The sequence below is a fragment of the Leptinotarsa decemlineata genome, unplaced genomic scaffold (genome assembly GCF_025532065.1).
Source record: "Leptinotarsa decemlineata unplaced genomic scaffold, Ldec_3_MD MMD2_tig00000035_RagTag_RagTag, whole genome shotgun sequence".
In the NCBI taxonomy this organism is placed as follows: Eukaryota; Metazoa; Arthropoda; class Insecta; order Coleoptera; family Chrysomelidae; genus Leptinotarsa; species Leptinotarsa decemlineata.
Window position 1 is genome coordinate 611800 of NW_027412540.1, and position 144179 is coordinate 755978.

Genomic DNA, 144179 nt, shown 5'->3' on the forward strand with positions numbered 1-144179 from the left:
TGGTATTGATACTATATTTATATTGGAAAAAATAAAACGGAGGGGGGTGAAGTGTAAATGTAGAACAATTCAGTGTTTGATATTCGGAAATATCAAGAATGACGATCTTCATGAAACTCTGAGCAATTATTATGAGAAATTCTGAGTGATTATTATGAAAAGAAAAGTAATGAGGGCGGGAGAGGAAGACACTGCCCCAGCCTCGCAGTGCCTCGTGTACACCAACCAAAAAGTGTGTACTCCGTGGAAGGAAAGGAAAGGAAAGGATGGAAATTATTAGAAATCATCATCTGAATTGAGGACTTCATCATCAATCAGGATGGGGGATGGTGGAGGACTGTCTTCGATGAGGATTGGGGATGGTGGAGGACGTCTATCCTCAGACTCATCGTCAGCGTCATCGCCAGCATCATCGTCGTCATTATCATTATCGCTGTCCTCAGGCACTATGTCATCCAAATCGGGATCCCGCCAATCGTTTGGGTCCGGATATTCATTGTCCGAAAGGTGTGCCTCATCACTGCCGGTAACAAATTGCACCTGAAGTCTATAATCGTATATTATGTCATCATATGCAATCCTGTGAGGTGCCGTCGTCGAGTGAACTGAGGGTCGATGAATCGGCATCCAAAATGGTGTCTGAGGCTCCTGAACGCTATATGGTTCACTAGTTGAGTCAGGTTCCATATTGGAGGTGAGTGATCAACTGAATATTCCAACAGATGATTCCTCCTTTTATACTTTTGAAAGGGAGTGGGGGAGGAGTGGGGATTAAGTGGGAATGAATTGCAAAATGACATAGGATATATTCCATGGAAGAGATAATTGAATGGATAAAATACAATATGAATTATATGAAATTATACTTGTTGATTTCATCATGAAACATTTCTTTTTTTCATTTTCTTCTCAAGAGATCATTTACAAGTGATTTGAGAACACAAAAATTGATGTGAGGTATTTGTCTAGAAGAGCTTGGAATTGAAATAAAAAAAAGGAAATAATAATAAGACGAAGTGAAGAAAAATGCTCCAACCATCGCATTGTTCAATGTGTACCAAACCAAAACAATGTACACCCTTTATTTCACTTCTTTTTTTATTTTTTTAAAATCACAAATATAAACTTAAAACTACCATAATTAAATATTCCTAACTAACCTAAAACTAATTTTTCATTTACACTTAATCTACGAAAAAGTCTTGATAAATATCACTAACTTTTTATACGTCTCTATCGAAGAGGTCTCTGCTCTATACCTTTCCTCCAGAGATGCATACTTCCGATCTAGTTCGGCCATTTTTTCCGCTATTTGTCTCCGTTGGTTAACAATTTCAGACTTTTCGCAGTTCATGTTAACCAACGCGGCCTCACTTGATCGGGAAGCATGTTCTGCTTCCTTACATCTCTGTAGGAAACCGCTCAACATCTCACTAACCTCTCCGATAGGTTGTCGCACTTGTGGCACCAACACTTGGGGAATCGCCGGTGTTGCTGGCAGCGGTGATTGCGGCACCGCCAACGGGGTCAATACAACGCACTCCGGAGAAGGCGCCCTAGGTGTTTTCACTGCTGGTGCTGCTACGGGCGGCATGGAGGGCCTTAAACTCTTACGAGTGGTCGACCAACTACCTGCATAAGGAATAGTCTTATTGCAAGTAGCTCGGTACTTCTCAATTGGACCAAGCCTCGCTGCAGGTCGTTGACAAACCTTTTTCACAACCCTGACTTCCTCCTCCTCGAATAAGTCAGGGCTGACAGATCGGGCCCTAACTCTTGAAGTGGCTACCTTCTCCTGCTCTGTCACAGGCATGATGGATGCCACCGCATTGTTCAACTCCTGGGTGTTGGATGCCATTCTGAAAATGTAAAATAATACAAAGTTAGTTGATTTAAAAAAAAGAAATCACATTGTTAACTCACTCAAAATTTTGCTTGTTGACTGGACTGGACTAGACTAGACTGGAGTGTTGACTCGATGACTTGAACTGTCGAACTGAATGTTGAAGAGTGCTCTCCTTGGGGTATAGGCATGCATGCGCGAGTTGTGGGAATGTGGCGGGGGCGCACATGCGCATTGGGGGTGGGGGCGTGCATGCGCGACTGTTGGGAGGTGAGGGTGGGGCGATGGGTGGGGCCTTGAGGGTTAGGGGTGGGACTCAGAGAGTGAGGCGGTGAATCGTTTTCGTGTATCGAACTTATTTATATTATTTTTGATAAATTCATAGAAATTGTCTGTATTCACTTTGACAATAAGGGAGTCGGTATCAGTGTGAAGTAAGGACGCATCTTCTCCAAACTGTTGTTTGATACATCCATAGAAAAAATTATACGTAACTGTTTGGATAATTCCAGAATGGAAAATCATAAATACAGTGGTTTATCATAATGAACTTTTACTCTAGCCAATTGAATGGCAACAAAATTTTCTGTAAAAATAGAGCATTTTTCAAAATTTGGTCGCGATATGAGACAACTAGCACCTATAGTTCTTTTTATATTTTCCCAATGTGTAATGAGTCTAACATCAATTCTATTGTCTACGTTTTCTATTGTTTTCCATAGACTGCATTATTAATTAGTTTGTAGAAATCTTTTTCAGATTTGTTATTAGACCTATTACGCATTTCAGTATTCAAATCTATATAAGTCTTCATCCAATATGATTGCTTAAACCTCAATACTATATGTGTGTTCATCACTATCAAACCATGATTGACAGCTTGCTGTAAGTTTCTATAGTGAACAATATATTTTCTTTTGTCATTCAAATTTGAAATTGATTTGGGAACTTTCGATTTTGCATATGGAGGTATCAAACGTTCAACTAAGAATGGTAAATCAGAATGTTTATCATGAAGTTCTTGGGGATAATGTATATCCACTTCCAATACATATCCATAAGGACTATCAATATCCACATTCATTATATCAAGATTGAGAATTTCATGAGGTGTTAACCATGAAAATTCACCTGTTGGTAATGATTGTGACATGCTGTGACCATACAGATTCGTTGCATCCAAATATGAAATGAATGAAGATGGTTCATTTGAATTATAATTCGGTAAAAATTTATTGTTTGCTTTATGTTTCCTTTCACCACATTGACTGATTCCACCACGAATATCTTTTTGAAAGAAGTGAACCATATAAATGTCAGTTAGTAGTTCCAATTCAATATCAGTATATTTCAACATGGCATCCCATGATAATCCGGGTGCAGTGAAGTATTGTGCCGGATCCAATTCATATTTATCAACAGATATATTTCTAAAGTTTTCAAAAATGTCACATAATAGTAACACATCTGACTTCAAATATAAAACGGAGTATTCACCCAAATCCTGACATCCGAACAAATCCCAAACAAGTTGAGCCCTCCCTTAATCATTATCTGATATATGTTCACAATTGAGTTTATCATAAAATTGATTTCTGGTTGGAAGTCTCGGATGATTCAGTATGTCGATGTCATCAACAAAACTATAGGAAAATACACCTTTCTTTCTCATCAAATTGAAATTTTCAATTTGTGGGAAATGTTTGCGCATCTCGATACACTGATCAGATGTTAAATTGGCTCCTAAATTCTTCAAAGAACTAGGCATGAATCTGAAACTATCAATGAATCTCATTTTCAAATAATTCTTCTTCACTGTACCATCTTTATCCGTATGGGAGTGTGTAAAGAGATGTTTTGTGAAAGATATATATTTCTCATTAGTTTGTGGGATGACATCCACTTTATCTTTGTTTTTATACAATTCCTTCATGAATAAGTGACAATCATATCCATTAAGATTGTGAAAAATTGTAGGAATGGAATTTAGTAATTTAAAATTCAAATTACATGATGAATGAGCAGCAGGGGACCTTTTTTTTTCTGTGAGATGACAATGATCCCTCACTTTAACTTCACCATAATTGAATTGTTTAGAACAAATGCCACAATTTGTGGCGGAAGCAAACTGTTCCTCTTCCTCAGGAGTTTGTGCATCCATAGAAATAGGAAACCAGAGATGATTTTCATAAATATTTTTCTAATCATCTTCGATTTTGCTAACGAATTTCTGGGCTGCATCCACACCCCTACACAATAAATCATCATTGTATGAAAATTTAATCAAATAAGCAAATGAATAAGGCTTATGTTTGAATGTCTTGATTGAGTACGAGTATTCAGGATTTGGTTTAGTGGTTTGAATCGGCTTGAGTACTGATTCAAAATCGGCATACACTACAAATGGTACCTTCATTTGTTTCTCAAAGTTTTCAAAAGTTAGTATATTTTCAGGCACCATTTTCCCATATTTATTGACTTTGAAATTGGTTGATGGTGTTGTAGTACTCAAGTGATTACAATCATTTATCTTATGACGTAATAGTAATTGTTCATTAGAAAAATATATTATACAGCCATCACAAAAATATTCCTTATGTTCATGAGCCGATTATTTACTTGAAACTAATCTTGAAAGATCTTTGATCCAACAATAATGACTATTACCGAAATCGTCTGTGATGAGTAACAAATTGACATGTCTCCTAAGTCTTCTCTGAGAGTAACGTGATGGTCCAATTGTTTCATACATTATTTTACCCTTCTCGAATTTACTTTCTAAACCGTACACATTAACTGAAATATCATTCTTGTCTTCAAATTTCACAATATCCTTCAAATTTACCGGAAAATTCATACCTGTTACATCTATGACTGTATTGAAATGTAGATATGATGAAACTTCTGACGTTCTATCGATTGCAGGATGTAGTGCTGAAGTGATAGCCCATACAAAACAATGCTGATCTTCATTACGGACATTAACCATGGCCTTCCTACGCTCGATACATTCAGGCAGCTTCACATATGAACATCCACTGAGCGGGCTGTATTTATTGATGTTCACCTCCAGAAACATGATTTTTTCACAAGTCCAACCTCAAATATAAATCAAAATTACTGATCCATCCAATTAAAACTTGGTAGAAATGCTTACCTGAATCACGTTCCTGGAATTCTGTAGTTTGAGCGATAATCCCATTTCGAAATCCATCAAATAAGGAATTCAAATCAGTAAATTGGTCAACTGTTCTATTCTGAGAGTTGAATGATTTGGTTTCCTTCAGGTCTTGTGTTTGCAGAATATAACTCCCAAATACTTCCATATTCACTTTGATGGTTTTGTGAACCCTGATGGCTGATTCCAATAATTCTATAACTTTCTGCCTGATTTCATTAAAGAATAACATGTAATTGGTGGAAACAATGGAACTCTGCACCCTGTATGTAGCAATCCGGCGCTTGGAGGCACTCTTTATAATTTGAACACCATCACTCAATTGCACACATGCATTATTCTTATGTTGCAGACTTCAATTGTGAGAATTCACTTGAGTCAATGGAATCATCACATTACTACAATTACATGTGTACATAGGTGTTGCAGCGTCATCTAATCTCACTCGTTTCACTCATGGACCACCTGAATGGATCTGAACGATCCTAGCACCAGACATTTCAAGGTCACATCACCTTGACTTCACTGAACAACAACAACAAAAAAAGCAATTAATACGTCATGGTGTTGGGGGGAGGCTTAGAACCGGCTCAAATCTCCTACTCTCTGAAGTATCTTATATCCCATATCTGTGAAAATAGTAAATAGAAATTTTAAATCTGTTTTGAAAAAAAAGATAAGAATTAGCGAAAGGGGTTCATCAGTTATCCACTGATTTTTCATCATTCTTAAGTTGAAACACTCCCAATATAATTTTCTATATTTTCAGTCCCACTGAGCTCTCAATCTCCTTCTGGCTTTTGAAAATAAATACATATACCCCGAATGACGAGTCAAATAGCCCAACAGCGTATAATCATCATTTCCCGCCAACTATATTTTTTCCTCAAATTCATCACATAATGAAACTAAAACACTTTCTAATTTCTAGAGTCCTATGCATGCACTTTTGATTTCGCAATTGTCTTCATTTTCTTTCCGACTCCACCCAAAATACATATCTTAGATTCCTTACGACCTTTATTCACGTAATCCAACACCAGACAGCGCTGTTTCGACCAGCCACTGAACTGTTACGAAAGAAACAAGCCTGAAAGTGGAGGCAATAACATCTCCTTCTACGGAGATGCCATCTATGGGATCGACAGAAGCCTGAATTTTCAAATATCAAAGATAAATGAGGATCCCCAAGGCGATCAGTTGCAAAACCAAGCTTCGACATCATCCGCCGAACAAGATTCGTCTTCTCTCTATCACTGCAGCTCTCACTATAAGGCAGTTTCATGAACACATGATCCAACAGCAGACAGTGCTGTGTCGACCCGCCGGCTCTCATCTTTCCTAGTTGAACCACTGAAGTGTTCCAGAAGGAACGAGGAACTCTATGTAACTCTAGTTTCCCAAGCATACCAAGTTCACAAACTCATTCGAATGTTTTCTGTTTTTGACAAAAAATGCATTTGATACCATGTTTCTCAGAGTTCATCAATTCATGAAATTAAAACTCTATGTATTCTTTCTCAAGCACTCTTGATTTCCCAAATTATTTTATTTTATTCCTGTGTTCACCCCGAATTTTCTCAAAACCCTGTATGAGATCTCAATTGTTCCAGCCTCCTATTTTATGCCTCACCTGAATATTCGTATTCATATTATGCCTAAATTCTGAGCTCTCTGAATCCTAGAACTTCTTTAATTTTTTTTTCTACTTGAAGTAAATTTGTTCCATTTATTCCATGTAGGAGTTATCATTGTCCAACATCAACGTCATAACATAATCAAAACTGACATTAATATGAGTATTTTTACACCTCGACACGTGTTTCGATCACCAAGTGATCATCTTCAAGAGGAAGATAAAACTAATACCTACTCAAAACTAAAGCTACTTATACTAATCAGGTACATCATTCAGGTAGGTAATCAGTAATACCACCCATACAAGTGTACATACAATTGGCCATTCTATTATTTACAATATGTCCTTATGTATATTTAAATGTTACAGCTATATATAGAACAATTTTCAGCTATATAAAATTAGTTTCACAATATTGCCTATCTAAATATATTTACAATGTGTCTTTTTGTAGTAATCAGTAAACCCAACAATATTATTTCAACAAGATATATAGTATGCTATTTGGTATTGGTCCGTTGTCGTTATTCATAATATTATTATGTTTACTTATTTCCACACTCTCATAGGCATCTAGTTGCCTGTTGTTATAAACTTGTCTAACTAATCTTAAAGAACTGAAGTCTATGGAATGGTTTTGTTGCAAAATATGATGGGCGACTGCTGATTTTTCAGGTCTTCCATATTTTAAGTGTGCTATGTGTTCCTTATATTTCACTTTAATAGATCTTTTTGTCTGTCCATAATATTTTGCATCTCAGTCCATCGCGTAAATTCCAGACTTTTCCGAATTCTCGACTTTGTCTTTTGGACTTCCCAAAAGGTTCTGCAGTGTATGACTTGTTTTAAAAACCACCTTCATACCTAGTTCCTTGAAAAATATGAGGAATATTCTGTGTACAGCCCACTCAGTCATTCAAGATTAGAGTTGAATTTTACGTCTTCAACTTTATCTTAGACCTTTCTGTGCAGCTTCTTAAAACTGAGTTGAATTTATTTTGTTTTACGAAGAGTTATTGAAGTATAGAAGTTGTTACGTTTTCGCGGCCATAGTTTATTGAAGTGGAGCTCTCAACATCGGAAATGAAAGTCCATCTGTAGAAAATAGCTATGTATGTTAGCGAAACGTCATTAAAAAATATATAATACGATGCGATGCCCCTTAAACCTTACAGAAATATTGTTATCAGAATAGCTGTGCTATCCGTACTCCTATTTTCAATATCTTGTCAATTCACTTTCTTTCTTACTTTGATAAATTTAACCACTGTGTCTAAACATATCACGTTTCAATGTTCGTAAATGAGAAATGATCAGAAAATCAACATTTCAGGCACTTGTGAGGAAACTAAATATTCTACGGCAAATAAAATATATACCTATCTACTTTTTTTTGAGTATAGGTACTTCTCGTTTTCGGCTAATAATGATATGCGGCTGTCGGTAGATGGTAAAGAAGTCATTGTTATTCATGTTCACGTTCCTACATATTTTTATAAATCAAAACCCATTCTTGATTCGACGAGAAGCTTCGTTGGAGTATGATGATTGAGATAAATTTTATGGCGCCTAACGAACATGTCTGAAATACTAATCCAAAGTCAATTTTTATTTGAAAGTAAATTTTAACTACACGGATTACTAACTTTAATCGTACACAAATATTTTATCAACAGTTTTTCAAGATCTGAGTGTGAAAGTACAGTTACGGTACCTATATTCTTAACCTTTCACAATCTCAAAAATAAAGAAACATAAATCAACAGAGAATCTGCCGTAAAGGGAAAACTGAAAAGTTCACCCCAGAAAGTTATTGCGTAATATAAAACTTCGAATTAATCTTTACGAAAATATGTACATCATGCATACAATTCATTTTCAGACAAAAACTGAAAGAACAAGCCCTCTCGAAACAACAACTTTCAGATAAACTTTGAATCATACAAAAACACTCTTTGCAATCTTTGATTTTGAAATTAATTGTTTTCTTTTTTCCTTCGGAAGTTTTCCATATTTTCTGTATTAAGATGAAGAAAAAGAAAGCCAAAACGTTTCTTTCCCGTCAAATAATCTCTCCTAAAAATATACCCATTTCAATTCGAATAAGATTCCTAAGACTGAGGTTGAATCAAATGAAAGGCGTTACGTACCTATCATCATCGTGACATGAGTAGATTCAACTCATCCGTGACATTAAGTCGAAATGTTATGAATGAATCGAGTGCTTATTTGTTAATGTTATAGTAATGTACTTTATTTCAGAAATGTGGTATATCCAGTTTGGGGGCATATTTCACGTATATTCACATAAAATGGATATTTTAAGCGTTATGGACAAAAAATTTCAATGTTCTTATAAAAGTACTCTTTTCGTTGAAAAACCAACAGGTGTCCCCCCAACGAACGACAACCCTCAAAAGTCAAAACTTGTGCGAGCTGAGGATCAACAAGGTCGTACATTCCATCGTGCGATTCCCAGTATTTTTTCTTCGTGTAATTCGAAGTTAATATATATGGAAGCATCCGTTTTGGGAGGGGTTATTCTTTCAGTTTGTATTTGAAAGTAAATTATATGCAAGATCGACACCATCTTTGTTAAGAGTTTATTTTGAAATAATTTACGTTTTGCCTTTGAAAAAAAAACGCGAAGTTTTTGATTGTCTGTATTTCAGAAATGTGGTATATCTAATTTGGAAGTATATATCACGTTTATTTACATAAGATGGATATTTATGCGTTATGGGAAAAATACTGAAAGGCTGGAAATCTTCAGTTTCAAGAACATCACATCAAAAAACAACACTATTTGATTGAATCACTGACAGGATACAATAAATCTTGCCTCTTTATACAGGATAGCCACATATAACTCTTGTTTGTCCAACAGAAAAAATCAAACAATCTGGTCTCCGACACTGAACAAAGTGATTTGCAATAGCTACAGTTGGACACTTGATTGTAATTGAATTATTGAATCAAAAAAAAAATCCCATTTTGTTTTTTTTAATTAAACTCATTTGCGCCATTGCACTCTTGGAAGAACCACGTATTTTCAAGCCACTCTCGAATCTGGTAATCAGGCTCTTCATGCACAGGTACACAAGAAATATTTCATTATAATGTATTGATAATTTCTTATTTTTACTTCCCGAAATTTATAGGACGTCTTATGCTGACTACCATATTTGCATGCCCACTACCGTGGGCATGCACGTGATGAATTTTTAATGAAAATGATTGCAACATTCAACAACAAGAAGATATATTTGCTCAATATCAAGCAGGGTGGGACTGCGACAGAAAGAGAAAACAAAAAATTCAAGTATATTGATAAAAAAAATAACTTGAATGTCTCAATCTTTTATTTTATTTCTCTGCTCCATATGTAAATTCGTATTGAATTTTTATCTTAGTAGATTTTTCAACTTGAAAATTCTCAGAAACGTATCGATTCCAATGAAATATTCAGCAAATATTACATCTTTTATCAAATAAAGGTCTGAAACAAGATGAACAACTAATCTGAGTGAATATTCAATTATTTTCTAGGTGCTTCTATGAATCGAAATTAAACCTACTCGTACTCACATCGAGTTTCTGAGGAGGTATGATTTTATTGCGTGTTCTTTACATTCTATACAAACCTGTGTTTTACGTTACCCGATACTTGGGGTAAATGCATTACAATGTCTTTGAATAAAATTTCAGTTTGAAAACTGAGACTCGCGTTCCACTATTGAAACATTCTCGCTTGGGGGAAGCTACTTCATAGCGAAACACGTGTCGCGGATTTTGAAAAATCCTCATATTGATCGGATCAAGAGTCAGAACTTTTCAATTTAACAGAGGAGATGGATTTTGACCAAACGATCTCTATTGCCTTTCTTGTACATCGGATCAAAAGCAGGAGCTCCTGAGTTCTCTAAGTTTCGAACGAACATAAGAGGCTAGGCCATCAAGAAAAGAAGCGACTTTTCGCCTCCTCAAGTGCAGAATATATTGTGAATCTTTTTGGCACCAAATTTTCAAGTGAAAGTAGCAGAATCTGCAGCAGGAGAGGAAATGATGTCCCCTTGAGCAGATCCTGCAAACGCATATGCTCAATTAATGATTCGCCCAAACCAGGGACAGAAGAACCCTGCATAGAGGTATCTCATAATGGAATAGCTGACTACAGGTTCCCACATCTAAATAGGGTGCTGCAAATATCAAGGTGAGAATCTTGTAACTTGAACATCTGATAACCTCAATGAAGTCTGATTTCAGAGCTGCATATTTCGGCCTGAATAGCTGCAGGCTACCTGAGAGAATCAGTATTGCGTCTCCTAGCTTATGCGTGAAATTAGTACCCTGCACCTCACTTTAGACCCACCTACCATTTCACCAATTGTTCATTTATTTTGCCAACTTGTTGAAAAACCTTTTTTTATGGTTTTGAAGTTATATGATACACAATATTTTAAAAAAAATTAGCATTGATTGAATTCTAGGAAAATATATCTGGAAAAAATCCATTATGTGTGGTTTTAGTTGGACTTTCTGGTGATAACTACTTGTTGACATACCTGAGATAGTACGAAATAATGATGGTATTTGGTAATTCGGTATTCAGCTGCCTTTCAGAATCAAATTTCATTTTCAAATGACATTTGCATCAAGAAGCACCTTTCATGTTCATTTACAACTCTTTCCCCGAGACCATTCTTCAGAAGTCAAGTTACGAATATATTCTCATACTTGTCACAATTCACTAATCAGGACTTACTATCCCAAAATAAAGGTATAAAATTTGCTTCTCATTAAAGTAGAGTGCTTGTGCTGTTCTCTAAATAGAATGACAAATTGAAAGTTTTGATACAATTGAAATCCGACTACTGGAAACACTTCAGTTCCATTAGACATCAATGAAATCACTACATAGTATAAAACAAAGTCGCTTCTCGCTGTCTGTCCATATATGTACTTAGTTCTTTGAAACTACGCAACGGATTTTGATGCGGCTTTTTTCAATAGATAAAGTGATCTAAGAGAATTGTATATAACATGCATCATATAATAGTGGAACACTGATAATTTTAGAGATTTTTAATGTGATGTAAACATTTTTTCAAGGACAAAACACAAGCGCTACAGAAAAATCCTTAAGACGCTCTTAGAGTGGTGCCTTTGCGAAAGTAGCGATTCACATTGAATTTGAATCGTTGAATCCAAATGATAGAGTTCTGAAACAAAGAAGACTGTCAAGGTTCGTGTCTCCAATCAGGCGGATGGCTCTTTTCTAGATGGAATCCAGCAGCTTCAGGGTATGCTTAGGGGCGGACTTACATACATGAGAACAATACTCCAGAAGAGGCCTGATCTGGGCTTTATAAAGCATCAGAAGTTCCTGAGTTGTCTACAGTTTTCTGGTTCGGAACAATGTTCCAAACTTTTGAGAAACAGCATTTGAAATTTCAGAGACATGATTGTGCCAAGACATATTGGTGTATATTTCAACCCCAAAAAAACGTATCAAAGCGGAAAGAGAAATTGTCTATCCTGATATTGTTATATTCGGTATTTTTGTCAAAAATCTGTTTTTCAATTAACCAGCTGTCACACACTACAAACGACAACTATCAAAAGTCGAAACTTGTGCGAGCTAGAACTAACGAGGTCTCACCTTGTGAATTTGTTTGACAGGCATGCTCTCTTCTTAACCTCTAGAGTTACTAACCAAAGGCCTTTTGGCTAACGGATATCATAAAAGAAATAATATCCATCAGAGATAAAGCTCTAATAACTAAGTATAAGAAAACGAAATTAGTTTACCATTTTCAATTTCATAAAGATATGCGAAACTATTTTAACAATGCAATTAAAAAATAGACCATACCTTAGAGTTATTGAACATCATATATTTTAGCTTTGACATTTTTCGGAAGTAACTTGACAGAAAAATGACAAAAATTATCTATAGATAACAACCAATCTCAGTATAAGAATCTTTGGCCGTTAGTGTTCACCATATACACTTCAGGTCTCACATATTCTTTTGAAAAATGTTGGGATCATCTTTATGGTGATGAGACACAAATCTATTACAGCTTTCCTCTGGAAGATAAAGAAACTGCCTATAGTCTCATCAATATAGATATTAATGCTTTTGGAATTCGTAGATGTCAGAAGATATCATATAAATTACGAGACATCAGATGGTTGCATATGACTAATAGGACATATCAACATAATGCAAATCTTTTCCATAGGATTCTTACGAATACAATTCTTTGTTATCAAATTACATAGATAAACGTACTTTGACTTTGACCTTCTGTTCGGAAGGATGAAAGATCAGCCTTTCGAACAGAAACCTTGAAATGGTCATTCTCATTTCAAATCACCAGAATTTAGAATGAAATCATTCAAAACATAAAACACAAATTCATTTAACATTCCAGAAATCACGTTAAAGCTATAATTACTTCAAAATTAATAATGTTATTTCTACACCATGTCACTTGTATATACTAACTAGAAAAAGTTCAGCTTGACAATGAACGACATCTTGACTTTCAAAAACGACGAAAACCAAGATAAATATATCTCACTTCCATACCACCAATACACGAAGAACTTTTGAAAGATTTTCAAGGTATGAAGGTAGTGTTTAAAACAAGGCATACACTATAGATCCTTTTGGGAAATCAAAATGACAAAGTCGAGAACTCGGATAAGTCTGGAATTTATTAAATTGTATGCAAGGACTACGATGCAACATATTATTGACAGAATAAAAGATCTATTAAACTAAGGTATAGAGAACACCTGGAAAACCAGAAAAATCAGCAGTTGCCAATCATATTTTGCAATAAAACCACTCTATAGACTTCAGTGCATTAGGATTAGTTAGAAAAGTCAACAACAACAAGCAACTAGATGCCTATGAGAGTGTAGAACTGAATAAATATAATAATATCATGAATAACGGTGGTGGACCAATACCTAATATTATACTATATAGCTTGTTGAGATATTTTATTTATCATATTTAAGACATTTAGGACACAGGTGTTTGTTTGAAGGTGGTTGACAATGTTTCGTGGTGCATTTCATTAGTTCGCACATCTATTGTCTGATTTGATATAAATTGATTTGAAATCCCTGGAAGAATCTGTAAAAAAATAAAAAGATTAGCTGAAAAATAACAACTATATTAAGCAAAAAACTGAAATCACAATGGAATGAAATACAAACAACAACCAAAAATAAAAATAAAATAATAAAGGGAAGAGGGGATAGGTGGAGGCACTCGAATGACCTATAAATAGTCAGATTTCGGAGGAATAAGTCCAGTTATCACCCAAAGACGATTGTGGATACGAACAATCGAAACGTCGTATGGTAACTTGGTTTGGAATCTTTTAATTTTTATTTTTCATTTCCTGTTAATAATTTTTTAATTTTCATATCGTGTTGATAGTTCAATTTTTTTCTTTTTTGGTTGTTTTTTGTATTTTATTTCATTGTAATTTCAGTTTTTATAATTGTTATTTTTCAGTTAATCTTATTAATTTTTTACAGATCCTTTCAGGGATTTTAAATGAATTCATCACCCGAAGACGATTGTGGATACGAACAATCGAAACGTCGTGTGGTAACTTGGTTTGGAATCTTTTAATTTTTATTTTTCATTTCTTGTTAATAATTTTTTAATTTTCATATCGTGTTGATAGTTAAATTTTTTTTCTGTTTTGGTTGTTTTTTGTATTTTATTTCATTGTAATTTCAGTTTTTATAATTGTTATTTTCCAGTTAATCTTATTAATTTTTTGCAGATCCTTTCAGGGATTTTAAATGAATTCATATCAGATCGAACTAATGAAATGAGACACATGTACCTAGCAGAGGTATCCATGGTATGAATAAGAATAACATTGTATCCTATTTGGAGATGATCACTTGGCGATCGAAACACGTGTCGAAGTGTTAAACATAACGGTTTTGTGTTGGGATAAAACTCCAGTAATATTCATGTTATTCTCTAGGTATTTAGCTCTATCGAAGTCGTCTGACAGTGCAATGCAAGCAAGACGTATTCGAAGTGAAGTATAACCTTAATAATATGATGTTGCCAGAAGACATCAATAGCATTGAAGACGTTTCTAATGAAAGTATGATAGCACTCACCACCTTACATGTTCTCTACTGTTGACATTATTTCAGTAGTTACGTTAATTGGATTAGGTTATCTACATTTTTATGAATGACAAAAAATTTGTAATCGAGTAAAGCTGACATTATAATAGTTTAAACTCAAAAAAAAGTTATTTTTGACAAGTTAACTTCTATACTTTTCTTTGACCATGTCATCTACATGTCTGAAGTCCGCGCAAAAACTGACATGGGCAACAGCTAGTATTATATTAACAATAAAGATAACAAGAACAAAATTTATTGTACGTCAATTGAGGATTTTGAAGATACATGAACAAAATAATATCTTTTACCATTGAACAGAACAGTGGATTTTTTAATTGCTAATTTATGTATCATTTGATTGTTACATTGGAGCAATTATTACACATTATTGATATAGCCCAGATATAACCAAGTCATAGATCGGCAAAAGGCTTTTAACTCAACTGGTAGTCACTCGCTCTCTTTATTAATGTTCACCTTATACTGAACAATATGTGTCATATAACTTTTATTAGAAATCTGATATGAAGGAGTGAAGTTTATAAGACAATATTTATAAGAGTTTTATATATCGCTGGACTGTGCTATTTTTGAAATATCTATTAATCTCTAAAGCGTGGAGTATTGAGGTAAGGTTTTCATAAAGGAAAAACATATACCTATTACTTTTCAGAGTCGAGTTTCCTCAGAAACTTTCTTCAATGAATTAAGTATGGGTACATACCGAGCGATTCAGAAGTTACTGTTTTCAGTGAATTGTTCTCTTAAGAAATATCCTGATAACGGTTCAAGTGAGTTATACCATAGAAACGCACAAATAAAACTATAATTTGAAACGTCCCACGCTTTTTTTGTAAATAGATTTATTCTGAATTCAGACTTATTAAAAGTTATTAGTTACATCAAGCCATAGGACTTATTATCGATGTTGAACACAATCATAAATATTTTTTAATTTTGTAGTTTGTGTTGCTATCAAAGCGTGTTTTTTTTTCAGTTGTTTTAAACTATTACTCATTATTCACTTTTTAGTTCGACTTGCTATTTCAAGCCCATTTGTTTTGATATAAAATATATACGCATGCGCAGACACTTGCTCTCACACAGAGACTGTGTGAGAAAATTATTTATTCTTGACGATCCTGATCAGGATAATGACATAAACTTATGAAATTATTGTATTGTCATTGATTCTTGATAAGTGTACAAAGTTTAAAATCAATCTGTTCGTTTAAAGTTAGTCGAATCGAGTCCAAAGGAGTCGGTTACGAACAAACATACAAGTGAAGCTGATTAAAGCGTGTCAAAAAGAAAAGTGGCTAGACTCAGATACTGGGGATTCAATGTTTGAAAATTGTTTGTATCTACTATTTTCAAACGAAACATTATAGAAAACTATATAACCTGAAACAGAAATTATTCGGTACTAACTGAATAGATTGTCACCACAACGAATATTTGAAATACAAACTGAGTAGAGAAAAGTATCTTCTGTATAATTCAGTGTTCATATTGAAGTATTTGTTTCGAAAGGATTTTTTTTGCTTTCGTGTAATTCAATGTTTATATGAAAGTAGCTATTTCAGGAGGACTTTCTTTCAGTTTCTGTCTGAAAGTTACTTCTTTGCATGATCTACACATCCATGTATTGAGTTACTTATTTTCAAATTGATTACTTCCTTCCTTTCTTTGGATGATTCCCTCATCCCTTTTTTTTGTATCAAGATGGAGTAGTAGAAAGCCAAAAACTTTCTTTGCCAAACATTAATCACTCCTAAAAATATAACCCCTTCAATTCAAATAAGATTCCTCTTGGCTGGGATTGAATCAACTAGGTGAATGAATGTCATTACGATGTCATCGATGACATAAGCAGATCAAGCTTATTCCGTGACATTAAAAATCGTGATTCATGAATGAAGTGTGTGTATTTTCTATAATGTTATCCAATTTGGTACTGAAGAGCCTTAGGGCAAGTGTTTTAAGGCGAAACATCGGTGTATACCAGTGAGGGAGACAGTGTTCCATGTAAGTGCAATTTATTATACTATTCATTCAAAGTAGAACTCATGTGAAAGATATCTGATTTTTATTCCAGAACGAATATTTGAAATACAAACCGAGTAGAGAAAAGTATCTTCTGTATAATTCAGTGTTCATATAGAAGTATTTGTTTCGGAAGAATTTTTTTGCTTTCGTGTAATTCAATATTTATATGAAAGTAGCTGTTTCAGGAGGACTTTCTTCCAGTTTGTGTCTGAAAGTTACTTCTTTGCATGATCTACACATCCATGTATAAAGTTACTTATTTTTGAATTGATTACTTCCTTCCTTTCTTCGGAAGATTCCCTCATCCCTTTTTTTTTGTATCAAGATGGAGTAGTAGAAAGCCAAAAACGTTTTTTCCCAAAAATTAATCACTTCTAAAAATATAACCCCTTCATTTCAAATAAGATTCCTCTTGGCTGGAATTAAATCAAATAGGTGAATGAATGTCATTACGATGTCATCGATGACATAAGCAGATCAAGCTTATTCCGTGACATTCAAAATCGTAATTCATGAATGAAGTGTGTGTATTTTCTATAATGTTATCCAATTTGGTAATGAAGAGCCGTAGGGCAAGTGTCTTAAGGCGAAACATCGGTGTATACCAGTGAGGGTGACAGTGTTCCATGTAAGTGCAATTTATTACCATTCATTCAAAGTAGAACTCATGTGAATGATATCTGATTTTTATTCCACAACGAATATTTGAAATACAAACTGAGTAGAGAAAAGTATCTTCTGTATGATTCAGTGTTCATATAGAAGTATTTGTTTCGAAAGATTTTTTTTTGCTTTCGTGTAATTCAATGTTTATATGAAAGTAGCTGTTTCAGGAGGACTCTCTTTCAGTTTGTGTCTGAAAGTTACTTCTTTGCATGATCTACACATCCATGTATAGAGTTACTTATTTTCAAATTGATTACTTCCTTCCTTTCTTTGGAAGATTCCCCCATCCCTTTTTTTGTATCAAGATGGAGTAGTAGAAAGCCAAAAACTTTCTTTCCCAAAAAATTAATCACTTCTGAAAATATAACCCGTTCAATTCAAATAACTCCCTTCTCATATTACCGAAAGGTTTGATCATCTGTAGACCGTATAAATTATTTCAAATTTATTTCACTCTGAAATGTCGTTTTCAGATATTTCGCTAGGTAAGTCCAATGTTGAAAATGGTGTAATATATTCCTGACGATGACAAGAAATCGCTCCTTTCGAAGGAGCCATCTGTGGGATCGACAGAGAACTTAAACCTCAGATTTCAAAGAGGCTTTCCAAAGAGATCAGTTGTGAAGTCAAGAATCAACATCGACCACTGCCGAGATTCGTCTTCTGTCTTTTACTGCAAATCAACAAGTTTGAAACCAGATCCAAAACACATGATTCAATAGCAGACAAGGCTCTCTCGTGTAGAATCATGAATCCGTTGTAGGGGCGCTGGTTTTCAAATATATTCCTGGTTTAACTTTCGAACCACTGTGTATTTAAAACAAAACGACAAAGGGACCACAAAAATGGGTTTGGGAGAGTTCCTCAATTTCGGGAAGCGCCCAACGAAGTGTAATTGAAAAACAATGAAGTAATCGTTATAGAGAAAAATAAAAAACAATATGCCGTCGAACATAATTCATGACTGACGATGTGTCAATAACTCCCTAAGGCGGGGCACATGCCAAACCAATAGTGAATATTCATCGTAAACCCAAACAAATTAATAATCGAGATTCAATGCGAATCAAGCACAGGGAGTGTAATTCATTTGTTCGCAAAATATAAAACATTCATGAAGATCGCTCATGTGAAAAATTCTAGTCAGCCTCAATCCTTTGACTGAATGAAAAGGATTTTATTATTATTCCTACAAGACGTGTTCCGCCCTACCATTTCGAATTATTTCACACAACACAGTAATTTTGATTATTAAACAGTACCAGCATGGTATTGGTTTTGTCTTTGAAGGCACATGAGGGTCTATTACAATAGTTCCTATTGAGGCATATCAGCTTACTTAATCATTGGTCTACATTTTCGGGTATTCATATAACTCAGTCACGATTACCTCGTGAAGTGAAAGTATTGGAGAGGATGGAATTCTAAGAAATTTTTATAATTTTATCGTCAAAAGTAATATAATTATTTCAAATGGAGACATAATTAGTTTCAGATGAAGAGATAAGAATAAGTAACCTTTGTATTAGTCACGAAAAAATTAATCAGATGAGACTATTTTTCAAAGAATACCATATAAGAATTATAATTTTCAATAAACGATATTTGAATACAAAATTTATGTTCAAGGGATACTCTGAGTGCACATAATTCAATCGGTTAAAATGAATGCTCACCCCATTATGTGAGTGTATGATAATTTGTTAAGATCCCACCATGATAACTCAAAAGTTAAATATCGAAGTGCATGATAATTGATTGAGTGGTGTTCGAGTACAGAGAATTTGTTCCAGTACAGGAAAAATAATATAAACTCATTACATTGTGCATTAGAGAAGTTATTCACGAATACTCGTATTTCTCATTTTATCATTCTGATATAGTATTTCAATGTTTTGATGACAGAAATATTGTTGAATTACATGATACTACAAAATAAATTAACACAACTTTCCCAGGACATGCCCTCGACCTTTTTCCTTGTTCCCCACCCATTATGTCATACATAATCCTTAGTAATAACATGAGGGTCCTGATAGCTTTAACGACGTGAAACATCAATAATAAACAAATCTCATCGCATAGTACTCACATGATATTGAGGGACAGATTAGACAGACCCATAATATCTCCTCCAGGAGTAACACATTGCAGATGTGAAATGTTTGGGATAGTCGAAATGAAGCATAGGCATAGACATTAGAACTTGTAATTTCTTCAATTGTTTGATGTTAAAATTTGACAACGAACGGGTTACTAATTAATAATTTGATGAAATAAGTCAATAAAATATTCTTGTAGTATATAGTGAGAAGTAACAAACATGAAAATGTTAATTTTGATTTGATAATTGAATATTTCTTGTTTCAATAACACCTAATATACAAGTATACTCGTATTATATTATATTATATTATATTATATTATATTATATTATATTATATTATATTATATTATATTATATTATTTATATTATATTATATTATATTATATTATATTATATTATATTATATTATATTATATTATATTATATTATATTATATTATATTATATTATATTATATTATATTATATTATATTATATTATATTATATTATATTATATTATATTATATTATATTATATTATATTATATTATATTATATTATATTTCGCGGCGTCTTTTAATAGAATCATTGAGTGCATTGTATATTCCCTATGATTCCTCGATTAGTCTATTTACTTCCAAGAGTAGAAGAGTGGAAGGGCTCTTTGTGAGTTGTTATAATTTCAATGTCATCAGAAATTTGTGAAAATCTATGCAGTTGGTTGTACTATGAAATTAATTGTGGCGATTCGTGAAAGGAAATGTTCATATACTTGAAGAGGGTTTTTTTCATTACTCCAAATTCTGATTTTGAATATCAAGATTCATATTATTAATGTACGAAATGAAGCGTGTTGAAATTCATATAGATTTAAAAAAAAATTAGAATTAGCATTTTCTCAGATAATTTTTAATGAATTGATTTGAAAAATGTGGGGATAAACGGAGGTTGATGAAGAAAATGTTCTCAGATGGCCAACAATTTGTGTAAATGAACTCAAGGGTACTCTTGGAACATCTAGAGTAGAACGAATCAAGTGTTCATTCATTCAATTTCCATTGAATTCTGAATAAATACATAGACATATTTTAAAATTTCTCGTAAATGACTCTTCACAGTTTGAATGATATTTGAAAAAATGAAAATAGTATGTTTCAGTTGAGTTCTCTTATAAAAATATTTCGCACCTTAACCTAAAGAAAAAATTTTTTTCCAAACGAGAATAACCCAACATAATCAGAATTTTCCGGTTAAATCAATAAGGTTGACCTCCCAAAATTTTTCGTCAGTTTTCTATTTCATTTCATTTTTGCAGCATATATATATATATATATAATCTTCGAGTTAACATATATATATATATATATATATATATATATATATATATATATATACAGTGTGACCCATTTAAGATAGAAGCACCCTTATAAAACTTACATTTTTCAACCGATTGAAATGTTTTTTTTTGTTAGGTAGATATTCAAAAAGTCTATTAGGACACCAAATATCATGAATAAATCTCAATTTCCAGGGCCAACTAATCTTATTTTTCAAGGTCAAAAATCTAAAAAAATTACTAGCGATTTTTTTAGAAAAACTCTGACTACACCACTGGATTTGTGACATTTTCAAATGGGTAACATGTAAATTACGTTGAAATGCGTCAATCAATAAAAAAGTTATAAAGGAATGAAATTTGAAAAATATGCCGTTTAATCAACCCACCAATTCATGTTGAGGAATTTTATGAAAATTCTGAATACACCATTGGATTCAGGATGTCTTGAAATATCACTGGTCACAGTTTCATCGAAATCTGTTCAGTAATAAAAAAGTTATAAGGGAATGAAATTTGAAAAATATGTTGTAAAATGAAATTTTAACAACGTTCTTACTACACCACTGTTGAATATTGAAAAAATTATTGGGGTGATTATTGCAATGTCGTACAATTATAACATCTGAAAATCATGATGGTAAAAATAGTCTATAAGTATTTCTCGAAGTGGAGTGGATACATAAACAAGTACAATCAGGAGAGAACTCCTGGTTAATCTTCATGAAAACAATTTCATCAATATAAGACAAGTCTAATGTACTCCCAATAGAAATTATAACGAAAAAAATATGCAATGGATAATAATTATTATCATTCCAATAGGTAACATCAGCTGTGATTTCTTCCTTTTGTTGAATAGCAAAAAATGAGATTTGCAATTTCAACTGCCTGTTATTCAGAATGCATTAATGAAATAAACAAGTTAGCTGTGACTTACAGTTTCTCATCTATTTATTTGCGCTTGAATTGCCATTTTGTTAAATTGTCATTTTGTTACGCACCATTAGTGAACTGAATAATTTGTGTTTCAAAATAAAAACAGATAATGGCTCAATTGTCAATTCAAGAAAAAATCGAAATTATACGTCTTTCCGGTGATGATTACCGGAGTGAAAGAGAAGTAACTAGAATATTCAATGAAAGACACCCAAATCGTCCAGCCATAAGTAACAGCACGGTACATAAAATAAACCAAGTTTTCAATCGGACTGGAGCAGTAACCACATATATTTTAAAGAACAATATACGAAGAAGGAACGAAAATAACCAGACTATATTAGATTACTTCAGAAATAATCCAAATAGTAGTTTGAGGGATGCCAGCTTAGATTTAAACTTACCTAGGGAGAATGTTAGGCGATGTCTGAAGAAAAATAAATTGAGGCCATTTAAACCAAAGTTTTTACATACTCTGGAACTAGGTGATCAAGAAAAACGATTGGAATTCTGCTTATGGGCCCAGAGCGAGTATCTTAATGACAGGCAATTTTTAAAGAAAATTTTATTCAGTGATGAAGCTAGTTTCACAACAAACGGAGTGGTTTCATCACAAAATATTCGCTATTGGGCCACTGAAAATCCTAACTGGGTGATAAACTGTAAAAGGCAGTATTCAGAAAAAGTGAACGTTTGGTGTGGAATACTGAATGAAAGGATAATTGGACCATTCTTTTTCGATGGCAACATGAATGGCGCAATTTTCCTACAATTTTCAAGGAATGAATTTTCGGACGCAATAGATGAACTTCCCCTTGCAGAAACAAGAAATTTATATTTTCAGTTAGATGGTTGTTCCATACATAATGCGGGAATTGTGAAGAGTTGGCTGAATCAAAATTACCCTAATCGTTGGATAGGAAGGGGGAGTACATTAATTGGATGGCCACCAAGATCGCCTGACCTTACTTCACTCGATTTTTTCCTTTGGGGTTATGTTACACAAAAGGTTTACAAATCACGACCAAGGAATCGAGTGGAACTGTGCACCAGAATTCAGCAAGCTTGCGATGCAATTACTCCACAACAATTGAGGAATACTTTAAAAAATATTCGTAAGCGATATGATAAATGCATTGAATTGGATGGAAGTTTGGTGGAGGCCACCAGAATATGAATTGCACTCATTTATTTTTCAATTCGGTATCTTCTTGGTTTCTATTTTTACATTGATTGTGAATAAAAGATTGTTTTCCGCTAGTTTGTAGCAATTAGAAAAATGTACTTACAGTAAGTTTTTTGTAGATTCATTTGAAATTATTGACACTAAAGTTTGTTGTGATAAACTGATTGATATGGTTCGACATACATTATGAAAGGAAATTGATTCTCCCATAAACGTTTCATGAATTTTATTTGAATAAATAATATTTTGTTGAATATTGCCCCTAATCCAGTGGTGTAGTAAGAACGTTGCTAAAATTCCATTGAACAACATATTTTTCAAATTTTATTCCTTTATAACTTTTTTATTACCGAACAGATTTCGATGAAACTGTGATCATTAATATTTCAAGACATCCTGAATCCAGTGGAGTATACAGAATTTTCATAAAATTCCTGAACATGAATTGGTGGGTTGATTAAACGGCATATTTTTCAAATTTCATTCCTTTATAACTTTTTTATTGATTGACGCATTTCAACGTAATTTACATGTTACCCATTTGAAAATATCACAAATCCAGTGGTGTAGTCAGAGTTTTTCTAAAAAAATCGCTAGCAATTTTTTTAGATTTTTGACCTTGAAAAATAAGATTAGTTGGCCCTGGAAATTGAGATTTATTCATGATATTTGGTGTCCTAATAGACTTTTTGAATATCTACCTAACAAAAAAAATTCATTCCAATCGGTTAAAAAAAGTAAGTCTTATAAGGGTGCTTCCATCTTAAATGGGTCACACTGTATATATATATATATATATATATATATATATATATATATATATATATATATATATATATATATATATATATATATATATATATATATATATATATATATATATATATATATATACAAAAATGAAAGTTATTGAGTGTCTTGATGTAGAAACAGAAGTTCATAATCGGACATAGCACTCAAGAAAGTGGCAAACCATAGACACGTGTTTCGGGCTTTTGGCCCATCATCAGTATGGTGCAGCCAAGTGTGAGGATGGGCAACACTTGGTTACCAAAAGATAGAAATACAAATGCACGGAGCCACCAGCAGGAGCCAACCGCACATTTGTGGTTTCAGTTGATAGATCTTGTGTTTACAAGAAAACTATCAAAATCACCACGGAGGCAGTTATAGCTACCTACGTGACATCTGAGTCCAGGAAATTATACAAAAATGAAAGTTTGTATAATTTCCTGGACCCGGATGTCACGTAAGTAGCTATAACTGCCTCCGTGGTGATTTTGATAGTTTTCTTGTGAAACCACAAAGGGAGATGTGTTTGAACATATTCTGAAATACACTGACGATTAAATAAACTCATTAATTTATGGGTTTACCATTTTCAGTTCGTGTTTCAGCGTTAATAAAACTATTGTTTGAAGAGAAGTTTCATTCGATGGTTGAGGAGTATTTTAATAATTATCTTTTCATTGTATTATCTGTGACTAATTGAGAAACATCAAACGAAATCTGTTTTATAAAAATAAGTGATGAACAAGGAAACCATGTCAATTTCCGTTTGAATCAGTTTATCTCGAAAACGTTTATATATATATATATATATATATATATATATATATATATATATATATATATATATATATATACTGTTGTCCGGGTTGAACCACGTCTGTAATTTTCATCGTTTCGACGTTTCGGCTCCTGCTTTGGAGCCATTCTCAAGAATCACTTAGATTTGTACTTACATGACTCGAGGACGAGGTCGTAATCTCCCCTATCCCCTAGGGGATAGGGGATGTTACTAGTTTTATGTTTGCTATGTTCCACTCTAAGTTCGTACGTGACGTTGAAAAAAATTCAGAATGCAATTTTCCTGTAATTGCTGTAGCACGATATATTCAGCGGGTGCATGACTTGTCGTATGAAAGTGGATATCGAAATAATAAATCTGAAGGATTAGTGAGTTTTTTTTGTTGATTGTTGTTTCAAAATATTGTTGGATTCTGAGACATACTCTCTCAATTCTTGATCAATACCCATCTGCGATTCTGAAGAATGCTAAGATGGGGTATATAATCCATGTCAGTAGGGCAGGTATCAGTAGGTGAGTTTTGAAAAGACGACGACCCAATTTGCTTTAACCCACAATCATAAATCATATCGCACGAGGTTGTTCAAAATAAAAGCATAGTTTATTATGTATACAAGATGAGTTGAGAAAAAATCGTAAGACTTCACCTTGTTTCGGATTATAATATTTTCAACTTGATGACAGTTTTTTGATATTATAATATAATTTCCGGGAGCTAGATCTCTCACATAGTTCAGATAATTGGCTGAATTCAGAAACCAAGTTTTGACCTAAAAAGCATTTGTGAACTAGACTTTTCAACGGTATGTTACTGGCGTGGTGGATTTCGAATTTCCAATTTCCTCGGGTATCTAGGATCTATCAATTCGGGCGGGAGGCAACTGTTGTAAAAATTTTCCAACTTTGGTTTCATTTTATTCGTCCGGAATGAATCGTCCTTGATAATCTAAAAAAAATTCCTATCAATTTTATAAGGTCATGGAATATAAAACAGAATTAATACATAGAGTGCTCAGCCTATAATTTTAATATTTATAATCAGAAATATTTTTGAATGATTGGGGTGAGTTGTTGAAGGCAGTTAAAACATGGATGAAAACCAATTTATCGTTTTGATATCACAGATTGTTATAGGTAAGTTACTAAAACTCACAATTTCAACTAAATTTCCCAACGGAGTCCAAATTACAAAATAACACAGGGACCGCTGAGTAATGTGTAGCTGTCCTTGTACTTGATAGTAATAATTATGATTTTGTTTCAGCTGTAAGTGTAGATTCTCATCTAGAGTACAGAAATTTATTATTTTTTGCTCGATTGCTTCTTTGGGGTGCATTTTTGACGCAGTTTTGGGGCACTTCACCTCAAAAATGGCGTCATCTCCTATCAACCCATCAGGACTGGCTCCAAAAATATAGTCGTATTCATCAATGAACATTCCACAAGGTTCAACCTGTGACAAAAAAAATTAAAATTTACTCTCATTAAAGAAAGTATTACTTTGACATCAAAATCATTCTCTAGTTGTCTAATTGCGAATGGCTCATGTTCTCTTCCATACTTGGTGTTTTCGTTTCCTCTGAAAGTGGCATAAAGTAAGTTTTTCACCTTATTGACACAAGATGTTGTTTTTCGCATCTTGCCAATGTCACCAAAATGTGAAGCTGTTAAGCGAATACTTCTCTCCTGTTGCTATAAAGGATTGCCAGATTGACCTCTTGTATTGAGTTCAATGAGTTTTATCTCTTCGGCAGTTTTTTTTAATGAATTGAGAAAATCGTATTTTTTTCGCTCGAATTGATCGGTAGATAAATCAGGATCAGGGATAGCGTCTGGGCCGTAATCCTTATCTGTCAGAGCATATTTCTTCTTAAATTTTGGTGGAAGGTCTTTATTTTTGCGTCTCGTGATTTTCTGAAGTTGGCGTCTCCTTTTCATCTTTTCTACATATCTTTTGGTATAAAATGGAACTTTGTGTTTTTCAACAACATTATAATAGTCCCCATCAGAGTTGAATGAAATAGCAGCAGCTTTACAACGTGTCGCATACGATCTTTTACGAGAATAGTTCATTCTTTTACCTCCAACAAACTTTTGCAGATGATGCTGTTGTATTGTTCAGCGATTTTCAATGCGGCCGCTATCAAGCTGGCCGCATTGAAAACTAAGCGGTTAATACAAATTTTAATATCGTCCAATAGACCACATGCTCTCATGCTGGGTATATGATCAACTCCATCTAATCTTGGAGAACACTTGAAATATGATATCTCCTGACATCTTTCATGCTGTCCAAATACATGTGATGGGACATTCTTGAGATCTTTGTATAGGTTCTCAACTTTTTGGACCAATGAAGTTTTTTCTTTAATCCTGAACATCGTAGCAGATTTTATTGAAGTGCGTAGTCTACTGGCATTGCTTTCAACTAGTTTCCTTAGGCCTTGAGGTACTAGCAACTTTTTTGAATTACTTCGCTTCCTATCTTCATCTTCATTTTATTGTCAGAATGAATAAATAAATAAATACCACAAATTTCTAGGATCTTCTTCGAAAAATTCCTCATCAAATGATTGCGACACTCAATTCTTTGTATCATAAGTGTTCCATAAGGTCGAGCTTCCAGTAGTTTTTGATGAACACTGCTATCACCATCTCCAATCAATTTGTGGAATTTTGAACCATGCATTTCCATGCTTCGTTTGAAACCCTCAACTATGATATCGGATTCCATACTGGTTGATGATTCACTCCAATTTTTGTAGCATTTGTGTTCAGGTAAAGGAATATTCTCATGTACTGCGGAACGCGAGCACACGGCACAAAACTTATTTCTAACGACCATGAATAAAAATTTTTTCGTTCTAGCACGAATTATACAGACCTGTAAAATAAGAATATAATAATGATATATTCGGTGCACTCAGCAACTGACTACCTACTACGCCTGAAGATGCATTATAATTTACGGAATATGATCTTTTACTCCAAACCCCGTCAGCTACAACGGTAATCACTGGAATACCGCTTTCATCGACCTCTCCTAGTTCTTGAGCTATTCGAGCCTCTTCTTGACCTGCTTCCTCCATGACCTTCCAAGCAGTCTCTTCAATGATATCAGCTACATTTTCGTGGTGTTGCTGATAAGTAGAGTTACTCATGAACGGTACATTCAAAACAGAGAGCATCTCGTTGATTGTAGAGTATCCACTTCCGGTTGAAACTGTGGCCAACGCTAAAACGCTATTTATGTCCATTTCCCCATCGGTTTCTTCTATGAGATGAATGGTTCTTTCAATATTGCACATTTTGCATACAAAACTGATTTTGGTTTTCAAACCCATTTTATATTCATGAATTGGAGACATATCACTGAATGTACAATCGAATGGTGGATGCTTCGATATTTCTGCGATTTGCTTTAATAAATATCCAATATCTGCCAAACGTCGCCCCTGTAGAGATACATCTGTATACAAACTGAAAAAAAATATGTAGGTTCATATGAAAAAGATCAGAACGAATATATTTCTACCTCTGGGAAGTATTGACAGTGGTTTCCACAATTTTAATGGGTGAAGCTACGGCAGAGACATCTTTACTACACATTGGACGAACATTATCACTGAAAAATAAATGTTTATTTGATCTTCTAGTTCGTATGCTGGCGTATTCACAAAAAAGTACTACTAGGTATGTTTCATGTTTTAATGGATTACCTTCCCGAAACTTGAACAAATCTAGTTGGAAAAGGGGAAATGGACTCCTCGCTGTTATTATAGTTGTCGGTGGTTGACTTTTTCCTAGAGAAAACAACGAAGTAATTATTTTTCTACAACCTCCTACTACAGGTTACTTACATACTCTGAAGAAGGTCTGATCTGAGCTTCATGAAGCATCAAAAGTTGCTGAGGTGTGTACAGTTTTTTAGTTCGGAACAGTGTTCCAAGATTTCGAAAAGCAGCTTTTGCAATTCCAGCGATATGATTGTGCCAAGACATATTGATGTCCATTTTAACCCCCAACAATCTTATCGAAGCAAAAAGCGGAATTGTCTGTCCTGACATTATCATAGCCGGTTCGGAGACATCTTCATGAAGAAAACAGATTTCTGGGTTTTTGTGGCATTGAATTGAACCTGGTTACTTCCACCCCAATTTGAAATCTCCTCTAGATCCTCATCAAGGTATGCAACCTCCTGTTGCCGGTGAAGATGTGCATCTGCAGCCGATGTCCTGAAATACAAAAGGAATGACGAAACAAGTGTGCTGTCCTTAGCAAAGAAATATATTGGATTTTTGTTTTTTCCAATAAGTTGTTAATATACAATAGAAAGAGGGTTGGAGACAATATAGATCCCTGGGGATTACCAGCGTTGATGGTAAAAAATATTCGAGAGATATTCGTTGACGGCTACTAGCAGAAAACGTTTTTTCAGGCTGGAGAGCCATACACAAAAATGATTCGACGAGCCATAACTTCGATGTTTGGCCAGCAAACCCTCATGCCGCACACGGTCAAAGCCCTTAGAAATATCAAGCGCAACATCTCATGACTCTCCATCTTTCTCGATTGCGTTATTCCAAATATGGATGACATATGATAGAAGATCGCCTGTTGATCTTTGTTTCCGAAAGCCATATATATGATCGCTCAAGATGTTGACGCCTTCCAAATGTTCAAGGATATGGTGGTTTACAACTTTCCCCATGATTTTCATATCACTGATAGCAAACCGACTGGTCTTTTGTTATTTGGAAGATTTTTCTTGTCCTTTTACTGCATGTAGAGAATACACTAATCATCAACTACTCTAGAACTATCAATACTATTTCTTTATATTGTTATACAATTCTAAACACAGAAATTATTTCCAATCTTGATCATACCCACTTTCTCATTTCATCATCATATATTCCTAATTGTTTGTTGAATATATATACATAAGGATTTGAAGATGTAAGGCGTATTGAAATGAAATACAGAAAAAGTTTCTAAAACAGTTTTTTTGTGTTGTTGTTCTTTTATTCACCTTTGGGACGCTACTGTTATCAACAATAGAGCAGCTGTCATAGGGATTATCTTCAGAGAATTGTGTCGATGGAAAAAATCGTAAAGTATGTACATTGGCCGTGAGGGAAACAACCGAGAAGTCGTTTAGAAACATTTTGGATTAAGAGATTTAGTGGTTATTAGGGTGCACCCATTTTATTCTAAATACCAAAAATTACTTTGTTGAATGATCAGGAAAGGGCGTTCACTTACTATAAACAATGAATAAAATTAAAGTTCGACCAAGCTCTACTAGATTATAAATTGAATTGCAAATTTTTCCAGCCCTATTATACGAACATATGACAATAACATTTTTGATACTAACGTTATGATGAAACGTATAGTAGGGAATGCTTCACGATGCAGAAAAATTTTGGAAACAGGTCATGCAAAGATAAGAGAGAGAGAATAACGTTTCATCATCACAATAAGGTAATATTGGATAATGATTTTGCAGTTACCTCAACTTTAGATCTGATAAATATTATAGAATTTATAGATCAGAATTCACCAAAGAAATTGCTGGTGACTTCAGATCTAAGTACAAAACTGTTCTGTCAACCATATCAAGGAAAAAGTAACTTTTGTAATAGAAGATAGAAGTTATTATAAAAAATACCACTGATTTCATTGAAAAACGTTTTGATCATCAATGTTCAGGATGACAAAACCCTGAAAATGATAAAAACGATACCATATCAATCTGAAAATTTACACACAATTGAATGTGGCGGCTATCTTGTAACTTCAGAAATCGTGTCAACAGGAATTTGGAATGGCAATGGCAAATTCGAGAAGATACTTTCCAGAATGGTCCACAAATATGGTGGAGATAGCACTAAAGCAAATATTGCCCATTGGCAAATTCACGAATTTAATAATAATGTCGGGAAAAAATTAATATATGGACCAGATCATCATTAACAAAGTTAAGAGAGAAATGAATAAATTTAAGGAACGTAACAGATGCAATTCAATTCGATTCCTGATTGATAGTAGGCAAAAAGGAAGTAAGTTTAGATTACTTGATAAAGTAATGTCCTGTCTCTTATATGTAAGTGGTAATATTGCACTTAGATGCATTAAGATATCGAGTAATGATTGTCTTGAAAAATCAACTTCTGTATCTTTTTTAGAGCCCGTGGAAACTCAAAAAGGGCAAAAGTAAATAACAATAACATCACTAGAAGCATTTCTTTTTTCCTACTCAATATTCAATCTTTGCGCTATGAAGCTATGAGCTGTTTGTATTACTTGCAGATAAAAAATTACCAAATATTGTCCTTTTGACTGAACACTGGCTTTTAGATAAAGAACCATGTTTTATGGAAAACTACATGATTCTCTCCATATATTGTAGAAATTATGGTCACGGTGGAACTATGATTTTAGTCAATTAAGAATCTGTCAGCAAACTACTACCAGAAAATGTTACAAAATTTAATCACTTCACAATTGAAAAAGTAATGTATAAACTGTCAATTGAAAAAGTATTTGAATGTTCTGTATGTTACCTCAAAAACTAAACCTATATGTTCTTTGTCTATATAGGTCTCCTTCCTCTGATGTGAATCTATTTCTAGAAAATTTAGAAGTAATACTGAGTGACCTTTCATTGAAATCCAATGTTTTCTTAGGAGGCGATCTCAATATAAATTATGTGAATAAAAATTGTGCAGCTACACAAGCTCTTATGAGTATACTACGATCCTTCAACCTCTATGCACGTCAGATCATACACTCGAATTTGTAATTATTCCTCCACCTGTGTATGCACTAATTATGACCTAGAAAAAGTTTCATGTACAACTATTTCCACGGATCTATCTGACCATTAAGCTATAATATGTTCCATTCTTTTAGATGTAACAGAGCATAATAGATATAAATATGGACGGCTTTATAGCAGTGCAAACCATAATAGGTTCTATGAGAACTGTCTTGAATTTGACTGGGAGCGAGTTTTACTTTTAAATGAACCATTCGTTGCTTTTTATAACAAACTTTCAAAACTTCTCAGTGTATCATTTCCTATACAGAAAATAAAAAAAAGCGTAAGAAACCTTGGATAACACGTGGAATTAGGATGTCCTCAAGAAATCTACTATCCTATAGTTATATAAAAAGTTCAGCTTAAATCCAGATTTCCATGCCTATTTTAATAACTACCGTATAATTTACCGAACTATTCTCAAGCTTGTTAAATCTAGCTATTTCCAAAATAGAATAAACTCTGCAAAAAATGAAATGAAGGAGACGTGGTCCATAGTAAATGACCTGAGAGAGAATCCTAAAAAAAAGGAGCAGTGTTGAAATTTCAATCAGTGCAGACGAGATCAATGAGTTCTACTGTTCAATTGCTCGCAAGTTCAATAATAACATAATTGTCCCTTTCGACCCTCTTATCAATGTTCATAACTGTCATACATACATTATACGATACTAGTTTTGATGAAATTATCTAAGTGTTTAGGGATATTAGGAATAAAAAATCATCTGGATACGATGACATCTCCATGAATATATTTCAGAATCTTCCAAGAGTAGCGCTTGAAACTTTTGTCGCATTAATTAATCTTTCGTTTCGCAACGGTAAATTTCCTTCATTTTCGAAAAATTCTGTGATAATTCCTTTGCACAAAGGCAAAAACTTAGATGATCCCTCTAACTATCGTCCAATATCACGTATTCCAACCCTAGCAAAAATAATTGAAAAACTAGGAAAAAAAGGCTCAATGAATTCCTTATTGCTCATAAATTCATCAAAGAAAATAAATTCGGATTTCAGGCTAAAAAGAACACCGAATATGCAATTTTTTCCTTCCTGTATGAGGTATATTCAGATATAAATGCCGGAGATGTAGCTGCAGCAGTATTTTGTGACCTAAAAAAGGCTTTCGACTGTGAAAACCACAAAATACTTTTGCGGTAACTACATTACTACGGCTGTGAGGGAGTTACTTTGGATTGGTTCGAATCCAACCTAGCTGGGCGCAGTCAAGTCGTAAAAAGTGATATAACTTCAAAATATATTAATACAGATTATGGAGTGTCACAAGTATCGGTTTTGGGACCCACTCTTTTTCTTGTATATATCAATGATTTACTGTGTATATAGACTTCTGGAAAAATTACCTTATTTGCAGACAACACCACCATTTTATGGCATAGTGAAACTGTTGAAGATCTGTATAATAAGATAATCAGAGATATTGATGTAATCAAGTCTTGGTGCGACTCGAATCTTCTCTCTTTTAATAAAAAAAAACAAATATAATAATTTTCAAATGTACTTCAGAAAATATGCCTCTAGAAAATGAGAAGATTGAAAATAAAGATTGCATAAAAGTTTTGGGCCTTTATATTGACAGTAAATTGAAGTTTGAAGCACACGTCAACCAATTAAAGGATAAAATCTCCTCAGGGTGCTATGCAATGAGAATTATTTCAAGGGAACTTGGTACTGCCACGGCTATGAATGCATATTATGCATTAATTGAATCTCAACTGAGACATGCCATTCCTTTCTAGGGGGTATGTAACTCTAGTCTGCTAGATTCAGTACTTAAACTGCAAAAGAGAGCCATTAGATATGTGTTCAAACTAGGACCGCGCAATTCATGTAGGCAGTTATTTGCAGAAAAAAATATATTGACAGTTGTGGCTATCTTTGTAATGGAAACTGCGTGTCTTATACACAAACATAGGTCAAAATTTGAATATATTCCTTCGTGTCATAACACTCGCCTGAAATCTAAAAATAATTTTAAATCACCATTGCCTTCTTCATCCCTAGTGAAGGACTCCATTTTCTATAACGGTGTTAAAATGTATAATCACTTACCGTCTCATTTTAGAAATAGCCATTTTAGAAATTATAGTTTGCAAGAATTTTACAATGACAACTTCCAGTTAAATTATGAACTTCATCTGTAATTTATTGTGGGTACTGTATAGCATACTCGATGAGACTGTTAAATTATAAGTCGTAAAATTGACAAAATGTTCAAATAACATTTTATGATTCATATTTTATTTATTCATTGACACTTATTCTATTGAATAAAATGTATAATTGATAAGTATATATGTTTATATACTGCTTGTTTATATAACAATTTTATTTTTATTTTTATTTTATTTTATTTTTATTTTACATAACTGTGTGTATTTTTCCTAAATTTTATTTCTGTACGTGTATATTTTACTTTGTCAACAAAACAAGAGTTTTTTCGACAATAAAGTATATTTTGATCAATTGATTGATTGATAGGATATAAAATGCAGATGACATCAACGCTTTCCTGCATTATTTGAATACGAATGAATACACGATAGAATCCACATTGGAGAAGGATGATCATAATCAACTTCCTTTTCTCGATGTATGTGATAAGTAATACTATATATAACTCAACTATTAATCGAATCATCACGCTAGTAGCAAAAAATATAGTCAGATATTTGTAAGATAGAGTCAAGACAGTTTGCAATTCAGTTCGTATTCTGGTAGAGGAAATAACTATTATTAAAACGGTTTTAGTAAAAAAGGTTTTTGCGACACAGTCGATAGAAATAGCCCTCAATGAAATTTGTAAAACAATATTGAAAATAAGTTCGCAACAGTTATACAACTATAGTCTATTTCCTCAATCAGCGGAGTAATGATTCGTTTTCAAGTCTCTTTTCCATATACGTGCATAAGGGAGTGGCTTCAAAGAGTGGCAAATATAGTATTCATTTTGAAAATTCAATTTTATTATATGAAATAACAAATTTCAGAAGACTTTTTATAGTGTAGTATAGAATACGGTCAGTAACAAAAATATGGAACGCATTATACAGATTTTTGAAAATTAAATCCCCAAAATTGAACTTCTATTGAAATTTTCAATTCTTCCTATAAAAAACACTTTTCAATGTATCACACAACCTACCTGATTCAATCAACATACATGAGATTTTTTCATTTTTTGCGGAAAGAGAGAAAAACGTCAATTATGTACCTACTTTATCACCTAAAGAAGATGAATTATTCGTAGCTTTATCGGTAGTGATGAAGGCTGATACTGTGTTAGCGTCTAGAATTAAATAAAATGTGAAAATTGCTAAATTATTATAATGGAGAATATGTGTTGAAGTAGAGAATATTAGGCCATGTGATATGCTCAACTCTGGCTCAGAATCAAATAAATGTTACAACTCACAAGGGCTTTTCAAACATTAATCTCGATACATCTTTCTTGAACCTGTTTACAGATCCTCAAAAAATTCAGGTTCATACAGGGATAAATGATAGGTATATCTAGTAGAATAAAAAACAAAATAGTTTACTAATTTTCATTAGTAATTCAAGAAATTTGGTTTCAAATGAGATTGAAATTTCAATATATTTTTTCATTTCTTCTGACATGTTATTATAAATAATGTCTTGATTATGAAGAATTGATTCTTCATCAAGTTTTGGATTAAATATTAGTGCGGATTGTTCGATAATGTTTGTGACTCAGTGAATAAATAAACAAATCTTCAATTCACCTAATTACTGCATAGCTGAAAGATGGTTTGCTTATACAAATTCATTTTGTGTTTCGGAAGATTTGATTTGAATATACAGTTTAATGTATTATTTTGAAGTGTTTTCAAATGCCTTAAAATATCATAGACTGGTGTTCACACAGTCTAATATATTTGCAATTTTGAATATATAAGACGGAAATAGATTATTATCAAATATTATCATAGCAAAAGAATCACAGGGTGAGAAAGAACTCGGCAAATTCTAAAAACACAAATTTTTTTCCAAATGGATAACTTCTGAAGCAGAAAATATAGCAAACTCTCAAATCCTCCAAGTGGTGCTATCATTTTCCATTTTTTTCAGATCGGACATAGAGGCAAAGCTATATCTATTTGAAAAATAATTTCAATTCCTAATTCCAATTTTCAAAGATCGGTCTATTGTTCCAGAAAATAATGGAGCCAGGGCCGTCGCCATGGGGGGGAGCCTCCCCTCTGCTTTTTCGACTTTGGAAAAAATTGGGAAATTGTGGGCCGTGAAGATAGAAAGAACCGGGAGAAGGTTGGGATTTCCCAACATGCATAACTTGGAGATCCCATACTTTGAAATCCTGAGTGGTTTGAAAACTTCAGAAAAGTTTAATTTCTCCCAAGTAAGAGAACAGTCCTGAACAGTCCACAAATTTTGAAGTGACAATTTTACAAAATTCCTAACTTTTCGCTGTTTTTTCGACTTTGAAAAGTTGGGAAATTTCGGGCTGTGAGGATCGAAAAAATAATAGTAGAAAACAATAAGCACAATATTATTTAAGTGTTGTTTCCTTTCATTTGTATTGAATATTCCTATACATGGTGGATATAGTGGAAGACCAAGGACCTTGGTCCAAAGTAGAATAATTCCCATTATCATTTTCATAATTACCAAAATTTATTTTTGTTTGTGCATAACCTAACGGGCATAAGCATTCAGCCAATCTTTGGACAGCTAAGTGAGAAAATCATTTCATAATAGTAGTAACTAATCCCTCAGCTTTCATTTTTTTGAAAGTTGAGAAATTTTGCCAGAAGGGTTGGGAAAATTTAGATTCCCTTCCCTCCCGTGTATTTCTTTTCGCTACGGCCCTGAATGGAGCTTCAAAATACCGACAATACGTTTGATGAAAAATGCAAAAATCGATTCAATTTTACTTCACAGATTATATTACTCAAGTAATTTTCTTTTCATATGGAAGTAGTTTTTTTTGACAAGGCTTACTGTTCCTGTTTGTGTCTGAAAGTTACTTCTTCGCCTTATTTTATATCTTTGTGAAGAATTTATTTTGAAATCAATTGCTTTCTTTTCTTTGGAAGATGTATAGAGATAAAGAAGTAGAAAATCAAAAAATTCCTTCCTCAAAAATCAACCTCTCATGAAAATATCATTTCGAACAAGACTGCTATAGCGGGGGATCGAATCAAATAAGTGAAAGCATGTCATTGCGTGACATAAGATCATATATTTGTGAGTGGACTGAGTGCTTTATCTTATGTTATCCAGATTGGTGCTGGTTGGTGCTGACAATAAGACAAGTGGCTGATTCCGAAACATCGATGTCCGCCATTGAGGATGACAGTGTTTCATGTGAGTGGAATATCACCTCTTTTATTTGCCATATTGTATAGCAAGCCTGTGAATGATATCTGAATCAATTCCATAACGAATATTTTGAATAGAAACTGAAATGAAAAAAGTGTTTTTGTATAATTCAATGTTCATACTGAAGTAATTGTTTTGAAAGTGTTTTTCTTTCGTGTAATTTAATGTTTACATGTAGTTGTTCAGAGGGGGCTTTTTCTTCCAGTTTGTGTCTGTAGTTTACTTCTTCGTATCATCCACACATCTTTATACAAAACAAACTCCGAATCTTTCAAAGAGAGAAAGAAAACAATTGATTCCAAAATAAACTCTTCACAAAACAAATTGGGAATCTTTCAAAGAGAGAAAGAAAACAATTGATTCCAAAATTAACTCTTCACAAAGATGGAGAAGTAGAAAGCCAGTTTTTTTTCAACAATATGGTAGACCCTAACTTTTTTTAGGCTTGTGAGGGATTGGTTGAATGCATGTGGATTAATAGGCGCGTTGCTTTGAAATGGTCTGCTCGTTAACCAGATTTGACTCCTCTAAATTTTTTCTGTCGGAACTATATCAAACCTGAAAGTTACTTCTATGCATGATCTACACATCTATGTATAGAGTTACTTCTATCTTCCTTTCTTTGGAAGATTTCCACATTTATTTTGTATCAAGATGGAGTAGTGGAAAGCCAAAAACTCTAAAGTTTATACTTTGCAATCTGGGACAATACAGTAAATTAGAGACAAAATTACCGAAAATTGTATCCCTGAAACATCCTAAAATGTTAGAAATGACTATGTTAAAACACAGTAAAAATAAAAATCTCATAGTGAAGAAAATTATCTCGATTTAAAGAAATCTTGCTCTCCTATATTCATGAAGAAATATTTTTTTAAACTGAGAAATATATTCTCTCAAGTTGAATTTGAATTATTATTTCAAATGGACTGAATAAACGCTTTTTTTGAGTAAAAAAAATATTCCACCAAGATTGTGCATACATTTCAATAGAAATCATCACATTAGCTCAAGAGAAGTAAATATGCATTCTTTAGTCTGAGCAAAATTAATCTCGAAGCAAAACTGTTTTGGGTTTTGGAAGAATGATATGTTTACTTGGAAAAAAAATAAATATATAACCTCTTCAATTATTTGAATGTCTCCGTATGAGAAATTAATCGTTTTCCTTTAAAGAGAAGCATTTTTCATTGAAACGCTTCTATTTGTATGAATCAAATAAACTCATTCACTTGATCAAAGATGAACTTATGCTTCTGTTTATAAACTGTCCCTCTCATTTGGATGTATTTAGTTACTTGAATCCAAAGTATCTCATCTGTAATATGAACATCTATAAGTGGTAAGGAAAGAAACTAAATAATACATTACATATTATGATTGGTTTATTTGAAGCAATTGCAAATCATAAATACTATCCTGAAAAAGCATGTGATAAAAAACAAAACGTAATAGAGAACTAAATTTTCTTTGCTAATCTTTGCTTAAATATCCAACCGCACACTTTTGAGAGATCATACAGTTATACAAATAACATAAATAAATATTCAATAAGAAAACATATATATAAAAAAGGGACATATTCTTGACAAATTGCAAATTAACAAATAAAATGAAATCGAAGCCTATAGGTAAACGACATTACAACTCAGACAAAAAAATTAATTAATTTATTAGTAATTTCACACAAATCAAGTTTTTAAAACAAGATGCCATTCTGGTGTCACTGTCGTCGATCAAGTTCTGCATTCTGCTTTTGTTTATCCACAATTGCCGGATCATCACTTGGATTCTGAAACGAAAGAAGGAATCAGCACATCATCCTTAGCCACTATTTCAAATATATATAAAGGTAAAAATAATAATTTTGGAACCGTTATAGGAATTCAAAGTGACGTGTCAGTATTATTAGAGGATCAATGAAAAATATAAAATGTTTCGTTGAAAAAATGTAACTCATGATCATACAGACATACTTGAAGGAATATGATTCGCTATTTAAATAACAGCATTCACGTTTTTTTTTTGGAAATTCATATTTCATCTCTCGTGAGTTTGTCAATATTTCTACCTATTTCTTACATTTCTAAAGGAAATCCATCAAATAATTTCAAGCTGAGTAGAGTATATTCAATTTGTTCCCAATGAATAACATAAAAACATTTCTGAAGTGATTACAGAAAGCAAAGAGGTTTGGGAATTCAACAAATATTTACATGTTGAAATCAGAAAGTGAATGTCACATATAGAAGCTTTTTATAGCTACTGGTGCCTATTTTGGTATTTTTTATATTATAATTTATTGTCGAAACTATAAGTACCTCTATCTTTCAATAACAAATGATTTCGGTCAAGATATATAATTTTTCTCTTTTAATAAAATCAAATTTTATTAAAAGAGAATGCTCTTATTTGAAACAAGATAAAATGTATGTTCAAAACAATAGATTGGCAAATTTAAATCAACGTGGAAGATTTTTCAGTTTAAATTATTATACACTTGCAGAGCTCGGCAAATGTTATAATTCATGTGTGAAAAATTACGGAGCATTGTTATAATTTTCGCAAAATGAAGGCAAAATTAAGAGTTGCCGTCAAAGTTTACCACTTTCTCTTCGGTACTACGTATACAACGCGGTACTTACTGATATAGCGGAGTTTTATCCAGTGATAATACTCACCCATGAAAATATCTTTCAACTGTGCAAGACCCCAGTCTTGTAAAATCTGTTCCATTATGGTAGATACAAAATAATCGGAAGGAAATTGCACTGCCTACAGACACATAAAACACTTCCTCCTCAAAAACGCAACACACCAACATCACTTTCCAACACATACTGGTGCGTACGCGATGTTTACAACGGAATTTCTCGTTCCCCTCTCACTTAAGAGTGTCATAGAAAGACCAGAGCACCACAGGTTTTTTCAAACTGAAATGAAATGAAATACTTCTTTAAAAGAAACCCTATTCATTCTATACAAAATTCCTGTTATTTTCAGTCGACCATGATATAGTTTTGTATGTAGATTCACAAAACTCTTGTTATAAACGAATTGAGTTATTTGAAGTAAAATAGTATTGAATTCAAACAAACACTATGTGTTCAGATCAAGTTGATACTGCTCTTCATTTGAAACAGTTTATTTTTCCCTTCAAATAGGTGGTGGATTTTGAGATGATATTATATTTTCTTGATTCAAAATAGTTCATCTTCGCAATGATATAATCAAACGAATAATGTCGTTGAAAGGCCAAGAAATTTGATTTCTTTGTTGAAAAAAGTGTGATTTTCTGGTGGAACATGGCGATGTTGGCATAAAGTAATAGTTTTTCCAGTAGAGATAAAAATTTCAAAGCAACTTATGATCTTCTTTTAAAAAAATACTCTTTACTGTGAACGAGTTTGACTCTCATAGGGTTTAGGGAGAACTCTTTGAACATTTGCTCGAATGATGTATAAAATAAATAACAACAAAGTTGAAATAAAATGCTACCGTTTTATGCCTTCGAAATTAAAACTCATCTGTGCAAAAGATTGCAAAAGATGTTAATGAATCATTTCTTATACCCATGAACATTCATTTGAAAAAATCTGACATATGGTGCCAGAGTTACGAAATTCCCAGTCCCAAATTCGAACATCAATAATCCCGCAACCGTTTATCGAAATTAAAAAAAATGAAGTTACCTGTAAAGAAATTTGCAATACCTTCCATAAGAAATATTTACGAGAAAAACAGTTGATAGCGCTCTCTTGACTGCTAGTGATGTCAAACTGTTGTTTTATTATTTTCAAAAAGTAGCAAAATTATTTTTTTCACAAAAATTGTATCGGGCTCTGATATCTTGCCACGTCTGAGAGTTAACAGGGGAGGTACTATTTACGTCCGCACGTGTTGAATGAATAAGTATATCATATTTTTAAATTTTTAATTTCAATCAAGTTATATAACTTCATAACTTCAATTATTGATGACCTGGAATTTTTGCACAATGATGTGCTCATCGACAAAATTATGTGTCATATCACCGTTTCGATTCAAGTGCCGTCTCTTTTGGTCCAAGGTATATAATTGTCTCTCCACAGGAAGTCATTACTGTAAAATATATTCTAGTAAGTTCGCATCTGGCCCCAACGCGCGTTTATTATAAGGAAAAGGTTATTCAGGGGTGTGGAGTTCAACAGGGATATTTGGTAAACCATAGTCTGAATATCAAAATTTTATGGCAATATTGATTTTTGTTTTGTTGAATTTTTACGGTTTATGATCTTTCACAATATCAACAAAAACATTACAAAAAATTGTTCAAGTGTAGACAATAATAACGGTTGAGCCCACCAGATATAAAATAAAATTTCTCAGAAAACCATCACCAATTTAGCCTGCAACTTGTTTTCTTAACTCAGCTATTTCAAAATTTGACACAACTTCTGTTTAAGAAACTGCTGCAGAAATGGATGAATTTTAAATGGTGCTCAAAGAATTGGAGTATAGTATATTATTGTTGAAACTGATGAGAAATCATTGAAATAAATTTAACTGTAAAATTTTTGAGGCTGAATAATAATTCTAACCGGAATAATCAAGTTGATTTTACTAATTGTCTACGCATCCAACTATAACAGTAAATGCTCTGGAAATAACTTATCCGAAAAAAAACGTTCTGTTATAAAAGCACTACAGACTATGCAAACTGCAGCTACTTCTCCATGATTTTAAGTACGTGAACGTGAAGCATGTGAACAGTTTTTTATATAAAACTTTATTTTTTTTCACTTTAATTTTTCATTGTATATTAATTTTTTCAGATAGGTGCTCTATTTATTTTTGGTACAATATCTACTATAAAGAAAATACATCGTAAACACAAAGGAAACATAGAACATTCCTAAGCAATGAATGCTTGTATCGTAGAGTTCCATTCTTCCATTTGGGTATTTAATTTACTTTTTATGAAGTGCGAGTTTTGAAAAATGATAATGATAATATTGAGTAGATGAATTTTAAATTTATCATAAGAATTATTTTATATTAGTTGGGTTGGTTAGGATAATGTGAATGAAAAAATAAGAAAAAATAGTTTCAAATAATAGATTGAGTGTGTGAAAAACTGTGATATTCGGTTACCAAATCCATTTCAGTCTTCGAAAACCTAATGAAACACTACTACAGATAATTCACATTGGAGTAGAATGTAGATAAAAGTTGAATCGACAGGTTGTTGGTTTTTGTTTCTTCCTTTTCAGGCTGGGTATGTCCCGAGAAAGAAAAAACTATAACAAGCTCATAGGGATGCTAACTGAAGATGACAAATAATGAAATTCCGATAAATGCATTTCAACATTTAAACAGATTCAGCGTCGTATAGGTTGCATTACACACGGAGAATATCTGTATCCTATGTTCCAAAATAATTCGTCATTCCTTGCCGCCTTCTTATAGAAACTTTGTCATATCGACATATGGTGAGAGAACTTTTCAAGCAAAATTCACTTTGCTAGTACGCCTCTGGCAAACTTGTTGTTTTCTCGTGCACATGCGTTCATCCTCTTACACCGGAAAAAATCTGATGGAACAGAGAAGTAGTTTCATATTTCTATTTTCATCAAATAAGCATAAATTATATTGTTCACACTGACAACACTATATAACCAGATGGTTCAGATTTATCTTCCACGAAGGAAATTTGGTTTGTCATAGGAAAAAATTTGTGGTTTTTTCTTTGAAAAGGTGAATGGTTTTGATCTTAGCAACTGCATGATTAAATCTTAAATCAGCAATGCAATGAAAGAAATTCGTATTTGTATGAGCGTGCGTCATTTGAAACTACTGGAATTTATGGGTTATTTAAATTTAATATATTGAATAGTTAGTTATTGTCAGTGAAAATTCTTATTCTGTTTAAAAAAAAATTTGTTTAAAATCTGTTTTTTCGTTAATCAGCTGCCGCCCCCATACGAACGACAACTCTCAGAAGTTGAGAAACTTGTGCGAGCTAAGGACTAACGAGGTCTTACCTTTTAACGTGTGATTCCCAATACGATTGCAGAATCATTCCAGCTTCAACCAGATAAATTCTCTCGAGAAAAATATCTGGTCGAGGCGGGAATCGAACACACGACCTTTCGATCGTGAGTCGGACGCACTACCACCGCGGCCAATTCCATTCAAGTAATGAATAGTGAGATTTTCACTAGGCACTTTACGAAACCGCGAAACGTGTTCCCTTAGGCAATAACTTCCACAAGCTATGTTTTGAGGATAGTGTCATAAATTGTTCCTCAACATCCCTATCAACATAAAGTAGTAATATTCAATAGTATGCTCCACAGAATATTGAATATTCCACTGTCACAAACTTTTATAGAACGAATTGCTGTCAACAATGGTTACAGAGTAAATATTAACGACTTCATTAATTCCAACAAACAACGAAAACAAATACCAGGTCTATCCAACTTCAAAATTCGATAATTAGCATCATAGGATATTGATATATTTTGGTGAACCAATAATATCGCTAGTTTTTTGAAAAAGAAAAACTCATGATAGATCAGGAGTATAAGTTGAATTGTAGTTCTTACCCAAAACTTCTTATTGGTCAAACGGAGAAATCTTTCTTCGAAAGAATGAACAGAGGAACATAAGTTCACCCACGACTATGAATTATTACATTTGAAAGAGGAAGGTTTGAAACTCATCTTTCATAATGCTTGAAAATCAATAGATTTCGGAATTCTGGAAATTTACTGAATGACCCAATAGAATTGGGTATTTTCTTCTTTCAAATCTGTTTTATAATGTGGAAATTGGTATTTAGTTTATCACATATTCATTTAATGAATGTTAGTATGCACACACCTGATGAAACACATGTTGCGGTTTTGTGGAACTTTCTGGTGAAAATTCCACAATAAAGTATAACTTGGATTCGTTATGAATTTTCATCAAGTATGAGCCAATTCAATCATATAGTATACATCATAATCACCAATTTCATTTGAACTTGAGGAACGTATGTATATTATCGGGAAAAATTTCAATGGGGAACTAGATAGAAATGTGGCAGGATGGGAACCCTACAAACTGCTCCCAAACCGCTACTTTCAGGTGGACGCACAAGATGATGAGTTATCAATTCGATCACCTCTATATCGGGTTACATATACATAGAGTTATTCGAAGTGCTGCTCAACATAAAGTCCGACAAGAAATCCTTGTATACAACCACAGAGAGAACTTTTCACAACATTTCAATAGCGTTAGACCACCCATAAAGTCCAAGCTGGAAAAAAAGTTTCCGGAAGTTTCACTATTTCTAGATCTGAACGCATGAAGAAAGGTAACAAATGGGAAACAACTCTTCATGGAAAACAAAGTCGTATACGGTGAGAATCATCAACAATTCAACAAAAATTCATCTACGAAGATAGAAATAAACATATTTGGAAAAACAATTTGAGCCTCATCAAAGAACTGAATCGTATCGAAACCTTTGAGAGATCGCTATTTCTCCAGTTTCTTCAATTACTCTAAGAATTTGGTTCTTTCGATCCTTCATTCGATGTTCAATTATATTTGTCTGAACTCAGTTCGATCCCCAACGATAAATTGTCGGGTAATCAAAAGGAAATAGTTGTCACTCCCAATCTTATTGGGTTCTTAATTTTCGATTCGCTATTATTTCTTCTTTATTTATTGAATGATACTTGAATAGCAATATCTACATAAATATGCTTGAAGATCGATCCGCTCACAATTCACGAACTAGAAACTCCAATTGATGCAGATGGTAATTAACTAATGCAGCAGAATCTCTTACATTTCAGTAGTTGTTTACAGCTGATTCTCGGCTTCCCCCCACCACTATGACGTATTAATTGCTTTTTTTTTTTGTTGTTTAGTGAAGTCAAGGCGATGTGACCTTGAAGTGTCTGGTGCATGAATCGTTCAGAATTTTTTTTTCAAATGAAATTTTGGGTGTGTGTGTGTGTGTGTGAGTGTGTGACATAGTGACGTAATTACATTTGGTTGGTGTGTGGGAATGCACGGTACGGGGTTAACATCCTTCATTCATATTCATGACCTTGAACATGGAATTCAACCTTGAGATTAGGAAACTAGATTGCATACATTGTAAAGTCAGGGTTTGATATTGTCCTTCATGTGTACTCTGTACCTGTTTGTACAGAATCAACATACGTCTGAATACCACGAAGATCCATCGACTGATGAGCGGTCCTTCTTCACCAGTTTGGACGGTATCCATCGTGACAGAGAGCGTACACGTCTGCACTCCGTAAAGTTTCAACGACCACTGTTTGCTTGTATCGCCTTCTGTCAACACATCGAGTTGGAATTGGTTGTGGTGGTGGTGGTGGTGGGGAGGGGGGGGGGCAGCGCCTGTGTTCGACGCATCGAGTTGGCTTCGACCTTGATCTACGTCACACCCTTAACGTACGTCACAAGGTAATAAGGATAAGGCGACTTTGAGGTAGTGTTTTAGATTTGACTTTGAATGACTTCCATTCACACTTCATATTTTCACAGCTATTTCGAACAATGTTCAAAGTCGCATAACTTTGGGGTTGACCTTGAGATTTTAGTCTGTCTCGGATCACATTAACATTGAAATGACCTCTACATACGTCACATGATCATGTGCTTGTCTATGTACAAACATACGTCTGCATACTTCGAAGATCCTCCATGTAATGAATGTTCCATCGGCGTGAGCCCGCCAAGTTAGTAGTGGTGTGACGTCACAGCAGCAGCAACCGTTCAACGGTAAGAGAGCGAGATGTTCACTCCACGACGTGCGGCTGAGTAATGCGTATTCATCGGTGTGCCCTTACCTCTATCGATGCAGTAAAGACTGTGACGTAACGCATCGCTCTAGCCTCGCTATCGATGGTGACACACAGACGGCCGAGGACTGTGCTAACGTCTGCCCTCTCCGAGAGCGCAACGATCACAGCCTGTTGGTATCGACATCCAGTTGGGAGGTGGGCTTGCCTGTGACGTCAGGCATCTCTAGTGGGTAGCGAAGTAGGGTGAACTGAAGAGAGTTAAATAACGTGCATTTGTATAGATAATATTGAAGAATGTCGTGAAGTATTAATCTGAAAATTATCAACTTGAGCTGTGCCAAGGTATGGTTAGGTGTGACGTCAGGCATCTCTAGTGGGTAGCGAAGTAAGGTGAACTGAAGAGAGTTAAATAACGTGCATTTTTATAGATAATATTGAAGAATCTCGTGAAGTAATAATCTGAAAATTATCAACTTGAGCTGTGCCAAGGTATGGTTAGGACGAATTGGATAAATATAACAATTGACAGAAATTCTCCCTATTATAGCAAAATTTGATCTCACATTTTCGGTTTGAAACCTCATTGAACTATTTAGGCCCGCGTCGAACTGCAAAGTTGAAGGTTATAAAATAATTAGAGATAAGTAATGAGAAGAGTTCATTGCATGTATTCAAATGATTCAACATGAAACAAACCAATAAAGCACAAGTGATAAGAAATGAGAGTTCAGAGAGTGAATTCTTGTTGCTTGTAACTATCCAATGGAATTTAAGATCTGAATCTTGTGCAATGTTATATTCATGATGACGAATAAAAGAACGGTTATTATTTAGGTCTATTTTATGTACGGAAAACACTGAAGAGAGTGAAATTGAATTACAGAATACATATTCGGAAAAGAAATAAATATAGTAGGATTTGGAAAAATCTTGAGGTTTGGTTAGAATTTAAAAATTGTCGAAAGAGACAACTGCTCTGATGAGCCGATTTTCTATAGTTTGTGCCTGTATTTCTTGGTGCCGTATGACAAAAACTTGTCGATTTTGATATTGCACGTAGCTTTTGCATTCCGTTTCGACCTTCACAGCATATGACATCAGCGTAAATATAACTGAAAAGTAGGATGTGCCATCACTTTGAACGAAAATAAATTCATTCACCTGTCATTGCCAGATTTACCCGGCAAGTTTGGTTTGACTTTGAAATAAATGCAAGGTTATTATCTGCCCCAAAACAGATGCGTAGACTCAACACATAACATTTTACAGGAGAACAGACTGACATTTCTCACGCATATGCATGTCTAACATGAACTAGGTACCGCATACTTAACGATGATTCAAAATGCTACACTATATTTTTTCTTGAAATATGATTACATTACAATTTGAACCGAAATAGTGGATGATATTGACGTAACTTCAACTGAAACGTGGGTATCGCCTCACTTTGGTCTCTTTTTTTCCACACATTGGCAAATCTGATGGTGAAGTTTGGTTTAACCTTGAAACTAAATACTAGGATTTTCTCAAAGGTCGAGTTTTCATGTATGCCGATGACACAACATTGTGACGTCCCCAGATCTGGATGAAATTGAAAATGAAACGAAACTAGTAATCAATGAATTCGAATGTTGGTGTAGAAACAATCATTCAATAAATAATGGAAATAAAACAACATTTATCCAGTTCTCAAGTGAGTATCAGCGCCCTTTCCAAATAAATCTAGGTTTCAAAACTGAATTGTCTTTCAATAATCACATCGAATACTTGTGCACTTCTCTGAAAAACGTATTTTGCCTTCCTAACAATGAAATTAAATTTTTTGAGACATAATCTCTTGGATATATACTATGGTCTAGTGTATTCAAAGCTTAATATAAATATTACCATTTGGGGACACTCATCAGAAATAAATAGAATCTTTATAAGGCAAAAACGCTTCATTAGACTAATTTTTGATCTCAAATACAGAGAATCTTGTAAGAAAACATTCCAAGACACAAATTTTTTCACATTACCATGCATTTATCTTTACAAAATATTAAGCTACGTTCATGTACATTCCCATTTGCTAACAAGAAATGAGGAAATTTACTGACATTAAACGAGACGGAGAAACGATTTCCATCAGGAAAAAATAAACCATAATGAAAGAAATTTTCTCATATTCAAGTAAAAAGTTAAAGACTTTTTTGTAAAAAGTTGTTTTTACTTCCTGATAAAGTATGAAATTAATATTTTTGTGTAACATGTGCTGTTATTGATATAAGTGCTATAAGATAAAATATCTTTTGTAAAATGTGACGTGTCATATATACATTCATGTATCAAAAATGATGACTAAAATTTGACTTTGACTTCTCCGTCAATGTCATGCTTGACGGAGATTTGTAGACATGTAGTGTCAACACTTGACATTTTACAGGAGAACAGACTGATATTTCTCACACATATGCATGCCCTACATGAACTTCCGCACGCTTAAAAATGATGTAATAATTCAAAATGTCACACTACGTTTTTCTTCTCGAAACATTATTGATTACAAATCTGAAGCCATACAGTAGATGATTTTGATATAATTTCCACTGAAAAGCAGGTTTGTTCTCACTTTGGTCTATTTCTCCCCCACCATGTCAAGATCTGACAGAGCAGTTTGGTTTGAGCTTGAAACTGAACGCCCAGGTTGTGCTAGACGGAGATTTGCGGAGTTTCCAAAAGAGATGCGTAGGGTCATGCCATTTTACAGTAGAATAGATTGATATTTCTCACACATGCATTTGCTCGCCTAACAAGAACTTTCACGTATTGCAGTACAATCTAATCATTGCAGTGTCTGACGGTGGAGTGTGGTTTGACTGTGAAAATGAATACAAAGTTCATTCTTAGCGAAAATCATGCTAAACGGGGTTTGGGAGTTCTCCAAAACAATGTATACAGTCACAACACACCATTTTGCAGCGAAAAAGACATATTTTTCACACCTAAATATATTCTCGACATGAACTTTTATTTATCGGAAAGTGAATACCTCACAACTTCAGAACTTTTGAATAGTCAGGATAAGATAGGATGTGATCTGAATGTTGTCCATGGGGAACTGGATACAACGCCGAAATAATGGCACAAGCGAAGCAGGCATCATCATGATTTTTCGTTTGATTTGAGAAGGCAGTTCAGTGTATGATGAACCTCTCTGCGGCACAAATTTGTTTACAGTAACCCCCAAATTCACTACTGCTTTCAACGTCTAACCTCTGTCACGTTCCTGAAACTCTTCCAACTTTATCATGATTGGCTCCATAACATGATCCTCAAACCACATATTCATTATATTCGTTGAAGATTCGATCGCCTTTGACAACTCAAATTCTCCAGCGAATGTCATATTAACCTTTAAAAATGCATCTTTTTTCAAAGCATTTTGAATTAGTGTCACAAAAAGGGTCTTATAGTCGATCCTAAATGAGGTAGGGTTCTTATGCTTGAGATTAGTAATCACTTCAGTCCGGATACGCGAATTAAAAGCCGATTCTGAATCATCCCAATGTACTCGATTAGAGGATGCCTCTTTCCGGCTAATCAGGCCTGCTCCTTTCTTCATCTCAAATTTCATCTGATTAAGAATGCTAGTAGATTTTATTTCCCACCCATAGTAGTAGTATTTTTCAGATCTTTTTTTATTCGTTTAGAAGCCTTATAACACTCTTCAAGTCTATCCTTCACTGTTTTCTCCTTGTATTCATCTATTATGAGGCTCAAGATAGATGCGATATATTTCATCAAATCAGCAAACATTTTTCAAGATTGCAGAAGCAGGTTCAACAATAACTGATTGACCGAAATGGAGAGCCAGAAAAATATTCCTCGAACAGTAAATTAGAAACAGCACTACCTAGCGGGGAAAACTTTGCGTTAGAAGTAATGTGACCAAATATGAATATGAATAAAATCTGCTATTGAGACATATGTCTTATGGAATCATAGTATATCAGAAAACTGAATTTCTATGATGATATATTAGTCTGAAACACTATATTCACAGGAACAACACTAAAAATGTTGACAAAAATGTTGATCACGCTATTACAGTACCCAATTCGATAGCGACAAGTTGCATTACTGTATCTTTATCATGCAGCAAGTAAATGTTCTGTTTCTGTTTGAAATCTGTTTTTCCGTTTATCAGCTGTCGCCCCCTTACGAACGACAACTCTCAGAAGTTGAGATGTTGCGAGCTAAGGACTAACGAGGTCTTACCTTTTAACGTGTTATTCCTAACACGGTTGCAGAATCATCGCAGCTTCAACCATATAAATTCTCTCGAGAAAAATACTACAACATAAACATAAGCATGCATGGTGTGAAGCATGCGTGTGTATGTACGAAAAATGTGTGCATTATGTAATATTTGGGGACTCACAAACCAGTATAGCAGGACATCGACAGAAAATGACCACGTAGTCAAGATGAAGATCAAACTCAACTTCAAGGTCAGATCATGAAATGGTGGAAGGGAGGAATCAGTTTTCAGATTGAAATGTGGAAATACCTCCTTTTCAGTTGAATACACGCTTACGTCATATGGTATATTGGCTTGAATCTTGGATAATATTGGGTTTTAAGAAGAAGATAGTGATTCATTTCAAATTGAAACATGTGTATGCCGACATGTAAAAGTTCATGTCGAGAATATATTTAGTTGTGAAAAATATGTCTTTTTCGCTGCAAAATGGTGTGTTGTGACTGTATACATTGTTTTGGAGAACTCCCAAACCCCGTTTAGCATGATTTTCGCTAAGAATGAACTTTGTATTCATTTTCACAGTCAAACCACACTCCACCGTCAGACACTGCAATATAGTGTTGAATTTCAAATGATTAGATTATACTGCAATACGTGAAAGTTCTTGTTAGGCCAGCAAATGCATGTGTGAGAAATATCAATCTATTCTACTGTAAAATGGCATGACCCTACGCATCTCTTTTGGAAACTCCGCAAATCTCCGTCTAGCACAAACTGGGCGTTCAGTTTCAAGCTCAAACCAAACTGCTCTGTCAGATCTTGACATGGTGGGGGAGAAACAGACCAAAGTGAGAACAAACCTGCTTTTCAGTGGAAATCATATCAAAATCATCTACTGTATGGCTTCAGATTTGTAATCAATAATGTTTCGAGAAGAAAAACGTAGTGTGACATTTTGAATTATTACATCATTTTTAAGCGTGCGGAAGTTCATGAAGGGCATGCATATGTGTGAGAAATATCAGTCTGTTCTCCTGTAAAATGTCAAGTGTTGACACTACATGTCTACAAATCTCCGTCAAGCATGACATTGACGGAGAAGTCAAAGTCAAATTTTAGTATATATGACACGTCACATTTTACAAAAGATATTTTATCTTATAGCACTTATATCAATAACAGCACATGTTACACAAAAATATTAATTTCATACTCTATCAGGAAGTAAAAACAACTTGTTACAAAAAAGTCTTTAAATTTTTACTTGAATATGAGAAAATTTCTTTCATTATGGTTTATTTTTTCCTGATGGAAATCGTTTCTCCGTCTCGTTTAATGTCAGTAGATTTCCTCATTTCTTGTTAGCAAATGGGAATGCACATGAACGTAGCTTAATATTTTGTAAAGATAAATGCATGGTAATGTGGAAAAATTTGTGTCTTGGAATGTTTTCTTACAAGATTCTCTGTATTTGAGATCAAAAATTAGTCTAATGAAGCGTTTTTGCCTTATAAAGATTCTATTTATTTCTGATGAGTGTCCCCAAATGGTAATATTTATATTAAGCTTAGAATACACTAGACCATAGTATATATCCAAGAGATTATGTCTCAAAAAATTTAATTTCATTGTTAGGAAGGCAAAATACGTTTTTCAGAGAAGTGCACAAGTATTCGATGTGATTATTGAAAGACAATTCAGTTTTGAAACCTAGATTTATTTGGAAAGGGCGCTGATACTCACTTAAGAACTGGATAAATGTTGTTTTATTTCCATTATTTATTAAATGATTGTTTCTACACCAACATTCGAATTCATTGATTACTAGTTTCGTTTCATTTTCAATTTCATTCAGATCTGGGGACGTCACAATGTTGTGTCATCGGCATACATGAAAACTCGACCTTTGAGAAAATCCTAGTATTTAGTTTCAAGGTTAAACCAAACTTCACCATCAGATTTGCCAATGTGTGGAAAAAAAGAGACCAAAGTGAGGCGATACCCACGTTTCAGTTGAAGTTACGTCAATATCATCCACTATTTCGGTTCAAATTGTAATGTAATCATATTTCAAGAAAAAATATAGTGTAGCATTTTGAATCATCATTAAGTATGCGGTACCTAGTTCATGTTAGACATGCATATGCGTGAGAAATGTCAGTCTGTTCTCCTGTAAAATGTTATGTGTTGAGTCTACGCATCTGTTTTGGGGCAGATAATAACCTTGCATTTATTTCAAAGTCAAACCAAACTTGCCGGGTAAATCTGGCAATGACAGGTGAATGAATTTATTTTCGATCAAAGTGATGGCACATCCTACTTTTCAGTTATATTTACGCTGATGTCATATGCTGTGAAGGTCGAAACGGAATGCAAAAGCTACGTGCAATATCAAAATCGACAAGTTTTTGTCATACGGCACCAAGAAATACAGGCACAAACTATAGAAAATCGGCTCATCAGAGCAGTTGTCTCTTTCGACAATTTTTAAATTCTAACCAAACCTCAAGATTTTTCCAAATCCTACTATATTTATTTCTTTTCCGAATATGTATTCTGTAATTCAATTTCACTCTCTTCAGTGTTTTCCGTACATAAAATAGACCTAAATAATAACCGTTCTTTTATTCGTCATCATGAATATAACATTGCACAAGATTCAGATCTTAAATTCCATTGGATAGTTACAAGCAACAAGAATTCACTCTCTGAACTCTCATTTCTTATCACTTGTGCTTTATTGGTTTGTTTCATGTTGAATCATTTGAATACATGCAATGAACTCTTCTCATTACTTATCTCTAATTATTTTATAACCTTCAACTTTGCAGTTCGACGCGGGCCTCAATAGTTCAATGAGGTTTCAAAGCGAAAATGTGAGATCAAATTTTGCTATAATAGGGAGAATTTCTGTCAATTGTTATATTTATCCAATTCGTCCTAACCATACCTTGGCACAGCTCAAGTTGATAATTTTCAGATTAATACTTCACGAGATTCTTCAATATTATCTATAAAAATGCAAGTTATTTAACTCTCTTCAGTTCACCTTACTTCGCTACCCACTAGAGATGCCTGACGTCACACCTAACCATACCTTGGCACAGCTCAAGTTGATAATTTTCAGATTAATACTTCACGAGATTCTTCAATATTATCTATACAAATGCACGTTATTTAACTCTCTTCAGTTCACCCTACTTCGCTACCCACTAGAGATGCCTGACGTCACAGGCAAGCCCACCTCCCAACTGGATGTCGATACCAACAGGCTGTGATCGTTGCGCTCTCGGAGAGGGCAGACGTTAGCACAGTCCTCGGCCGTCTCCGTGTCACCATCGATAGCGAGGCTAGAGCGATGCGTTACGTCACAGTCTTTACTGCATCGATAGAGGTAAGGGCACACCGATGAATACGCATTACTCAGCCGCACGTCGTGGAGTGAACATCTCGCTCTCTTACCGTTGAACGGTTGCTGCTGCTGTGACGTCATACCACTACTAACTTGGCGGGCTCACGCCGATGGAACATTCATTACATGGAGGATCTTCGAAGTATGCAGACGTATGTTTGTACATAGACAAGCACATGATCATGTGACGTATGTAGAGGTCATTTCAATGTTAATGTGATCCGAGACAGACTAAAATCTCAAGGTCAACCCCAAGGTTATGCGACTTTGAACATTGTTCGAAATAGCTGTGAAAATATGAAGTGTGAATGGAAGTCATTCAAAGTCAAATCTAAAACACTACCTCAAAGTCGCCTTATCCTTAATACCTTGTGACGTACGTTAAGGGTGTGACGTAGATCAAGGTCGAAGCCAACTCGATGCGTCGAACACAGGCGCAGCCCCCCCCCTCCCCACCACCACCACCACCACCACAACCAATTCCAACTCGATGTGTTGACAGAAGGCGATACAAGCAAACAGTGGTCGTTGAAACTTTACGGAGTGCAGACGTGTACGCTCTCTGTCACGATGGATACCGTCCAAACTGGTGAAGAAGGACCGCTCATCAGTCGATGGATCTTCGTGGTATTCAGATGTATGTTGATTCTGTACAAACAGGTACAGAGTACACATGAAGGACAATATCAAACCCTGACTTTACAATGTATGCAATCTACTTTCCTAATCTCAAGGTTGAATTCCATGTTCAAGGTCATGAATATAAATGAAGGATGTTAACCCCGTACCGTGCATTCCCACACACCAATCAAATGTAATTACGTCACTATGTCACACACTCACACACACATACACACACCCAAAATTTCATATGAAAAAAAAAAATTCTGAACGATTCATGCACCAGACAATTCAAGGTCACATCGCCTTGATGTTACTAAACAATAAAAAAAGCAATTAATACGTCATAGTAGTGGGGGGAGGCCCAGAACCGAAAAAAAAAATTCTGAACGATCCATACACCAGACACTTCAAGGTCACATCGCCTTGACTTCACTAAACAACAACAAAAAAAAAGCAATTAATACGTCATAGTGGTGGGGGGAGGCCGAGAATCAGCTGTAAACAACTACTCATTTCCAGCAGAACGGTGCTCAACCTCATGTTGGCGGTAAGGAAGCAATTTAGTAGCCTACGAAATCACCTGATTCAACCTCCTTACATTTTTTCATTGGAAACGTTTCGAATCCACTGTTCATAATACATACCTTCTGATATCGAAGAACTTAAAGGATGAATTAGAGCAGCATGCCGCTCAAGTCTTGATGAAAATTTCCGAAATGTTCGAGAGGAGTGCGATAAACTTCATTACTGTTTAGAGTAGAATGGACAATATTTCGGACAGTTCATCAGATGATACGTGAATAGATGTTTGGAATTTGTTTTTTTTGCAAATTAACAGTTTTTTTTGTAAACGTAAAATAACCAAGAAAAAAAATTCACCCTTGTAGACTGTAGACAAACAGGAATACATCCTGTTTGTTGAGGTTTTGAACGATGTCGCCTATTCTTTTGACCATATCTATTTTGAAAACCTGAAAACCATGCATCTCAGTGGAGGTAATTTCAAATTACGTTTGTAAGTGTAGAATGATATTTTTCAAAAACTGCTCATCAAAAAGTTATATAAACTAAGGTACTCAAACTAAGGTTATATAAACTACTGAAGAGAGAATTGTACATCCTTCAAAATACTGTGCCACATAATCACCTTTCTCGTTTGGTATTTTGAAAGTAACATATATACCCCTTCTAGAGGGTTGATGCCTAAGGGTTAAGAATAATAATTTAAAGTGTCTCTCTTGAAAATAAAACTGGCCCATCTTGTTTCGAATTTTCATATTAGGGTGGAAAGTTTTCAAATTGTCACCTTGTGTATGATTTTTATAAAATATATTAAAATCGCAACAAGCTTTCATATCATGTAAGTTCTGCAATATAGTATATTGACGGGTTTGATTTAATTTGAAGTTCCTTTCTTTTTAGAGCTTAAAATGGAAGCTTGTTTTTAAAAACGTTATTTCTATTACTCCATTATAGATTAATGTTCAAGTATTCCATGGTTACAAATTTAACGGGAGAAGGTAAATATTTATGTATCAGATTTGTTTTCTATAACTGCATGTCAGAATTGACGAACAGTATTTATCACTTTGGCATATGTTTTGAGTTCTTTCCGGCGTACAAAACCATTTGTCATATCTGCTGGTGTCGACTTTAATGAAACCCGACAAGAATGGTTGAGTTAAAACCATCGCCAGCTGTGTCATGTTCATGAATAGTAGGTAAAGTAAAAATTGTATCACAGAATATTGATGAGTGATAGTTTCAAGTAAATTTGTGAAATCTTTCTCAAGGTAAAAGTAAAGACGTTATTTTTTTTTCACCGTAGTGTGCGCTGGTCAGGCCCTATCCCCCGAAGCCCCGATACGTTCGGGAGGGCGCGCCAGGATTATCAACCAATGACCACTCCCCACACCTTGGGGTGAGTGATCATTGGGTCCGAGAATCATGTGCCCTGAGCAAGCGCAGTGAGCCATTAATGACAGCCTTCTGCATCTGTGTGGCTAAGATTTCTGCCTTAGTGCGGCAAGCCGATATGATTTTAAGATTCGAGAGTAGAGAGGGCATTATTCCACCAAGGTCTCCAATAATCAGAACAACCATTTTGACAGAGTGGTCTGGATAGAGTCTGCGGAGTTCGAAGAGAAAATCTCGATATTTCATTCGTTTTTCCCTCTCTTTCAGATGATACTCTTCTTGCCAGGAGCTGAAAACTTCATGACAAATATCGTCTTCCTCTGATGGTCGAGAAGGACTACATTATTATTATTATTACTATTATTATTATATCACTTATAAATTTACATTTGAAGGTTGAACAAATATCTACACTTTTAGACCCACTGAGTAAAATCCTTTCAATCTGTTTGACGGTGCCGCCAAATGACTATAAACAGTGTTTTCTCAACACAAAATATGCTAAAAAGATGTTAACATAAACACATATAAATGATTATAATGACTATATCTGCTTGAGAATGAAAAACTTCAGACAGATCTGCTTATTAGAAGAGATAATTTATTGGGTTGAACAGTGGTGGAGAAATCGCCGTTTCAATATGAACTAAAATGATTGCTACAATTCACCTGATATCCTCATTGAGAAAATATTATGTGTGTACGGACTAAACATCAAAAGATAAAATTTTTAATGATAATAAAGGTCTTTATTTCCAATAAAAATCTAGTTATAATTTTGAAAGATGCATTCATAAATGTATAAATAACAATTATTAGAAAACATGGAAGATCAGGTGACGATGTTCTTTATACAAAGTACATCATTCTCACAGTTATTATTTTAAAGCGAAATGAAAACGTTTGGGAGATATTATATGTCGTTATATAAACTGTTCATCAACATGCTAATACATTCAGAACCAGCACTTTTTCCAAGAACTGCAATACTCTTGTCACCATGCGCTTCCCCAACCATTTTCGCGTCTTCAGAAGATGAAGAAAACTAGTTCCTTACTCTATAAATGCTCTCTATTATTTTCTACCTAGATACACTTACACTTCCCGACATACATCAATGATTTCTGGTGAAATTTGCGGGAAATTTCCCGCTAATTTCAACGAAATGATTCATGAAATGATGAGCAATGGGCTGTTTGAAATGGGATCTTCATCACTGTTCATAGTTGTCATGCCACACATCGCTCTAAGGAGAGCAGCCATTGAATAGACAAAAAATAGAAATGTGTCGAAACACGTGTTGCGTTTTTGTTCACTATTCAGTGAAAATCTCACAAAGTGTTTTCTGAATACATTATGGATTTTCATCAAGTATCGGCCGATTTCATCGAATACCTTGTATAAACTTTTAAATAGTTGGATGATGAGTAATTGAATATCGAATGCAATACGTATTATTCCCATTTGTGTAGAGGTTTCCGCAGATTTCTTTTTACTGACCCAATTCATGTAAATTCGAAATAGTCGAGAATCTAGGGTCCGTATTTTGTGATACAATTTCATAAAAAACTTTTAAAACCTTCTGATCATGATCTTGGTTGGTCAATACTACTGAGAATTCCATTTCTTGGGTAAATTATCTGTCGACATCCCCAGTTTCTTTGGTTTTGTTCTTTCGGATTCATTTTTTGTGATGACTCACCTTCGAAATTCATTCAGCGAAAGATATATTTCCAATATACTTTATAAGAAACTACATATGTGTAATTATTACACATATGTAGTTTATCATACTTTGATGAAATTAACTTTATCCTTTCGACAAAATATATCTTCATCAATTCATGTGTATGATTTCCTATTCGATCTTTTCTCGTTAGAAATTTTGCATCTTTACCCTGGAATCAAGATGAATATTTTCTGATTCCTGATGGTCAGTTAGACAGAAATCTCTTCATTTCGATAAACATTGAATTCTCTTACAAAACTGATTCTATAATAATGTATATAATGATATATCCTAGACTCGAATATCACCTAGGTAGCTAAAGCTGCTTCTACGGTGATGTTAGTTGATACCTCAATGCTAGGGCAATCTGTAAGAGACCAAGTGGGCTGGTGTCTGTTGATAATGCCAAACATTTGTATTGTTTCCTACAATCAATGATTGGCAAACATTCTATAGGTGTATCTGCATTTTTGAGTGCTGTGTTTATGGAACCTTCTTTTTTTCCTCATATGCATATACCTAAACTCATACCTATATCTCATATGCCCACATGAATAATTATGTGTTGAATTGATAAAGGAATATAATTTTCTTGCGAACAGATACTAACGTAACATAAGATAATTTCAGATAATTTCAACTTTCATATAATTGAGATAATTAGGGAATAAGAATTCATTTCATATAATAATTTCTTTGCTCTTTGCTCATATTAAAAAAAAACTCATAGGCTCATTTGTTAGGTTTCCACAAGGCAGTATATTCATTAAAAATTACCTATTGACCATCCTACACCGCTGTATATGTTCGACTGTTTTGGCGATTTGTGGTGGTCGTGTGGTGTGGTTCTGAGAAACTCCGAATATTTTATAAAAGATAATTCAATATCTTTGCGGGTGGTTAATGGCTGACCACACGAAACTGAGAACGCATGATTTCAGCACAACAAAATATGAACAAAATACTAAAGGTATAAAAGGTAAGAAAATCTAAGGTATTCATTTGAGTTACATTTGAACAAAGATATCAACCCACACTTTCAGAAATTAATTTTTGAATATTCCAGACTGAAGGATAGTATCAATAACGTTTGAATGAAAGATTTCGAAATTCACTTTCAGAAATTAATTTTTGAATATTCCAGACTGAAGGATAGTATCAATAACGTTTGAATGAAAGATTTCGAAATTGAAGAAAATATTCAAAATGTTTCCCTTTATCAAACGTAAGTTTATTATTAGGTGAAAGACCTTTTGTTCAAAAATTACATAAATGGATTGCGAGATTTATTGGAAGCCTCATAACATTGTACTTTCTCTTTATGATTGTACATATATTTGGATTCATTGAAATTAAAAGTAGTAGTCAGTGCTTCTGAGTTATCATCGTTCACCCTAATTCATATTTCTGTCAATATCACTAGGTTATATACATAAAAGATAGAATTGCAACATCTGGCATGAAAATAATTTTATGAAAACACTAAACTTAAGCAATGTTTCAAGACGCGCGTAAGAGATACAAAGTCGGTTAAATAAGGATGAAGTTGTTATAGAATGGAATGATGTTTCGAAATTTAGAAAACTTCGATTAAAGTGATACATTAGTTGAGTTGACGCCAAAAAGGCTAAGTCATATTGGGTGATTTGTTTCCATATAAATAATTAAAATTGGTGATGGTTTTTCAGAGACGAAACATCTGATTGAAAATCTTCAGATTATATAGCTTGAAAAGTGGTAGTTATAATATTGTTGCCACCAAGATGAGAGTTTCGCTTCTCTTGTCTCGTCTTGTCTTGTGTCGAACGAGATTTTTCTCTTGAAAAATCGTCTCACGACAGGACAAAAAATTGGGTCATCTTGGTCGAGACAAGACAAGACAAGAGAGCATTCTCTTGTCAAAATAGGACAAGAGGAATCGAGAGAAAAGTGATATCGTAAAATAAATTCATGCACAGCACGCTAAAAGCAATTTTATTTTTATTCTCGATACTAAACGAAAAGTAATGATGAAGAAAAGAGAATTGAAACTTTCCATGTTTTTTACCACTTTTACTGCAGTTTCATCCTATAAGGACATTTTCAAACATTTTCTTCATAATGATTTCCTACCACGTAGTAACATCCATCCATTCAGCTACATCCATCAATTTATTGAAAAGTAATGACTATATTTTTAATTTTTTTTTCGATATAGTATCTGCTGTGTTAAATCGTGTTTACAAAAACTCATTTGTTTTTTCCTTGAAATTGAAATATTTCCATAGTGCCTCATGTGCACGTAATAATGTATCAACTTTTGCATCACCGGTCTAAATATTTCAAACCTGTGCAACCACTGAAAACTAACAAGTTACTAAGATGACTAAATGATTAAAATAGACAACAAAGACTTCAACAGCATGTACGGGCCATCGAACTTATATTAGGAGTTTGAGATGAAGCAGTGAAATTATTAGAAAGTGTTTCATACAAAAGATCCAGATATTGATGCAATGGGCTTTTTTGAGATATTCTCCACAATACATAGGATACCTAGTACAACTGTGGTGTATCATATAGTTAGCTTTTTTTATTAGAATGAGAAAAAATAACTTCCGTATTCGGATGGGTAATGGGTATGTATCAAGAAGTTGAGGAGTTATGTCAGAAATAAAGTCAAAAAGTTGATATATCCAATCGTGCACTTGTTCAATGGAAACCAATTTTAATAAATTTTTTTTGAAAATATTTCGAGAATGTGAATTTTCATTATTGAATAATAATTTTACCACAATATTTTTTCTTGTTAGAGTTTCAAATTTATAAAAAAATAGTTTCAGAAAATATATTATTTTCGACACTGAACTCATCCAGAAATGAATTCGAGATATATGAATAGATCTTCAGTAGAGAAAATCATAAAAATTATTGAATAACCTAATAGGGAAATGAATCTACAAAAAAGTTCACATCGTTGAGAAGGTTTATATTGGGGATCAATAGCACCAAAATATTTTGTGCTCAGGCTTCCTATAAAATTATAACGTGAAATCCACAAATCCATGAAGTTTAATTCAAAAACACACAATTTCCCAATTACCCGGTCACATTACTCTGTGGATAGCTTTGACAATAAAATTGTTTTCGAAAATTCGTTGTTTAAAGTTGTTTTTCCGATTTGCATGAAATCTCACTCGAACCTATTGATATATACCTACTCAAGCAACTACTTTTTTTTTGGAAAGAGATTTTTACGAAAAAAACAAAAAATGTTAACTAAAATATAGGGTGTATCATTTCCAAAACATTTCCATAATAAAACATACTTATTGAATAAATTCACATCAAGAATTTCGATAGACACATCTCTTTTTCGATATTTTTCCCATATTTTTTAGGTAATTTTCTAAAATTATCCGTGTTTTGACCCACGATTGTTTTATCGTGAGTATGAATGCTCAATGCACACAAGAATTACAATAACTCTTGTGAAAAGATAGGATAAGAAAAATAACTAGCTAGATATACTGTAGACAAAACAAGATTTAATTCTAACTGTACTGTTACAAGGTTTCAAACGTAATGAATTGAATTTCACACAAAATGCAATGTTTCAATGTTTTCAATGTTTTTAGAGAAGGGGTTTGTCTTTGGAGGGATAAACGAAGGTTTGGATTAACATAGGTAGGCGAGATCATAATATTGGGTCATTCCCAAGATAAGGGATACGAGGAATAATTAAATAATTAAAAATGTACGGGTTGCTTGAGGAAAGGTATTTGGGAGTATTGAATTTTATGAGAAAGGCCCGTAAATTTCAGACCAATTGGAAAACCCCGATTATACATAATGAAAAATTAAATAACTCAAACAAGATTAGTTAACAATACATAAAATGAAAATAATGCCATAAAACAATCTGTTTTGTTGTACAAATTTTAGAGCTGGCAACTCTAGGCTAAATACTAAAAAATTAAGATTCACTTGAAAAACATAATAAACTCGACAGTAAGATCTTGAAACCGAACAATCCGAATATTTAAAGCAAAAAATATCGTTCTTTAAAAAAAATATCACTTTGACTCGCCATACTTTCAATTGGTTCCTTATACAAGTATATTGAATATTTCAAACTAGCTCGTAGAATTGGTATCTGAAACATTTATACCAGATTTTTTTTGATAATTTCACTCATTTATCTGAAACTTCTAATGGAAGCTGGATGTGACACAACTGTGTGTTTTTTTATAGGTATACCAAGCAAAGTAACGATGAGTTAATTACAATCTGTAAACAACCGGCATTGCTAATCAAGCGAATTTGGTGCAATGTTTGAGTTTATTAGAGATAGATAGATACATACCGAATTGACTTTTGTTAAGAGATATAAACGCAGCATTGTGCAAAAATGTATATTGAAATTAAACGATAATATTTCAAACTCGCTGATTAGTTATCTGCTGGTTTTAAATGTCAACTGGAATATCTGTTGAAAACACTCTTTCTATAATAGAACAGAAATACTGTCTCTTGACGCACGTTTTAGCTAACTCTCTTTTGTCATCCCCTGATGATGCTTTTTTATTTGTTGAAAGGCACGTCAATAGAAAGTATTTTTGTTTTAATGTGGAAAAAGTGTTTTCAATAGATTCATTTTACGCCACAGTTCCAATTCTACATACTCGGTAAATCTTTGGAAACGCGCTATACTTACGGGTTACTGCAAATTCTGATTATCAAGGACGTTATCTCGTCAAGGGATAGGTACACTTGTCGAAACAAGACAAGACCTTTCTTTGGGGAAAACGGATTTTTTGTCAATTTAGTCGAGATAAGACGAGGAAAGGCATTTTTGTATTGTCGCGAAGAGAGGCAACACTGAGAAAGTGCTTTCGTTTTTCGAAATCTTCATTAATAACGTCGAAGAAAATTGAAATGAATTTGAGAATGTCGTTTTTTTTTTTTAATTTCTCCGAAACCAATTAGAATTTCCGACGTTGATTTCAATCAAAACGGGCATCATTTCTCATGATTTCCGATTTTCCCATACAATCCATTTTCCCATTCTGGAACTTTACGATGTAGTATAGATTCGTGTGTAGAGTACCACCTACAGTTATGTACCACTATCTCCTGATGATGTCATCTTAGTTGGTAAAACAGATGTCAAGAAGAGGGTTGCAGTTGTGGTGAGAGAAATCAATGTTGAATTAATCTCGTAAATAACAAATATCTATTCACGATGACTATTATCTGAAAAATATAATATTCAAAATAAAAATGTGTGGGAGAAGAAACAGATTTGAAACAATTCAAAACATATTAACATTGGCATGACAGATCAGTCGGGAAGCGGAAAGTGAATAAATATAAACAATTTTATGTAATTAGCGTTATATGTAGTAATAGTTGTTGTAGTGTTTCCATATATCGTGATAATTCATATTGAATCATCAATGATTCGATTTTGGGATGAGTGAAATATCCATCAGAACATAACTGAAAAGAAAGTTTTTGGCTTTCTACTACTCTATCTTAATACAAAAAATGTGTGAATTTTCTAAACGAAAGAAGAAAGCAATCCAGAGCCTTAGGGCTCTTCAGTACCAATGTGGATAACATCATAATGAAAAATACACAATTCATTCATTCATATAAGAGAATTTGTTTCGACAGAATTTTTCTTTCGTGTAATTCAATAAGACAAGTGTCTTACGGCGAAGCATGTTACAGTCAGGATGCAATGTAAAGGATGTAATACTTTCTTATTAGTCAGTGGGCTATGCTTGAAGACTTGCAGTAAACAAATCTAACGAAATGAACTTTAAACGTTCAAGCCAGTCTCAAATATACCTACACAGAAGGTTGAATGGACTGACGCTTATCAGTAAATAACTACTCCGTTGGCTTCACAGGAAATGCCCTGCATATGCAATTGACAATACAACTGAAACAGTCGACCTTCAATTTTGGAACGGGCACACTTGCTGACCGGTTTCGGGCTCATTAGCCACTAATCAGTGCAAGATAGTGGCCATCATTGACCTGAAGTCAATGATATTCCATAATTGAATATCATCATAGTCATCTTCATTTTCATCAGGTTGAAATTTTTTTCCCTCACCCTTTCAACTGAGATTCGTCAGGAGGACGAATGGTTGATAACGTAAGGTGTTTTAGTGGCGACATAAACGTCAATGACCTCTATGCCGTTCTGACCTTGTTTACCCCTTCCTGACTGGGGTATTCGATGAACAAACTGTTCATTTTAACAGACTTCGTGAGGCCTTCACTCAACAGAGCGACGGGGCCTTCCGCTGACTCGAAAACTCCCTGATTCCGCGACTAAATAGACTGCCGTATAGTTAACAGCTTCAAATCTCTGCGGATGGCTTCATTCCGCACGAACCATGGGGCATTCACCAGCATTCTGAAAAGTTTGTTTTGCAACCTTTCCAAAATGAAGAGGTTTGACGGGGCGGTTTGTCCCCAAGCACCTGAAGCATACATGATGACATGCTTGAACATCGTGTTGTATAGTAAAATCTTATTTTTAAGATTGAGTTTTGAATTTCTATTGACCAGAGGATAGAGTTTAGCTATCCTCATCTGCACTTTGCTCTTGATATAATCAATGTGATTTGTCCAGGTGAGTCAGCGGTCTACCCAAAGACCTAGGTACTTGACTCGCGTTTGCCATTCGAACTCCCTGCCTGAAATCGTGACTTTTGTGTCTGGAGAAACTTTACGTTTCCCCAGTCACAGTCTATCGCCTGTGTTTTTTCTGGATTCACTCGAATCTTCCAGTCGAAGTACCAGCGTTCGAGGTCGTCAAGTGCGCGTTGCCTGTAGACGACCGCCAACGCCCGACCCATGGAAGAAGCTAGAAGAGCCGTATCATCGGCGTAAAGGGAAACCTTCACGTGATCGAACCTCGGAAGGTCGCTCACGTAAAGGATGTACAATAGTGGAGGCAGCACAGCTCCCTAAGGCACTCCAGCTTCGATTTCCCTGACGGGAGACAGGGTTCCTTCAACTCGGACCTTAAATGTTCTGCCTTTCAGAAAGGACCTAATCCACCGGACCAGAGCCCGAGGCAGATCGAAATCGAACATTTTGTGTAGCAGGTCTTCGTGCCAGACTCGGTCGAAGGCTTTCGAAATATCCAGGAGGACGAGATGGACTGTTTTCCTGTTGTTCAGTTCTGAGATGGAATTTTCGACCAGTCTCAGGGCCTGCTGTTCGGTGGAGTGTGCCCTCCTGAAGCCGAATTGTTCGTCAGAAGAAGAACTTCTTCTGTTAGCCTTTGCAGCACAACACGTTCAGCCAACTTAGCCGTTGAGCAAAGCAAACTAATCGGACGATGATTCTGGAGAAACAGTGGGTTCTGGCCCTGTTTCGGAATCATGACAACTACGGCATGCTTCCATCTTCGAGATAAGTATCTGAGAGTGATTGAGCGGTTAAAAATGTCCAGCAGGTATCTGATGAAGTTCTCCGGGAGTTGCTTCAACAACCTGTTTTTGATTGAATCAATTCCCGGAGCCTTCTTGGGTTTGGAGGTCCTAATATACCCCCTCAGTTCTTCCTCCGAAGCTGAACGGATCACATCGTCATTATTTTCCCTAAGGATGCGCCAAACCCGGTCTTCCAGCCGGATATCACGGTTAATATCATCATCCGGATCAACGTTAAGTCGAAACTGACTCTCCATTGTGTCTGCAAAGGCCAACGCCTTTTTGGCGGGGGAGTAGCAGATGCCGCGCTGTCTGTGAAGAGGGGAGGGAGCGGTTTTCCTCTTTTCGAGCCTGCGGATGACTCGCCAGAGCTCGTCATCCGCAGGTTCGAGCGATTCCAAATACTCGCTCCACCTCTCGTTTCTTTAGTCAGTGATGGTCTGTTTAAGCCGGTTGGCCATACTGCTAGCCGCGGCCTTGTCTCCAGGGTAGAGAGTCCGCCGATGAACTCGTCCGAGTCGATTTCTCTCCCGGATAAGGTTCTTTATCTTGGGAGGAACCTCATTGTAGCTCCGCAGAGGACACTCTGAACTGGTTGTGACTGCGCGGAAAGCGTTCTCCACAGATGCGCGAGTTTGAAGCGCCTCACGGTCTGTACGTGTCTCCACTAGGTGAGCCTCGAAGGCTTCTCAATCCGTGGATGATCCCATGCGATAATCCTGGGGAGGGGGATCATCACCCAGCATCAGGATGACTGGATTATGATCTGACTCAAGTTCCGACAAAGTGAACACTTCGCAGGATATGGAGACGTTCCTGAGCAGTGCGATATCAAGCACGCCAGGTGTTCAAATTTCCACGGTAGAACGTGGGCTCATCTGGACCCATCACTCGATACTCATGCCTGTCTGCTCCACATATTGTGCTTGGCGTTGAAGTCACCAGCAGCAATTGTGGGGGTATTTGTCGACATCAGCAGTTCATCCAGTAATTCTGGGAGTAGACGATTCCGCGGAGGGTTGTAAACTGAGATTAGTCTATGATGTCCTCTTCTCAGTTGGAGCTCAACGCCCACGGTTTCCGTGCCATGTAACTGTTCCGAATCAGTGCCAAATTGTACGTGAGAAAGATTACGTTTGACAAAAATGCCACCTCCTCCTATAGCACATCCATTGCATTCTCTGTGGTAGAAAAGGTAGTTTGGAATACCAAATAGTTAATTGAGCAGGTGGGTTTCCTGCACCAGTGCAACATCGATGGTTTGTTGTATTAGAAAATTCTCAAAATCTAATTTTTTGTTTGAAATACTGTTGGCATTCCAAAATACAACCTCAAGAGAATCAGGCAATGTTGGTTATCTAGCCATTAATAGGTTCCAGTTAGCACGTTGGCGTTAACTGTAAACATCTCTTCAAGTACGAGGAACTGAATGAAGAGTTTTTTCATCTGGTCCAGAGTGGAACAGATGTCACTAACCTTCGACGGGCGGGGACCACTGAGCGGCTCGGTCGGCCTGGCGGAGGTGTTACCGCTCTTGGCCGCTCCTGCGTAGCTCATTCTCGGGCGTGTGCCAGATTTTCCGGCAGGATGATTTGTAGGTGTGGGTGCATTTCGGGGGGCATTTGCAGCTACTTTGGTTCTCCTGCGAACCCTGGGGAACTCAGGACAACTGCGGTAGTTTGCAGTATGCACACCCTTGCAATTATTGCACTTGGGCGGATCTGCTCGTGACTTCTTGTATTCACCTTAAAAGTGTCTGCCGGCGCATTTGACGCAAACGGAAATAGCTAGGCAGTTCCGTTGGCTATGCCCAAACCGCTGACATCGGTAACACTGCCCTACCAGTGTTTTTTGGTGTTGGGGCTCAACCTTGACTTTAACGTTAAGGGTATCCCGAATGTCATGAATATGCTTTCGACTTTGGTTCATTTAAACCAACACCAGGGGGAGCGGTCGATTCCCTCGCATCATCCTGGTGACGGATGTTCCGGGACTCCTCTGAAGACAGCTCTGATTAGCCTGTATTCAGGTAAGGTATACGTGTGGTGGGGGATTTTTTCCCTCACCAATAGTTTGGACATACTCCTGTAGTCCTCGGCCGAAAAAGGCTGAACCTTGATGCCGTCAGCCATGTTTACTGCCTTGGTATAGTTCACCTCATGGAAGGCAGCCGGCTTTGTGAATTGAACCCACTTGTCTGGTGCTTTGGGGCACCTCAGGACGCGGAGGGAGAGGGAAGCCAGTTCCCTGATCGTTGGGGTTTTCAACCTGATTTAGATTTTGGGATGGCTGTTTTGGGCCACCCTGTGAAGTCGAAATAGATTTTTCAGACCTATTGTCGTCAACCAACATTTCATGGTCACCTTCGACAGAAGACTCTGTTGTTGAGAGTTCTGACTCTGAAGTGTTGTTCTTGGCTTCGTCCGGGAGCTCTGACATCTTTTCAGCCACTTTTTTGGTCTCGTTGCCGGTATTTTTGTTTACTGGAGCGACTGGTTTATATGGAAGAGGAGGAAACTCTTCTGGAAGGCGACGCTTTTTGTTGGCCGGTTCTTGAGGCTTGATCGTATTGTCGTCGTTGTTTGTCTCATACTGAGTAGAGAGGGTGGTGCCGACGGGAGTATCTCTGGAGGATTCAATCCGTGACGGACGCTCGAGAAGCTCCTTGGCTCCTGGTGAAGGGCCAGAGGGCTCCCGAACTGCCGCCAAGGGGTGCCCCTTAGCAGTTCTGATGGACACAGGTCCAGGCGATCAAGCAATAAACCCATGAAGGTAATTACTTCACCCCTGTCCGTGGCCATCAGGCCGTCAAGCAGTTCCTTTATACTGCTATCGAAAAACAAACACCCATTGATATCCCAAGGGTAGACAGTTCCGTGAAAGTGATAGTTTGAACGCACTCACCAGAAGTCTGGAGGGTCCTTGCGCACTACAACCAACGCACTCACTAATAGGAGATATGTATCTACTGGTGAATAGCTGATCATCCACCAGAAATAGACGTATTTGTGGAAAAAACTTCGAAATTATGTCAGTTTGACAGCTAACGTCAGAATAATTGAAAATCGAAATTCTTTCAGAGTATAAATTCCTCTTCTTGACTTGAAGCGAACATCAAAAATGTCACTGCATCTAGTGGACGAGGTACTAACCAACCTAAATATGCCCGATTCCTCTGAATAAGGAAGAAAAACTTTCTTATTACTCAGTGGGCTATAATTGAAGACTGACAGTAAACGAATCTAAAGAAATTAACTTTAAACGTTCAAGCCAGTCTCGAATATACCTGAACAGTAGGTTGAATGGACTGACGCCTATCAGAAAACAACTACTTCCCTGATTAATAAGAAAGTTTTTCTTCCTTATTCAGAGGAATCGGGTACATTTCGGATATGCAGTTGGTTATTACCTCGTCCACTAGATGGAGTGACATTTTTTATGTTCGCTCCAACTTAAGACGAGGAATGAAATACTCTAAAAGAATTCCGATTTTCAATTATGGAATATAATTGACTTTAGGTCGATGATGGCCGCTATCTCGCATTGATGAGTGGCCAATGAGCCCGAAACCGGTCTGCAAGTGTGCCCGTTCCAAAATTGAAGGTCGACTCTTTCAGTTGTATTGCCAATTGCATATGCAGGAAAATTTCTGTGAAGATTTCTGCACTGACGCCTGTCGGATATAATCCAGCGCCCTTCGTGGTATTAGCCAGGAGAGTAGTTGTTTTCTGATAGGCGTCAGTCCATTCAATCTACTGTGTAGGTATATTCGAGACTGGCTTGAACGTTTAAAGTTCATTCCTTCAGATGATGTAATACTTGTGACTGTATTGTTGAAATACTTTTATATATTATTTAGGTACAAAAAAACAAAAAAAATGCAAAAAATAACCTTCTCATATTAAAGTTAGGTAATTTGTTTCGATATATATTAGAATATACTTGTTGGTCATAGATTCACTATCAAAAGCGCAGTGTCGAATAAAGATATTTCTAGAGAAACATAACGGAGGCCGTGGTATAAATTATTTTACATTTCATTCCATATCAGTTAGAATTGAACAAATATCGGTGGTATGACTGCAAACCACCATAAACGTCGCACCAATATTTCTACAATTAATAAAAGTAGCTTCAATAATTTATCTTCACTAGGTTGACTTTAGTGACCATTTTCTTTTGCAATCTATATTCAATTATTTAGTGAACTTTCTTTTCATCATTCCGTTAAATTTTACAGTTATAATGCTCATTATAAATAATAAGATATCTTTAACTTGAATGATACGACTCTGAGGTTCGAATGTTCATAGTTCCATAAGAAGATCAATTAAGGCGAAAGTTTCTCCTTTTTGTTTGATAAAAAAAAGTAATTCTACTTGGTTATTTTGGGAGGAGACGGTAAACAGTCGATTGTGAATTGAATTTTACAAAAACAAAAAAGGAATCGTGTATTTAATTATTTTGCAACTATTTAAATAAGTTTTCCTGGAATGGAATGATTTTGGAACACTATAGTAATTTGGGATTTGAATTTGAATAAATAATAGTGAGAGAGTGTAAGTTGTTTTCGGCGTGGCCGGTTCCTATTACACGTATTTCTTAGCGTTGAAAATTCTTCTTGGATTCGAAGGTTTTTTATTTTGGTGGTTATAATTGAAAATCGAAGACCTGATTACTGTTTAAAAATCCAGAGTCGTATTATGTGTAGATGTATATAAGTATTTGTAAAACTCCCGGAGACTCATGAATACCTACCTTTACCGTTACTGAGAGTTTCACTATCTTTTCCCACTACAGTTTTGTCTTTATGAAATAGGACAGTGACTTGCACGTACTTTAAAATCAAATTGCTCAGAGTCTGTTTCATGTACACTTTCTGCAATTGCATAATATATTGCCCGTTAAACAACCACAGTGGAGAAATCCTAAACTTAGTTTAGCTGAATCATTTTTGAGTAAGTCATCACTTTGGTGCTCAACCAATTTTGGTATATCACTGCATTGGTGATAGTTGGTATCATTTAAATGTGTTTTGAATTCATAGGCATTGTGATATCGATAAGTCAGTGAATGTAAACCGTATTTTTCATCTTATGTAATTCAATTGACCCCGTTCTCCCCAGATTGTGTTGACAATGAAGCTGTATTGAGAAGGTTAATAACGTATTTTGATGTTTCTAGCGCAAGTATGAACACCACGAGAGGAAGACTTCAGATCTGGCTCGGAGAATCAGAGGTGGACGGGAGTGGCAGTATCGCTGCTGGTCTACCATTGAGGATGACAGTATGAATTCCATTAGTTCAAACTTATATTGTCTCATAATATATAAAATTATTTGAAATCCCTGAAAAAACCAATACAAATAAAAAATTGAAAAGAATAGCAAAAAGTAACAATTATATTAAGTAAAATGAAATATAAGTAAAAAGTAGAACAAGTAAACTCTATGCAAGCTTGACTGAATACATTGTTGAAAAACATGTATGCAGTGATATTGCTACGGATAGTGTTTCCGGATCTGAAGCAGGTTCTGATGTTGTACTTGGGGGTCCACGAATTGCATTTACCGGATAACCTGCCCTGTGAGTGCGGAAAATCCTATATCGGTAAAACTGAGAGGCCATTGAAAGTTCGCATTGCTGAGCACAAGAAACACACACAGCGAGGGGAAACCAGTAAATCAGGAATAGCAGAGCCTGTTTAGACCTATCAACATAACATCGAGTGGTCCCAAGCTGGGATCATACATAGGAAGGAACACTGGTCCAGGAGGAAATTCAATGAAGCTGCAAACATATTGTCCAACAATGTATTCATCCAAGCTAGCGAAAAATGGTCAACTCCCGCCAAACAGTAATCTCCCGCTTAACCGGTGAAGCGGAATGAGGAGATAAGTTAAAGTACTCAAATGACCCATAAATACTCATCTCCCGGAGGAATTAGTCCACTTATCACCTGAAGACGATAGTGGACACTAAGAATCGAAACGTCGTGAATAACTCGGCTTGGAATGTCTTAATATGTTTTGTTTAATTGTTCTATTTTTCACTTGTATTTTATTTCACTGTAATTTCATTTCATGGTTTCTTTGATTAATATAATTGTTACTTTCAACTATTCTTTCTAATTTGTATTGGTTCTTCTATTTATGATTTTGATTTTAAATCATTTTATATATTATTAGACAATGGAAGTCCGAACTAATGAATTTTATCATGAAACATTTTCAATCACCTTCAAACAGAAGAGGATATCAGTCTATTTTACAAGTTCGGACTTCCATTGTCTAATATGATATGAATTGATTTGAAATATTTGAAATAATCGGTAAAAAATAAAAAAGAGATTCGCTGAAAAATAACAATTATATCAAGCAAAAAACCTGAAATTACAATGAAATAAAATACAAGTAACAACCAAAAAATCAAAAAGAAAATTAAAAAAATAATAACAAGAAATGAACTTATGATGTACTGTTTGGAACCTTTGGTGTAGTATTGAATATTATTTTTTTTCCAACAGCAAATCGTTATTTTTAACACCTCGACACGTATTTCGATCACGAAGTGATCATCTTCAAGAGGAAGATGAAGAATGGAAATTAAAGGAAAGATCTTTGATATAGAGTGAGGAATTTATGTTAAATTCATTTGCGTAACTTTTCATGTGTGTAGTAGGTATATGACCACGGTACGCATATTTCAAAGCATATATATATATATATATATATATATATATATATATATATATATATATATATATATATATATATATATATATATATATAAATACGAAGGTTATCGAGTGTCTGCTTCGTGGTGATTTTGATAGTTTTCTTGTGAACACAAGATCTATTAAGTGAAACCACAAATGTGCGGCTGGCTCCTACTGGTGGCTCCGTGCATTTGTATTTATTTCTTCTGGTAAACAAGTGTTGCCCATCCTTACACTTGGCTGCACCATACTGATGATGGGCCAAAAGCCCGAAACACGTGTCTATGGTTTGCCACTTCCTTGAGTGCTATGTCCGATTTAAAAACTTCTTTATCTATATATATACATATATATATATATATATATATATATATATATATATATATATATATATATACAGTGTGACCCATTTAAAATGGAACCACCCCTGTAGAATGTGCATTTTTCAATCAATCTCAATTTTTTTTTATTGAAATATTAAGCATGAAAAACTGTATCTTGACACTAACTTTCATAATTTTAGTTTCATTTCCAAGGCACTCTATGGTTTTTTTTGTTTGTCAAAAACAGCAAAAGTTTATTAGGCAATTTTTGTTTTCAAATTTGACTACACCACTGGATTCGTAGTCATTATAAATCAAAACTGTCAAATTTTCATTAAAAAATATTTGTTAACAACGAAGTTACAACAACTTCAATTTTGGAAAGAAAGTATTTGTTTGTAATTTTTATTCAGATTATAGACATATTTGAGATCTGACAATACTGTCATCACCAAGTAGAACACCAGTGAATTTGTACAGTGAAAATCCGAAGTCAACAGCTCAATGCGTTCTACAGTTATAACTCCTGAAAATATGGTAATGTGAGAGATTTGTGGTGCAAGCGTTTTGTAATAAAAATCTGACTACGCCACTGGATTTGTGGATAATATTCCCTTAAAATTATTCATTTGAGTGTAGGTTACGAGAAGTGAAAATTAAAATAAAAATTGAATAATTGAATAACAGAAAATTAAAAGTTCATTTTCAAGTTACGCAGTAGTAGACCAAGTTCAGAATCTCATGTCATGGGATCTCCCAATTGCGCTTTTACCAAATCTTGATAGAATCTTGAAGTATTAATGGTCATACTTGTAAGCTTTTTGGAAGTTTCCCAATAATAAATAATAGTACTTTTGTAACAGCGCACCTGGAAAATCACATTTTATGAGATTCTGAACTTACTCTACCTTCTTCTATAGCTGATGAAAACAAAATGTATACAAACAAGTTTCAAAGTATTTATTCAACAATTAATTGCCATTAAGAAAAAACTGATACTAAAATAAACATTGATTTAAAACTAAACATTCAAATTTTTGTGGCTTCTACCAAACCTCCATTAAGTTCAATACATTTATCGTATCTCTTCCGAATATTGTTTACACTATTTCTTATTTGTTGAACTGTGTCAGAATACCCCACAGAAAAAAGTCTAATATTGTTAGATCAGGCGATCTAGGTGGCCATTCAATTAAGTCACTACCTCGTCCTATCCAATGATTTGGAAACTGGTTATTTAGCCACTCTTTAACAATCCTCGAATTGTGCACGGAACAGCCGTCGAGCTGAAAATATAAATTTACTTGTTCCGCAAGAGGCATTTCATCTATTTCGTCCGATAATTGGTTATTTAGAAATTCCAAAAAATTTTGCCCGTTTATGTTTCCATCAAAAAAATATAGACCTATTATTCTATTTTGTACTATACCACACCAAACGTTAACTTTTTCGGAATATTGACTTTTACAATTTATGATCCAGTGCGGATTTTCCGTAGCCCAATACCGAGCATTTTGCGATGAAACTACCCCATTGGTGCTGAAAGAAGCTTCATCACTAAACATTATGCAGTTTAAAAAATTTCTTGTATTCAGGTACTCGCCTTGTGCCCACAAACAAAATTCCATACGTTTCACTTCATCACCTGCCTTTAAAGAGTGAAGAAATTTAGGTTTAAATGCTCTCATTTTATTTTGTTCAAGACATCGTCGAATAGTCTCTCTCGGTAAGTTTAAATCCAAACTGGCGACTCGTAAACTTCTGTTTGGGTGGTTTCTAAAATAATCTAAAACAGCACCTTCGTTTAAATTTCTTCTTCGGTGATTATTTTTTAAAATATGTTTGCTGACTGCACCGGTTTCTTTAAATGTTTTGTTAATTTTACTGACGGTGCTTCTGTCAATGGGAAGTCGATTTGGATGTCTGTGATTAAATATCCTAGCTGCTTCTCTTTCACTATGATAATTGTCCCCAGAAATTCTCACAATTTCAATTCTTTCTTTTAATGATAATTGCAAAGCCATTATTAAATGCACGTAACTAACAACTATTATTTTATTTATGATTAACTGTCAAAATCACAGCCTACTGTTGATTTATTATAAAACCTTTGCATAATGAGTTCAGCTTCCTCAAATTATTGATATCTCCTCTGAAAGATTGTTTTAGCTGAGTTATGAAGAATTTACAGGGAACAATTTTTGTCCTGCTCTCTGTTTTATTATTGAATAAATGATTTCCATGCTTTAAATCAATTTGATTTTAGCGGCTATGCGGAAGAATGTACTAAGTACTGCATAACTTGAAAATGAATTTTTAATTTTCTGTTATTCTAGAATACACTTCTCGTAACTTACACTCAAATGAATGATTTTAAGGGAATATTATCCACAAATCCAGTGGCGTAGTCAGATTTTTATTACAAAACGCTTGCACCACAAATCTCTCACATTACCATATTTTCAGGAGTTATAACTGTAGAACGCATTGAGCTGTTGACTTCGGATTTTCATTGTACAAATTCACTGGTGTTCTACTTGGTGATGACAGTGTTGTCAGATCTCAAATATGTCTATAATCTGAATAAAAATTACAAACAAATACTTTGTTTCCAAAATTGAAGTTGTTGTAACTTCGTTGTTAACAAATATTTTTTAATGAAAATTTAACAGTTTTGATTTATAACGACTACGAATCCAGTGGTGTAGTCAAATTTGAAAACAAAAATTGCCTAATAAACTTTTGCCATTTTTGACAAACAAAAAAAACCATAGAGTGCCTTGGAAATGAAACTGAAATTGTGAAAGTTAGTGTCAAGATACAGTTTTTCATGCTTAATATTTCAATAAAAAAAAATTGAGATTGATTGAAAAATGCACATTCTACAGGGGTGGTTCCATTTTAAATGGGTCACACTGTATATATATATATATATATATATATATATATATATATATATATATATATATATATATATATATATATATATATATATATATATATATAGATAGACTGTCGGTTAAATCATGGCAAAATTGCGTATTTTAAAGACCTATTCAATGATGTGAAGCTATATATATATTGAAAGGTCAAATTTAGTTGACTGGTTATTATATAACTATAAATTATTTTTGATTTGGGTATTTCAGTCAATATCTGCGGGCTATGGAAACACTATTTTTTGTTATTCAAGCTTTCGGAAAATATATTTTTCTCCTTTATCAAGAATATCAAAGTTAGTATAAAATTCAAAAATAGGCATATAAAATATACTTTCCGAAAGTTTGAATAACAAAAAATAGTGTTTCCATAGCCCGCAGATATTGACTGAAATACCCAAATCAAAAATAATTTATAGTATATATATATATATATATATACAGTGTGTCCAAGATACGGATCCTAAGCATGGGAATCTCAGTACCTGTTGGAGATACAGCTTAGGTTGAATTAGGAAAAAGTTGTGTTCTTTAAAGCTTATTTACATGCCGTTTAGAAACTTGAAGAATTTTCATGGCCTGCTGAGATATTTGGGAAAAACGAGAATTTGACAATATCAATTTTATTTTTTTCTGACTTTATTTGAAAAGATATCAAAAAGCGAATAACACTTTTTCATTGGCACTTTCAAGGTACTACACGATGGTATTTTTAGTTTTTATATCCGACGTTTCGTTTTCAAAAAACCATCATCAACTTTATTTTTTTAAATAGCCCCAAAAAAAAGTACACCCTGTATCTGATTCCATTTTTTATTACAAATTCAACGATGTAACACATGCCATTGTTTTCTTTTTAGTTTAAGGGAAAATTGCATTTTTTCTATTTTTAAAATGTATTTTTGAGTAGGTTAATAATGATTTTTTTAAAGTAATGAAAACAACAAAGAAATTAACGCATTTTTTATTTAATTCAAAGGAGTTGTTCAAACAGGTTTCCGTTATTTTCCAAACATAAGTATGATCTTCTAACTGTAGAACTTAAAACATCACGTAACATCTCTGGTGTAATACTGTTAAATGCGACAGTTACACATTCTCGTAACTGCTGTTCAGTTTCGAAAGAATGTTGGTAAACCCGGTTTTTAACAAAACCCCATATGAAGAAGTCCAGAGGTGTTAAGTCAGGGGATCGCGCTGGCCAAGACACTTCACTAAAGGTTCCAATCCACCTTCCAGGAAATCGCTGCGAAAGATACTCTCGAACTTGTCTAGAATTATGTGCAGGAGCACCGTCTTGTTGAAACAGTTATTGACCTGTGCCAGAGGTAAATTATCTAAACAGTCTTCTACATAGTTTTGCAATAAATGATGGTATCGTTCGGCGGTCAAAGAATTATAGTAAAAAAACGGACCTAGTATTTTAGTTCCTAAAATTGCACACCACATATTAAACCAAAAACGTTCTTGATGTCTTATATTTTCTTAACACGCGGATTTTGCTGAGCCCAGTAATGCGTATTGCGGTGGTTGAAGATACCATTATTAGTGACCATACTTTCGTCGGACCATATTATTTTTGAAGGGAAATTATAATCTTCTTCACACGCGCTTGTATACCATTCGCAAAAATTTCGGCGCCGTTCGAAATCCCCTGGTTTAAGTCCTTGGCAAATCCTAAATTTATAGGGGTGATATCTATTTTTACGCAAAATAAATTGAGCTGTGGATTTGGCTACTCCTACATTATTTTCGATTTGCCTAGTTGATATTTCAGGGTTCTCAACAACTGCTTGTAAAACATTATTTTGGGCTTCTTCTGAAGATTCCTTTTTTCGAGATAAAACAGGCTTTTTAAATGAACCATATTCTTTTAAATTTCGAGCCAGCTCTAAGAAAATGGACTTACATGGCTGCTTTCTTTCTGGATATGTATTTAGATACATTGCTGCTGTATTTACAGTATTTTTGTGGCACAAAATGTAGCACGTTAGCATGTCAAACTTTTCTTCATGGCTATAATGCTCACCCGGCATATTCGACGATAATAACACAATATTATCTATACAACAATAAACAATAATAACGACAACAGTAACAATAACTCTAAAAACAACAACTCGACTAACAGGCTAACAAAACCGACAATTACTATTTTATCGTGTAATTAAATAATATTTGACAGGCTCGGTGACAGGTATTTACGTCAAAGCATTTGTTTGCAACGCCTACTTAAAGATTTTTTAAAAATAGAAAAAATGTTATTTTCCTTTAAACTAAAAAGAGAACAGTGGCATGTGATACATCGTTGAATTCGTAATAAAAAATGGAATCAGATACAGTGTGTACTTTTGTTTCAGGTCATATAAAAAAATTAAGTTGATGATGGTTTCTTGAAAACGAAACGTCGGATATAAAATCTAAAAATACCATCGTGTAGTACCTTGAAAGTGCCAATGAAAAAGTGTTATTCGTTTTTTGATATCTTTTCAAATAAAGTCAGAAAAAAATAAAATTGATATTGTCAAATTCTCGTTTTTCCCAAATATCTCAGAAGCCATTCACAACCCTCAGGTAGAAAAACAGGTAGGAGAACTACCAAAAGCCATCAACAACCGTCAGGTAGGAAAACAGGTAACAAATCCATACAACTTACGCAAGCGAAACCATATAAAAACACCACAAGAAGAACCTAACATCAGTTACACCTCTCGAAGCGAAGCAGTAACTCGTCTTGATAATGCCATCTGAGATGATGGCCAAACGTCGACTATCGAATAGTACCCAACGGATGAACACCCGGAAGAACAACACATCATATCCTACCATCCGTAAAAACCTACATTGTAATATATATATATATATATATATATATATATATATATATATATATATATATATATATATATATATATATATATATATATATATATATATATATATATATAAGATAGTCAATTGATCATAGGGACTTGTGATATAAATTCCTATGTGGAACATAGGAACCCAGAATCGAAATTTCCACAAACACAAACGTAGGGAAAGTGAAATTCTATAATTCATTGGTGAAATCATTGGTAATTGTTTCCTTTTCTTTGGAATATTTTATTTGTTTGCATGAAATTTCAATTAGAGGTCCAGGTTTCAGAATAATTTCTTTCTTTGAGTCAAAATTTATCACGCTCACGCATATGTCCATTACCTTGCAAACGATTTCAAAATATTGTTCTCCAGTACTCCAGAGCCTGAAATTTTCATTTTTCAGAATTGGTTGATCCGATCCTCAAAAATAGAAAAATAGTGGATATATAATTGAAAAACTTATCAAACAAAATATTTCAATACCTCCTTTTCAATTGAAAAAAGAGGAATTTCGAATTTTTTTGTTCTTTTCATTAAAGTAATGGTATCACCATTATTGAACTTGTTTTCTTAAAATACGTGAAATAATTATTATTGATGTAGATGTGGGGTAATATGTTTCAGGTAATCATAATTGAATAGGTACCTTTGGTAGAGGTTTGGGTAATTTTTCTGAGGTATCTTCAATTGTGGTTACCTGTAGTATATAAATATTAATGTAAGAACAACTTGCAGTATAAATCACTTGAAAAAGCTACTGTGCTAGCGAAACATGTTGTGATATATTTTTCAAAATTGAGTTTGTGAAGATCAAATCATGGGTATAGTTTTTTAAAAAAAAGTGTTTATATGAGTTACCCACTTTGAAACAAAATGCAGAGTTCAAAAGTAACACTGAATTCAAAAGATAAGTTTCTTTCCATACAATACATCTATTATTTTGAGATATTTGATAAGCTCAAAATAGCGTCTTTGGTCAGGTAGTCATCAGGAGATGCTTAAGAGTGACGAATCTCAGATGTGTGTGAACATAACAGAAAAAATGTACAGGATGTCTTAAAAAACATTGTTTAGGAAAAAAAATATGAGAGTTTAACGATGAGGTTAACTAACGTTACAATGTGCGATTTCAGTCAGGAACGTATACCGAGTGTGTGTGATCCCAATTAGGAACGTAGTCACGATGCCTAAGAATACATCGTTCAAGAAAAATAATAGTGTTTGGACTGAGGTAACTAACTTTGTTAATTTTTAGAGATACAGAGACGTGTGTGAGTACTGTAACCTCACAATTTTACTGGAGAGCATAGAAATAAAAACATCAATATTCAACGAATTTAGAGAAGTCAACGTCATTTCAGTAATGAATGATCCAAAATGAAGTGTATTCTATTTGATAATGCACATAAAATTTTTCGCAAGAATATAAAGCGTTGAAACGGTCATTTTGAACACATCAAAATACCATCTGATTTGCCTTGTAACGTGTCAAATTATCACGATAATCACTTCAAAAATACAACAGAAATGTAGTGCGATGAGACGTTCATGTTTGTACGTCTTTAAAAAAAACAAAATAACGCTTGGCAGAAAAACAGTAAAGTAGTCGGTTGATCGCAGAGAAATTGTGACGTTATTCGACGTCAGCGAGTGATAGAGAGAAATAAACATAACGGCTTCTTTACTAATTGTTGAATTGTGGCATAAGCTTGATTTATTGAGAAAAATAAAACCAAGATTATGATGTGCCGAAAGAGCGCTTTCGATAATAATTTATTGGAGTTGTCATACAGCGCGTACGGTGACGAGGGAATTTTGAAATCATTCACAGCAACATTATAGTTCGGGATCCCTCGCCCTTTTTCGTTATTCATTACTAACAAGCTAATTTTCCGTGTGTAGCTTCATTTTGACGAGCCGCCTAATATTTGCCAGTACAAAAATTTCGTAGCTGGTAGCTAACAGGGGTAAAAAGAACGTAATTTGTTGATTTAGCGGTCGTCAAAAATTCATTACTAATTGGTAAATAATTATCTGAATTAGCCGAAAAAATATTTTTCCTACAAAATGCTCGATTTGATCAAAGAGGTCTCCCCTTTGCAACATGTACTATTTACAAAGAATCAAATATAATTACTAACCAGCTGAATTTTATTTGGTCAGTTAGTTAATATTTATATAATTTAACACCCACATTGTCCTACGTACGTACGTTTTTCTGGTCCGATACTCCAAATTGTAGTACAAATACCAGATGTGAAAATAATTACTATCAAGTTGAGTTTTCCTGAGTAGCTTCATTTGAATGAGACGCCCAACACAAGAGCTAAATTTTATTTGGTCGGTTAGTTAAGAATTATATAATTCCACCCACGTTGTCCTACAAATTGCGAGAGGTACGTTTTGCCGATCCTCCAATGAAATTCGAAATTCATAAAAATTACGATTGATTTATTCTCTACATTTTCACACCCCTCGAGAGAAACGCAAAGAAATCAAGGAATTCACTGAAGATATTTGGCTTTCTTGTCAAATTTTTCTATACAAGCTATATAGTATGCTCTTTGGTATTAACGTCATCGTTATTCATAATATTATTGTGTTTACTAATTTTCACACTCTCATAGGCATCTAGTTGCCTATTGTTGTTAACTTGTCTAACTAATCTTAATGAAGTGAAATCTATGGAATGGTTTTGTTGCAAAATATGATGGGCGACTGCTGATTTTTCAGGTCTTCCATATTTTAAGTGTGCTATGTGTTTTTTATATCTTACTTTAATAGATCTTTTTGTCTGTCCATAATAATTTGCATCGCAGCCCTTACATTCAATTTCGTAAATTCCAGAATTTTCCGAATTCTCAACTTTGTCTTTTGGACTTCCCAAGAGGCTCTGTAGTGTATGACTTGTTTTAAAAACCACCTTCATACCTAGTTCCCTGAAAATCTTTCCAAAGTTCCTCGTATATTGGTGGTATGGAACTGAGATGTATTTATCTTGGTTTTTGTCCTTTCTGGGAGTTAAGATTTCGTTCATTCTTAAACTAAACTTCTTCTTCCTTGTTATGTCATCTACAATACCCCTCGAGAAACCGTAAATGGCTGCTATTTCCTGTATTGTATGTCTTTCTTTTGTGAACCTATCATGTGTTAGAGGGTCAAAAGACGATGCACTAAAAAATCCAACCCAGCACGTTTGTGCTGAAAGAAAGGAAGAGAGACGTACAATACAAGAAATAGCAGCCACTAACGGGGTATTGTAGAAGACATAATGAAGAAAAAGGAAGTTTAGGTTGAGAATGAACGAAATCGTGACTTTCAGAAAGGACAAAAACCAAGATAAATACATCTCAGTTCCATACCACCAATATACGAGGAACTTTGGAACGATATGGGTGCAATGACAGTAATGTCATTGCACCTTCCAAAACCTTCGCGGAGGCCACCGTGAGACACCTCAAGGTTGCCAAAGAGTCTTGGTCTACCCCTGCGAATATATAGGAGATGTCTCCTAGAGACCTGTCCACCTTCCTGGAAAGGACAGAATGGACGATGACCTAGAAGTACAACTCCTCGGAAGGGTGTACACTCACCCTCTCTGCTGTACAGATACAGAAGTCTCCACACAATTGAAGGAGACACCTCACAAACATTCGCGACGGAATAAGTAGACTGTTCAGGATTTACTACCTATGGAGGGTGCTGACTGGAGTTGTATTTCAGAATATCAGACTCAAAAGAAACTATTAGATACGCACACAGGGAAATAAAAAATCAATACTATAGGAATTATCTTGAAAATGGGGGTAATGATTGAAAAAAATGTGGCAAACTGTTAATGAAATATCAACCGACCAAGATCCTACACCTATTAACTTGATAAAAGCAAACAATAACGAACTCGTCAAGGACCCGGTTGAATTAGAAAATAGATTCAACAATTAGGTATTTCATTTCTCTAGGTGGAGATTTGGCGCGAAATGTAAATATAAATTCAGACTATTCCGAAAGGAAGAGTATATGTAACCACTCCATTTTTCTACAAACTACAACTGGAAATGAGATAAAAAATATATTATATCACAACTCAGAAATAAAAGGTCGCCTGGCTATAATGATTCAATATGTGAATATGTCATTAGAGCAGGGATGTTTTCTCCCAGTTCTCGAAATGGCTGTTATAACGCCTATATATAAAAGTGTAGAAAAAACTGATGTAGCAAACTAAAGACCAATCTCTCTCCTAACTAGTCTTGCTAAAGTTCTCGAAAAGGTTATTTAAAAGAGATTGAATTTGTTTCTTGAGAAATACCAGTTGTTGTCAGAATCACAACACGGCTTCTGAGAATATATCCACCCAAGACCCAATAAAAAAACTAACACAGCAAATTTATTCATGTTTGGATGAATCGAAACCCTCTATTGCTGTTTTCATAGATCTCAGGAAAGCTTTCGACACCGTCGACCACTCTATTTTACTGAATCTTCTGGACGATATGGGAATTAGAGGTATAACGAATAATATTTTCAAAAGTTGTCGTTATAACAGAGAGCAAAGGGTTAAAGTGGGCTATCATATAAGTGGAGAGGAAATTATTACATGTGGTGTGCCCCAGGGGACGGTGTTAGAACCAATTCTATTCAATTTTTACTTGAACAACCTTTTTCTACAAGACATCAACTCCAACATCCTGAGTTTTGTAGATGATACTGTCTTGTTTTGCGAAGACGTAAACTGGTTTATTTTGAAACAGAAATTAGAACATGACCTTCATCAAATCGAATTGTGGTTTGACCACAGGCTCTCATCCATTAACTTTGAGAAAACCTATTACGTACCATTCAGTAGTTATGACAACTCTATACTAGAATATGACATCAAAATCTCCAATACGGAAGAAGTCATCATACCCACAAAGAAAATTAAATATTTCGGAATAATTTTAGACAGCATTCTCAGATGGAACCAGCACATAGACCACATAGTTGAAAAATTACGTTGCATACTTTACAAAGTCAAGCGCATACCAAACATACCCAATCAAAAACAGAAAATTATTAAAACAAAGCCATCGATAAATTTAGCTATTCTAGTCCAAGGACGATAAACCCCACTTTGAAGCAATGATCTATCTCAATCTCAAAAGCAGAGATGAATTTCAACTCCAACGACGGAGATGGATTAGAACTCGAATGAAAGAGACGGATTACAATCCAAATGTGAGAAATGGATTCCAACCTTGAAGGAAGGTTCAATAAGCCATGATGAGTTTTGTTTGACGAGATAAGATGTCTCGTGGAGATCATCCAGAGTTATGTACTTTATCAATAGTACCTGTTTCGAAAAGTGGTGATGAATTTGGAATCAATAGAATTCAGAACTATAATGGCACTAGCAATTGCAGTGACGAAGTTCGTTTCCAGATTTCCATTTCTGAATAGCAATGAAGTGAAGTTTCAGAATAATTGGATTGGAATGCAAATGGATGGGGTCAGCAATATATTTCACCCCTATAGGTAACCATGGTTCTCTTCTTCAAAGGAAACAATAGAATCAAACTTCAATTACAAATATGCATTTCAACCACAGCTTCAATCTAGCAATTGTTTGGAAACATTCTCCGGATAATGTATAAATGCCTTGAGTCCAGGTATTCAGTATTCGTTTAGTAAATCTCGTTGTAAAATCAGTTGTCTGCTTCTGTAGCACACTCCTTTACAGAAGAGTCAACAGGTTTCAGGTCATTAGGATCAGGAATTCAGACCAGGGACAGTTTGCTAAGTATTTTTTTATGAGGATAGTATTATCGGCACTTCACTACTAACTTGAACGTTGGTGAGCGCCAAGTGCTTTCAAAGCCGCTTGGCTATACAAGAATATTTTATTGACTTTTGTGTGAGAAGATTTCAATCATTAAAGAATCGTTACTATTTGAGCAAGTACTGTATAGTGGGAAACGTGGAGCAATTTTGTAAACCGTTAAAGCAGAAATCGTTCAGTAATTAGAAGTAAATTTTGATGTAGAAATGATAGGATAATCAAGGAGTACAAGTCACTGACTTGCCGGCCTGGATCGAAAGTATCATTCAAACTTTTGGTGACAGGGAGTTCGCCAACTAGTGGGCGTGCATGGACCATTGGGTCAGTTCAACAATTACTACATCGTGGAGAAGCCACTCAAGGCAACTTGAAGATCCTGTGGTTCATGATGCAGTCAAAAATTACGGTGAACAACCATTGTCCCTACACGCCCAAAGATGATATCGAATATAAACAGCGGTTGGAGAAGGTCAAGCACGAGAGAGAACTAGCACTCAGAGAGGAACTGATTCGACAAGAGAATCTCGAATAAAAAGCCACAAGGTTCAACAGGAAGGCTAGCATGCGAGAGACTCGGTTGAGCGAAAAGCAGAGTCTCGTGTCCCAAGAACATTTGGAGTTGCCCGCAGACGAAGTTGCCGCTAAGAAACATGAATTTTTATCAAGTATCGGCCAGCTTTATTTGATAATACTTCACTGGATATGTCATTTTTTGAAGGAGCTTGGAGAATCTAGACACAAAATACGAGAGGATGTTGTTCTTAAGTCTAATTCAAGGAAAATGAATGCAGATAGAAGTTGGCCTAAGATATTTCCTAGGGTAAACTAGCTATTTGAATGATCTTTAATGATTACTCGACCATTAATAGCCCTGGCTAAGGAAGAAGGGGAGTTGCAATGGTAAGAAGAGCATAACACAGCATTAGAAACTCTGAAGGATCTCTAGATAATGAGACCCGATTTGGCATTTCACGACAGTACAGCAGAAATGGGCTACACACCGATACATCCAAAGTTGGTGTTGGTGGAAATCCGCTGGAAAGCAGAAAGACCTGTCATGTTCTTCAGCCTACAAATGACAAAGAAAGAATAGCAGGAATGTCACTATCATTCATATGAATTGAAAATATGGGTAGTTGTCAATAGTCTGAAGCAATTTGAAGTTCATTCGCTAGGTTTTAACTTCATAGTCCTAATGCATTCATATGAATGGTTTATAGTTCACTTGATAGAAATTTCAAATTGAAAAACAGTGCACTTTGTTTTATCTCTCTGAGTACCGTTGTTTTCCCGTAATTAATTATTAAAAATCAAATGTGGTAGGGTGACGTCACGGCCCTATTCTCACTTCTTGTTCGGTTGACCAACAGGAAAAATAGAAATAATTAAAATTGCCAAATCGTAAAATTTATGGAGCCTATAATTATCAATTTAATTAAGGAAGTGTATATGAACCCGTTAACGTTTCAATTAATAAAAAATTGTTCACATGAAATAAAATGTACACGAAGAATCATGTTTGCAAATAAATTCTATATCTAAAATCAGTAAACAAAGTCGATAGATCACAAAATATTTACCTAAACTATGATTTTATGACTCGATTTTGAAATGATCGATGAATTTCACTTGAAAAATTTGCAATACTTTGGTACCGAAATGAAGAATGAAAAATTGAAACGGTAGGTGGTATATTTAGTAGGTCCGTTTTATTTATATGACATTCATTTCAGACTTTGTCTTTTATCGAAGGATGAAAAGTTTTGATTCAATTTTTATTTTATCTCGGCCAAGGAGCAGTATGGTGACTTAAAAGAGAAGCAAAAATATGTAGAATTACTCCAGAACATATCAATCCAAAAATAACTTGAAAAATATTTTTCGGAATGTAAACTGATGACACGGAGTATGCAGCAAAATAGGTACTCGCCGAGATCTACCTTCAACAAAGAAACCTTTTTCAATTATATAATTGTAACAGTTGTATTCACACAGAGTTGACAAAAATAACAACAAAAATGGCGTCTGTCAAATTGGGTCATCAGATCTGTGATTGGATATTAAAAACGAATACACTTGGCAACTCCGCTCTAGACACGATCATTTTTATTGGTCAACAGACACGCGGCCAATTTACATTCTTGCTTTTGGAATTATTCTTTTTTCTGCAAATATAAAGAGACTTTGGGACCGATTAGGCTTGATAAATATAATATACTCCTAACTAGATCAGTCTATAAGCAAACCAGTATTATTCAAAAGATACAAACTATTTCATTACGAGCTAGGTCAGTACGTTTTGTTGACAAAACCAGCCAGTAGCCAGTAGCCAGTAGTTTCGACTTAGACGTCGGTATATTATTTTTCAGTGGTAGTTTTTCAGTTACTTATTCTTACAATCATAGCAATTGATCACTCCATGAAAAAGTTATCTATACTGAATTTTTCCACCATGGGTAATTATGAAAAACTTATAAATTTGAAGTAGTTGATTTCCGAGTCAAAAACTTTAAAAAACAATGAAAACACAAATAATTACACCGAATTCTAGTAAAACAAATATTTACAAAATAATAATTGCTAAAAAAATCAAAATTCTTCTTCGCTATATTCGGATAAGGTGGAATCATCATCGGGTTGAATAACGATCGGACTTATGGAACTTTGCACATAATATTTGTTCTCTTCTTTTATAACATGGGCCACACAGTTCTTCCACACATCACTATTACCTACTTCATTCACCACTCGCCTTATATTGTCACGCACTATAGCATTCAAAGTCGGTGACTGATTGCAATGTGTCGTACATTTCTTTCGAGGTTTCACAAGTAAGGATGTGGGACTTCTGTTTTATCAACAGTTCTGGAGATGAGGCTTTGTGCTCTTGTATCATTGCACAATGTTCCACAATTTCTTAGTCTTAAGTAAAAGCATCATATCAAAGTTCCAGTGCCGATATGATTCAGCATTTGACAGTCTTGGAAAATTGATGAGAGCAGCATCATCGTTGGACATCACCGTTTCTTTGTCACAATGGACCGCTTGGGTCGACGTATCAATAGGTGTCTTGTAAATCACTTATCTTGACAAATTTATAACAAACAGTGATATTTGGCATAACCTGTTACGAATATTCAGTTTCTCTTACTTATTTTCAATTAATCGCTTTAGTTTCAGGCTTAAATGTTGAGTCAAAAATTACTAACAACCAAAAGTAACTTTATTGTTCTCTTCTTCTCCATTTTTTGTTTACACACTATTACCAACGTAAATTTTTGTCTGAACATTGCCAACATAACAATATTTTAACACACTCCCGCAATGGACAGGGCAAAAATTAATTTTAGTGAGTAAATGTTGAAAGATTAAAAAATTTAGAAAAAAAACATGTCACAATATTTGGTTACATGACACAACTTACACTCAGGCTAAGTTTATTAAGAACATAAGTCTCAGTACTTTGGTTCACAATATTTGTTTTATTTTAAGTACATACATTTATTCTCGAGATATTCAAATTGAGGATTTTGCAGAGGCTCGGTCATGATATCCGAGATATTCCCTTTTGTTGGGCAATATTCAATCGAGAACAGTCCCTTCTTGTACTCATCTTTCACAAAATGATATTTGACATCAATGAAAATACATTTCCTTGTCAGTTGATTCGCCTTGATCATTTCGATACAGCTGGTATTATCAAAAAATAGTTTGATAGAAATTTCAGTAGACACCATCTCTTCAAGTAAAGATTTAATAAATTTCATCTGTTGGCAGCATTGCGCTGCAGCAATATACTCAGCTTTTGTAGAATGTTGAGCGACACAAGTTTGTTTCTTAGACACCCATGCAATTGGGGCATTACCATACAGTATTATAATTCCAGAGGTACTTTTTCTATAAGCGACATCACCAGCATGATCAGCGCTACAGTACACTTGTAGATTATATTTTTCACCCTTGTTTGAATACAAGAGACCATCTTCTTTCGATCCATTTAGATAACGCAAAGTTCTCTTCACATTCAAAATGTCTTATTGCGAAGGATTTTTGCAGTGTCTACTAGCATAATTGACAGCATAGCAGATATCAGGGCGAGTTTTACAGGAAAGATACAATAAACATCCCACAGCTTCTTGATAGGGAAAATCAGATTTGCTTCTGGAGAAATTCTTGTCATCTTGATTATATATAGGGGTTTTTGTAGGTTTGGCTGATTTCATACTGTAGAGGTTCAGCACATGATTCACATAATTTGCTTGATGGACAAGGATTTCTTCTTGAGTTTTCTTGATAAATTTCAGGGCTTTCATTAACTTTGGTATCAACAGTTTGCTTCAACTCATTCATGAGCTTCACAATTTCAGACTTATCACCAATCACAATACCATCATCCAGATGAATACCAACAAATAATTTGTTTTTATTCGATTTGAACACACATTGATCAGGAGTTAGCTGGAAAAGCCCCTCTTTCTTGAGAAAATCAGTTAAACGTTCGAACCATTATTGAGGTGCTTGCTTTAGACCATAAAGTGCCTTTTTCAACTTGCAAATTTTTCCACCTGTTTCAAAATCTTCAGGCAAATGCATGTATATGACTTGTTGTAAATCACCATACAGGAAAGCTGACTTTATTTCAAATGACATCATTTCTAAATCTTCAGTTGCAGCGATAGCCAAAAGTATTCTGAGAGAGTTAGCATGTATGATAGAACTAAAAATGTATTTGTAATCAAGTCCAATTTTCTGCTAGCATCCTCTTGCAACGAGTTTTGTTTTGAGATGACCATAGCCACCATAGCCACCTACTAGTAACTATTTCTTTTTCTTTGGCTTCTTGTGGGTTGACAAGATCCCAAGTTTGGTTTCGTTTCAGACATTCTTTATCTTCATTAATGGCATTTATCCATTCTGCACGATGGTCACTCTTCATACAGTCTTCATAGGTAATAGGAGATTCCTCAGCAAGCATTACATAATCTTCAAATCTTGCAGGAAGACATGAGTCATTGTTAACAGCTGCAAGAGCAGTTTGAGTTGAACAGGCCATTTCTTCATTGTTTGAACCAAGAGTGGTTTCAGTTAGGAAAGCCACTTTTTCATTGTTAGTTTTACTTTGATCTTTGAAGAAGCAATCAGGCTTAAATGTTGAGCCAAAAATTACTAACCACCAAAAGTAACTTTATTGTTCTCTTCTTCTCCATTTTTTGTTCACTCACTATTACCAACATAAACTTTTGTCTGGAAATTACCAACATAACAATATTTTAACAGAATATGACCACGTTTTTGACACATTGAATCAATAATATACTCTTTTTTGAAATTACGTTGTTTTATGGTCGCCAGTAATACCTTTTTCGTTGGAATCTTTTCGGGTATTTCCATGTCATGATTTCACATGAAATCAACAATATCTGCTTTTTTGTGTTCTTGTTTGGTTTTGTAGTCAATAACCGAGAATGATACGAAGCGTTATTCATAACAATAACCGAGTTTGGAGGAATATTTGGGAGAAGCTGCTCACTGAACCAGGTTTTGAATAAAGCCGCAGTCATATCTTCGTGGTAATCAACAGACAAATCTTTTATATTTTTGGCCGACAGAAGCAAAGCGTTAGGTACGAAACCACTTTCATTCCCGGCATGAGTAGGAGATTTGAGCCGGTTCTAACCCTCCCCCCACCACTATGATGTATCAATTGCTTTTTTATTGGTTGTTGTTCGGTGAAGTGAATGTGTGACCTTGAAGGGTGTGGTGTATGGATCGTTCAGAAATTTTTTCCCGGTTCTAATCCTCCCCCCATCAATACGACGTGTTATTTGCTTTTTTTTGTTGTGCAGTGAATTCAAGGCGTTGTGACATTGAAGTGTCTGGTGCATGGATCGTTCAGATTTTTTTTTCATATGAGATTTTGTGTGTGTATGTGTGTGTGTGTAAGAGAATGCACGGTACAGGGTTTCATCATGTGCTTGTTTGTCTATGTACAAACATACGTCTGCATACTTCGAAGATCCTCCAAGTAATGAATGCTCCATCGGTGTTAGGGCACCAAGTTAGTTCAAGAGAGCGACATGTTCACTCCACGACGTGTGGCAGAGTAATGCGTATTCATCGGTCTGCTCTCACCTCCCTTGATGTAGTGAAGGATGTGACGTAACGCATCGCCCCAGACTCACCATCAATGGTGACACGCAGGCGGGCGAGGACTATGCTAACGTCTGTCCTCTCCGAGAGCGCAACGACAACTGCTTGTTCGTGTCGCTCTCGAAGCAGTGAATGATGTGACGTAACGCAGCGCCCTACCCTCGCTAATGATGGTGACACGCAGGCGGGCGAGGACTGTGCAAACGTCTGCCCTCTCCGAAAGCGCAACGACTACTGCTTGCTCGTACCGGCAACTGTTATCACATCAAGTTTGGAGATGGGCTTGGCTGTGACGTCAGGCATCTCTAGTGGATAGCAACTAGCAATGTGAACCTTTCACGGTTTCATGGTGGGGGTGACTCGCACTTTAATATAAAAGAAATGCCTGGCACACTATGAAATCAGTAGACGAATATATCTGCAGCAGTTAGCAATTGGTAGAGTGTTATTTAGTTTGTAATAGAAGGAAGACGATGAGTGTATTTGTCTGTTGGAAATTATTTATATTTTCATATATATTTTAATCATGTCCGTTTCAAAAGAAGACTTGAATAAAATTAATAATTTGATTGTACAGGAGGTTGAAATACTAGAGCAAAAGGCCTTATCATCATTGACAATTGATGAAGTGTACATAATTAAAAATATGTCAACTTATTCTACACGATTTGGTAAATCAATTTTATCAACTTTGCAAGATGTGAGCAATGATAAATTATTAAAAACATGGCTACCAAAACGTATTTCGTTGCAATTCAGTGATGACGATATATCTTGTATCAACTCATCAGGTGGTAAATATACGATGATGTATTTAGGACAGAGCCAATAAAGTTTTGCTGGAATGAAAACGCGTTCTCTAGTCAAATTCAATATGATTGAATAATAATAGTAATAATTTTTAGTGAATTTCTTTAGGCCATAGCTCACAAAGTTTTTTGGTGTGAAAACGCTAACTCTAGTCAAATTCAATATGATTGAATAATAATAGTAATTATAATGAATTTCTTATTGTTTTATTAATATTCATATATTAGATGATAATTATATGGAAATATAAACATTACTAACTCAGTTGAATACACTCACTTTGTAACTACAAGTAAAATGGGAATGTGAGTATTATATCACTGAAAAATTGGAGGTTGCTCATTGTTTTTTTCATTCGATTTCAGTTCCACCATTTAAAGATGTGGATGCAGTACGCAAGTCAAGATTGGGTCGATGTTGTAGATCTCAAATCATCGGTTCAACATTTGTCGTTTAAATTGAAGGTGTTGGGTGATGGATCCCAACATGCAAGCAATTATGATATGAGTGTATGCTATGATGAAAAACAAATTGAATTATGTCATCGTGATGCTGAGAACTATCGGAGTGGTGCAGAAGTTTGTAACAAATTTTTGGATAATGAATTGGAACTGTGGCAACTTTGTGGGGTTATGATTGAACTGAACCTGAGAAGATTCCTGTATAGCCTCCAACCATACTTGCCAGAATGGATTATTCATCACTTTGAATTGAATGATGAAAATCGAGAGGAAATTGAAGATGGCCGCGAAAATGATGATTATGAGGAAGAAGTTATTTTAGATAGTCTGTATGTTCCTGTAAATCATAAATGATGTCAAATAAAAAACTTTGTATTATTTTAATGTTTTATTTATTTAAATCTCATGAAATACAATAGAAAATGATTACAAAACAATAAATATGTTATAAAATACAATACATGATATAAGTCAGTTACAAATAAAAAAAAAAGATCATAAAACAGTACATGATAGAGTAAAAAAAAAGTGTCAATATCTGCTATGAACTGAACCATCCAATGCATTGTATGTTGAAACTGTATCATGCGAAATTAATGCATATATTTTAGTGTTGTCTGGAAACTTGGTCTTCCTTGTCTCAAACTCAATCTTCATATCAATAGTTGATGATTTTGTTGCATTCGGTTGATGAGAACAATCGATGACGAATAGTGGATTTTATCTAAATTGTCCAATGTCCATCAGAGGTTCACTTATATCTTTATCATAATAACTTCGCTGGAAACTCTCAAAAGCATAATAAGCAGGAGCATCAAGTTTTTTTATCGAAATTCAAATTCCAACGCTCATATGGATAATTATCAGAATCCAAGTATACTCGAATACTATTGATATCAGCAGTTGTGAATTTTGTAATATCCTGTGTTCTATCTTCAGATGTGGTAGTACTTTGGAATGCGATGATGACAAAACGAGGAGTTTCTAATGCGTTAGTTGTTTTGATGGCCCATATGTCTGAAGAAGTCCCACGTAATGATGGTAGTTCATAGAGGTCCCACATACGATACGCCAACTTGATTTTGGCATTCAGACCGCTTTTGTTTATTCTACTCAAAAGTTTGAGCTTGTGTTTATCATATGGTATAATATGTCTTATTTTCCATTCGATTTTATTTATTTCCAAATCAGCATCAACTTCACCTATATACAGGGTGTCCCTGGACTTCCTCTTTTCCTCTCGGGAATGTATAGATGGGGTCAAAATATTACCAGTACTTCATATAACTTTTTTTCCTAAAAGTCTTCGTAATCAAGTTACGGGCCCTCGAAGTTACAAAATGAAAAATGTTTTTCTTTGATAACTTTTCAAGTGAATATTCAAAATCATCCAAATTTTGGTAATTGACTAAACAAATGAATTCCGTCGATGAGCTTTCATGCAGGAGTCAGTTGTTTTGCTACAAAGTCAGGAACGGACTACCCCCGATGGTCCACACCCCAAAACTTTGAAATGACAGATATTTTTCAATACTTTTCAACAAAATAAGGTTACTTGGAAAATTGTATGAATAAAAGTACTCGTGTGGAAAGTCGATCGCAGCAACGAGTCTTGATAAAAATGTAGTTCTACTCGACGACATCAAACCCGCTCGTCCACCATTATTTGAAATGAATAATTATCAAAGCAGAAATAATAATGATAACGTTAATTCAACAACATTTATAACAGGAATAATACAATGTATGCTAAAATGAAGTCGTAAACAAAAAGTACAGTACCTATATGGAAGTTTAAGTCACAATTGTGATAGCAGATATTTTTTCAAAAGAAATATCAAGTTCTGTAGATTCGTGGTGTTTTTAAACTAACAAGCTACTCTACTATGAAATATTGAATTCATTCCATATTTTGTATGTACATAATACGTGTGGAATAATCACGTTTCGTGTTGATCAGTTATCTGAATCTCATGAAACTCAACATTCGAATGTTTCAAATTCTTCTTCACAGCTAAACTGTTGAGGAGTTTCACTGATAATTATAATTTTATGGGAGAAATTCTTTAACACGAATCTAAATTTAGCTGAAAAAACGCACATCGGAAAAAATATTTACTATACTAATAAAAAGCAAACGAATGAACTACAAAAACGGCTGCATATGATCAGGTGAAAAATATCCAGGGAATAATTATGTTCCATTTCTTTCACAGATGTTGACAAAAAAACCTTTTAGAAAGTTTTGATAAAAAATGAGAAACTGGAATGCGATTTTGTTTTGTTGAGTGGTGCATTGTCATATGACTATCATTGTATTGTCAATATTCTATAGGATATTTTGAATTTTTTTGATATGGCCGAACAGTTTACATTCAATGAATATGCAGATATGCATGTATTTTATGGACGAGCATTTTGTAATGCTGCAGAAGCTCGTCGTGTGTATTTCGAGCATTTTCCCAATCGAACGGTACCGTCAAGAGAAACATTCGAGCGTGTCGATCGCAGCTTGAGAGAGACAGGTATGTAATAATTGATAATTAATTTGAGCACGTTGTTTTATTTCGATATTATTGTAGGTACAGTTTTGCCAAAACGAGGTGGTGAGGGCGCTCCTAGGACTGTACGTACCGTACCGTATTGGAGGAAAATATTTCTGATGCTCATTGAAGGATCATCAGCCGTCGCTGATGATCCTTCAATGAGCATCAGAAATCTATCAGAACAGTTCCATACATCCAAGTCCACTATTCATAGAATAATTAGGGAACAACTGCTCCACCCATTTCACATCCAGAAGGTACATGCCATGACACCTCAAGATTTTCCAGCACGACTGGAATATGCCAATTGGTTCATGGATAGGCAAAGAGAGGATATGACTTTTATTAATCGAGTTTTATTCACTGATGAAGCAGGTTTCAGTAGAGATGGAGTTATCAACTCTCATAATCTCCATATATGGGCCGAAGAAAATCCCCATGGGAAATTGCAAACCAAACACCAACGGAAATTCAACGTGAATGTTTGGGCTGGTATCATAGGAAACCATCTTATAGGACCATTCGTTCTACAGGACCGATTGAATGGAGAACGTTATTTGGAGTTCATTCAGAACGATTTGAATGGACTTTTGGAACATGTTCCATTGCAAACCCGAAGAGATATGTGGTTTATGCATGATGGCGCTCCTCCTCATTTTAGTTTGATTGTGCGTGACCATCTGAACCATATTTTCCACAATAGATGGATTGGTAGAGGTGGGCCATATTCATGGCCATCGCGGTCTCCGGATTTAAATCCATTGGATTTCTTCCTGTGGGGGCATCTAAAAAGCCTTGTTTACGCCACACCTATTCACACAAGAGATGCATTGTTGAATAGAATAACATTACATTGTGAAGCCATACGAAACGACCCTGGAATGCTATTTCAAGTACAGAGAGGGTGTCTTCGCAGACTAAGAAAATGTATAGAGAGAGAAGGTGGTCATATCGAGCAGTTTCTGTAGCGGATTTTTCATTTCTGTTTGCTCTTGAGGCTCTTGAGTTTCGTTAGTTAAACGTGTTTGCATTATAAAAATTCGTTATGAACATTTTACCTATCATTTCCATTTTCCTTAAAAACTAATATTTTCGAATAATGGTAGACATCTCAGGATAAATGTTGTTGAATTAACGTTATCATTATTATTTCTGCTTTGATAATTATTCATTTCAAATAATGGTGGACGAGCGGGTTTGATGTCGTCGAGTGAAACTACATTTTTTCAAGACTCGTTGCTCCGATCGACTTTCCACACGAGTACTTTTATTCATAAAATTGTCCAAGTAACCTTAATTTGTTGAAAAATATTGAAAAATATCTGTCATTTCAAAGTTTTGGGGTGTGGACCATCGGGGGTAGTCCGTTCCTGACTTTGTAGCAAAACAACTGACTCCTGCATGAAAGCTCATCGAAGGAATTCATTTGTTCAGTCAATTACCAAAATTTGGATGATTTTGAATATTCACTTGAAAAGTTATCAAAGAAAAACATTTTTCATTTTGTAACTTCGAGGGCCCGTTACTTGGTAACGAAGGATTTTAGGAAAAAAAGTTATATGAAGTACTGGTGATATTTTGACCCCATCTATACATTTCCGAGAGGAAAAGAGGAAGTCCAGGGACACCCTGTATATGAGTTTTTGAATGATCGAGCGATAATCAAAATCAATTCCTGTTTGGCATTCAAGATACTTTTGTTGTAATCTTCAGCAAAACCCATCAAATATTTCAGTGGTAGTTTTCCACTAAAACATGACTGTTTGTATACAAGATATCTTGCTTCAATTGTGAAAGTCCCCAACCAGATGTCAATAATGTGTTAGCATGAGATTGTCCAAATGATATCATGGTTTTCATTGTAGATGTTATCCCAGGTTTTCTAACAACAGCCACTTGTTCACCACCCATTTCATAACGAATTTCGTCAAAGAGAAATGCAATTGCATTATTCGAGAGATAGCATGTTCTCGCTACATCTTTGGGGGTGAATTTACCTTCTATGTAAATGAAGCTCTCGGCAATATCCAGTATAACATCTTGATTATTGATTGCAATTCTGATTTCATCCGAATTCCTGAATAGCGGTGATCCATAGGGCTTATATGTGTGCTCATGTAAAGTTATGAGAGAATGATCGAGCACTGGTTCATTGAATATATTCAACTTTTCACTGTTTGTTTCGAGCACCATTGTTATTTTCTCACTTTCAATCCAATCGATTTCAAAAATTCAAGATCACTCACAGACAGAGCGTTATGTGAAAACTGTTTAGCATACACTTGTGGAATGAGCTTCTTTTTATGCACACCTTTCTTTTTGATAGTGCAACTCGTTTGGGATTGTTCAATGCGATTTTGTCTATTATAAATGAAACCCAGAACAACAGTTTTTCGATTTTCTTCAATTCCAAAATAATGAAAATCTCTTCTTCACTTCCAAAACCGATAAGGTTATTTTTTCCATCCAAAATACGCACTGTAATGTTGTGAATCAATTGACGACCTTCTGGACTGTCAGGCATATATATATATTACTGTGTGGTTTTTAGTAAGTTTGTAGCCAGGTTCAACATCAATATCGAATGAGAAAAGAATGTGGAATTCTTCACCATTTATATATGAACCAAATATTATATTGCAATCTAAGCGGATAAGTCTCACAGTTGTAATGTTTATTGGTAATGATGATTCATGTATCTGATTTGGTGGAAATATTCCATGAGCGAACCCCATCATTTCTGCTATAGAATTTGGATGTGTCACATCAATTTCATATTTGGATCGCATTTCACATTTGAATGTATTATTATTGGCGTGTAGAAAGAAAATATCATCTGCAACGACATCATTTGGTTTTTTATCATGAAACAATCTGAACATGATATGTTTCTGTATGACGGCATTGATCTCTTCTATTTCGTAAGCACCACATGGAATTTCAATTGTCAACTTTTGGGGTATCGATGAGTTGTCATTACTGATTCTAAAACTAACTAAGTTATTATATTATTGATTGTATTGCATCCATAGAATCCCAAAAGTCCTAATCCATAACGACTGTTCCTATCCAATTCAATTGGTAGAGAAAAATCCGCATTCAAGACACTTGTCCCCATAGCTTGTAGCTCGAACTTTCGTGACATGACTGATGAATATTTTGAAACACATTTCAATTCATTATTGTACACAGCAACAGCACATTTGAGACAATTTACACTTTTTGGAATGTGTTGTATTGTAATAAGTATCATTTTTATTGATACCAATATTCACATCCTCTATATTACAAATACAACACATAGATTTTCGAGGTATAGGACCATCATTAACATCCGAATATGAATTTTGATCGTGGTGGTGCTCATAACAATATGTATGTTTCATTATATCGATGTCATCTTGCAGATGCTTAGACAACTTTTCCCAAACATATGCAATCTCATGTGCAACACATGCAAGTATCACTTCCTTAGGCATATTTGCAAGCATCACTTTATCCATTTTTTTCAAGGTACCATATTTTGAAAACATTCTAAGTGAAAACCCCATTCCCTTGATAGCCTTCCGATCCAGTTTTGGTGTTGAATTCATTTTTATTTGGAAAATTATTTAGAGAGAAACTGCAAGCACAAGTGACCACAGAGAACTGTATTAAATTTCTGTTGTCGATCATAGTTATATTTGATTTTTACATTCGAACATTTTCGAAAGAATCGAGTCAATTCCAATGGTGGGGGTAGATCTCCAAAACTATCGAAATATGCGACTTCTTTACCACATTTTTTATATGCCACCCAATGTATTCCTGGTCCACTTATTCCATCTAAATTAACAATAGCTGTCTCGTTTTGTTTTGGACCTGTAGATGGTAATCTATCACGCATAAAAACACCACGAAAATGTGAAATGTTTAGTTTTTGTGCATAATAACTGAGATCGAGATCAGTAAGAGGTCTCTGTGGTAGGGATTCAATTAGTTTTTTCTTTTGTTTGTGGCTTTGTATGGTTTTAAATATAGTCCTAAACCTTCACGGTATGGTTTGAGATATATTCCACTTCCGCGTTTGCCTAATGCTACAGCCTCCATGGTTTCATTGTGACGATTGGCTGCCATTAAAGCCGCTCTGCTGCGTCTTTAATGGAAGCGGCTCCCGCCAAACTTCCTAGTGCGGATAGTCTAGCAAAAATTGGTATCAATGGTAAAAGTCCACCGATGTTGGGAACAGGAATTATGCGTGGTGTGCGGATTTTCTTCTTTCCACCGGCAGCTTTGAGGTATTTACGTGCTGCCTACAATGCCACAGTGATCGCTTTTTGCTATTATGCGTCACAAATTGATTCCCACCAGCTTTCTTCAATACATTTCGCACTTTATCGACTATCCCAGCACCAAATGCAACTTTTTTAATTTTATTTTTCTTCGTTTGTTTCCTCTTACATTTTTTCTTATTGGTACTACAACCCATGCCCATATGTCTTTTCGCTTTCATAATGTTGGTGACAAGTAATGCAGCTGCTCTTTCCCCAATACTCGCGTCCTTCGATTTAACCCTATCCCAAGCGCTGTATTCAAGTTCTTTGTCGGCTAAATGTCTCGCTGCAAGATCGGATGGATGCTTAGAATATTGAATATCGTATTTTTTGCATTCAATATCTAATTTATTGATTTCAGGATCGTTACGAGCTAAACGTTGTTTCAATTTCGAACCCAGTCCACAGTATTGATAACCTCCGGGTAGATGTAATTCGAAAGGAAGTTTGTTCATTAAATCATTAACAAAACCAAAACCTCTTTTAATTTTACGATCACTTTCAATACGTCCGTATGGTACACATTGAAATGAATAAGATAATAACATTTATATAGTCTCCAACCACGGCACGATGCGCATTGTGAAACAGAAAGAAGAGTTTGCTGTAGATAATCTAGATGAGAAATTTGGGTGTGGATTGAATGGACAAAGGGTATTCAGACATGGTCCACTACTTCCATCATCAGTTCGAGGACTCATTATAGGACCTTCAAATTGTAGAAAGACGAATGCAATGATATCACTATTAACACATCCATAAGAACTGAGATTGTGAAATGTGTATCTCTATTCGAAATCACTCAATAAACCTGAATATCAGTAATTGCGAAGTGTTTTGGAACCTATGAAAGGATAATGTTTTTATACATTCAGCAATAATGCAGAAATAGTGGAACCCTCCGACGCTAAGCCTAATTCTGTTTTCATTTTCGATGATGTGATATGTGAAAAACAAGATATTATTAGATCATATTTCTCAATGGGGCGTCATAGCACAGACATATTCACGGGTACCCAAACAGTTAGTGCGTGACAATACCAATTTCATTATAATGTTCAAACAAGATGAGACGAATTTACATCACATTTATTCAGATCATGTTTCACCCGATGTAACATTCAAACAATTCCAATTGATGTGTGTTAAATGCTGGGAGGACCAATATGGATTTCTAGTCATTGATAAGGATAGAAAAATAGATGAAGGTAGATATCGCAAAGGATTCGATAGTTTTATATACCCATGATCTTGTTTTTGGAACTTATTCGATCACTGAATATTGTAGAGGTCACTTCATCAGCGAATTAAGCTATAATTTGAAAAAGGGCAATATGAATACATAAAACGATTCTGAAAATAAAAACAATGAAATGAATTTGAAACGTCAACTAGTAGAGACAACAGAATCTGTCAGGCAGAAATTCAACTCTATCAAGAATGATAATATTGAAAATCGTACGACACTTGAAAAATTGTATGAGCCCATAATGAAACCATTGAATGTTTCATCATCAAACGCTACTTCTAAATCACCAGTGTTATCACCAAATCATGGAACTGTTCAATCTACTTCAAATTATCCCATGAGTACTCCAATAGGAAGAAAACAATCTTTTGCTAGTGTATCATCTGTGAATAGTGACACGAGCACACTTCAAAACGATATGAGAACAACTCTATTCGAAACACCATGATCGTCCCACATAGATTCCTCGGATCCTGACACCTTACCTGATATGAATGAAAGTGGTGAAGATGTTTTGATGGAACATTTGAATAATGTAAAATCTAGAAATCCAGCATATGATGGAACATTTGGCGTACGTATGGATCCTATTACACAAAAGCTGAAAATGGGAAGTCTAGTGGTGCATTTCAAAGATGGAAACATTTCATTTTGGGATGCTAATAAAGTCAAAAAATATGAATGCGCAGGTACTCCAGAATTGTATGATATGATCTTTTAGAAGAATCCACAAGATGTTGATAATGAAGAAACTCGTCAAGTATATTCCAAAATATTAAAAATAACGAATGTTCCATATAAACAATATCATCTGAAGAGTGGTTTTAAAAATACAAATTCTAAAAAATTTCGTGAAATTATCAAACCTCTATTAGACTCACGACAATATCCAATAAGAAGTAGAAGTAAAATTGGTGGAGCACTCAAACGAGTGAAAATGGAGAAAATATATAATTCTAAACCTGTGTATTATGTGTACTGGAATTCACCGAAACAGTTAGTTGCTCGCCTGCGACTATTGGTAGCTTCAAAGTCAGCTGGACATACCGGACATGATAATGAAATAATTTCAATAATTGAAGAATTATGTGAAGAAGGTATGATATATTAATATATATCTATAAGTAATGATCACTGTCACATCATCATTCAGTGCAGTAACATTATCACTTTTTTCCTCTTTAATCATATTGAAATAGAATGACGAATGAAATAAGTGATATCAAACGACAAGTTGTTATTGAATTACATAGACCTGCAAGACGTAATTTTCGTAGAAGAATAACCACCATCAAAGGTTTTGCAGATCTATGGCAAATAGATCTAGCTGAACTACAACCTTATTCAAAAAGTAATAAAGCACACCGATATATTCTTGTAGTAATTGATTGTTACTCAAAATATCTGTGGACTGTGCCAGTTAAAGATAAAACAGATAGTACAATAACAAATGCAATGAAATATGTACCGAAGGAAGCCAAATTATCCCCCAAACATATACAAAGCGATCAAGGGAAAGAATTTTTCAATAGAAGCTTCTCATCTCTCATGCGAGAATATAAAATCATTCATTATCCAACTTTCAGCACAAAGAAGGCAGCTATAGCAGAAAGAGTGATTCGTACAATAAAGGCATGACTGTACAAGGAATTTTCGATGAGAGGTCACCACAACTGGCTTGATATTCTTCCAATTATAACTAGTAGATGTAACAATAAAGTTCATCGTACAATATGTATGCCACCCATCAATGTTGATTCAACAACAAAATTGAAATTTAAAGGTATCAATGGAATAGGAGGAAAACAAAGTAAACCCAAATTCCAATTGAATGATATTGTACGTATAAGCAAATACAAAAATATTTTTGAAAAGTCTTACCACGGAGCTCTTCAAGATTGTTAAAATTAATAAAACCACCCCAACGACTTATGATCTTGAAGATATGAATGAACAACCGATTAGAGGATGTTTTTACGAAGAAGAGTTATTACGAACCGAGAATCCTGACGTATATCTGATTGAGAATGTGTTGAAGAGAGGAAAAAATAAAATATTTGTAAAGTGGTTAGGCCTTCCTAGCGAACAAAATTCTTGGATTGATGAATCAATTATGGTTCAAATGTATCTAATAGTGCCCCAATGTTTCCCCAGCCATTCGCAACGTTCTGTGTATACCAAACCAAATTAATTGTATACTCCATTCCCGCTTATATTTTTCAACTCACGATATTGAAAACACATTATCATTCCCAAAACTGATCGCCATCACTTTGAAATGCAGTATCCAACTCTTTTCGCCAATTATCTCTCACTGATAATGCCGTCTCATAAAGCTTAGTCGACTCCTCAAGCTCAGCCTGAGCTTGCATTTTCGAACGTTGATGGAATTGATTATCTTTACCAATTTTTGAACGGAGTTCATCAGCATCTTTAGACATTCTAGCCAATTCAACCTTCTCTAATGCAATCTTGGCATCTAATGCTTCAAGAGTTTCATTATTAGCATTAATAGCTCGCTCACTCTTTTCAAGTTCAGCAATAGTCATATGTGCCTTTACAAGACGGCATTTTGCTTTCCGTTTCATTTCTCCAAACCGATGGAGTGGACTGAAAGAAGATAGCGGTTCAGCTTTCAAATAACTCTCCATTTCTTTAGGAGTACCTTTCGGCTTCCTCTTCGATCTGTCACTTTTCGTTGCGGGTTTTTTCTGTCGCACAACACTTTTGGATTCTTTCTTTTCTTTAAAGTCAGTGACAATCGATGAAGATGCATTAGTAACCTTCCTCTTGATTGTTCTAGATTTCTTGTCAACACCAAGAGGAATGGTAGATGAAGAGTGTTTGAGTGATGATGATTGCGAAACGATAGGTTTTTCAATAATAATTTGCTCATTTGGTTCCGGCACATCTGCAAAGTTAACTAAGTCGTTAATATCAAAATCATTCATCGAATCTTGGCTCGATAAATGTAATACTGGAATATTTTCAAAATCAGTCTGATCGATATCAACAAGTGGTGAACCATCTTCAGCAATCAATAGCGGCATAGGTGATGATGTTACTGAGACCTCACCATTTATAGAAGAAAATAAACTAGCGCATGCGCTCTTTCATCAACTGGCACATGCGCTCTTTCACTGAACTATTCACGCATGTAACAATCTTAGTCATTTAAGAGGAAAACTTTGTGTTGCATGCATGCATTTTTGAATTTGAGAAAAAAATACAAATAAACTCAATATATATATATATATATATATATATATATATATATATATATATATATATTTATTAATAATAGAGGACAATAACGATAATAAAAAATATTAATATGTCTCTGTAGATGTGGAACGTTCTTTGACTCTATTCCTCAATATTTGTTGCTCATGCGTCAGACACCAACATTAAAAAAATTAATTCTCTAATTTGGGTAGAGTTAACCAACCTTCTCACACAGATCCCAAGTACTTCTACATGTATTGCATACATGATTCCAACAATTCATGGAATATGTATCACAACGCAAACAACGTTGCAGTGGAGCTGGAACGGCAGCACAGGTACCACAAATATTTCTACAGATACCTATATTATTAAATATTATAGGTTCGGAACACTTCAGACACTGTAACTGTTGTTGACGATAATCCGATTTTGTTCGCTTCGGCGGATGAGAAGGAGGCGATAGTTGAATCCGCGACACACAATCACTACACATACCAGTACATGGATTGATTGAATCCTTAGGTCTACTCATTTGGCAAAAGTAGCACACAATAGCCCCTGCAATCATCATTGGGTAGACACACACTTTTGGTTTTTCATTCCACTCTTTTGGAAACGGCATTTTACTAATTCGATTATAAACATTATGAGATGACTTACAGAAACTCTGAATGCTCTCTCCTATACCGACGATCTCTATTTATCTCCTTGTCTTCCACTCTAAACGAGTCAAGTGGTAGTCGCACTACCACCACTACCTATATGAGTCGACTTGCAAACCTAGAGTTCATTCATTCACTCTGCATCTGTGAGAAAACGTTAAGATGAATACTCAAAAAATAGTTGCTGCATTAAACAGAATGTCTGCTATTGATACTGATAATTGGATAGACGAGACAGATGATGAGGATGTCAACATTCCGCTAGGGGAAGTGATAGTTGAAGAAGGTGTTGGAGTTGAAGAAGGTGTTGGAGTCGATGAAGTGGAGATTGACCTTGAAGTCAACGAAGTTGAAATTGAGGCTGAGAGCGATGAAGATGAAGACATGGTCGTTGAGCTAGTCGTGGATGGTGGAGGTGAAGATGAAGGGGTTGTAGCAGATTCATCTGAAGGTGATAGCGCTTTGAGAATCGGTCACCGAATGCTCAACATCACCGATACCTTGAAAGATCCTGCCGATTTATATTGCTTGATGAATGCGCATGTGCAGATCGAAACGATTGATGGCAGCATAAAAAAGTTATGTTGGTGCTGTTTCCGATTTTATTCAATAAGGAACAATAACAGTGGCTGGTATCAACACGTTAATATCCACGATACGGTCTAAATGATGGAGATGGGTCAATATTGGTATGAGGCATGTGAAAGACCGCTTACGAATTTCATGAGAGTATCAGCTTGCGTAATATGCAATAATGTGAAACCTGTGGCAGAATAACCCTGGACCTATTGGTCAAAAAAAAAACAATAGCCCTTTTCAGGGCTACATTATTCACACAAACATTAGTTAGTTGTATCAGTATTCATAGATTATATGACAAATGAATAGTTTGACAATTAAAAAGTCTCAGTTGGAAATTTGTTAGTATTTGAATATCTATACATTATATCACAAATAAATTACTACTTTGACTGAAAAGTCGAAATTTGGAATTTGATAGTCATTGAATATCTATGCATGTGATGAATACTACTTCAAATGAAAGTTGAAGTTGGCATTTTGTCATTCATTGTATGCATATAATGATGAATACTTTTACATACATACATTTTGTTTGAGACTATAATGTTAACATAATGTTAACAATGGTATGAACCTGTTTCTGTTTGGAAGTATAATGATAGCTCAGAAAAGAGCTATTTTTTTTTATTGTTTCAGTCTTTAATTGTAGCCCTGAAAAGGGCTGTGATATGGACTAACGCTCCTCATCATCAGAAACAATAATTATGGTATCGTCATTTGAATCAGATGATATTCTAATGATATCATCCTCATAGTCATCTGAATCAGATGATATACTCATGATGTCTTCGTGGTCATAATCATCTGAATCAGATGATATACTGATCACATCATCCGCATAATCATCTAGATTGTTATCGTCAACAGCCATCTCAAACTCCTCCTGAATACCTTGTTCTACTCGTTCTGCGAAATCATCAGGAAGATCATAGATTCACCTTTTCACCCTTTAGGCGGTTCATGTTAGCCAACGCGGCCTCACTAGATCGGGCAGCATGTTCTATTTCTTTGCACCTCTGTAGTAAAGTATTCATCTTTTTACTCACCTCTCCGATAGGCTGTCGCACTTGTGGAACCAACACCTCAGGATCCGCCGGTGTCGCCACCAACGGAGTCAATATGACTAACTCCGGAGAAGACGCTTTCGGAGTTTCCAGTGCTGCTGCTGGTGGTGTAGAGGCCCTCTTACGAGAGGTCGACCAACTACCTGCATAAGGATTAGTCCTATTGCAAGTAGCTCGGTACTTAGGAATAGGACCAAGCCTCGCTGCAGGTCGTTGGCAAACCTTCTTCACAGCCCTGACTTCCTCCTCCTCCTCGAATGAGTCCGGGCTGGTAGATCTGCACCTAACTCGCGAAGTGGTTGCCTGGTCACTGGTCACCGGCCCCGAAGTGACTGCCTGATCACTGGTCACCGGCCCCGAAGTGGCTGCCTTCTCCTGGTAACTGGACACCGGCATGATGGATGCCACAGCATTATTTGTCTCCTGGGTATTGGTTGCCATTCTGAAAATGAAAAATAATACAAAGTTAGTTGATATAAAAAAAATAACATTGTTAACTTATTCAAAATTCAAGTTGGTCACTAGAATGTACTGCGCTATACTGGAGTGGACTGCTCTCGATGAGATGACTTGTCGTACTGATTGTTGTGGAATGCTCTCCGAAGGGTATCGACATCAATGCGCGAGTGGTGGGAAAATGGTGGGAGCGCACTTGCGCGTTGAGGGTAGGGGTGTGCATGCGCAAGTGTTGGGAGTTGGGGGCGGGGCGGGGTTTCGGGAAGGGGGCGGGGCTTCGGGAAGGTGGGCGGCCTCTCTGAAAAGTGGGTGACGCGACGGGGGGGGGCTTTCGGGCCACGCCCACTGCCTGGGCTCCGCTCCAGGCGGGTGGGGCCTCCGGCCCCTGGTAGGTGGGACCTCTGGCCTCTAGTAAACGCGCTTCGCGCGCGCGGAATACTTCCACCATTCATTCCCAACCTAACATCTAACCGAACACCTAACCTAACGTATGTGTGAACCTACCTTAGCCTAACCTAACACCCAACCTGACGTATGTATGAACATACCTTAGCCTAACCTAACACCCAACCTAAGGTATGTATGAACCTAACCTAGCCTAACCTAACACCTAACCTTACGTATGTGTGAAGCTAACCTACCGTAAATAATAACCTAACCTAACCTAACACCTAACCTAACGTATGTATGACCCTAACCTACAGTATGTATTAACCCAACCTAACCTAATCTAACCTAACCTAACCTATCTTAAGTATAAACCCAACCTAATCTAACCTAACACCTAAACTAACGTATGTATGACCCTAACCTACAGTATGTATTAACCTAACCTAACGCGGGAGTAAAGTCAACATGTTGGTTCAATTAATACGTCATCTGTTGGTTTTGGTTCTATTTTTCTAACATTTGGATCAATGTCCAGTCCTGGATATCCCAGTCCACCTGATGGCCTGACTTTATGGTTTTTCTCCAAAACTTCAACTCTCTGTTCCATACTCTTTCATTGTAGTCGCTGTTATGTTTGACATAGAATCAAATTTTTTATTTGTAGACGCTGTTATGTTATACATTTTTATATCTACATCATTTGTAAGTTTGTCAAATTTACGAGTGAAAGTTATCCGAAAGTTATCACTCTTGTCAATTGGCTCACTAGTATTTTTCAATATTTTTCTTTGCATGTCATAATGACCATCTTTTTCTACCAAACTGATCGATTATTTTAGACATTGTGCACTCTACGATGATTCTTTTCAAACTGATATTTCTTTCATTTATATTATGCTATATACTTTGCAGTAATTGGTTAGGAAAATAGAAATGAAACAAATAATACTTTTATCATTTTTTATTCATCTAAGTAACTTGGTAAAAGTGATACATATACAATACATAATACAATAATCACAAATAATCACAAATAAGAATGTTCCGGTTTGAAGGAATAAGCAATAATACTTCGAATTATAATTCAAATATTCATCTCATTTCGATAAAACTCTATATCGCTATGACCCCATGGAAGAGTTCGAGTGGTATTTGGAATGATTAATCTCTTGTCGTCATGATACGATGAAGCGACTTTATTTTTCAATTCAGTGTAAATATCATGCAATACGCTTCTGAACGAGTTCATCTTCCTGAATATCATACCTCCCTCTTCAATGATTTTTTCATAGTCTTCACATGTCAATTCATTCTTTATAACAGATCGTTTCACACCTTTGGCCTTCTTCAGTTCACCATCAACAGATTTCACGTAATACGCTTCAGCACCTGTACCGTAAAAGCTGATTATTGGATCATTTGGGAATTCATCTTTGAAATTACCCAGAACTGACTTTGTCACTGGAATATTGAATTGGTTTCCTATTTTATAATTAGATGTATCGAACTTATTTATATTATTTTTGATAAATTCATAGAGATTGTCTGTATTTACTTTGAGAATAAGGGAGTCGGTATCAGTGTAGAGTAAGGACGCATCTTCTCCAAACTGTTATTTGATACATCCATAGAAAAAATCATACATAACTGTTTTAGATAACTCTAGAATGGAAAATCCTAAATATAGTGGTTTATCATAATGAACTTTTACTCTAGCCAATTGAATAGCAACAAAATTTTCTGTAAAAATAGAGCATTTTTTAAAATTTGTTCGCGATATGAGACAACTAGCACCTATAGTTCCTTTTATATTTTTCCAATGTGTAATGAGTCTAACATCAATTCTATTGTCTACGTTTTCCATAGACTGCATTATTCATTAGTTTGTAGAAATCTTTTTCAGATTTGTTATTAGACCTATTACGCATTTCAGTATTCAAATCTATATAAGGCTTCATCCAACATGATTGCTTGAACCTCAATACTCTATGTGTGTTCATCACTATCAAACCATGATTGACAGCTTGCTGTAAGTTTCTATAGTGAACAATATATTTTTTCTATCGTTTAAACTTGGAATTAATTTGGGAAATTTCGATCTTGCATATGGAGGTATCAAACGTTCAACTAAGAATGGTAAATCGGAATGTTCATCATGAAGTTCTTGGGGATAATGTATATCCACTTCCAATACATATCCATAAGGACCATCAATATCCACATTCATTATATCAAGATTGAGAATTTCATGAGGTGCTAACCATGAAAATTCACCTGTTGGTAATGGTTGCGACATGCTATGACCATATAGATTTGTTGCATCCAAATTTGTTCGCGATATGAGACAACTAGCACCTATAGTTCCTTTTATATTTTTCCAATGTGTAATGAGTCTAACATCAATTCTATTGTCTACGTTTTCCATAGACTGCATTATTCATTAGTTTGTAGAAATCTTTTTCAGATTTGTTATTAGACCTATTACGCATTTCAGTATTCAAATCTATATAAGGCTTCATCCAACATGATTGCTTGAACTTCAATACTCTATGTGTGTTCATCACTATCAAACCATGATTGACAGCTTGCTGTAAGTTTCTATAGTGAACAATATATTTTTTCTATCGTTTAAACTTGGAATTAATTTGGGAAATTTCGATCTTGCATATGGAGGTATCAAACGTTCAACTAAGAATGGTAAATCGGAATGTTCATCATGAAGTTCTTGGGGATAATGTATATCCACTTCCAATACATATCCATAAGGACCATCAATATCCACATTCATTATATCAAGATTGAGAATTTCATGAGGTGCTAACCATGAAAATTCACCTGTTGGTAATGGTTGCGACATGCTATGACCATATAGATTTGTTGCATCCAAATATGAAATGAATGAAGATGGTTCATTTGGATTATAATTCGGTAAAAATTTGTTGTTTGCTTTATGTTTCCTTTCACTACATTGACTTATTCCACCACGAATACCTTTTTGAAAGAAGTGAACCATATCAATATCAGTTAGTAATTCCAATTCAATATTAATATATTTCAACATGGCATCCCACGATAATCCGGGTGTAGTGAAGTATTGTGCCGGATCCAATTTATATTTATCAACAGATATATTTCTAAAGTTTTCAAAAATGTCACATAATAGTAACACATCTGACTTTGAATATAAATCAGGGTATTCACCCAAATCCTGACATTCAAATAAATTCCAAACAAGTTGAGCTCTCCCATAATCATTATCTGATATATGTTCACAATTGAGTTCATCATAAAATTGATTTTTGGTTGGAAGTCTTGGATGATTCAGTTTTTCGATGTCATCAACAAAACTATAGGGAAATACACATTTCTTTCTCATCAAATTGAAATTTTCAATTTGTGGGAAATGTTTGCGCATCTCGATACACTGATCAGATGTTACATTTGCACCTAAATTCTCCAAAGAACTAGACATGAATCTGAAACTATCAATGAATCTCATTTTCAAATAATTCTTCTTCACCCTACCATCTTTATCCGTATAGGAGTGTATAAAGAGATGTTTTGTGAAAGATATATATTTCTCATTAGTTTGAGGGATGACATCCACTTTATCTTTGTTTTTATACAATTCCTTTATGAATAAATGACAATCATATCCACTCAGATTGTGAAAAATAATAGGAATGAAATTTGGTAATTTGAAATTCAAATCGCAAGATGAACGAGCAGCAGGGGACCTTTTTTTTCCTGTGAGGTGACAATGATCCCTCACTTTGACTTCACCATCATTAAATTGTTTAGAACAAATGCCACAATTTGTGGCAGAAGCAAACTGTTCCTCTTCCTCAGGAGTTTGTACATCCACAGGAATAGGAAACCAGAGATGATTTTCATAAATATTTTTCAAATCATCTTCGATTTTGCTAACGAATTTCTGGGCTGCATCCACACCCTTATACGAAACAAATTTTGATAAATCATCATTGTATGAACATTTAATCAAATAAGCAAATGAATAAGGCTCATGTTTGAATGTCTTGATCGAATACGAGTATTCAGGATTTGGTTTAGTGGTTTGAATTGGCTTCAAAATCGGCATACACTACAAATGGTACCTTCATTTGTTTCTCAAAGTTTTCAAAAGTTAGTATATTTTCAGGTACCGTTTTCCCATATATATTGACTTCGAAATTGGTTGATGGTGTTGTAGTTCTCAAGTGATTACAATCATTTATCTTATGACGTAATAGTAATTGTTCATTAGAAAAATATAATAAACAGCCATCACAAAATATTTCTTATGTTCATGAGCTGATAATTGGCTTGAAACTAATCTTGAAAGATCTTTGATCCAACAATAATGATTATTACCGAAATCATCTGTGATAAGTAACAAATTTACATGTCTTCTAAGTCTTCTCTGAGAGTAACGTAATGGTCCAATTATTTCATACATTATTTTACCCTTCTCGAATTTACTTTCTAAACCGTACACATTAACTGAAATATCATTCTTGTCTTCAAATTTCACAATATCCTTCAACTTTACCGAAAAATTCATACCTGTTACATCTATGACTGTACTGAAATGTGGATACGATGAAACTTCTGACGTTCTATCGATTGCAGGATGTAGTGCTGAAGTGATAGCCCATGCAAAACAATGCTGATCTTCATTACGGACATTAACCACGGCCTTCCTACGCTCGATACATTCAGGCAGCTTCACATATGAACATCCACTGAGCGGACTGTATTTATTAATGTTCAACTCCAGAAACATGATTTTCTCACAAGTCCAATCTTGAATACAAAACAAAATTACTAATCCATCCAATTAAAACTTGGTAGAAATGCTTACCTGAATCACGTTTTTGGAATTCTGTAGTTTGAGCGATAATCCCATTTCGAAATCCATCAAATAAGGAAATCAAATCAGTAGATTGATCAACTGTTTTATTCTGTGAATTAAATGATTTGGTTTCCTTCAGGTCTTGTGTTTCTAGAATATAACTCCCAAATACTTCCATATTCACTTTGATGATTTTGTGAACCCTGATGGCCGATTCCAATAATTCTATAACTTTCTGCCTGATTTCATTAAAGAATAACATGTAATCGGTGGAAACAATGGAACTCTGCACCCTGTATGTCGCAATCCGACGTTTGAAGGCGCTCTTTATAATTTGAACACCATCACTGAATTGAACACATGTATCATTCTTATGTTGTAGAGTTCTATTGTGAGAATGCACTTGAGTCAATGGAATCATCACATTACAACAATTACATGTGTACATAGGTGCTGCAGCGTCATCTAATCTCACTCGTTTCACTGATGGACCTCCTTGGCAACTCTGGAAACTCGATGAAAACTGACATAACCAACACTCACCCGCATTTTAAATACCATAGTCCACGGTGCCTGCGCATCACCGTCGAGAGTGAGGGTAAGTAAGGACACATCGATGCATCCATTAGAGATGCCTTACGTCACAGCCAAGCCCATCTCCCAACGATAACAGTTGCCGGTACGAGCAAGCAGTGGTCGTTGCGCTATCGGAGAGGGCAGACGTTTGCACAGTCCTCGCCCGCCTGCGTGTCATCATCAATAGCGAGGGTAGGGCGATGCGTTACGTCACATCATTCACTGCTTCGAGACCGATACGAACAAGCAGTTGTCGTTGCGCTCTCGGAGAGGACAGACGTTAGCACAGTCCTCGCCCGCCTGCGTGTCACCATTGATGGCGAGTCTGGGGCGATGCGTTACGTTACACCCTTCACTACATCGAGGGTGGTGAGAGCAGACCGATGAATACGCATTACTCTGCCACACGTCGTGGAGTGAACATGTCGCTCTTTAGCCGTTGAACGGTTATTGCTGTGACGTCACTCCACTACTAACTTGGTGCCCTCACACCGATGGAGCATTCATTACTTGGAGGATCTTCGAAGTATGCAGACATATGTTTGTACATAGACAAACAAGCACATGATGAAACCCTGTACCGTGCATTCTCTCTCACACACACACACACACACACACACACACACACACATACACACACAAAATCTCATATTGTCGCAACTCAGTTCTCGCTTGGCTATTAACGAGAGGATTTTTATTTGCTGTTTCACCCATTCATTCATTCATCCAAATAATAAAAGAACTCATTTAAAACTTAATTAAATGTTTATTGTAAAAGAAACGGAAAAAAATACTTTAAATAAACTCAAACTCAAATGTTAATAAGAAAAATACATTAAAATAATCAAAAAACTTACATTATACTGCCACCCAGCAGGATTGAAAAGAAGGAGATGTGCTGCATTTCTGATGACCCAATCGATACGTAAATGAATACTGTCTGTTGACTGTTAACTGTTAATTGTTAATGATCTTGACCTCCCTCAATATTTATAAAGAATTATACGCTGACATTGCGACTTTGATCCGGTCACTGTACTGAGATAAAATGCACAGCATGCAATCTGTGCCAAGTTTGCATATTTGGAGATTGTTTTATATTCCATATCCTGTGATCGGATCAATTTCGATGTCTATGAACTTGAAATATTAAAATATGGAATTCTCAATACTGAGTGTTGGAAAATCTCTGGAAAGTAATGCCTGCACTCTTGAAATATGGTATGGGTATAACAAAAAATCAACCAAAATACGCCAAACAATTTGATGACAAATATCTAGCGATCTTCCTCGTACTCGTCTCAGGATGTTCCTCAATTTCTTGCAGCACCGCTTCCTCAATTTCAGGAGTTCTTTCTACACGAGGTCTACCTTCCGGAGTCCCTTTCTTGAAACTACCAGTTTCCCCAGTCGACGATGAATATTTGAAAAGGTTCGGCTATCTGGTAAGGCACGATTAGGATATCTTTCCTGATAAATACGCCTGGCTCCTGTTGCATTACCATCGCAGAGCACCATATACGTAATGCATTTGCGCCATTTCCGCCTTCGTATAATTTACCATATTTACTGATATTCAGAAAAACAGCGGACTACCAAAATAACTTCAATAACACTTCAAAATCAATCAAAACGCGCTGTGACAGTTTTTAACACCAACACCTTACTTTAAACCAACATCAATATCAGCTCCTGACGTTTGTACAAACAGAGAATTCGTTTTTTATTGCTATGGTGGGTACGCTATTTTTTCTGCGTTTAATCTTTAAAAGAAATCACATATAGACAAACTCCATATTTCCAAGAGGTGCAGTAAATAAATTCTGCTACACGTCATTTATTCCAGGATAACTAAATTTATGTTTTCAAAAATTATTAAGCGGTGCTGCGTTATGACGTAATTTTAATTGAGAACAGTGCATCTGACAATAAATAAATACCTTTTAGATCCTCAATTATTCTGCAACAAATCTGATCTCTTAGTTTGCTTTCAGTCGATGCACGATACCGCATCAGATTTTTAAGGAATTCATCCTTAAGTAAAGCGATTTTTAATTTTTTGAGCGAAAACCATGCGTCGGACAAAGAAAACCCAGCAAATCAAATGTGCCCAAAAATGTATGGAGATTTTAAAAATAATTTTTAATTCAAGATAAAGTAGTGATGTAGGGAACACCCTGTATATTTACCAAAGTTATGAAACCTATATTGAAGAATATAAGAGAAGAAGGCATTCTTTGCGTGTGTTACTTGGATGATCTCTTGATAATAAGTCAAACAATGGAAACTAGCATTATAGATACCCAAAAAGTTACAAAGCTTTTGGAGAAATTGGCTATGAAAAAAGTCAGTTATCTCCTAGTAGAACTTGCAAATTTTTGGGATTTATTTTCAACACCGAAAAATGCACAATTTCTTTACCAGTGGAAAAAAGAATCAATATCTGTGATAGTATAAATTATATTTTGAATCAAAAATCTTTTACTATTCGTACTTTGGCAAGGTTGATAGGAAACCTTGTGGCAGCATGCCCTGCTATCACATATGGATGGTTGTACACAAAAAAGTTGGAAAAAGACAAATGTCGTCAGCTAAATCTATCAGGTAATTTCTACAAACACATGTCCTTGTCGGAAGAAGCTGAATCCGATTTGAAATGGTGGCTACAAAACCTACCTTCATCCACAAATCAAATAAAAACGAATATTTATAAATTGGAAATATTTTCTGACGCTTCAAAATCGAGTTGGGGCATACTGCAACAAAGAAGAAGCACATGGCTTCTGGGATCACGAAGAACAGAAAAGACATATACATTTCTTGGAACTAAGGGCGGCATTTAACGGCCTTAAGTGTTTTAAAAAAAAATAATTCTGACTGTGAAATTCTCTTGCGAATCGATAATCTTACCGCAATATCATACATTAACAAAATGGAAGGAGTGAGACATGTAAACTTGAACGTTATATATAACAAGACAGATTTGGCAATATTGTGAAAAACGTCGAATATGGATATTTGCATGATATATTAATACAAGAAGTAATAGTATTGCTGATGCCGAATCTCGATGCACAACTATTGACACGAAATATGAATTATCCGACTCCTGTTTTCAAAAAATATGTCAAACGTTCTTCACCCCTGAGATCGATGTATTCGCAACAGAACTCAACACAAAAAGTGAATGTTTTGTATCTTGGAAACCTGATCCATCTTCTTGGGCTGTGGACAGCTTCACAATATCTTGGAAAAACATTAACTTCTATGCTTTTCCGCCATTCTCTCTTATAACCAGAGTTTTACGGAAAATAAAATCTGAAGGATCAGAGGGGATTGTGATAGTGCCTTTTTGGGTAACGCAACCATGGTACCCTCTTTTTCAACGAATGCTTACTTCTAAACCCTTGATATAATCACCAAACAAAAACATGCTTTTATCTCCTTTTAGGAAACCACATCCTTCATGGAGGTACCTTACCCTTATATGAAATTTTGTGTGTGTGTGTGTGTGTGACATAGTGACGTAATTACATTTGCTTGGTGGGAATGCATGGTACAGGGTTTACATCCTTCAGTTATGTTTATGAAACATGACCTTGAACATGGAATTCAACTTTGAGATTAGGGAACTAGATTGCATATATGGTAAAGTCAGGGTTTGATATTGTCCTTCATGTGTAACCTGTACCTGTTTGTACAGAATAAACACACGTCTGCATACCACGAAGATCCATCGACTGATGAGCGGTCCTTCTTCACCAGTTTGGACGGTACCCATCGTGACAGAGAGCGTACACGTCTGCACTCCGTAAAGTTTAACGACCATTGTTTGCTTGTATCGCCTTCTGTCAACACATCGAGTTGGAAGTGGTGGTGGTGGTGGGGAGCGCCTGTGTTCGACGCATCGAGTTGGCTTCGACCTCGATCTACGTTACACCCTTAACGTACGTCACAAGGTAATAAGGATAAGGCGTCTTTGAGGTAGTGTTTTGGGTTTGACTTTGAATGACTTTCATTCACACTTTATATTTTCACAGCTATTTCGAACAATGTTCAAAGTCGCATAACCTTGGGGATTGACCTTGAGATTTTTAGTCTGTCTCGGTCACATTAACATTGAAATCCTCTACATACGTCACAGGATGTCGACAAGGTGACTTTGAAGAAGTCTTTTGAGTTCGACGTTGAACGAGCTCTATCTACTTCACACCCTTGAACTATGTCAGAAGGTGATACGGTCAATATGACTTTGAGATAATGTTTTGGATTTTACCTTGAATGAGCTTCATTCACTTCCCATATTTTCACGGCATTCATTGATTCATGTGATTATTTTGACTTTGAAATGACCTCTACATACGTCACATGATGTCGACAAGGTGAGTTTGAAGAAGTCTTTTGAGTTCGACTTTGAACGAGCTTTATCTACGTCACACCCTTGAACTATGTCAGAAGGTGATACGGTCAATGTGAAATCGAGGTAGTGTTTTGGATTTAACCTTGAATGACGTTCATTCACTTTTCATATTTTCATAACCTTCATTGATTCCTGTGGTTATTTTGACTTTGAAATGACCTCTACATACGTCACATGATGTCGACAAGGTGACTTTGAATTCGAACTTGAATGACCTTCACCTACGTCACACCCTTGAACCACGTCACACTGAGAGTAGTGTGACGTACCACGACCACAATCGAATCATATAAAAGACGAGTTGTGATCGTGAACGTCGTCATTCAGTACATGAGAGCGCATCGAGATGAATTCCGAAAAAATCGCAGCTGTAGCTTGAATTTCGCTTTTCTTCTGACAGTGTCGTCTTTCATTAGCATATGAAACCGGATTACGGCAAAAAATATACATTTTTTATTAAATAACTTATCTATATTGAATTTTATAAGAAAAATAGTTATGACAAAAGTTGTATGAAATTAAATTCTCAACAATTTTGATTTCTATAATTTTTTTTCATAAAATCGATATTTTTCGAGAAAGGGTGAGGGTGAAATTTCGTCATTGTACTATCACGTTTATTTTTGACTTCACGAGAAACTTTGTGATGAACAATGTTGTATAAAATTGAATTTCCTACAATTTCGACCACATCATTTTTTTTTCATAGGTTCGATATTTGTATCGATTTAAATCTGAAATAAGTAGGGGGTGAAATCTTATTATGAAATTATCTCATTCAATCTCAGTTTCACAAGAAAAATCACAATGATCAAAGTTGTATGAAATGAAATGAAAGACGAAGAATTTTTTCCACATTGTTTATTCCAAGATCACAAACTGCTCCTTCTAACCTTCCAATATCTACCAAACTAATTTGAATGTTTATCTGTCGTCATCGTCTTCGAATTGAAATTTAGGGAAATAAATGTTGATTATGTCACCAATTATGTCGTCAATTCCCTTCTTGATCCGCTTCTGGAGATCCTTCACACAGTTGCTAATGTGGGCGACTTCCAGCCGGTACTGTTTCGTTGAATCACCCTCAACACGGTACTCCTCATTGACTCCGACGATGTCCTGACTTCCCCTTTCAATGTTGGTTTCCACCTCTGACAGTTCAGCCAGCAAACAACTTTTCCGTTGGACTAGTTGTTCCTGTCGAACCACAAATCGTCGCTTGCGTGTGGCAATCTCTGCCAATTTCTTATTGCTGTCCGGATCACTAGTAGCTTCGTCATCCTCTCTCGGCATATTCTGCCGAGTTCGAGCACGTAGTTGACTAAGTTGCAGCTCCTCTGCGGTGTCGGTAAGTCCATCTTGCTACCAGAGGGTGGGACGGAAGTTGCCCCCTGAACAGTTGGCATAGGCATCGGTGGCGGAGGTACTATGGATCCGGCTTTTGGTAAGTTATGCGGCCTGGTTGTGGTCTCTAAAGATGTCATGGTGGTGGGTATCAGTGGCTGAGGTACTATGGATCCAGTTTTTGGTAGGTTATGCGTCCCAGTTGTGGTCTCTGAAGATGTCATGGTGGTGGGCATCGGTGGCTGAGGTACTATGGATCCGGCTTTTGGTAGGTTATGCGGCCCGGTTGTGGTCTCTGAAGATGTCGTGGTGGTGGTTGGGTCAATGTTTAATGCAGTGGATGGCATCTGCGATGCCGTCGGTGGCGTCGGTGGAAGGTAGACACCTTCAATGGATATTATTAATGTCAAGTTTAAAGAAATGTATTGATTTTCGAAAATCAGCGTCCGCGATGTAATTGATATAACTGCATTACAGCGATATGTCTATTAAAATTATTGAAACTGGTGTCATAATGAATTGAATTTACTCTCATGGTGGGCCCAAGAAAATCCCAATTTCACAGTTGAATATGCATTGTGATCAGTATTCCCTCAAAACTAATGTATGGTGTGAGATACTTAACGACCAAATAATTGGGCCATTTTTCTTTAGGGAAAATTCATCATCCGTCGGTTATCTCAACCTTTCAAATAATGAGGTTAGTGAAGTTTTAGATAATATGCCTTTAAGTATTAAATACGACCTATGGTATCAGCTTGATGGCACACCAATACATCACACGGTTGCTGTAAAACAGTCCCTCCAACAAATGTTCAGAGACAAAGTTATTGGACGTAACTGGGAACATTATTAACCACCTAGATCATCCGACTTGACGCCTCTAGACTTTTTCTTGTAGGGTTACCTGAAATAAAAAGTGTACCGAAGTAGACCATTTACTGACATACAACGTCTGGAAAATACCATTCGCGAGTGATGTGCAAATATAAATCCCCGATTCATTAGAGGGACCATAATTTGTGTTGAACGTGGAGGACGACATACTGAAATGTAGGCTATAAGTGTTTGACAACCTCATTTAGATCAATAAGTAATTTTTTATACCCATTTGTATTTTCTATAATATTGTTGTTGTTTGAAATTTATAATAATAATTATAATAATAGTTCTATCGAAATTATTTGCATAAGAGGATATGAAAATTTCTTCAAAATTGTTAAAAATTCAATTTCATTCAACTTCGATCATTATGATTTGACTCACGATTATTTTATAGTGAGTGAGTATGGATGTTTAATACACACAAGAATTTTTGGAAAAGAAAGTTTTTGTCTTTCTACTACTCCATCTCGATACTAAAAATTAGGGAATCTTCCAAAGAAAGGAAAGAAGTAATCCTTTCTTTGGAAGATTCCCTAATTGTATGGGTGGTATTACTGATTACCTACCTGTATGATGTACCTGAATAGCATAAATAGCTTTAGTTTTGAGTAGTTTCTAGTTTTATCTTCCTCTTGAAGATGATCACTTGATGATCGAAACACGTGTCGAGATGTAAAAATAACGATTTGGTATTGGGAGAAAACTCCAGTAATATTCATTACTACACCAAAGGTTCCAAACAGTACATCATAAGTTTATATGGTGAAAAAGAAGGATGAAAAGTTTCCCTTTTCTGAACTTTGAAAGGACGTAACTTTGTAAATAAATGAGAGCGCCGCTTTTTTCTTTCGGATTCGTAATCTACGCATCAAAATACGTAAGTACACTCAAAAATTTTTTCAAAATCGCCGGGTGCCCTCAAAACGAATATTCAATTTCTTAGTCTTTCATGTGTTTTATGATATCGTCCAGTTTGACCAACATAGCATTTGTGACAGCATCCACAGTTCAATTTGTACACTACGTTAGATTGCAGGTCTTGGGGTGTTTTTTGTTTGTTTTATTTAAGAAAAAATGCTTTCCAACTGTAGCCTTTTTAAGAAGGCTACTTCAATTTGGTTGGTAATGACTATCATTCCAAATTTATCAGATGCATTTTCTATAAAAGACATTATGTGATATTTGGGTTCCACCTCAGTATTTTGGGAAGAGGAACTCCTTTCTGTCATTATTTTTCTAATGAGGGCTTCAGAAAAATTATTTGTAGTAGGTAATTCCCAATCAATTTGAAATTTTTGTTATGGAAATCAGAATTGGAAATGGTAAGTGCTCTAGATTTCAAATTCCTTATAATATTGATTTTACTGTGGAAGTTATCTTTTGAAAAATAATTCAAAAATCTCTCGTAGGAGATTCGAGCCGGTTCTAAGCCCCCCCCTTTGAAGTATCTGATGCATGATGGTTCATATATGGATGGGTTGTGTGTGTATGTGTGTTTTGCTCTAGAGTCTTTTTGATAAATATGGTTGAACATCTACAACAGCTGGACGTTCAAAATCAAAAATGTGTGCATATTCTTTTTCATGTTCAATCAAGGCTGTGGAGTTTTTGCTTATATTCAGTTTATCAGAGTCTCTCATGCGTTCTGAAACTCGTGTTTCATGATACCGTCCAGTTTGACCAACATAGCATTTGTGACACCTTCCACAGTTCAATTTGTACACTACATTAGATTGCATGTTTTGGGGTGTTTTTTTGTTTGTTAACTTTTTATGCATATATTTTGTAGTTCTGCCATGACCAAATCTGCACAAATGGTTGATATACAATTACCCATTACCAACTCGAAAAATGTGTTTGTAAATAGTTCCATTGTAACAAAAGTAATTGGAGTCTATACATGCATGTCCCTTTGCGTTGGTGTTCTTTCGAAGTTGTTGCAATTTTTTTATTTTATTTTTTTGAATGTCTCCAATATGTCTAATATTTTTTCAAAATAGTTATATCAACACGGAGAAACTACTTTTCGGTAAATATTAGAAACGATACTTATCGTATAAGTTTTTGTGGGAGGTATGTTTATGAAACTACATTGTTACAAAGCCCTGAAGAATTCAATTGAATTCGAAACGTTGGCAAGAAAACAATTGTTTCTTCGAGAAAAAATTGATCCTGTTACCCAACCAACCATTCTTCAGATACATTAATAATGTCTATTATTATATTCCATTCTAATTATTTTGTGAATTTCCAGTTTGGAGTATGTCTCTTTTCACTGATACCGGTAAATCTGAGAAGGGTAAGGTGAATATCCTGCAAGACGTGGTGTTGGTGCAGGGATCAGAGCTACCAGAGAATATCATGGACTTCCTAACGGAATTCCATGTAGAACTCCCACTCAGCCCCCTTCCTGGAGAACCTGTGATGGTGACGACTCCAAGACCTGGATGTAGCAGAATGGAGGATGTTCGTTCAACCACTCCCTCTTCTGAAACGAGCAGCAGCAGCAAAGACGCGGAGAAGGGTTCGAAGAGGGCCAACAAGAGAGTGGCAGCGTGCGGTAGCGATAATGAGTTTGCTGCCCCCCAATCGACTGAGAAGAGAGTGCCCGCCGCTAAGTCGAAGCAGGTGGAGCCGAAGGTGAAACCGAAGCAGTCGGAGCTGCGGAAATATATGAAAATATGGGATGAGAGGAATCCTTATCGGCAGCCGCCGATGACCTCGACCCTGTGGCGAACCCCTTCTACGTTGGATACCACCGTTTCAAAGTCCGAGACGGTCAATACGAAAAATCAGCCACCGACGGCATCGCAGATGCGATCCACTGCATTAAACATTGACCCAACCACCACCACGACATCTTCAGAGACCACAACCGGGCCGCATAACCTACCAAAAGCCGGATCCATAGTACCTCAGCCACCGATGCCCACCACCATGACATCTTCAGAGACCACAACTGGGACGCATAACCTACCAAAAGCTGGATCCATAGTACCTCAGCCACCGATGCCCACCACCATGACATCTTTAGAGACCACAACCGGGCCGCATAACTTACCAAAAGCCGGATCCATAGTACCTCCGCCACCGATGCCTGTGCCAACTGTTCAGGGGGCAACTTCCGTCTCACCCTCTGGTAGCAAGATGGACTTACCGACACCGCAGAGGAGCTGCAACTTAGTCAACGACGTGCTCGAACTCGGCAGAATATGCCGAGAGGGGAAGACGAAGCTACTAGTGATCCGGACAGCAATGAGAGATTGGCAGAGATTGCCACACGCAAGCGACGATTTGTGATTCGACAGGAACAACTAGTCCAACGGAAAAGTTGTTTGCTGGCTGAACTGTCAGAGGTGGAAACCAACATTGAAAAGGGAAGTCAGGACATCGTCGGAGTCTATGAGGAGTACCGTGTTGGGGGTTATTCAACGAAACAGTACCGGCTGTAAGTCGCCCACATTAGCAACTGTGTGAAGGATCTCCAGAAGCGGATCAAGAAGGGAATTGACGACATAATTGGTGACATAATCAACATGTATTTCCCTAAATTTCAATTCGAAGACGATGACGACAGATAAACATTCAAATTAATTTGGTAGATATTGGAAGGTTAGAAGAAGCAGTTTGTGATCTTGGAATAAACAATGTGGAAAAAAATTCTTCGTCTTTCATTTCATACAACTTTGATCATTGTGATTTTTCTTGTGAAATTGGGATTAAATGAGATAATTCCATTATAAGATTTCATCCCCTACTTATTTCAGATTTAAATCTATACAAATATCGAACCTATGAAAAAAAAATTGATGGGGTCAAAATTGTAGGAAATTCTATTTTATACAACTTTGTTCATCACAAAGTTTCTCGTGAAGTCAAAAATAAACGTGATAATACAATGACGAAATTTCACCCCCACCCTTTCTCGAAAAATATCGATTTTATGAAAAAAAATTATAGGAATCAAAATTGTTGAGAATTTAATTTCATACAACTTTTGTCATAACTATTTTTCTTACAAAATTCAATATAGATGAGTTATTTAATAAAAAATGTATATTTTTTGCCGTAATCCGGTTTCATATGCTAATGAAAGACGACACTGTCAGAAGAAAAGCGAAATTCAAGCTACAGCTGCGATTTTTTCGGAATTCATCTCGATGCGCTCTCATGTACTGAATGACGACGTTCACGATCACAACTCGTCTTTTATATGATTTGATTGTGGTCGTGGTACGTCATACCACTTTCAGTGTGACGTGGTTCAAGGGTGTGACGTAGGTGAAGGTCATTCAAGTTCGAATTCAAAACACTTCTTCAAAGTCACTTTGTCGACATCATGTAACGTATGTAAAGGATTTCAATGTTAATGTGACTGAGACAGACTAAAAATCTCAAAGTCAATCCCCAAGGTTATGCGACTTTGAACATTGTTCAAAATAGCTGTGAAAATATAAAGTGTGAATGAAAGTCATTCAAAGTCGAACCCAAAACACTACCTCAAAGTCGCTTTATCCTCATTACCTTGTGACGTACGTTAAGGGTGTGACGTACGTTGAGAGTGTGACGTAGATCAAGGTCGATGAAGGTCGAAGCCAACTCGATGCGTCGAACACAGGCGCTCCCCCATCACCACCACCAATTCCAACTCGATGTGTTGACAGAAGGCGATACAAGCAAACAGTGGTCGTTGAAACTTCACGGAGTGCAGACGTGTACGCTCTCTGTCACGATGGGTACCGTCCAAACTGGTGAAGAAGGACCGCTCATCAGTCGATGGATCTTCGTGGTATGCAGACGTGGTATCACACCCTGACTTTACCATGTATGCAATCTAGTTCCCCAATCTCAAAGTTGAATTCCATGTTCAAGGTCATGTTTCATGAACATAACTGTACCATGCATTCCCACACACTAAGCAAATGTAATTACGTTACTATGTCACACACACACAAAATTTCATATGAAAAAAAAATTCTGATCGATCCCTGCACGAGACGCTTCAAGGTTACATCGCCTTGATGTTACTAAACAATAAAAAAAGCAATTAATACGTCATAGCGGTGGGGGGAGGCCCAGAACCGGAAAAAAAAATTCTGAACGATCCATACACCAGACACTTCAAGGTCACATCGCCTTGACTTCACTAAACAACAACAAAAAAAAGAAATTAATACGTCATAGTGGTGGGGGGAGAATTAGAACCGGCTCAAATCTCCTACTCAGAACATCAACAAAACCCTATCACCAGTTCGCTAGAAAAAATCATAAATTTCCTTGACCTCCAATTTCAACAGAATAAGTCATTTCCTTCAATTAATAGCTGCAAATCGGCTATCAGTTTTTTCATACCCATAAAACAAGAAGATGAATCTATTATCCGAAGATACATTAGGGGAATGTATAATCACAATGTTCCAAAACCCAAGTATGAAGCCACTTGGGATCCCCATATTGTACAAAGCAAACTAAAACTCTGGCAACTTTCAAAAGATCAATCACTAGAAAAATTGACTCTCAAAATGGTTACTCTGTTAGCTTTAGTTACCACACATTGTTTTCAAACCCCAACAAAAATAAAATTGGAAAATATTAATATCCATGATAATGTTATGAATATCAAAACTGTTGATCGGATCAAAACCAGTGTACCCAAAAAACCACAGCCAATCCTTAACATTTTATTTAATTTGGAAGAGCCTGAACTTTGCCTTGCCTCCATAATTGGACAATATATAAAAATAACAGAGCCTCTCAGACCTCATAATGAGACACAGTTGATAATCACCTACAAAAAACCGTTCCACGCCGCCACAGCTCAGTCTGTGAGTCGTTGGATCAAAACAACATCATAGATGTAAATTGTAAATGATTAGGTACAATGAGAACAAAAAGGGATACATGAATCCAATAGTATATAAATCCAACCTCGCAACACACGCCATACAAAACAAACATAATTTCCCCTCACCAGAGAACATAAAACTCATGAAACAAGTCAACATGGGAAACCGCATGGACCCTTGGGAAAACTTGAACATCTATAAATTTTACAGCCATAAATCACTTATCGAGGAACAAGTACAAATCAAAACACAACAAGACCTCACATTCAATATATTAAACAAAACCATACACATTCCTAGAAAAGATCTAACCCAAAGAAGAGTACCTGATGCAGTACAAATACAGGCAAATTTACCTAAAGTACCTGAAATACCTGAGTGAGACGCTCTGACCGTATAAAGAGGCAGACGACAGGATGACAAGTTCAGTTTGAGGAGTGCCTAGAAGATGACAGTACTACCAACTGTCGAAAGCGCTCGCAGATAATTAATAGAAGATATAAAGCTTCCAATCCTTTTTGTAAAATTTAATATAAATTTAATATAAATAAAATTTATATATATATATATATATATATATATATATATATATATATATATATATATATCTATATCTATCTATATATATCTATATCTATCTATATATATATATATATATATATATATATATATATATATATATATATATATATATATATATATATATATATATATATATATATATATATAGATAAATCAAAAAAAACATATTAAGTTGAGTGTGAAGTATTCAAGAAAGGAGGGTTACATACCTTGGCAAGTACCGCATAATTCATTATTATATTTGGCTTTTTTCCACATTATCATTTTAAAAATTAATGTTATAGTTGATGGAAAACGGTGTGTCAATATGTATATCAGTGCGTGTCTCAGTTCTGCAGGATATCAAATATAAAATTTTGTCTTGCGATTGGGTCTTTTTTTACCTTTTGTTGGAATGTTCATTTGCTATGTGTAGGGGTAATAGGGGTAGTTTTATTATGAAGTGTGGTTGAATCGTTAGGATATTTTTGAAGTTAAAGAACTATGTGGTAGATTTGGATGAGGTTGTTGATATCTATTCTATTGTTTATAGTGTTTGGTGATTTTTTAATATATATTATTTCTTTTATAGTTTATGTTCATACGCAAAAACTTTGGTGCCATTGAAATTTGGGTTGTGGTTATCAGTAAAAATATGCTTGTTTAGATCAGTACTAGAATTTTTCATATGTTTGCGTCCATTTAGTTGGTTATTTAATAATTGTGACGTCATCCCAATGTAAACTTTATCGCAGTCAAAACATGGAATACTATGAATCAAGTTGAATTGTTTCATTACAGGAACTTTGCTTTTTAGTGACGTGAAAAGTTTTATATATATATATATATATATATATATATATATATATATATATATATATATATATATATATATATTTGTTTTTCTCAACCATTTTTATTTTCAAGACTTTTTGATAGAATGATTTTTTTTGTTTTGTTCATTTCGGTTAAATAGTTTTTCTTTATATTCTTATAGTAGAAATGATCATCAGGATAATCGTACACTTCATGGAAAGTCCAGTTGAAACATCTTCCACTCTGAAAGTTCAACAATTCTCATTTTTGTCGGCTGAAAACGGCCTTTTTCATTTCTTTGTACTCGTCATTTAGAGTTTCCAGTTTCGTTTTAGTGAACAATAAAAAACGAACGTGCAGACCTTGAAAACGATCTGCTGAATATTCCTGCCTGAAACGTGTGACTTTCGCATAAATTCCTTCGGACTATTTTCATGTCGCTCACGTTTCAAGTTAATTTTTGTTATTTTTAACACCAAATAAATTCATCTTCATGTGTCACTTTTACGGCTTCCATGTGCATACCTAATGCCCCTTGTCCATGCAACGTTTGCTCGTTTTATTTTTTTGGTTTAATGAATCATTGTGGACGTGTAAATATAGTTATCCTGAATGTAACAACTGAGCTACATTACAAGTGAACTATTTCATCTACTTTTTTAATAATTATCAAATTATGTCTAGGGATGAATTTTTGAAATCATCGTCATTTTTTAATAATCTTCGTAAATACTCCATTGGAAATTGCCAAATTCAATACAAAGCAACCCATTTTTCCTAGAGAATTATATCGCACGACTTAAAAAATAGATACCAGTGACTTTTATTATTGACTTTCTGTAATATGTAGCAAACTGATCAAAAATTACATACAATCCAACTAACAAATTGCTATCTTAACTTTTTTTAACAAAAATAGTTCATTATACGATAGTAACCTTTATGCTATCATGTCCATCTCATATTTTTTTAATGTACTCTTCACCATCACTCATCCACAATGATCCAAATTACTTTTTCAGAATTTGAAAATTTAGATACTTTCCTAATATATGTACTTGTAAACACAAATCTAACAAACGATATACCGTTATCAGAATGAAAAAAATGAAAGAGAATAACCTCTTATTTTTTCATAATAATAATTTGTTCTCATAACTGTTATTAATATGCTTATAACCTATTGGTCAATTTTAGCGTGCGCTGATCAAAATAAAGATATGCAATAAATGTAGAGTTGTGACGTGATTAGATGATATTTTCAAAACGTTGTTCAATCTGTCCCAATAATTGAAAAAAATTCGAAGTGCTGGTTATTATTTTGAGAAATGATCATTATAAACTTGGCATATCTGTTACATTCACTACTATTCTGCTAATCGAATCCCCAAATTAGAATGAAGTTACAGGCCTGGGTTACCCATCAGACCACATTTCTCTGAGTTTCAAATTACAAAGTGAAATTTCCTCAACACATGGTTCACAATAACAATCCATCAAATGTGATGATTTTAAAATACGCCCTAATTTCAACAGCTGAGTCCGTAAATTATAAATCACGATTATATTCAATCACTTTTCATTTTTGAAGTACATATAGAAGAAATATAACTCATTTTCAAATCGTACCTAATATTTTCATAATAAAGCCTCAGTTAATGAAGGACAGCTATTTATTAAATCTTTTTTTATTTTGGTTTCTACACAGCGACAAGCCTTATATTATATAAATTGTGAAATGTAATGAATTTATAGGTTCGATTCAATTTGAAGTATATTTTCTTCTTTTGGTAACCTGTATACTTTTATACTTGTATACTTATACACTAAAATCATTGATATACTTATCACTCTCGACCTCGACCCTACTGATATACTAATACACTAATATACTAATATACTAATATACTAATATACTAATATACTAATATACTAATATACTAATATACTAATATACTAATATACTAATATACTAATATACTAATACACTAATATACTAATATACTAATATACTAATATACTAATATACTAATATTCTAATATACTAATATACTAATATACTAATATACTAATATACTAATATACTGATATACTAATATATTTATATACTTTTATACATATACTTGAAATTGTATTTTTTTATTAATTTATTTTTAATTAGTCGACATGTTCCTTGATCCGATGTTGCATGGTTGATCCCTACATCTGGTTGAACACCACCAAACTATCCTTCCTTTTGTCAAATTATAACTCTTCACCTCATTTTTCGCCGTTTTGAATCTTTTATTTTTGGTTCCAGCAGGCATTTACTGGAACCTTCCTACGGAAGGTGAAATGGAATGGAGTGATACTATAAGGATCTTCACTCCGAGTCATATTTTCATTTGCCTCATACAGAGTCTTCAATAAATGCAGATACTTTGATCTCATGAAAAAATGAGTGGAACTCAATTTTTTCAAATGGAACACCCTGTATATTTCAACATTTTTGAGCTCAACATCCAATTTTAGATTAACTTTGTTCAGATGATACTATTTCTATTTTGAACCGTTTTCAAGATAAATTGTTTCAAACGGAAATTGACATGGTTTCCTTGTTCATCACTCATTTTTGTAAAACAGATTTCGTTTGTTGTTTTTCAATTAGTCACAGATAATACAATGAAAAGATAATTATTAAAATACTCCTCAACCATCGAATGAAACTTCTCTTCAAACAATAGTTTTATTAACGCTGAAACACGAACTGAAAATAATAAACCCATTAATTAATGAATTAATTTAATCGTCAGTGTATTTTCAGAATATGTTCAAACACATCTCCACCTCAACTTAAACAAACATGTAATCTCTTCAAAAGATTGTCATGTGTAGCGCTACTGATCAAGTCTGGAGTCAAACTATTGAAAGCAGTTGTAACTGTCGATTTCATATCTTCCATTGTTGTTATTGGAGTAGAGTAAACCATATTTTTAATGAAACCCCACACGAAATAATCTAATGGGTTGCCATCTGGTGTTCCAGGAGGCCAAAGAAAAGGTCCATTATTACCAATACATCTGTCTTCGAAGATTTCGGTTAAAGCTTCGCTAACTGAATGAGAATTATGGGGTGGAGCACCATCAATTTGGTACCATACACGTTCTCTTCCTGGTCTATTATTTAAAATCATTTGAATTGCATTCCTCAGTAAATCTTCATATTTTGATGCATTCAAATCATCATCATAAAACTCGATATAAAAAATTGACTCATTATTTATGGCCCAAAATACATTGAATTGCCATCTTTCTTGAAAACCCCTTTGGAGCACAACATGGGGATTTTCTGGCGCCCAATAATGACTGTTGTGTTTATTGAAAATTCCATTTTTTGTGAATTTGGCCTCATCTGTCCATATGATATTGTCAAGGAAATGTTCATCCTCTTGAGTCTTGACAAGTAACCATTCAATGAATTTCACTCTACGAGGTAAATCAGTCTCTTTCAAATGTTGGACACAGTGGAACTTATAGGGATTCCATTTATGCTTATTAAGAATTCGACAAATTGTCTCGTAGGGTATACCTATCTCCCTTTCAGCTTCGTGCAGAGAAGCATTTGGAAATGCATGAAAGTATACCAAAACTGTTATACCATTGTCATCATCATCCACTTTAGTCTTCTTACGAATTATTTTTGGACAGAAGGTTCCATTCAACCTACAGTTTTTTAGTAGTCGATTTATCACATTGTTATTCGGCTTCAGAAGTTGTGGATATCTTTCATGAAATACTCGGCATGTTCTACTTGCAATTCTATTGCACTCACCATAAATTATTAATAAATTCAAGAAATCTTCATTACTGTAACCTAATCTTGACATTATTCTATTATAATTGGTAGCTATCACAATCAGTCAAAACCACCAAAGCACACTATTGAAAAATATTAATGTGTACTGTTGTACGTTAGAGACTAATACCTCAATGTATCCAGTTGAAAAACTGGATCAAAAAGAAATACTACTATGTATAAAAAAAAGTTGAATATCCAAAATAAGTGATGAATTCAAAAAAACGAGCAAGAAAACCACGTCAGTTTCCGTTTGAAACAGTTTATCTCGAAAACGGTTCAAAATAGAAATAGTATCATCTGAACAAAGTTAATCTAAAATTGGATATAGAGCTCAAATATGTTGAAATATACAGGGTGTTCCATTTGAAAAAATTGAGTTGCACTCATTTTTTCATGAGATCAAAGTATCTGCATTTTTTGAAGACCCTGTAGGAGGCAAATGAAAATATGACTCGGAGTGAAGATCCTCATAGTATCACTCCACTCCATTTCAAATTTGATCGTTTTATTGCAGGAGAGTTCAAATTATCAGCATTTATAAAAGTTCATGTTTGGTAAAAAAAATATCGAAATTAATTTATATTTTCTAAACGGTAATAGATAGGTATAGGGAAATAGTATATGAATTTGTTGGCAAAGTGATAATGAATCATAATATGATATTATATATGGGGTGTTCCATTTGAAAAATCAAAGAAGCCGCTACTTTATAGTAGAAGCGACAACGCTGCTTCGTCTGAAATATTTTAGGCGTGTAGGTCATATTGATTTATGCATACTGTGAAATTTTCAGGTTGATGCGTTAAATAGTTTGTCAGAAACGGCTAATTAACGCTCATCATGAAAAGCCCTGTATATATATTTTCTTATACGCAGGTATCTCTTCTCGATACAGTCTGTAGTCTAATTTTTTTGTTTCTGTCAGAGTAAAGGTTCATGGCATATTTCTTCTCCGCTTAGGGCTTTGTTCACATACAGTTGACCCGCGAGCTGCTGGATGACCCAGAAACATTTGCAAGAAGTATCTTGCATAAATGCCTGTAGGATATAATTTGAAATCCAGCGAGGTATTATCTTAGGAAGTAGTTGTTTAGAGGGAGGCAATTACCAGAACTCACTTCGAAGGTACGTTGGGAGAGATAAATGATTCGAGATAATATTTCAAAATATTTATTTTCTTATACGTATTTATCTTTCTCGGTACAGTCTACAGACCTATTTTGATTTCTGCCAGAATACTGTTACATAAGATGTTTATTCCCCGTTTTGGAATTTGTGCACGAGATAGTGCTGTTACTAGTTAACACTCTTTCTGTTAGATGAAAGTTTGATGCATGCAGTCGTGCCGCGTTGAAATCAATCGAGTCCCAGGTACACTGCTGTTTGGGCCGGATCTTTCCTGCACGGATGGGAGGTTATTCCTCGAGACCGGCCTGTGGGTGATCTCAATTAATTTCATCATGGTCCTGGATGAACGAAAAACATTTACAAGACTAACCGCTTGCCTAAATGTCTGTCGGATATAATTCAATGTCCAGCATGGTATCAGCCGATAGAAGTAGTTTTTTTTGAAAAGCATTCATCATAACATACTGTATAGGTATGTTGAACGAGATGAATGTTCCGAGATTTGTGAATTTTAATACATGGTGATTTGTCATACTGTAATAATCTAGAAAAAAAAACTATCATATGTAACACCCCACACAGCACTAGATATTCATGGAATATTCCCTGTATATCATAAAACGAACGTATATATTCCAAATATTCATAGAATATTCTTGGAATATATACATGCCTTTAGAATATTCATGGAATATGCTTGAATGAATATGGCAGGATTATTCCCGAAAGAATGTGCATAGAATGTCTATAAATGGATTATTCTCCCTTGAATATTCTAAGAATATTGTCGATCGAATATACCATATGGTATATTCTTAGAATATATCCCCACGGTATATTTTGGAATATTGTATACAATAGAAATTTGAATTATCTTATAATAACGTATTTAAATGATTCAATATTATTAAAAACAAAAATATTTGAAGATCTTAATCGAATGCATAACCTAATGTATATAACCCTGATAGTGATAACCTGTTTTTGAACTCAACGCGAAGATTCTGGATGAATTGCTCCAACAGCAACTGTTGGAAACGACAAAAAAATTTGAATGGGTCAATAAATGAATCAATTGCATCAATAAATTGGTTAATTCTCATCCTATTTGTCTTTTTGTATTTGAAATTATTTAATTACAAAGCGGAAAATCCTGGAAACAGAGAAATGGGGAAGTGAAGAATTGGAGTAAACGTTTCTCATTGGTCAATTGAAGTGTAGCGCGCGACAGTCGAATAAGCTCTGTGAAAGCGGCTGTCCCTTAATGCATGGTACATTTGCGTTAAATTCGACATTTGATTCAACATGGCGGTTGACGTGGCAGGTTCGCGTGTGTTAGTGTTATTATCAAAGTATAATTCTGTCACGTTCAGTGTACCATTTATAATTTGGGGTTGTCCAATTTGCAGTACAGCGAATAGTTTTATTTTGGATCTTCAAACAGGAGAGTTGCATGAATTCAGTCTTCAAGAAAAGTAAGTAAAATGCAATAGTATCGATAGTAAAGTCATGGTGATTAACCTACTATACCTCATTTTAGGTTCGAGGAGAGTTGGTGTGTGGGATTTGTTGGTTTGACTAAGTACATGTTTGAACTAGAGTGATTTCAGTTGTGTATCTTCAATAGAGAAAAGTAAGTGAATGACACATTCTTTTGTAACATTTGTTTTCACAATTTTTATCACTCCTTTTCAAGATAGTATCAATTTGCCCAAAAGGAAACAGAGTGGTACCTGGTACAGGCACGTGCGCCAAGGAACTGAAAACGTAATGAGTACTTTTCAACAAGACAATGCAAGTTGCTCTACAAGTCATAAAATGTTGTAAATGTTCATGAGTAACCTTTGCGAAAAATATCTATTTGATTTTTATTCCAGTTTTATTATGCCACTTTCAAATACTGATAATGAACGTTAATGTACATTTTGTTCCAGGTATTACTATTGAAACACTGGCTGATGCATTGTTGGAAAAATATAAGGAAAACTATTCTGGTGAGCAAAGTTTGGATAACTTTAAGTAAGTGAAATTCATTGAAGAACCCATCATACCACTCATTTTAAATACTTCATTTGTGGGTTTATTTTTTCAAGTGAGAAACCTAACCTAACCTATTTCTTGATGTAATACACTTTTTCTTTTTCAATGAAATGATATATTTATTATTTTTTATTTAGTGCTGATGAATTCACAGAGTTGTTATTTTAGTATATTTTTAGTATACATTTGTTTGAGAGTAGGAACATCCTAATTTGAATACATTTCTAATATTTGTAATATGACAGTATTCAGGAATATTTTATTCAGTGAATAAATATTTTGAATTAGATTTTTTATTTTTAATATTGGTTGAAACCTCAAATATTTCAGGATATATTGTTTTTGAAATATATTTGTTTATGAATATTATGTGTTTTATTACTTGTGTGAATCTTGTATCAAAATGCAATATATACATGCCTAATAGCGGCTACTCGTCATATTCTTGGAATATTCCAAATATTCCTAGAATATTCATAAAATATATTTAAAGAATATTCTATGGTGTTTCTCTATTGTATATTCCTACAATAAACTAAGAATATCCTGAAAATTTTATATATATATATGTATATATACAATATATATATATATATATATATACATATATATATATATATATATATAATATATATATATATATATATATATATATATATATATATATATATATATATATATATATATCCATGGCATATTCATAGCATAATACAATATCCTTAAATGTATATTCATGAAATATACCTGGAATATCTATTGCTATGTGGGACGTATACCTACGTTGGAACACTCCAATAAGCCGTGTAGAAATCCGTTATTTCTGGTTAAAGGAACTCTCAAAGGAGGACAAAGTTTCTATTACAATATGCTTGGCTTTTTGATCCCACTTTATGCCACATTTACACTCAGTCACTTCCGCTACTACTCGCGCTACCCACTGCCCTGCTCTAAATAATTCTGTGGATGCATCTATGCGATAGTGTGTTTACATTCAGCCTTTACTTCTCTACTGACAGCAATGGCGGACATAGAAGTTGTTGCAGATCTATGTTTCATGAGTGTGTACAATTATTTGAGTGTTTTGAAGAGAATCCAATTTGAAAAAAATGATTTTTATTCATTGGATCCCATATCACGCGCTCAATTGCGTAAAGTTCCAAAATTTTCATTATTTTCTCATTACTCCACTCAGGTGGCGGCGGAGAATCTGACATGTTACAAAAATCACAACAGGTTACCAAATGTAAACGAACGCTTTTACATCAACAACTGAACGAGCAAGACGACTTCTATTCGCGCTGCCAGTCCTTTGACTTCCGTCAGAAAAACCGACAATCGAGGGAGCACTGGGCAATGGCAACAGCATGAACAGTGGCAGCGCGAGTGACTCGTTTACATTCTCGCGCTGATCACTTCACTTCTCACTTCCCTGTCCAATTGGGCTGAGTGTAAACGTGGTATTACACTTTTGAGGCTTTGGCACACAGAATGCGGTCAACCGCAGTGGGCAGCTATCGCGCAATTTTCGCAGCGGCAAAGCGATCTATCATGCCTTACAGGTTGCGAAATTATTATGTGTTCGGTAGTGCATATGTTTGCAATGTCCAGCTTCGACGAACAAAAAATTCTCCTTCTCTTTGCTCTAAAGAAAAATAAGAGACGTTGCTGGGTGCATCTCATCAATAAAAATGATGACAATTTGGTGAATATCATCTTCTTTGTATTGAACTACCTACAATCGCATAAAGATAACGTTTTTCAATATTTATGCATGTGGACGTTGTGTTTTGAAGAATTACATGACTTTTTAAAGAAATATATTGCTGAGGGGAACCAATTCATACAAGAGAAAGATTAGCCATTTGTTTAAGGTAAGTACTGAAAAACATGCACTTTTTGTGTGATATACAAACTAAGGTTTAATTGACATACAGTGTGTAAAAATCCCGGATCACGACAAATACGTCAAATATAAATTATAATTTGACATTCTTCAACGTGAAAATGCCACCCCTACAAATACAATCAAAAACGTAATGAAATGTAGATTATGAAAAAGAACTATGGATGTTAACGTGGTAGTATTTAAAATATTCACCGCGAATATCCTGATCTCAAATAAAACTGTCTTCTAACAATATTTAACATATCAGGCGTGACCGACCTAATCGCAAGCGTTATTCGTTCTTTCAAGTCATTCAAATCTGAAGGTTTAGTTTTATACACATTGCTCTTCACATATCCCCATAAAAAGAAATCTAATGATGAAAGATCAGGTGATCGCGCTGGTCATTAAATCGATCCTCGCCTCCCTATCCACCGATTGGAAAATGTTATATCGAGGTATTGCCAGACAACTTGGTGATGTGGTGATGCTCCATCCTGCTGAAACCATATCGTATTCACTAGAACTTGAGGGTTTCCTGGATCAGGATATGAATTTGCTAAACTTGCGTGTGTTCTTCTCTCATCCAGTGAGGATTTTCCTTTGACCAGTAGCGACAAGTTTGCCGATTAGCATGACCGTTAAGAGACAAAGTACACTCATCAAAACCATAACGTCTCCAAATTGGATGATAATGTTATCCAACATGTCCATCATTTGCTCACAAAAATAAATTCTTCCATCAAAATTTTCTTCCATGAGTTCCTGAGTAGGTATCATTTTGCAGGAATGCATTTTATTTTCTTTCAATATGTTGACTATCGATGTATGGCTAAACAATGTAGTGGATGCTTGTCTACTCGCTGTACGTGGGGTTTCCTCAAACTCAAGCATCACATCTAATTTGAGTTCATCACTCATTGCATTGGTAGCTGCTTTTTTTATCTGCTCCACATGACCTAGCTCGCGAAAGTGCTTCTCTATTTTGCTTATTGTTTTTGGAGATATGGGCGGTAAATTAGAAAATTTGTCATGGAATAGGCGAGCTTCTTCCTGTTGTTTTCGGGTTTTATATTCGTAACCAATCCTTTGTGAAACTGTTATTATATGCATATCCGTTAATCTAACCATTGGTCAGACTTGAAGGTAACGAACTTTAGACTTGAATCAAAATACCGACAACTAATGTAATATATAACACAAGTTGACAAGGCGTTCTAAAGTGACGTTGCCACGAAAATTATTTACAGTTTTTCAAAGTATACCATCTAAAAAGAATATTGATATGGTTTTTGCTTACTTTCTCATCATCAATACCTCAACACGGAATAAGTTTTGAGTATATTGCAATTAGTTTTGAGTGATGTGATCTTGAAGTGTCTGGTGCATGGACCATTCAGAATTTTTTCGAGATTTTGTGTGTTTGTGTGACGTAATGACGTAATTGCATTTGGTTGTTGGGGCATATTTCAAAGATCATCCAAGTAATGAATGTTCCATCAGTGTGAGTCCACCAAGCGGTGTGACGTCACAGCAGGCAAGGTACAGGGTTTATCATGTACATGTCTGTATACAAACATACGTCTGCATACTTCAAAGATCCTCCAAGTGATGAATGTTCCATCGGTGAGAGCCCACCAAGTTAGTGGTGTGACAGCTGCAAGCCTTCAGCAGTAGGAGTGCGAGATGTGCACTACACGGCGTATGGCTGAGAATGCGTATTCATCGGTATGTCCTCACCTCTGTCTCGATGCGGTGAAGGCTGTGACGTAATGCATCGCTCTACCCTCACGGTCGATGGTGACACGCAGGCGGCGAGGAAAGTGTAAAGTATAGACAACACTTGGTTGCAAGAAAGGGGCCAAACAAAGCAAGCGGATTCATCATCAGGGGCCAACTGCGATTTCGTGTCATCGTTGGAAGACATTGTGATTACAAGGACTAACTCCCAACTTCGTCACGGGAGCAGCTATAGCAACCTGCGTGACATCCGGGTCCAAGATAAATAAAAAAAGGAAATGGAAAAAAAAATATGTATATCATAGAAGACCACCAGCACTTTCATGTAGCAGAGCAAAATCCACCCCCTCGCGAGCAACCCCTGCGAAACCACCCCTAACTTTTGTTTTTCAAATGGCAACCCCATGTTGTTTGTCGTTCAACTGACAGCTCTTGTTATTTCTCAACCAACGATATATCATAATTGTTCGAGAAAATTGAATACGTTAGTGGGTACTATTAACTGGACTGATCGAATTGTTCTGCATTGTAGACCCCAGAAAAAGTGGACGCTACGCAGAAAAAGAGGCGATAAAATGTTAGAACTTTTTGTGCTTCCTTTCATTCCTCTGATATCTGGATGACACATTGCCATCAGTCGTGATATTGTTGTTGTATATCAAAATACCTTTTACCTTCACTCCCAACGAATACGTTGATATGCTTTTAATTTTTGGTGAATGCCGAAAGAATAAACGTGCTGCGGAGAGGCTGTATGGGCAGCGTTTTCCTGATCGTCGACAACCAGGTCGTAATACGTTTTCGTATGTAGAAAATACCATGCGAACGGGATCATTTCCAGAAAAAACATCCTACTCCCGTGCGAACTGAGGAAAATTGCATAAATGTGTTGGCCTACGCCGAAGCACATCCTCATATTTCGGTTCGTGCATTGGCGGTAGAGATTGGGATCAGTCATCTGTGCAAAGAATTTTCAAACAGTACAAGTATCATCCCTTCAAAATTCATTTACACCAAGGACTCAGACCTACAGATTTCGAAAGACGAACGGCATTCATTGCTCACATTCAAGTTTTAGTCCATGACAATCCAAACATCCTCAATCAAATCTTGTGGAGTGACGAATCCCGCTTCCATAATAATGGTACTGTTAATCGACATAACATGCACTATTGGTCACAGGACAACCCTCACTGGATTAGAGAAACCAATTTCCAAACAATGTGGGGTGTGAACGTGTGGTGTGGTTTACATAATGGACGACTCATCGGGCCCCATTTTTTCCAAGACACTTTGACGGGCCACCGATATTTACATTTCTTGGAAAATTGTTTACCTGCCCTCCTGGAAGATATTCCACTTGAAGAACGACAACAAATGTGGTGGCAACAAGATGGTGTTCCTGCACATAACCATAATGTAGTTACTACATTCCTCAATGATACTTTTCGAGACCGTTGGATTGGAAATAGTGGACCTGTGCGATGGCCTGCACGTTCTCCAGATCTCACGCCACTGGACTTTTTCCTGTGGGGATATCTGAAACGAGTTGCCTTCGAAACACAACCAACGAATATTGACGATTGAACCCAAAAAATTTTAGAGGCTTGTCATACCGTTACTCCGGAAATGATTAGGGCTTCCTGTACTCGCGCGCTGATTCGGCGACTTGAAGCATGTGTGGCAAGTGCTGGCCAACATTTCGAACATTTTCTGTAGTATCATGTATCAAAATACAGATGACCTTAAACATTAATATTTCATTTGTGTTTTTATTTTCTATGATTCTGCATGTCATTCTACCTACCATGATACATCATTGACCGAGAAATGAAAAAGACTGTAAGTTGAACCAAAACAAACATGGGCGTGCCATTTGAAAAACAAAAATTAAGGGTGGTTTCTTTGGGGTTGTTCACCAGGGGTGGATTTTGCTATGCTGCATGAAAGTGCTTGTGTTCTCCTATGATACATATTTTTGTTTTGATTTTTGTTCTGCAGGTAACTGAGATATCTGCTGGCCTAAAAGCTCTGGGACACCCGATATATATAAAGTATAATCAAGAAAAATTACAATACATGATATAAGTCAATTACAAATAAAAAAAAAGAAAAGATTATAAAACAGTATATTATAGAGTGGAAAAATGAAATAGTATCAATAATTTGAAAAGTGTCAATATCTGCTATGAACTGAACCATTCAATGCATTGTATGTTAAAACTGTATCATGCAAAATTAATGCATATACTTTGGTGTTGTCTGGAAACTTGATCTTCCTGGTCTCAAACCCAATCTTTATATCAATAGTTGATGATTTTGTTGCATTCGGTTGATGGGAACAATCGATGATGAATAGTGGATTCTCTCTAAATTGTCCAATGTCAATCGAAGGTTCACTCATATCTTTATCATAATAACTTCGTTGGAAACTCTCAAAAGCATAATAAGCAGGAGCATCAAGTTTTTTATCGAAATTCAAATTCCAACGCTCATACGGATAAACTTCAGAATTCAAGTATACTCGAATACTATTGATATCGGCAGTTATGAATTTTGTAACATCCTGTGTTCTATCTTCAGATGTGGTAGTACTTTGGAATGCTATGATGACAAAACGAGGAGTTTCTAGAGCGTTAGTTGTTTTGATGGCCCATATGTCTGAAGAAGTCCCACGTAATGATGGCAGTTCATAGAGGTCCCACATACGATAAGCCACCTTAATTTTGGCATTCACGCCGCTTTTGTTAATTCTACTCAAAAGTTTGAGCTTGTGTTTATCATCTGGTACAATGTGCCTTATTTTCCATTCGATTTTATTAATTTCCAAATCAGGATTGGATTGTATTGCATCCATAGAATCCCAACAGACGTAATCCACTGTTCCTGTTCCTATCCAATTCAATGGGTGGAAAAAAATCTGCACTCAAGACACTTGTCCCGACAGCTTGTAGCTCGAACTTTCGTGACATGACTGATGAACCTTTTGAAACACATTTCAATTTATTGTTGTGCACAGCAACAGCACATCTGAGACAATTTACACTTTTTCGAAGGTGTTGTATTGAAATGAATATCATTTTTATTGATACCGATATTCATATCCTCTATATTACAAATGCAACACACAGATTTTCGAGATATTGGACCATCATTCACATCCGAATCTGAATTTTCATTGGCATGGTGTTCGTAACAATATCTATATTTCATTATGTCGATGTCATCTTGTAGATGTTTGGGTAACTTTTCCCAAACATATGCAATCTCATGTCTTGCTGCAAGATCGGATGGATGCTTAGAATATTGAATATCGTGTTTTTTGCATTCAATATCTAATTTATTGATTCCAGGATCGTTGCGAGCTAAACGTTGTTTCAATTTTGTAGCCGGTCCACAGTATTGATAACCTCCGGGTATGTGTAATTCGAACGGAAGTTTGTTTATCAAATCATCAACAAAACCACAACCTATTTTAAATTTACGATAACTTTCAATACGTCCGTATCGTTTGATGGTACACATTGAAATGATTAGTATCCAACCACGGCACGATGCGCATTGTAAAACAGAAAGAAAAGTTTGCTGCAGATAATCTAGATGAGAAATTTGGGTGTGTATTGAATGGACAAAGAGTATTCAGACATGGTCCACTACTTCCATCATCAGTTCGAGGACTCATTACAGGATCTTCAAATTGTGGAAAGACGAATGCAATGATATCGCTATTAATACATCCACAAGGACTGAGACTTAGAAATGTGTATCTCTATTCGAAATCACTCAATCAACCTAAATATCAGTACTTGCGAAATGTGTTGGAACCTATAAAAGGATTAGGCTTTTTTACATTCAGCAATAATGCAGAAATTGTGGAACCCTCCGATGCTAAGCCTAATTCTGTTTTAATTTTCGATGATGTGATATGTGAAAAGCAGGATATTATTAGATCATATTTCTGTATGGGACGTCATAAGGATGTTGATTGTTTTTATCTCGCACAGACATATTCACGGGTGTCTAAACAGTTAGTGCGTGACAATACAAATTTCATCATAATGTTCTAACAAGATGAGACGAATTTACATCACATTTATTCAGATCATGTATCACCCGATGTAATATTCAAACAATTCCAATTGATGTGTGTTAAATGCTGGGAGGACCAATATGGATTTCTAGTCATTGATAAGGATAGAAAAATAGATGAAGGTAGATATCGCAAAGGATTCGATAGTTTTATATACCCATGATCTTGTTATTCATATTTATTCGATCACTGAATATTGTAGAGGTCACTTCATCAGCGAATTAAGCTATAATTTAAAAAGACAATATGAATACAAAAAATGATTCTGAAAATAAAAACAATGAAATGAATTTGAAACGTCAACTAGTTGAAACAACAGAAGCTGTCAGACAAAAATTCAATTCTATCAAGAATGATAATATTGAAAATCGTATGACACTCGAAAAATTATATGAGCCCATAACGAAACCATTGAATGTTTAAACATCAAAAGCTACTTCGAAATCATCAGTGTTATCGTCAAACAATGGAAATGTTCAATCTACTTCAATTATTCTCATGAGTACTCCAATAGGGAAAAAACAATCTTTTGGTAATGTATCATCTGTGAATAGTGACACGAGCACACTTCAAGACGATATGAGAAACACTCTATTCGAAACACCATCATCGTCCCATATGGATTCCACGGATCCTGACTATTCACCTAATATGAATGAAAGTGGTGAAGATGTTTTGATGAAACATTTGAATAATGTAAAATCTAGAAATTCAGCATATGATGGAACATTTGGTGTACGTATGGATCCTATTACACAAAAGCTAAAAATAGGAAGTCTAGAGGTACGATTCAAAGATGGAAACATTCCATTTTGGAATGCTAATAAAGTGAAAAAATATGAATGTGCAGGTAGTCCAGACTTGTATGATATGATCTTCTTGAAGAATCCACAAGATGTTGATAATGAAGAAATTCGTCAAGTATATTCCAAAATATTGAAAATATCGAATGCTCCATATAAACAATATAATTTGAAGAATGGTTATAAAAACACAAATTCTAAAAAATTTCGTGAAGTAATCAAACCTCTATTAGACTCGCCACAATATCCAATAAGAAGTAGAATTGGTGGAGCACTCAAACGAATGAAAATGGAGAAAACACATAATTCCAAACCTGTAAATTATGTGTACTGAAATTCACCGAAAGAGTTAGTTTCTCGCCTACGACTATTGGTAGCTTCAAAGTCAGCTGGTCATACAGGACATGACAATGAAATAATTTCAATAATTGAAGAATTACGTGAAGAAGAAGAAGAAGAATATTAACATATTCACATGTAATGATCACTGTCACATCATCATTCAATGCAGTAACATTATCACCTTTTCTCTTCAATCATATTGAAATAGAATGACTAATGAAATAAGTGATGTCAAACGACAAGTTGTTAATGAATTACATAAACCTGCAAGACGTAATTTTCGTAGAAGAATAACCACCATAAAAGGTTTCGCAGATCTATGGCGAATAGATTTAGCTGAACTGCAACCTTATGCAAAAAGTAATAAAGGATACCGATATATACTTGTAGTGATAGATTGTTACTCCAAATATCTGTGGACTGTAGCAGCGATCAAAGGAAAGTTTTCAATAAAAGCTTCTCATCTCTCATGCGAGAATATAATATCAATCATTATTCAATATTTAGCACAAAGAAGGCAGCTATAGCAGAAAGAGTGATTCGTACAATAAAGGGATGGCTCTACAAGAAATTTTCGATGAGAGGTCACCACAAATGGCTTGATATTCTTCCAACTATAACTAGTAGATATAACAATAAAGTTCATCGTACAATAGGTATGGCAACCATTAATGTTGATCCATCAACAAGATTGATATTCAAAGGTATCAATGGAGTTGGAGGAAAACAAAGTAAACCCAAATTCCGATTGAATGATATTGTACGAATAAGCAAATACAAAAATATTTTTGAAAAGTCTTACACTGCGAACTTTACCACGGAACTCTTCAAGATTGTTAAAATCAATAAAACATTCCCCACAACCTATAATCTTGAAGATATGAATGAACAACCTATTAGAGGATGTTTTTACGAAGAAGAGTTATTGCGAACCGAAAATCCTGACGCATATCTGATCGAGAAAGTGCTGAAGAGAAGGAAAAATAAAGTATATGTAAAGTGGTTAGGACTTCCTAGTGAACAGAATTCTTGGATTGATGAATCAAATATGTTTTAAATGTATCTAATAATGTATTTATGAATAAAGTAATGTCTTTCGTCAACTAGCCCACTCTTTCATCGACTAGAGATGCCATATCCTTCTCTTCCACTTAAAACGAGTCAAGTGATAGGTGGGAGTCGTACCACTTCCGTTTCCTATTCAATCGTATAAGTCGACTTGCGATCCTGAAGTTCATTCATTCACTCTCTACAACTGTGAGCAAACAACAACAAGATGAATTCTGCAAAAATAAATGCTGCATTAAATAGAATATCTGCTGTTGATGAAAACAATTGGATAGACGAATCAGATGATGAGGATGTCAATGTTCCGCTAGAGGAAGTGATAGTTGAAGCAGAAGATGTTGGAGTCGATGAAGATGAGATAGACGAAGTTGAAAACGAGGCCAACCAAAGCGACGAAGATGATGACGTGATGAAGTTTGAGAGAGTCATGGATGAAGAAGGAGATGATGAAGGGATAGAAGCTGACACAACTGAAGGCGATGGTGCTTTGAGGATCGGTATGCGAACACTTAATGTCAGTGAGACACTGGAAGATCCCTTGGATTTGTATTGTGCAATGGATGGATACGTATTGTCAGCACAATAGATGGAGAGAACAAAAAACTATTTTGGTGCTGCTTTCGGTTTTATTCGCATAGAAACAATAATGGAGGGTGGTATGCCCATGTCAACACCCACAACACTGTCTCAATTATGGAAATGGGACAGAATTGGTGTGAAGCTTGCGAGAGGCCACTAACAAACTTCACCCGAGTATCTAAATGTATTATATGTAATAATGTCCAACCTGTAGCACAATAACCGTGGACCTACTGGGCAAAAAAAAACAACAGCCCTTTTCAGGGCTACAGTTTCCACACAAACGGTAGTAGTAGAATTCACAGATTATTTTATAAATGACTACTTTGACTAAAAAGTCGAAGTTAGAATATTGTTTATCGTTGAATATCTGTGCATATGATGAGTACTACTTTGACTGAAAAGTCGAAGTTGGTAATTTGTCAATCATTGAATGTCTATACATATGATGAGTACTACTTTGACTGAAAAGTCGAAGTTGGTAATTTCTCAATCATTGAATATAATGATATGAGTATTACAGAGTTGGATGATGATACTTTCATATAAGTTTTGACTATAGTGTTAACCTATTTCTGATTGAAAGTATAATGATAGCTCTGAAAATAGTTGTTTATTGTCTTCAATTGTAGCCCTTAAAAGAGCTGTTTTTCCTATTAATCCTTACAATGGTATGGACTAACGCTCCTCATCATCAGAAACAATCATGATGGTGTCATCATCTGAATAATCTGTATCTGATGATATACTGATGATGTCGTCCTCATACTCATCAAATTCATCTGAATCAGATGATATACTAATTATGTCGTCCGCATGATCATCTAGCTCGTTATCCTGTAGATCGTCTAACTCATCTACTTCCTCTTGCATACGTTCCGGGAAATCATCAGGAAGATCGTAGATGCGTTGCAGCATTTCTGTGAAGGTTGCATTGAAATGATCAAACGTAGAATCTATTTCATGTACCTGGATGGGTCCTGTACTCATCATAGAAGACTCTGGTACACTCATCGGTTCGGTGGTGGAATCAGCAATCGACATTGTGGAAGAATGATGTAGAACTGGGAATGATACTTTATTTATATTGATAAAATGGAGGGGGTTGAAGTGTAAATGTAGAACAATTCAATGTTTGAAATTCGAAAGCACCAAGAATAACGATCTTCATGAAAATTCTGAGTGATCACTTAGAGAAACTCTTAATGATTATTATGAAAAACTAAAAAGGGAGAGGGAGGAAGACACTGCCCCAGCCTCGCAGTGCCTCGTGTACACCAACCAAAAAGTGTGTACTCCGTGGAAGGAATGGAAAGGAAAGGAGAGGAAAGGGTGGGAGAAACAGAGAAACGATTACATATCGTCGCCGGAGTTTAGGACATCATCGTCATCAATTAGGATGGGAGATGGTGGAGGACTATCCTCGATAAGGATTGGGGATGGTAGATGTCTGATATCTCCAGCGTCATCGTCGTCGTCGTCATCGTCATCATCTTTGGTGTCTCCAGGCGGTGGGTCATCCCATTCGTCATCCCATCCGTTGGGATCCGGATAATCCCCGTCCGATAGGTCAGCTTCATCACTCCCAGTGACATGCTGAACCTGCATCCTGTAGGGATGAATTCGAAGGGAATGTCATGAGGTGCCGTTATGGAGTGCACGAATCTTTCCTGTATAGATGCATAGTAAGGCATCTGAGGCTC

At 35.1% G+C, this 144179-nt stretch overlaps 1 protein-coding gene across 1 annotated transcript; it reads right to left on the bottom strand.

Moving 5' to 3' along the window:
• Positions 1 to 28566: 28566 nt before the first annotated feature.
• Positions 28567 to 105265, bottom strand: LOC141480948 (uncharacterized). The gene is made up of 2 exons (XM_074171693.1): positions 104801 to 105265; positions 28567 to 28928 (listed from the first exon to the last, which is right to left on the bottom strand). Exons 1-2 carry the CDS (start codon positions 105257 to 105259, stop codon positions 28875 to 28877), a joined length of 513 nt encoding a protein of 170 aa, XP_074027794.1. The 5' UTR covers positions 105260 to 105265; the 3' UTR covers positions 28567 to 28874.
• Between the last annotated feature and the right edge of the window lie 38914 nt (positions 105266 to 144179).

Coding starts and splice junctions, on each gene's coding strand:
- LOC141480948 (XM_074171693.1), bottom strand. CDS start 105,259: ATGGCAACCAATACCCAGGAGACAAATAATGCTGTGGCATCCATCATG. Junction 28,929..104,800: donor TGCGACAGCCTATCGGAGAG/GTGAGTAAAAAG, acceptor TTTGTATTTCAG/GACATCGGCTGCAGATGCAC.